This window comes from Cynocephalus volans, chromosome 14 (assembly GCF_027409185.1).
Source record: "Cynocephalus volans isolate mCynVol1 chromosome 14, mCynVol1.pri, whole genome shotgun sequence".
NCBI classification, from domain to species: Eukaryota; Metazoa; Chordata; class Mammalia; order Dermoptera; family Cynocephalidae; genus Cynocephalus; species Cynocephalus volans.
Window position 1 is genome coordinate 81,761,551 of NC_084473.1, and position 141,618 is coordinate 81,903,168.

The 141,618-nt window shown below is 47.6% G+C and overlaps 4 protein-coding genes across 8 annotated transcripts; 1 reads left to right on the forward strand and 3 right to left on the reverse strand.

Annotated features, from left to right (window-relative positions):
• Positions 1-461: 461 nt before the first annotated feature.
• Positions 462-8,857, reverse strand: TGOLN2 (trans-golgi network protein 2). Its single transcript, XM_063077605.1, has 4 exons — positions 8,799-8,857; positions 7,629-8,563; positions 6,250-6,333; positions 462-4,954 (listed from the first exon to the last, which is right to left on the reverse strand). Exons 1-4 carry the CDS (start codon positions 8,842-8,844, stop codon positions 4,949-4,951), a joined length of 1,071 nt encoding a protein of 356 aa, XP_062933675.1. The 5' UTR covers positions 8,845-8,857; the 3' UTR covers positions 462-4,948.
• A 3,024-nt stretch (positions 8,858-11,881) lies between these two features.
• Positions 11,882-26,171, reverse strand: LOC134362825 (all-trans-retinol 13,14-reductase). The gene is made up of 11 exons (XM_063078123.1): positions 25,879-26,171; positions 23,610-23,792; positions 23,083-23,324; positions 22,304-22,505; positions 21,649-21,846; positions 18,991-19,110; positions 16,099-16,237; positions 15,703-15,812; positions 15,439-15,605; positions 15,066-15,225; positions 11,882-14,816 (listed from the first exon to the last, which is right to left on the reverse strand). The coding sequence occupies exons 1-11, from the start codon at positions 26,060-26,062 to the stop codon at positions 14,677-14,679; spliced, it is 1,845 nt and encodes a 614-aa protein (XP_062934193.1). The 5' UTR covers positions 26,063-26,171; the 3' UTR covers positions 11,882-14,676.
• Positions 26,172-26,295: 124 nt separating this feature from the next.
• Positions 26,296-57,957, forward strand: ELMOD3 (ELMO domain containing 3). Of its 3 annotated transcripts, none has more exons than XM_063077883.1 (13): positions 26,296-26,361; positions 27,099-27,249; positions 28,245-28,533; positions 31,838-31,915; positions 32,393-32,462; positions 38,962-39,030; positions 40,103-40,194; positions 41,416-41,539; positions 41,752-41,874; positions 45,055-45,185; positions 50,356-50,432; positions 50,726-50,853; positions 57,523-57,957. In XM_063077883.1, exons 3-13 carry the CDS (start codon positions 28,480-28,482, stop codon positions 57,528-57,530), a joined length of 954 nt encoding a protein of 317 aa, XP_062933953.1. In that variant the 5' UTR covers positions 26,296-26,361; positions 27,099-27,249; positions 28,245-28,479; the 3' UTR covers positions 57,531-57,957. The 3 variants fall into 3 exon arrangements, with proteins under 3 accessions (XP_062933953.1, XP_062933951.1, XP_062933952.1); XM_063077881.1 differs by lacking the exon at positions 57,523-57,957 and adding an exon at positions 51,335-52,885; XM_063077882.1 differs by lacking the exon at positions 57,523-57,957 and adding an exon at positions 51,335-52,885 and having other exon boundaries at positions 50,359-50,432.
• Positions 57,737-80,343, reverse strand: CAPG (capping actin protein, gelsolin like). Of its 3 annotated transcripts, none has more exons than XM_063078585.1 (10): positions 80,243-80,343; positions 64,289-64,324; positions 63,949-64,121; positions 63,697-63,851; positions 63,330-63,497; positions 61,912-62,061; positions 61,448-61,540; positions 60,792-60,924; positions 58,788-58,876; positions 57,737-58,273 (listed from the first exon to the last, which is right to left on the reverse strand). In XM_063078585.1, exons 2-10 carry the CDS (start codon positions 64,309-64,311, stop codon positions 58,208-58,210), a joined length of 1,050 nt encoding a protein of 349 aa, XP_062934655.1. In that variant the 5' UTR covers positions 64,312-64,324; positions 80,243-80,343; the 3' UTR covers positions 57,737-58,207. The 3 variants fall into 3 exon arrangements, with proteins under 3 accessions (XP_062934655.1, XP_062934656.1, XP_062934654.1); XM_063078586.1 differs by lacking the exon at positions 80,243-80,343 and adding an exon at positions 70,854-70,889; XM_063078584.1 differs by lacking the exon at positions 80,243-80,343 and adding an exon at positions 70,484-70,554.
• Positions 80,344-141,618: the final 61,275 nt, after the last annotated feature.

Genomic DNA, 141,618 nt, shown 5'->3' on the forward strand with positions numbered 1-141,618 from the left:
CCAGCGCACAGATACCGGAGGGAGCTCAATACCTAAGACTCAAGCCTTATCCTCTGAAATGTGCGGGGAAGAGTGATGCTGGCAGTCAGGGCACAGGCTGGCAAGGTGACTTCATGGGGGATGACATAGGCTGAAGGAGCATTCGAGGCCCAGGGCTTAGCAGAGGTCAACAACTGAGAGGCAACAAACGTGCCATGACCATGTCCCAGCTACCTCCTAGACTAGCACATGGGCTCCTGGTAGGGAGGCGTGGGGGTGGGGTTGAAACTGGTCAGGATGAGAGCATGGAAAGCCAGAGCATGTGTGCAAAGCCTGAGAGCGGCATTTGCTGCTTACTGGTGCATATATGATGGCTGGGTGGAAAGGTGCATATGGTTCAGCAAAATGGCCTTTTACTTACATTAAACTGAAGTACCAACGGCCTTATTTGAGTCTTTTAATGTAATATCAACCAGTTTAATGATTTTATTCTTTAGTATTTGAAATTTATTTTGGTTTCTCCTCAATAACACAAAACCACATTGAGTTGCCATGTACAGAAGCTCAGTGAAACATTTGTTCTGAAAAATACTTATCATTAGACCATAATAAAGTTAAAAAAAATAAATTTAAGTAATTATAGTTAAGTTACAAAAGCTGAAAATACAAAACATTGCAAAACAGTGGCAATCTACTAACTGTGCAAAGAAAAAAGAAAAGAAACGACTTCAGTAATCAACATTTTTTGAACTCGGTCATCTTAGGAATTGAAAGACTTTCTATGAGAGTGGGAGGGGCTGGCTTTGTTGGTAGTTTGAAATGTCATACCTAAACCTTAGCTCAGACCAAAACCTTTTACAGAGGGGTTTCTAAATTGGGATATTTTGGAAATTCCTATCTGATTTGTGAAAATTGCTGAGTTGAGAGTCACTCTTGGCTCTGGATGTCCAGTTAATTTCAACCTGAATATCTCCTCTGAGGATTCTTAACTGAGGAAGGCAATGCCAAACTCAACCTTCCCAGAAAGAGTTTTCAGAAAACAGCCTGGCAGAGCACAGGGTCTGGTGTGCAGCACACCCTGGAGCATGTTCCAGCGACTCATAACGTGCACAGCGTGCTACCTTTTCATTACAGCGTTTTGTATCGAGTGACCCTGTGAAACAGGACTGCAGAGGGAAATGAGCATCACCAGCAGTGGAATTTTAGAGGCTGAGAATTCTATCACCAAATGTTTCATTAAAAGCCATCATGGGTAAAATATGTCGGAGTATATAAAGCTAGTTGTGAGCTCTTGCAAGTTATCTTATCCTTTCTAGACAGAGAGCCATTTGACTCCAGAATCCAAAAGTGGAGTCTAAATAATTCTACTTAGTAACCTGTAGCAGGAAAACAAGTTCCTCTATTAATGTCATGACTAAAACAGATTCCTCTTAATAAAAATCACCCTTCAACCAAAAGGTGGGGAAAGACAAGAAACCCTTTGCTATGGTACCTCTTATGGCTCCATGGACTTCCCACACGCCACCCTCCTGCCAACCCCCTCCACCCGCCTGTTGAGAGATGCTTCAGCCAGCTTACCCTCATCCACATATTTTCCAGGAAAATATGCTTCAAATATTCTATCTTCAAAAAGACAACTATCCAGAAAATAAGTTTTCCTTGGATGTGCAATATTTCCTTTAGTGCAATTTCTAAAGTGAACCTTAAATTCTATTGAACTCTTTTAGCACAAGAAATGATACTTCTCAGAGGCTCAAAATATTAAGCTTTGTGGACTCCTTGATAATACTTATGCATCCACCTGGTGCTAACCCTCTTGATTCCTGAGACCAATCCTTCTGCTCTCCTTTTTTAAAGAGCAAAATGCAACATGTTATGGTCACAGCAACCAGTAGCCAGGAAGAGCTGTGTGAACATTCATTTAAGTTATATCCAGATGTCATGAGGAAATAAAATATCTCCGCCTTCTGACGTCCCTAAGGAATGTTACTACCCTAGGCAGATATGAAGACAGTGCCAAAGGCTGTCCCTCAAGAGCTTAGTTTTCTTGGGAGACCAGATGTTACATACCAACTGCTGAAGTTTCGAAATGAATGAGTGCCATTATCAAGGGCCAGTAGAGCAGGATGGAAAGGACCAATAGTGGGGGTGGGGCAGTTTGGATAGTATAAGGGAAAACGTGAGCTGGGCCCTCAAGAAACGTAGATTTGGGGAAGGCAAGAGAGAGAAGAACAACCTAACCAAAGAAACGTAGGAAGCCAGAAAATGAATGACATAGCAAGAATAAAGGCACAGAGGCACAGACAGGCACCCAACAGAAATGGGCTTTGGCCTGGGTGGGATGCAGAGAAAGGCAGGAAGGTGTCAGAGTCCTGAGCACCAAAGAGTCTATAACTGGATTCTCTAAGCCATGAGAGGTACAGATAAGCTTCAGAGCAGGGCATGCATTTTGGAAAGGTCAATCTTTCCATGTCTGATCCTCTTTCCAAGAAGACGGACAGGTACACCAATTGAAGTGGCTCCTGGAAAAAAAAATCCAGGAGAGAAGTGGAATGGGTGAAGGTGTGGGACAGGGGAACCTAGGAAAATGGAAAGAAAGATTATAGCTAGAGATTTTTCTTTTCTTTTTAATGGATAGGACTTTTGTGATGAGAGAGAAATGGTATAAGTTTGGAGTTCAAGTAATTGAAGAAATTGGGCAGTTGCAAAGAACAGCTTGATGGGTAGAAGAGAGAATTCAGTTTAGTCACAACAGGACAACCATGCTGAAATATTCAGCAAAGAGCAGGACTGGGTTCTCTGGGAAGTACACCAAGGAGAAAGACTTGTTAGTCACTTACTCAGAAGATGAAGAATGGGTGAATTTCAGAGCAGACAGTCAATAGAGACCTGGTTTTGACAGCCCTCTTACTCACCAGCATAGGATAAAGCAAAGGACAGTTTGTCAGAGACAAACCAAGAAAGGGGAATTTCAATCTGGATGTTCAAGTGTCCAATTCTACCAAGGGCAAAACTAAGCTTTGAGAACAAGCCATTGGATTGGGTGATCTGATAACTGGTAACCACTGGAAAAATAGTAGAAAGACAGGGACCAAAGTGAGTTCCTAATGGTCATGAAGAGAATGAATGGCCAGTAATGGAAGCACCACTAACTGGAGAAATTCACAGTGGAATGAATAACAAATAAACAGATGGGAGCAGGGGAAATCTGAGCATGCATGAAGGAAGGAGAAGATGCTAGTGTGGATAGGCACAAATAGAAGGGGGAAAGGCAGGGAAAAGGGAGACAGAGAGAGGACTAAAATAACCATAGTCTTAGGGAATGCTAGAGGAGCCAGATAGATTTCTCAGGTTGGAGGAAAGTAGTATAAGACTGGTACACAAGTAAGGACCAGCCCATGATTCACTTGGGAGAGTGTGGTGCTGATAACACCAAGGCCACAGGTTTGGATCCCTATATAGGGATGGCCAGTTAGCTCACTTGGGAGAGTGTGGTTCTGACAACACCAAGTCAAGGGTTAAGATCCCCTTACCAGTCATCATCTTTTAAAAGACTAGTACACAAGTAGAGAGAATGATGCCAACGAGAGTAGGCATTCATTCCTTAGCTCCATAAACTAGGCTACCTGCCAAGAATGAAAATTTCAACTCATGAAAAGCCATGAGCTATTTTAAGCAAGGTGGAAGATAATAAGACAATTAGGATGGTCCCTTTTTCAGGTTTACTTCGTCAACAGCACAGAATTCACCTATTTCCCTCACCTCCCCCATTCTTTGTATTTCCCCAAGATTAGCTCAGAAACAACTGTCTTTAGGCTCTTTATAATAGGGTAGCATGACTAGAACAGATTTAAATAAAAATTCAAACAACATTGTGATCCAAGACACTACCCTCAGTTATTGCAGGGGAACCCACTGAACTTTTAACTCCTAACTTGGGATAGAAGAATTTCTTACTAATTACCTTGGCATCTTATATCAAATAAGAGGATCATTAAATAGATTAAGGTAAAAATGGTCAGAGAATACAGTTAGTTTCCAAACGTTAAGTCTATCTTAGGCAACAAAGGCAAAATGGAGGTTTTGAAAATCTGTTTCATAAAAGTTTTTGAAATGTAGAACAAAACCAAAACCCTCCTACATGTTTTCTTGCATAAAGCATGAAATTGCCCTATTTCAAAAAGTTCCTATTGAGTATGACTGTATGAAAAAACACAGTTTCAATGATCATAACCCCATTTTTAAAAAAAATCTGTGTTGGGAACAGTGGCTTAACCTCCAAAAACTAAGTTCAGTTTTATGCTCAGTACAAACAAATGGAAGTGGATTCACTTTGTCTCAAGTAATATGAAACATCAAAAACATGAGGAACTCATGCTAGACAGGTTAGACTTGCAGGCAAGAAAGCACTTTTTTAACCTGCTGTTTTTGTTTGTTGCTGAAGCCTCGGGAGAGGATTATGTGTTCAAAGTCACCTTTTGCCCATCAACATTTCACCATCCTCCACATCTTTTGCAGGGCACATTCCCCCAAAGTAAAAGGCCTCAGTAGAAAAGCACCTCTACCTGCAGAGTTGTCTCCTAGGTCTGCAAAGATAAAACTGTAGAGAGTGCAATGCCACAGTCAAGGGCAAACTTTACTAGAGTCAAGGCCCAAGGGAGGGTGATCAGCAATGTAGCCTGCCAGGGCTGGGATGCCCCTTTGGTCATAGCCATGTTTCCACATGCTCTCTCCACTCACACTCGGGAGGAAAGGAGGGAAGTCATCAGCATAAATAAAGAAAACATAGGAGTACAGTGTCACCAAAGTGCAAGTGCAAAACTCAAAACAACCCCCCTGCCTCTGCTAGCCCAGACTTGCCACCAAACCCCAGAGGAGAAGTGTTTCTTAGGTCACAGTACTTTTCTCTTCATTTTTCTTGATTTAGAAACAAATCAGCAGGGAGGACAAGGTTTTCAAGGACAAAAAATCAAAGCTGAAATGAGAGCAACACAATCCATTGTTAACATTCATTTTTTTCCAAGGGAATAATTTTGGAAAAAAAAGATCTTATAGGAGCTGCAGTCCAGGGAAAAACTCAATTAAGACAAACTAACTCACTGACATACAAACAGAAATTAATAAAAATAAAAGCACACAAAATGATTTTTAAGGTCAGTTCAAAATACAAAACATACACTAGAAAGATATACAGTCAATGGAGGGAACATGGGAATCCTGGCTTTTACTCCATACTGTTCTATATGTTTTGAATTATCTACATATGTATTTTTTTTTCAATGAGGAAAGGAATTGTAATGCGGAGGGAGGGAAATCCTTAAAGTCAATTATCTGGGAAGGTAGTAGGCCAAGGCTAAATTGTGAAGCGACCTACTGGGCTAGTTAGCAAAGATGTTCTGAGCTAAGTGGCTTGTTCCGTAGCTGGTATGAGTTGTAGAAGTGAATTATATTCCCTGCACGAAGTCTAGGAACAATTCACCAGCCACTGACTGTTCTTTGCCAATTGCCTCCCTGCTGCTAAACAGAAGAGGGAAGGAAGGGTATATGCTGGTGGCAACTCAGTGCGAGTACAGTCTTCTGCTTAGACAGGTTACCTTTGGGGGAACCTTGCTCAGCAACTGCTGCTGTGGGGTAGAAGGAGGGCTTTTCTCTCTGGCAGATGCATGATGGCTGCACTAAGGAGGTCTAGCCCACAGTGCTTAACACAGGGCTGAGCTGGGGAGTTGGAGGCCTATGTGCTTCTGGAATTGTTTCCAGGGAGTGCATTCTAGTGCTTTGCTACTTAAAGTGTGTTTCAAGAAGCATTTGGCGTCACCTGGGAACATCCCAGAAATGTAGAAACATAGGCTCCACCCCAAAACTAGTGAGTCAGACATTGCTTCCTCTCACAGTTCCCAAGGTGATTCCTACACCTATTAAAGTCTGTGACATTCTGGTGTAATGCAAAAGCACAGGACTGGGAATCTAGGGAGTTGCTATCAGGTCTTGATTCTGCCACTAACTTGTAGTGAAACTTGGAGGTAGTGCCACTAACTTAGGGGAAAAAATTCACAATGTTTCTGGATGGGCATCTTTCTTCACCTGTTGCAGGAGGGAGCTGTCGTAGAGTATGTGAAGATCTCTTCGCTCTATCATGATAGATATGTATATATGGATGTTTCTAGTTTGCTAGAATGGCTGCTGCTGCCATGCCTAATGCAAGCTCACTGCTGGGCCAGTAAGAGCTCTTGCTGCATATCCCTCCAGTGAACTTGACCTCTCCCTCCTTACCTTCTGGTCCAAACGCTGGTAGTCACTGGCCTTTGGCCGCCGAGTGACTTTGGATCTTTTCCCTTCCAGGACAAAAGCAATAATCTAGGGAAAGGTAAAAGAGCATGATTAACAGGTGGCTCTGTAATGACCTATTTCAGTCCCTGAAATCAGAGGTAGTCACCTGGTAGTACAGTTGTTAATGATCCTAACTACAGAAACAGCCATACACCCACAAAGAGGCCTATTTAAATTATAATGATATTAAGGACAGGGTGTAATTACATCAGAATCCTTTATACTGCTTAATAGGAAAGACATGAAGGACGGCTGTTCTGGGCTCTAGCTTGTGGGAGTCTGTATGATTTACTCAAGAGTACTCAAAGATCTGCCAATTCCTCCCCAGACAATTTTAGGATAGCACATTTCTTTTTTTCTTTTTTTTTTTTTTAAGTCATAATCAGTAATTAATTCCTATCTGCAAATGTACTCTTTCACACACACTTTGGTTCATCAACAATTGCACTCTTAACTTTACCACTCTCCATTTCACTTCTGAGGTTACACTTCATGATGAACACTGGATGTAGAATAAGGAATGCACCTTTTTACTAAAGGTCTTCCCTCGTACTTCATAGCCATAGGCCTTATGGCCAATCATGAATTAGACCCTCCAATTTTATTTTATTAAAAAAATTTTTGTTTTTCTTTTTGTTTTTATTTATTTATTTTGGACTCTAATTTTAAGCAGGCTACACAAACTACCTTTTAAATTGTCAGGGCTCAATAAGAAATGAAACCATCTTGTCATTAGAGTAGTGGCTAAGGGACACAGATATTATTTCACACCAAATCCTGCGAAAGTAGTAAAAGTGTATGTGTCTGTGTGATTTCTGGGCTTTCTTCTAATTATCCCTAACTGCAGAAGAGAGTACCTGGGCTCTTTGCTGTTAATATCAAAGACTAAGTAACTGAGACGGTTCTTTCTGCCCCTGCAGATGGAAGACAGAAGGTTGGGAAAGGAAGCTAGAAATGATGCACTGTCTCAAGAATGTAAACAGGGGGATAAGGGCCCTAACTGTCAAGAACTCAGGTCCTCCCAGGCTGTAAAGGATCTAAGTTTAAGGCTATGGGAGGAAATCTCACTTCAGGTCAGGTCATAATAATGTCTTAACTTGGCACCTATTGCAGCAGAGAACAGTGAGAGGAAACAGGTGACATGATGAAAACACATGATTTACAAAACAAGAGTAAAGAGCCCTAGCATGGTCTGCGGGAAAACTGAAATTTGTCTTAAAATCCCCAGAGCTCACAGGTGGATGAGTGATGGACACCCACCCATACACCAAACTTCCAGGGTGGAAGAAATCCCATTCCCCCCAAGGCAACTCTTGACTTACCTTGCGCTTGTTGTGATAGGCAATATAGAGGACAGCAACGACAATGGCTGCAGTTACCAGATATGCAAAGAAGTGGCTGCTCTCTGCACTGGCACTTCCAGGATTGTCCTTATAAAGGACACCCTTCTCGCTATTCATGGATTCCCAAAGTGTCCCTTCACGGTTCTCACCAGAGGCAGGGCCGAACATCTTTTCTTTCTCTTCTTTGGGTGGTGAGCCCTCTTCAGGCCCTGTATCACCATCTTCAGCCTCCTTGGGCTCCATATCTTCAGTAAGCTCTGAAGACTTATCTTCTCCTAAGGAAGGCTGTTCTGAATCCAACTTGTCGGACTCCCCCTGGGTGGACGGCCGCCCCGAACCCGACGTGCCGGAGTCCCCCTGGGTGGACGGCCGCCCCGAACCCGACGTGCCGGAGTCCCCCTGGGTGGACGGCCGCCCCGAACCCGACGTGCCGGAGTCCCCCTGGGTGGACGGCCGCCCCGAACCCGACGTGCCGGAGTCCCCCTGGGTGGACGGCCGCCCCGAACCCGACGTGCCGGAGTCCCCCTGGGTGGACGGCCGCCCCGAACCCGACGTGCCGGAGTCCCCCTGGGTGGACGGCCGCCCCGAACCAGACGTGCCGGAGTTTCCTTGGGAGGACGGCCCTTCCGAACCCGACGCGCTGGAGTTTCCTTGGGAGGACGGCCCTTCCGAACCCGACGCGCTGGAGTTTCCTTGGGAGGACGGCCGCCCCGAACCCGACGTGCTAGAGCTGTCGTTCGTGGAAGACAGATTGTGAGAGGGTGAATTTCCCTGCGTAGGTTTTTCCTCAGGCAGCTGGCTCGAGGCGGGCGGGGTGGAGTACGTTCCAGTAGTAGGCGGACCTTCAGTCTTTACTCCCGTCGAACTGGGAGGCGGACTGGCCCTGACTTGCAGCTCGCCGGCCGGCGAGACTCCTGAGATAGAGAAACCAATTAGCCCTGGGGAGGAGCAGGCCGGGAGAAGGGGACTCCTTAGAGCTGGAAGAGATCATGGGAGACAGGCGAACGGGGGACGGGGAGACTGGGGGAAGAAAATGGTGAGCTGAGGGGTGGGTCGGGCAGGGAAGAAGCGAGCCCAGATGGCGACCGGGCGAGGAGAGAATGGTGGGCCTAGGGGAGAGAGTAGGATGGGTTGGGGGGGGGGTCTTACCCGCCACCGCGACGCTCAGCAGGACCAGCGCAACCAGGAACCGCATCCTGCCCAGACTGCGCTTCCGCCCTCTATAGCTCTCGCGAGATCCGTGAGCGGGGCTGCGAGCCCGGAGCCCCGCCCCTTCCTGTGCGCACCTCCCACCTCGCGCAGCCCCGCCTAGATGAGGGTGGGGCTTGGGGGACCGTCGTTGGGACGTTCTCTGTTGTTGTCTCTGTGGCGGTGTGTTACGATTTTCCGGGGGACGCGAGTCCACTCTTCCCGAGTCTGTTCTCCGCGGCGGCCACAACAGACCGACACTCCTTTTTTCCTTCTCTCCCCCTGTACTTCCGAGACAATACAGGCCGAGCAGGAGCTCCCTCGCCTCGCGCACCGGCCCGCGGGAGGGAGGTTGCTGGGGCCAGGCGCCTCTTCGCCCCACCCTCTGCTCGCATTTCTAACCTCTCCCTTCCTTGTGGTTCTTTCCCCACAGCCCACAAACGTGCCGTGCTCACTTCTCTCCCAGCTGGAAACAAACCCTTCCCATCACCTACGTGGCGTAGCCTTCGCATCCCGGCCCTCCTCCCCCCTGACTCCACGGAAACGGTTCTCTCCGAGGTGCCAAAGATCTTTTCTAAGAAGTGCGTACTTTTTCTGATCGTAAAAGTATAGAAGTAGAAAACAAAACGTTAGTCCCACCACTCTGGGATAATCACTATTAATGTTTTAGTGTACAGTATTTTCTGCCCTGCAGACACTTAATGTTTTTAATTAGGTAATACATTCTAATGGTTCAGAAATCAAAATGAGATTTTTGAAAAAGTGTACATTAGAAAATCCTTGCTACCTTCTCCACAGTTTACTACTTATATTAGTTTACTGTTTCCGTGTAGTTTTTTTGTTTGTTTGTTGGCTTTGGCGGCTGGCAGGTAAGGGGATCTGATCTGAACCCTTGACTTTGGTGTCACAACACTGCACTATAACCAACTGAGCTAACCGGCCAGCCCATTCTAGTTTTTTTAAAAAACATACAGATTTACTTATTTTCCCCTCCTTAGTGCGTTTTCTCATTTTCTCACTTTCTATGCATATTTATTTTCTTCATAAGTAGGGATCACTGGGCAAATAGTTTTGTATCCTGTTTACTGTTACTGTTATGTTTATACACTAAATGTGTTTCTTGAAATCATTTTATAACCATTTGCTAGGCTCAGTGCTTTGTAGACAGTGATTTTAAAAATGCTAGGCCTTAAATTCAAGGAGCATGTAGTCTAGTAGAGTACATAAATATTAAATGTCTACACGAGTGTGTGTGTGTGTGTGTGTGTGTGTGTGTGTGTGTGTGTGTGTGTGTGCGTGTGTGCGCGCGCGCAGGGATGCATTACAAGAACTGCCAAGAAAGAAAAGTACGGAAACTGAGATCAGTTGAGGAAGGAGTCTTGAGCTGAGGACCAAAAGTAGTAGGTATGTCCCCCGCAGTGGGGGCAAAGGGAAGAGAAGGATGAGCTTTTCTGGCTGAACGTACAGCATTTGCAATGGCTTGCAGGCAGGTGGAAACCTGGTGTTTTTTGTAGGTCTAAAGGCCAAGATTGTCAGATAACAGAGAACAAGGAAGGGCAGGGAATATGGCTGGAGTACAGCCAGATTAAGAAGTAAATGGTGTGGGAGTTGTCCAGAACATAAATCTCTCTGGGGCACAAAAATACAACAGAAAATATGCCATTTACTTCCGATTGAAATGTAAACTACCAAAAAGGATTACAGCTGCCAGGAGAAATAACACACATCAGTAGTCTGTTGAATACAACTTTTGGGTTACATGATATGCAGTTCTATCTAGTCAATGGAAATTCTTCAGGATTTCAAGGAATAGTATATGGCATAAATACAGTTTTTCAGAAACAAGTGTTTTACTTTGTTATTTAAATTTAAAATTTAATATGCTTCTAAATATGTTTCTGTTGAAAGAAAATTGCTCTGTCACACATGCTCATTCTTGAGGAGAGAGTAAGAATCACAGAGAAGAGACAAATCTTTTACCAAATTATGTCAGAAACTTGACTCTGCTTTGGCTAAAGGAAATGAATTGGAAAATGAATCTGTTTCTAAAAGAAAACTCTCCTTGGGCCAGCCAGTTAGCTTAGTTGGTTAGAATGCAGCCTTATAACACCAAGGTCATGGGTTCAGATCCTTATATCTGCCAGCTGCCAAAAAAAAGGGTAAAAGGAAAATTCTCTTTATCCTCCCTAAATAAATTTGTTTGACTAACATTTAAGGATATTGACATAATGGTGGTGTGTGGGGAGGGGAATTTCAAATTATTAAGCCTGACCTGGTGTACACATTACTAGGCAGTAGAGGAAAGGAGTCCAGATCATGCACAGCTCATGGGACATTCCCAGGATTTTGTATTTTAAGAGTATGAGAAGCCATTAAAGAAGTTTAAGTAGAGGAAAGATATAATCAGATTTGGGAGTTTTTGAATATTACTCTAATTGTATCAAGAAGAATCTACTTTAGTGGGGAGGGAAGAGTGGATTTAAGAGTTAGTCATTTAGGGGCCGAGCCCGTGGCGCACTCGGGAGAGTGCGGCACTGGGAGCGCAGAGTCGCTCCCGCCGCGGGTTCGGATCCTATATAGGAATGGCTGGTGCACTCACTGGCTGAGTGCCGGTCACGAAAAAGACAAAAAAAAAAAAAAAAGAGTTAGTCATTTAGGGGGGCCAGCCTGTGGCTCACTCGGGAGAGTGTGGTGCTGATAATACCAAGGCCACGGGTTCGGATCCCATATAGGGATGGCCAGTTAGCTCACTGGGAGAGCGTGGTGCTGGCAACACCAAGTCAATGGTTAAGATCCCCTTACCAGTCGTCTTTAAAAAAAAAAAAAAAGTTGGTCAGTTAGGGGTTCCCCAGCTTGCTCACTTGGTTAGTGTGTGGTGCTAGAAACACCAGTCAAGGGTTCAGATCCCCACACTGGCCAGCCACCAAAAAGAACAAGTGAATCCACTAGGAGATGTTACACTTCTCACTGTGTAACAGAGACGCAAAAAAGATTACTCAAAGCAACGTGAATGCAATGAGAAGCCCAAAGGGACTGCACCTCAGCAACTCCTCTGTTAGAAACTGGGTACAGACCCCATTCAAAGTTAGCTTCTGTTTTTATTGTAAAGACAAGGAAGTTTCACAAGAAAAATCAATTGATTCAATCATTTTGAAAGGACACAAAGACATGGGCAATGTGACAAAAGTTATCCATAGCTAAGTATAGCTTAAACAACAGAACATAGTAACATCATTTAAATTAACAGCGTCATATTCCAAAGTATAATTAGTGAAATGTTAATCTAATTACACTGTGATCATTATCTTTAACTAAGATATAACTATTTTTATAACAGCTAAAACAATCATTACATTCCTATGATTCTGTGATTGTGTCTTAAGTTTCCATTAACAAAAAGTTTTCCCTTCGGCAAACATTTCTCACATATTTTCCTACAGCAATTCTTTAAAATCTCTTAAGATTGGGCTGGCCCTTGGCTCACTCGGGAGAGTGTGGTGCTGATAACACCAAGTCAAGGGTTAAGATCCCCTTACTGGTCATCTTTTTGAAAAAATAAATAAATAAATAAATAAATAAAATCTCTTAAGATCGGTATGTCAGCCACCTGTTGACTCTAAAATCATTAAAGTATACAATCCCGTACCTAAACAGTGATTAGAGTTGGTTCCATGGGCTCTTGCCCCTTATCTGTAGCCTTTTGCCTCCTAGCTAAGGACTTTTGTCCCATAAGTTTGTTAGCTAAAAACCCTATACTAAGAATCAACTGAGAATCAACATTTACTTGGTTAGAATTGATTAGATAGGATTTCACCCCACTACCTGTAGGCTATTGCCTCCTAGCTAAGGACTTCTGTCCCGTAAGATTTTTAGCTAAAGAACCCTGTCTAAAAAATCAAATGAGAATCAAGATTTTTAACCCCCTACAAGGAGACGGTGCAATAGTCCAAGTAGGACTAATGTAGGGACGGTGAGAATGGAGGGAAGTGGTTGGAATTGAGACACATTTAGGAGATAATACCAACAAGCCTTGAAAGTGGATTGGATATGGCGGGAGGGTAATGGTGAGGAAGTGCCTTTTCACTGAGTTAAGGAACACTAATGGGGACCCAGGTTTAACAGGGGCATAGAAAATGAATTTGCTTCTGGTTAATTGCTTCAGTGTTTAAGATGACTGTGAGACATCCAAATAGAGATGTCAGGGAGGGAAGTGGGAGATTATCAGGTTTAGTTTAACTGGACATCCAGAGCCAACAGTGACTCTCAACTCAGCCAGTTCTCCAAATCAGAGGTGAGTTTCCTAAATATCCCAATTTAGAAACCCCTCTATAAAAGGCTTAGGTCTGAGCTGTATGGCATTTCAAACTACCAACAAAGCCAGCCCCTCCCACTGTCATAGATAGTCCCTCAATTCCTAAGACCATCCAGTTCCATAAATGTTGATTACTGAAGTCGTTTCCTTTCTGTTTCGATTGCACTTAGTACATTGCCACTGTTTTGCAATGTTTTGTATTTTCAGCTTTTTGTAACAACTATAATTACTTAAATTTATTTTTTTAACCTTATTGTGTCTAATGATAAGTATTTTTCAGAACAAATGTTTCACTGAGCTTCTGTACATGGCAACCAAGTGTGGTTTTGTGTCACTGAGGAGGAACCAAAATTTCAAATACTAAAGAATAAAATCATTAAATTGGTTGATATTACATTAAAACAGACTCAAATAAGGCTATTGGTGCTTCAGTTTAATGTAAGTAAAAGGCCATTTTGCTGAACCATATGCACCTTTCCACCCAGCCATCATATATGCACCAGTAAGCAGCAAATGCCGCTCTCAGGCTTTGCACACACATCTCATCCTGACCAGTTTCAACCCCACCCCCACGCCTCCCTACCAGGAGCCCCTGTGCTAGTCTAGGAGGTAGCTGGACATGGTCATGGCACGTTTGTTGCCTCTTGGTTGTTCTCTGCTATGCCCTGGGCCTCGAATGCTCCTTCAGCCTACATCAACCCCCATGAAGTCACCTTGCCAGCCTGTGCCCTGACTGCCAACGTCACCCTTCCCAGCACATTTCAGAGGATAAGGCTTGAGGCTCAGGTACTGAGCTCCCTGAGGGTGTCTTGGTGCTGGCACTTTGAGAACCAGATGCCACCCTGATCATACAGAAGGCTGAGCTAGGACTTGGTTGACACCAACTGGATGTTATCTTTTGACATGAACCTTAAAAACTAATAGGTCTTGTCATTACCCCGATCCTCCAGAACCACACTGTACCTGTCACGGTCCTTTCCTGTCCTCTGACAGAGCCACTGGAACCAGCAGAAATGGGATCTGGAGCCTCTGAACCTGTGGCACTACAACCAAAACCATGCCCAGGTTATGACTAAAACCTCATTGGTCGCCCTTTTCCCTAGATGGGGACTGAGAGTGACAGGAGAAGCCTCGGGACAGCACTGGCCAACCTGCTTCAGTGACCAACACGTCCTTCCAGGGGTTCTACCCGCCTGACCAAAAGAATATTCAATTTGATTGTTCAGATTAGGGAGTATGGGTACCCAGCTTCTCAGGAGACATCAGGGCTGTCCAGGTCGATAGTGGTAATGGGCCTTTTGAACATGGATACCACATTATAAAAGGTATAAAAGATCACCTGCCCCAGCTGGAAGAGCTTCAGATTGTGAACTGTGATTTACCCTAAGCAAATCACAGAGCTTCAGAAATCAAAACCAAATTAGAGGGCTTTATGTGCATGAGGAAGTAATGCAGAAAGACACTGTGGATAGGTCAGGGGAGGTGCGCTGGTCATCGGCCAGGTTCCTCTGGCTCAGCCTGATGGAACTAATTCTTCTTCTTCTGTGCAGAGATCCTTGAGCCGAGATTCTTCAGGTCTGAGTACAAGTTCCGTTTCAGGATGGCACTGCAACACAGCAGGGCCCCTTGCAGGGCCCCCATCAGCCCACAGGTGAAGATATCTTGGCCTAGGAGGCAGAAGCAGAGACCATGAGCATCCACCAGGTGGGAAGGGGGAGGGCTAGGGGTCTTGTGTCCCCCCCGCATGCTAGGGCTGTCCAGAGGGGGCTTCCAACCAGGAACAGGGCCACAGGCAGTCCAGCTAAGGATGTGGGAAGCTGCAGGGGACACAGGCCTGAGCACAAGAACAGATGACTGGGGGACAGGGAGGCCCACGGGCTCAGGTCCTGGCAACATGGGACAGTCAGCCAGTGTACCTGTCAGGTAGAGGTTGGGGATGGAGCTCTGGGCCCTCATGGAAGCCATCACTCGAGGATGTAAGCGGCGCAGGTCATGGTCAGCCCCGTAGCAGGCTCCTCGGGGAGCAGCCAGGTAGAACTGATTGGTCAGTGGGGACCCTCCAGTCACACTCTCCACCTGAGTGGGCAAAACAGGCAGCCAAAGGCAGGAGTGGGCACTGGTGAGACCCTCGCCTCTTCTCCTGCTGATGCTCTCCCTGAATGATCTGGCTGCCTGGGGGGTTCCCTGTCCTTCCCCGGGGCTGTTATGTAAAGTCTCCTCCCCCTGTCCTGAGGAAAGGCAAGAAATGGTACCAAGAGGGCTGTCATCACCAGTGCATACATTACCCACCTTCCCCTCCAGCTGTGGGAACAGTTTCATGACGGCTGACACGGAGGCTTCAACAAAGGAGTTTTTGAGGGTCTCATATTCGCTGCCCCGCTTTCCTTTGGGCTCCTCCTGCCACTCCTCAAACCACTCATAGGCGGAGGGCACCAGCACAATTATCGTGGAGCGACCTATGGGTACAGAGCAGGGGTCACTGCTGCCTGGCCCCTTCCCCACCCCCATGTCCCTTTCTTCCGCTCCTGGCTCCACCCAGACCCTAAGCCCCACCTGGGAATCGGTCCTCCCAAGTCGGGTCCTTGGCTGATGGGGACCCAATGAAGAGAAGAGGGATGTGTTCTGCAGCCTTTTCCCTGGGCATGGAGACGTAGCGCTGCATCCTGTGAGTGACAGGAGTGTGGCTGCCGATCCCAGGCCTTTTTGCTCAAAGCCACCAGCACCACCCCAGGACAGTTCATCCCCAGGGCCTCCCCACCAGGATGAAGCTGAGGCACCCTCTTGCGTGAAAAGCTCTTAGGTGTAAACTGGAAACTGCCCCCCTCCTCCCATTGCAAATCCTGCTGTTATTCCCCAGCCCCCAGAGGGGAAGCAGGGGCCCTGGGGTGCTGGGCTCATGCCGACACCCCACGACACACACACACATACACACACGTGCACACGCCTTACGCCTCGTCCATGGCTGTGTCATAGTAAACATAGTAGTTGGTGGTCTGCAGACCCAAGTCCTCCCTGGTGCCTCGGAGGCAGATGAAAACAGAGAACATTCCCAAGCCAGGCCGCACCATCCCCAGCTGCTGCTTCACACCTGCAGAGGGAGTTGGGAGAACTGGGAGAAGCTGGTCGCAGACGGCTGCACCCTGCTCCAGGACAGCCTCTGAAGACCGCTTCCTCCATCTGCAGCCTCAGCCTCAGCTGCCAGGCTACGGCCCAGGCCATTATGTCAACTTAAACTTGGCAGGGCCTGTTCCTCTCTTCCTGCCAGTGCAGAACGATCCTGAGCCACTCCCAGCCACCGGCACTCTGAGCACCTTTCTAAGCAGGTGTCGCCTAGCCCCTGGCCTCTAGCTCCCTCGCTGGCTCACAGCACCTGCAGGACAGGCAGGCAGGCTGCCTCCAGTCGTCCCCTGTGTAACTAAACGAGTGGGTGACAGGGCTCTAGCTGGTAAAGACCACACACACGACCAGGAGTTTCTCATAAGCCTTGATTTCAGTATAAACTTTCATACAAGCCATCCAACGGATGAATGTACGTAAGTCCTCGTGTGCCGCACAAGGGAGTACGGGCCTCCAAGTGACAAGCAACGTATGGGACCAGAAGGAAGTGCCATTACTGGCACTCAGCATTTCAGGATCCAGCTAGAGGGCTGAAGGAAGATCAGCACTAGGGAGGAAAGCAACAGACCTGTTCTGGCCATCTGATGTCCCCAGACCTAAGCAGCTGGGCTGGCCCAACTTCAGCAGTTGACCCCAGACCAGTTTTCTGGAACCGTTGCCTGCAAGTTCTTATTCTTCATTCCATTGCCAGAACCATCTCTGGTACCTGCTTGAGGGGTGACCTGGCCACCGCTGCTCTGCTTCATTCATTGAACAGCTAGCAGTTGAGGACCTAAAAGATGCTGTACCCTGTGGGGGCGGGGGGCCCTGTGGCTACAGGAAGGAATCAGACAGGATGCCTGCCTACTGGAAGGAACTTTCCTGAAGGATGCCGGCTGTCCTAATGGAGGCTGCAAATGATTAATGCTACGGGCAGGGTGACCATATGCTCTATCATCCAAAACAGGCCACTTGTGAGAGCACAAGGGGGCGTCACTGACCATTACAGTAGGACGACAGGCATAAGAATCAGGGACACCAGCTACCATGGGGGGAAGGGGAACGTGGGTTTCCACAGCCACAGTACAGGGCAGTGCGTGGCCCTGCCTCATGCATCCTGGTGCTGAGCTGCAGCAGCATCTCATCACCTGAGTCCCACATCCAGGTGGGGTGGGTGGGCATAGAGAGAACCCCTGGATCCTCAGAGGCCCATTATAAGAGCAGCTACCTCCGCCTACACCCACCCTCCTCTCCCAGCTGGCAGGAGTGGGGAAGGAACCATCTACCTTCCTCTCCTAAGCATCCCCAGTCACCCCTCAGGTACCGGCGGTGGATTTAAGACTCTCCTATTCACAAATACTCCCTCTGTCTAACCCCCCCACATCCACTCTCCACCCCAGCTGGTACTGCCTGTCCCAGAGGCCACTGGATCCGGCTCCCATGTGAGAGCTGGACAGAACTATGAGATTCTCCCCACCCCCAACAGCTAGAAATGAAGGAGCCCCAGCACCTGAGGTCCCTGAACTGAGTATCACCACTGCCACTGCCTGAAATGTCCTCCAACTGGGATTCGTCTGGGGCTGCAGCCGACCCCTACCCAAGTGGGGCCATCAGCCCTTCAGCCAGGTTGGGGCTGGTGCCATTAGATTGTTTTCAGGGCTGTGATACATAAGAGCAGTGAAAAGCATAACCGACTACAAGAGAACCAGGTAGCCCTGGCACGGCTGCCTGGAAAAAGGGTGGGTGTGGGTGGGACAGAGTCAGGGCCCAGCGGCCCTGGGAGAGAGGGGAGGAGGGACAGAAGGGTCCCAGAGAGGGAGGCAGGAAGGAGCAAATTCTTCCTGCCACCCATGCTGGCCCAGCGGCGCTTCCCAGGGCAGTCTCTGTCCCACGCCCTAGTCACCCTGCTGCAGAGGGGAGGCCTCTGGTGGCAGCAGATGCCACCGGCTGAGGCCCACCTCTGTGCGGCCCAGGAATGAGCAGCTGCTTTAGGGTGGTCCGTCCTATATCCTAGAAAGAATTGCTGCTGCCACCCCACCCTCTCTCCCCTGATGAAACCCACGACCTCACCTTACTCCCGACCCTACTCTGCTGCCCACCTTCCCCAGCTCCTCAGGGAGCAGCCCCTTGACCTTGATGATATCAGCACCACTCTGTGGGCACGTCCTCCGTGCACCACTAGGGGCCATAGTTTCCATCCCAAGTGCATCCTGAGCTGCTCCCTCCTCCACTTCCTGCCCAGCCAGAGACCCCTCTCTCACCTTCCTGGGTATTGGTCCGCTTCTGGTCAGCCAGCCCCCCTCTGCAGATCACACCAGAGGCTTCAGGTCACATGACCTCCTGAAGTCGCTTCTCACCTAAGCTTCCTCAGCTATTTTGTTCCCTGTGGGCTGTCCTGTCTCCTGCCTCTTTTACTGAAGCCTTTTCTCTGGAAGCCCCACCCTTCCCTGCCCACTGGGGTGTCATGAGCCTACGCTTCCAAGTCAGACAGACCGGGATTCCCATCTCAGGTCTGCCACGTTCAGCTGGGACCTGAGGAAGTTAAAAATCACCCGTATGAGCCTCAGTTTCCCAAACCATAAATGTTAGACTTAGGATGATGACCAGCATTGTTACCTCTTCTGCTTAAGGACAGTCAGAGGGGTGGTCAAGAAGAGGGGAAGCACCATCCAGGCGGAGCACTTGGCTCCAGAAGGGGAGTTGTTGGGGAGCATCGAGGAGGGGCATCGTGGAAGAGTCTCCTACCCTGCAGGCCGCGGGCGCTCTGCGGTAGTAACCGCTCGTAGGTATTGAACAGTCCCGCATCGGAGATCACGGTGGGGCAGTAGATGTTCACCAGCTCTTGCCCCTTCTTCACACTGACACCTGCAGGCACAAGAGCTTGGGTGGGGTTCTGCTGAGCTTCAGGAAGAAGAGAAAGGCCCATGCCCCCTGGAAGTCTCTCAGCCTATGTCTCAGTTTCTTAGCCCTGGGGGTCCAGCCCGCTTAGGGCCAGGATGGCAGGCCCCAGAAACTGCAAAGTGAGCACAGTGTCCTCCAGCGCTCAGCCTCGCTCATCCTTCTGCACTTCCCTCTCGGCTCTGTCCACCTCCCCACCCCCATGGGGCACTCTCTGTCCTTTAGCTGAATTCCCTGACAAAGCTCAAGGCCTGAAACCCCTCCAGTGGGATCCCAAGCCCTTCTTCTTTGCTGCCAGAGTTCTATTTCCAAATTACTCTCTTCACACTCTCCCGTGACACTCAACCTCCATCAGAAATGCTCCAAAGTCTTGCAGCGGCCTGCCAAGATCTGGTCCCTTCTGCGTGTCCAGCCTCATCTCTGGCCTCGCTCACTAAACTATAAGGTAGAACCATGTATAACAGCTGACTTATATTCAACCATCTTTTGGCCTGTAAAAATGGCAGTTTCTTATGGTTCATAACTACCACTTGTTTGTTTGGTTGTTTTTTTGCAGCTGGCCATATGGGGATCCAAACCCTTCACCTTGGTGTTATCAACACTGTGCTGGAACCAACTGAGCTAATACACCAGCCCCACCTACTACTTTTGATGCCTGAAAATGTTCAACTGTCTCCTACCTCCATGCCGTTGCACGTGCTGGTTCCCCTGCTTGCAGGAACCTCCTCTGACCTCATCCGCTTGCTGGCTCCTTCTTACCCCTGCTGCCTTGGCTCCAACCCTCTGCCTCTGTGAGGTCTTCTCTGTCCAACTGTGCTCTATGTCCCCTCCATCCTTAGTCTATAAATCTTCCAGTCTAGATGCCTCTATCTGCCTCTTCAATGATTTTGCAATGAACTTCCCTATGAGACTAGAAACTTCTCAATATAGAGACTGAAACATTTATCTTTTATCTCCATTGTTTATTGGCTAGCACATGGAAAACAAGTCAATACAATCAGAATTGTATTTAATTGAACTGAGAAACTGAACTTGTTGCATGGCCCCCTTTCAGCTGGAAGGAGAACTTGCTCACAGACATCAGAGAAAATCTCTCACACCTCACAGCCCCTCTCTCTTACCTCTCACACCTTCTAAGTCCCCTCTACAAATGTATGCCCTGAGATCACTGATGGCCTTTACAACTGATTTTTTTTTTTTTGCTATGGGCCACCCACTCATCACCTCCTCTTCCCTGAAGGGCACCTCCAGCAAATTCACGCTCACACCAGCCCTGTTTGCCTCTGGCCCGTTTTGTCCCCCTCCCTGATGCTTCTTTAAGCACCCCCTAGTCATGGATGGCCTGTTTGTTTAACAGAGGCCTTCCTTTTACAGACCCTCTCTTCAAAGAGTTTGTTCAGAGTGGGATTTTAAGTCTCTACACAGGTCAGGGCACCAACCCCGGCCCCAGTCTGCCATTTAGAGATTGAGGGCAGGCACCCTGCCGGCCTCCACATTGCCCTAAAGAAGACTCAGGTAACTCGCTCATTCCATCAGTCATGGAACAAACATTCAAGGCTCTGCCATGTGCTAAGATCTATAGACATAACTACACAGTCCCTACAATCAAAAAGATCATGTGGATGACTGGATAAGGAAAATGTGGTATATATACACAGTGGAATACTACTCAGCCATTAAAAGAATGAAATTCTGGCATTTACAGCAAAATGGAGGAGCTTGGAGAAAAGTTCATTAAGTGAAATAAGCTATGCACAGAAAGAAAAATACCACATGTCCTCACTCATAAGTGGGAGCCATGAAAAAAAGGAAGGAAAGAAGGAAGGAAGGAAGAAAAGACCAGACCATAGACCAAATAATATGTTCAAGTTTCAGAAAGAAAGAACAGATCTATGGCTACTAGAGGTGGGAAAGGGGGAAGGGGGAAGAAGGTTAGGGAGAAATTGGGTAAAGGATGCAATGAATAATTATAATTTGTAATAACGATCATGTTAATAATATTGATTTTGATCATCACATAATATATACAAATACTGACAGTCAACTCTGTCTCCCATATATACGTTAAAAAAAAAATCAGGGGCCGAGCCCGTGGCGCACTCGGGAGAGTGCAGCGCTGGGGGCGCGGCGACGCTCCCGCCACGGGTTCAGATCCTATGTAGGAATGGCCGGTGCACTTACTGGCTGAGTGCCGGTCATGAAAAAGACAAAAAAAAAAGAAGAAAAAGAAAAAAAAATCCGAAGGTCAAGGATTACAGGACAAGTATTCACAGCTACTGAATTGATAACTCAATAGTGTTCATTGGCAACCGTGGAAACCTTTATCCGTCCTGCTCCCCTTTTACGTGCACACTAATCACTCTGCCCCGGCCCCTGCTGTGGACAGGTTCTAGCCTCTAATCTCCATGAGGACGTCAGCTGCTCAACACTTTCTGCCCTCAGAGAGACCCCAGGTGTTTCCCACACCAGCCCAGGGTCCCTGAAGCACAAGCGCGGGGCTCTCACCACAGGCTTTTCCAGCTGAGTCCAGCAAGACACTCTGCACGGTGGCCCTCGTCAGGACAGCACCCCCGGCCCGCTGAATCACAGGGATGGTGTGGAAGGCGATTTCACTGGAACCCCCTCGGGGATAAAAGGCCCCTCCCATGTAGTGGTGCACCACCAATGCATGCATGGAAAAGGTGCTATGGCTGGGGGTCACACCTGCAGAAGGAAGGGAGGGCTATGAGCAGGCAGGAACAGGCACCAGCACCCTTCACAAAGGAACACGGGCTCCTGTGAGATGACACACGGTCCGAGCCCATCCCAGGATCCTAATGTTCCCCAGGGTCCAGGGCGGCCGCAGCAGCTGTTTGCATCCAAACACGGAGCACCTGAGAGATCTTGAGGCCAGCAGGAATATCCTCCCTGCAAATTGCCATGTGCCAAGACCCGGAAGGACAAGATTGGTCAGAGAGAAAAAGCATCCAGGGCGTGGATGAAGGGAACATCTGCCGGGGAGTCCAGCAGGTGGACAGACTTCTCATCCACCAGTTCCAGAAGGCCTGGGCTTTACACTGCTCCATTTCAGATGGCCAGACACGTTCGGGAAGAAAGACGGGAGCTGGAAGGGCAGCCCCTCCTCTCCAGGAGCCACCCAGGGCTTGTGGCCGGTACCCACCATATGTGGGGAAGATGTAGCTGAGCACTGCCCGCAGCTCAGTGGAGGCCCCCAGCTGCTGCAGCACCTCGGCCAGGCTCTGGGTGGATGCATGCAGGAACGTAGAGAAACGGGTCAGCAGCCCACACTTGTCAAGGAGCTGAACCACGGGCAAGGGCAGGAACTTTAGCAGGATGGCATGAGCAACTCCACTGGATGCCACCTGGGGAGAAACCAAGCCATGGGGACAGACTCATCCCTGAAAGTGCTGTGATGGAATGACCATTGCAACAGCCTGTATCACCTGAGGGCCCACAACACTTGCTCCTGGCTGAACTTGGCTGAATTTGCATTTTAAAAAATCTGTACTCTGAATCTCTCCCATCCTGCACTCAGATGAGTCCTTTCTTGCTTTTTAGTTTCCTGCTCAATTTTCTTTTTAAACATTCCAATCTGGTCTCATATGACTTAAAGAGTACTAATCCAGTCCCCTGGCAGCCAGCCTAGTCAGAGAGGACAGCAGGTGCCTGCCAGAGGCCAGAGTGAGACCTGGAGCTGCTGAGCCCAGGCTGCAGAGATGGAGAGCCCAGCGGGGCACAGGGGACATGGTGGGGCTGAGTTCAGGACAGACAGGACTGTCCTCTCCTCTTGCCTCCCCCACTCCACTCACCAGCCTCCTACTGTCGCTCCACTAATGCAGAAGCTCAGCCTTGTTGGGAATAAACTGTTACTCCACTAACGCAGAAGCTCAACTTTGTTGGGAAGAAACTAGGAGTCGTCGATGTGTCCACGTTACTTACCTTAACCAGCTTTATATACTTGTCAATGGCAGCTTCTTCCTGCGGAAACTTCTCCTTGAGGCCCCGAGTGTAGGCTTCCTCCCCACTGTACATGGGGAACTCCTTTCGGCCACTGGGCCCTTCCAGTACCATGATGTCAAAAGGAGAGGATAGGGTAGCCCAGTCCAGCTGCCCTTCAGTGATCTGGTCTAAGATAAAACGGTTGGTGCTGTCCTTGTGCATTCCCCCAATATAGTGGATTCCTGTTGGGAGATGGAAAAACCAGGTGGCAATAAGGTGGAGGAGGTTGTCCAGCCTGGCTACGTCCATGGCCAGAGGGGGCTGTCCACCCTTTCTAAAGGCAGGTGGCACAGCAGAATCCATGAGATCCATGCCCAGTTCAGCTCCCAGTGGGTATGGCTGTCCGAGAAGGAAAGTGGTGCTCACAGAGAAGATGGCACCTCCAAAACTACGGAAACACCCTGGTGGCTGCTCCAAGCCTTCTGAAAATACAGACATGCTCCCAACCTTTTCCACACAAGCCTTACCTGTGTCAAACTCAAGGCCATTCTTTCCAAAGGTATGACAGCAGCCCCCTGCCTTGGTATGTTGTTCCAGCACCAGGACTCTCTTGCCAGCTTTAGCAAGAATCGCAGCTGCGGCCAGGCCCCCAAAGCCACTGCCAATCACCACCACATCCAGCTTCTCTGGCACACGGCTGGCCGAGAAAACTGCAGCAGAAAGGAAGGGAGGAGTGTGGGCTTCTCAGGCAGGGGCAGGGAAATAGCAAAGACAGGGAAACCAAGGAAGACTTCTCTAGCTTTTACAGTGCAAGGCGCTTCTCAAGCAGTTTGGCACGCAGCTCTTCACTAAGATGTCTCAAATATTTTACCTGGCAATACTCAGGACCAGCCAGGCAGATTAAACAACATGATGTGGTTTGATCTAAACTGATTTAACCAAAGTTACCATGGACCTGGCTCTTTTCCCTCCTTTCCAAGAAAGTAGGAATGAGTGAACTATGACAGGAACAAAAAGAGAAAACTGACTGCAGTGCAGGCTGAAAGACCTAAGTGCAGACACACAGAGGGCACTAGAGAAGAAAGACAACACAGGGGTGGGTGTGGGGGAAGGATGTTATGGGGCGGGCTGCTAGCTCATGTAACTGTCCATTCACAGGCCAGCTGTCTTTGGAAGGTGCAGTGTCGGCAGGTGCCAGTGGAGGAGGAGCTGGGTCCTTTGGTGACTCTTGCATTGCCTGATGCAGAGGCTTGGGCAAGAGAGATACTCAGAGGCTGCTGCTCTGAGAAATCACAGCACCACCACCCCACTTGGGGAAGTCTGGAGGCAGGGCTCGGAGGGCAGGAAGGGCCTTCACAGAATAGAAAACTGATATGTTGATATGTAGGCACTTACAACGCTAGATTAGTTCTTTAAAAGTCCCTTCCTAAGAAATGGGATTGGCTATTTTTCAAGCTGCAAGAGAAGTTGGTAAAATTTTTACTTTTCTATCACTTTTAGAGAGACACATAGTGAAAAAGACATTGTATACCACAACCCAGAACATATGTAAATATATAATATAAACAGCTGAAACAGAATTTCACTGTACAATACTGACTGCAATTATGTATGTTGCACTCTGATATTTTCTATACTGGTGAACTTAAAAACAATGCTAGTTGCAATGCACTAAACTGATTTCACAACCCACTAGTACATCACAACCTGGTTTGAGAAACAATTAAAGTCATCATGCCATTTTTAGACAAGCCCAAATAGGTGGAGTGACTTGCTAATGGCTATGCAGTGAATTAGTGTCAGAGTCCAAAGCTAAAACTCTGATCTCAGCAGTCCAGAGGACGAGTCCTTCCATTGAGAATAGTATCATCTCTTTTTTTTTTTTTTTTTTTTCTTTTTTTTTTTAAAAAGATGACCGGTAAGGGGATCTTAACCCTTGACTGGGTGTTGTCAGCACCACGCTCAGCCAGTGAGCAAACCGGCCACCCCTATATAGGATCCGAACCCGTGGCCTTGGTGTTATCAGCACCACACTCTCCCGAGTGAGCCACGGGCCGGCCCGAGAATAGTATCATCTCTGAGTGTGCAGCAGAATATGTCACACAGGATTTTAAAATTTACGAATGAGAGGGATCCTGGAGATCAATCAGGGGACTTTTTTTTTTTTTTTTTTTTAATGCAGCAGAACTCTTTCTTTAGATCTTAGAAGCAACCTGAAAACATGTTTGAAAGATGAGAGTGGAGGAACCTGTTTGACTGCAGAGCGGGCTCTGAGTCTGAGGCACCCTGTTGAGCCTCTCCAAAGTTTTAGAACCAGGATTCAATCCTGTGATGTGGGGCCGCGCCTAACCTGTCAGTCACCTGACGGCCAACACGCAATTTCCTATGCAGACTGGGAGAGATTTCTGTGAAGGTCACCCATGCCCCTAGCCCGCGCGGGAGGGCACGTGAAAAGTTAAGGTCGTAGAAACAAGTCGGGGAAGGGTCTCTTCTTGTCTACCCCGTAGCCGCGGAAATTGCAAGTGGCAGGGCAGGCCTCGGCTATGCCAAGATCATGGCACGCCAAGGTTGGTGCCCAGGCCCTGGGGCTACTATTTTCTGGGCTGCTAGGGCGAAGCCTCTCTCCAGTGGTGGGCACTAAAACGGACGCCTCCACGTGCAAGGAAGCACCCCGCAGCACTTTACATGTGGGGAAACTGAGGCCCAGGTGTGGCAGCGGCTCTCCCGCCGGAGTGGGAACACATACCCGCGAGAATGCCCGAGCCAGCCCCGGACCCCGGGGGCCCTCCGGCTGACCTTGTTTGAGAACCTTTTTCCTGGCCTCCTTGTCGGTCACCAGGGGCGCGGGTGGCCGCCTGACGTCTTCGGAGAAGGGGTTCGGGGAGCTGCCAGCCGACAGCCCCAGGAAAAGTCTGCGGAGCCCGGCCAGCAGCAGCCCGGCCAGCAGCAGCAGCAGCAGCAGCAGCGGCGGGAGGCACATCGCACCGGCCTGGGTCTGACAACGCGGCCGCTCGGACTGCGCTGCGCCTCTAGGGCCGCGGCTTCTAGTTTGCCTTTTCTAGTCGGAAGGCGGAGGCAGCTCGGAGCACTGATTGGCCACATCCCTCTCCCCGGCCGGCGCGGATTGACCCTCCCGGCTCTTCGTCCTCCGTTTGCAGCGCTCGTTTCCGTTGCCTGCTGGGAAGTGTAGTTCTCTGCTCCTGGGGAGGTGCTGTGCTCATGCGCGGGCGCATCCCACCGGGGCTACGGGACCCCGTCTGGAAAACCCTGGTCATGCTGGTAAGGCGTCTGTCGAGCCCGGGGGTCTGAGGAAGGGGAATGTGTGGGAGAGATGATCACCGTGGGGCGAGATAAGCCTGCGAATTGCAGGACTGGAGAGATTCCCGAGCGAGAGGCAGGAGAGCTGGGTCTGGTCCTGCCTCTCCCGTGGAGTCGCTGAATGTGCAGATTCGAGTTGCTTTTCTCCTCTTCTCCTCCAGGCAGTGGGCAAGTTTCTGTCCCGAGGCCACACACTGGCCCTCTCTGCACGGGTGTCTTGAATGACTGAGATCTCTGTTGAGATCTGCGCTTTACAGCTGGCGAACACCGGCTCTGTACCTCTCAAAGTGGCCCATAGTTTTGGCCGCGAGGCCCCGTGAAATGCAGCGTTTCTGGGGTGCCTCCAGGCCTCTGGGTGGCTCCCCAACGGCTTCGCCTCCGTGTGGGCCGGGCGGGACAGGGAGCAGCCCAGGGTCAGGCTGATAAAACAATTAGCGAAAGACTCTCGTGGCTGTTACTCGATTGTGTATTGAAGGATGGACCCCGTGTCCAGCAAGCAATGGAAGAAACCCATCCTCCCTCATTGTAGCTCCATGCCTAAAGTAGGTCCACAATAAATACTTGATTTGAGAAGGATCTGTTTTTATAGGAAGGTCCTTTCCTCAGGTCCAAGTATGAGGAATTTGCCTAATATTGGTAGGAGTGACTTCATAACTTTAATTCCTTGTTTAACAGTTTTTGCTCTTTCTCTGATACAGAAAGTGACTGTTCCTGTTGAAGCCTTGAGCAGTGATCCAGCAGGTGTGTAAAGCTGGTCGTGCTTCTGTGCTCCTTGGTTCATTTCATAGGCAGGAACAGAGGAGCCTTCCTGAGATTGCTGTTACCATACCTGCCTGTCACCCTGCTAAGGTTGGTTGTTGTGTGAGTGTTTTGTCAAATGCCGTCATGGAGGCCAAGGTGGAGGGAAAGGAAATGGGGGCAGATGCTGAGGCCCCAGAGGTCACAGTTAGAGAAGGCTAATATTGCTGAAGTGCTACGACTGAGGGGGCACTGCCCTGCCCCCCAGATTACAGTGAGCCAAATGTCTAGTTTGAGAGCAAGGAGATATTTCTCTTCTTGGTGTTAATAATCAGTGCATCCTGACAAAGACCCCAGTTTGTTACCAGTAGCCAGTTCTTCAGGAATCCAGATTATTTTCCATATTCCCACTTATAGAGAGGCCACTCTCCTCCCTTAGTCTCCCAGTCTGCAAAAAATGATTGTCAGTTATGCATGAACTATCTGCCTGCTTAGGATCCAACTTTTTTTGAGGTGACAGGTATCCATGATGTCCAGTTCTCCTTTGATAATATATAAGTCTTGTGCTGCCCTTTTCCTGAGGCAGGCAAGGTGAGATGAAAGACTTAGAGTTGGCCAAACTGGCTAGGCAGCTGCTGCACATACACTATTGGTGATAACTGCAGAAGGTCAGGACATTGTGTTGCATTTTGAGTTTCTACCATTACAGGTCTAGTACTGTAAGCCCCCAGACCCAACCTGTGTCTGTGACCTAAGCAAAGCCTGAGCATTTTAGCTAAGACCATCCACGAAGGTGCCACCTTCTAGCCTTCTGCCCTTTGATAAGCTGACCCAGGTCCCAGTAACTTCATTGTCAGAAACAGATGCCACCATTTATAGTGGTGCTGCTGCCTTTGAGACACTGAGAATCCAGCCCCAAGACTCCTGCACGGTTCCCTTCTTTCCATCCAGTGGCATGAGTAGTAAGAGAAAAGCACTGGCTAAGGCAGCTTGTTTATTCAGAATAAATTCACAGCTGCTTAAAGATTTTAAAAGTCTTTTTTTTCTCGACAGAAACATAACTGAGTGATGAAATCAGTTTTCTCTTTCAATTTTTTTTTTTCCAGAGCTGAGGCTTTAAAGACCTCAGGGACTGCTTTCAGTACTCACAGAAACCTCTTACACCCTGGTGATGGCATGGAGGGACTGTTTTCTTACTCTTCATCTGAAAGACTGTCAAGAAGGAAGGCAAAGATAGAGCAATTGGATCTCTGACTCTCCTTGTAGCCTCTGATCTCAGACCTTATTAAACCCCTTTCTGAGCCCAAGGACAAAGATCAGTTGAACAAATGATTTTGAGTCATGAATGAAAAATCTTGCTCTTTCCATAATGAGAAGGAATTAAGAGATGGACAGGTAAGCAAGCATTCCCACGTGGGAAAGAAGGTGATGGTTTGGGATATATAGTTAATAATAATAAGGGAATGTGCAGCTTTAGAAATATTTAGGAAAAACCCTCATTATAGTTCTCTTTGTTCTGTTTGAAGGAGCTTCTATCCACCTCTGGGTCAACTGCCTTTCCTGATAGCTTGTTTTCTAAGTGGGTTATGGGATTTTGTTTTGGATTTGCTTAGGAAGGAGAGAAAGTGGCAATGAGGAATCACCCAAGAAATCTGTACTTCATTGATTTGGATCGTTTACCTTACTGGCCTCTTCCCTGGGAAATACTTGCTGTGGCCTGATCATTCTCAGGACTCGGTTCATTGTGACATGTTGTATTAGTCCGTTTTGTGTTGCTATAACAGAAATACCTGAAACTGGGTAATTTATAAGTAAAAGAGGTTTATTTGGCTTACAATTCTGGGACAGCTGCATCTGGCATGGGCCTCAGGCTGCTTCTACTCATGGCAGAAAGTGGCAGGCAGCGAGCAGGTACAAGCAGATCACATGGCAAGAGGAGGCAAGAGAGAGAGGGGAGATGCGAGGGTCTTTTTAAACAACCAGCTCTCGCAGGAACTAATAGAGCCAGAACTCACTCATTACTCCTCCCTCCCCCAGGGAGAGCATTAATCCTTTCATGAGGGATCCACCCGCATGAGCAAAACTGCCACATTGGGAATCGGATTTCCACATGAGTTTTGGTGGGGACAACACATCCAAACTCCATCACATGTCTTTGTATGAGCCTGGCAGCTGACCCTATATTCCTTACCTTTCACCCTACCTTGCCTGCCCAGAAATGAAATGTAGCCTATGGGATTTGGTGGCCACGTGGGGACAAATCCTTTACTCTGGGACTCCAGGAAGGTTTTCTTCACTGTAGTAAGATAGGTGAACTGTTCTTCCAGAGGGAAGTCTTTGGACACTGGAGGAGACTGAATTGGAGAGAGACAGGAAAATTGAAATTAATCATGGGTATACAGACTCCTGTGGCGAGTTGTTTAGTTCCATGACTCAAAAAAATATTTGTGAGATAAAATTTCAGTAAAATTAGGGGCTGGCCCATGGCTCACTCAGGAGAGTGCGGTGCTGATAACACCAAGGCCACTGGTTCGGATCCCTATAGAGGGATGGCCGGTTTGCTCATTGGCTGAGCGTGGTGCTGACAACACCAAACCAAGGGTTGAGATCCCCTTACTGGTCATCTTTCAAAAAAAAATAATAATAATAAATAAATAAAAATAAAATTTCAGTAAAATTTTGAAACAAATATTTGGTGCCTCATACTATGCTAATGGATGTGGGAACACATCCTTTTATTCTTATAAAAGGAATATAAGAGAAGGTCCCTATGCAGGCCTTTTGCAGAGGAACTTGTGCTACAGACAAGGGCTATAGAACTTTGAGAAGTAGGACATCAGTGTGGCCCCAGGTGGAAAGAAAGGCCACCTTCTGGAGGTGGAACTGGTCTTGAAGGGACTGGAGGACACAGAGATGGGCGGGGGGTAGTTATTCTGGAGGAAAATCATATGAATCAAGGGATGGAGGAGAGGAGAGGAACACAACAAGTATGTTCATTGGATTGCAGTGGGAGATAATAGTGCCTAGGCATCCTGAGGCCAGTTATGGGGGGAGTTTGCTCAGCTGTGGTGTGTTTTAGCCTCCATTCTTGCATCCGGGATGTAAAGATATCACAGGCGTGATTAAGGAGCGTTAGTTGGCGAAAATATGCAGGAGGGATTAGAGTCACAGGATGATCTGGGATTCCAGGGCCTTGGCATAAGCAATGATTTCTTTATTGTTATTTTCTTTTAATTATTATTTTTTCTTTTATTTAGAGAAAATAGCATAGTCACATGGTTCAAAATCCAAACAGTACAGATGGATATACATATAGGGAAAAAACTGCCTTCCACCCTTGTTCCCCAGCCACCCAGTTTGCCTGCTGGAGGCAAAGTTATACTTTCTTGGTTATGACTCTGGAAATAGTCTTTGCAGAGACAAGCAAATACATTTATGTATTTTTTAAAAATACGATGGTAAAATAGTGTATATACTCTGTCCTTTGCTTTTTCACTTAAGGATCATGAGCATTGTCCCATATCGCCACTGAAGCACTCTCTCATTCTTTTTTATGGCTCTCCACTCAGTGGATATGCTTTAATTTGTTTAATCAGTCCATTAGTGGGTATTTAGGTTCTTCCCAGCCTTTTGCTATTATACACAGTGTGGCAATGAATGGTAGTGTAAGTGTAAACATGTTATTTTGCACATAGATGAGTGTATCTATTAAATACGTTACTAGAATGCATTTGCAGGCCCAAAATATACAAAACATGCATGATTTCGTCAGGTATTGTCAAGCCATAGAGATGGTAACAATTTATTCTCCATTATGTTGTAACACTGGGCACTCTGGCTAACGTAGTATGTTACCAAACTTTTTTTTTTTTTTTTTTTTTCTGGTGTCTGGCCAGTACGGGGATCTGAACCCTTGACCTCGGTGTCGTAACACCATGCTCTAACCAACTGAGCCAACTGGCCAGCCCTCACCAAACTTTTTGACCTTTGAAATATATTATCTCAGAGAGTAGTTTCATTAAGCATTTTCGTTAAATATTAAGCATTTCTCATTAGTGAGGTTGAGCATTTGTTGTTATGTTTAAGACCAATTTATGATTCCTTTTATGTAAATTGTCCATGTCCTTTGCCTGTTCTTCTGCTGAGTTGGGTTTTTTCCCTTATTGATTTGTAGGATTTTTTTTAACATACGGGGCAAATTAGCCTTGTGTCTGTGATATGAGTTGCAGACAGCCAGCCAAGCATTTCTCTTTTTTTTAACTGCAGTAGGGGAGAGGTTTGCCGGAGCAGAAGAGCCACAGCAAGCTGCCTCACTGAGCTTTACTCACTCAGAGCCCTTCAAACTTTAAGAGCCAAGAAATCTGCATAAGATTTTCAAGATAACATTAACTAAACTTTTTGCAGTTTTTTTTCTTTCCTTCTTTTTTTTTTTTTTGGCAGCTGGCTAGTACAGGGCTTGAACCCTGGACCTTGGTGTTATCAGCGCCATGCTCTAACCAACTGAGTTAACCAGCCAGCCCTCCCTGCAGTTTTTCTTAAGACCACATTAAACAGAGGTTTTGCTTTACAGTATCCCTTGCAGTTAACTTCTCTGGAGTTCATCCATTTTTTGTGGTAGTGGGAAAAAATGTGACACTTAAACTGCCATCTTCGGAGATTTAATATGTGCCTGGAAGATTGACCCTGGTCTGTCTTACAGGGTGAAAGAGTGTCTGCTGGGTACTCTCCATCACATGACAAGGACAACAGTGCTCTTGTGGCTTTCAAAGGAATTCCTGTATGTATCACCCACACCTCAGAGCCTCCTGCCAATACAGGCTTTTATTGCATGCTTCTGTGCGCCGGGCACTGTACTAGGCACTAGGGACACAAGGATGGCATAAACCCACCTGCCAGGAGCTCACTCTTGGGAGGGGTTGGGGCCCAAACATGCAAACTAACCTCTGTCTAATAAGATAATTGCTATAATGAAGTAGAGCATAAAGTGCAGTGGAAATACTAAAGGCGCACCATAGTCTCAGTTGAGTTCTGTGAATTTTTGTTACGGTTCAAAGAGAACACATACCCAACTTCTACCTCATAGTTGAAGTTTTTCGGGTAGCTCACTTTAAGATTGATTTTAACTGACCCATCAGGGTAGACTGGAGCCTCTGGCCTCCAGTTTTAAAGACATTCAGTAGGGTGGGTGGGAAGTGCTTGTGTGTACAGAGGACATGGATTCTACCCTCACACTGAAGGTCAGCCGCCCCTACAGATCTCAGAGCTGAAGAACCGTGGCATTCTCCAGGCCCTGACAATAGAAGCTAACGAATGGGAGCCAGCTGGTAAGGTCCCCTTCAGCGTCCTTGGAGTCTGGGTGGGACCCAAGTCAGACTTTCCCATGGATCGACTTTTCGTTGTTTGAATTTCTCTCGCTCCTTGTCCCACAGAATTTTGTAGATTTATCATTCCTCAAGAAAAATTAGAATCGGCACTGGATTAGGAATCCAAAGACTTGAGTTCTGATCTTTCTATGCTAGTGGTTTACTGAGTATTTCTAGGCAAGTCATATAATTTCTATGTCTACAGTGGAAATATTAATATCTCTCATAGTCTTTTTTTTTTTTTTTTTTTAAAGATGACCGGTAAGGGGATCTCAACCCTTGTCTTGGTGTTGTCAGCACCACACTCAGCTAGTGAGCGAACCGGCCATCCCTATATGGGATCCGAACCCGTGGCCTTGGTGTTATCAGCACCACACTCTCCCGAGTGAGCCACAGGCCGGTCCAATATCTCTCATATTCTTAAAGGGATGTTATGAAAATGAGACAGTACCTGTGAAAAGGCTTTGAAAAAGTACCCTACTCATCTGCTTTACATGGCACCTCCCTATACTGTATTTAAAGCTCATTTCACTTGCTCATTTATTGTAGGGAAAAGCACACTGGTCAATTAGAAGCAGCACTTCTGGAGTCAAATTTTATCTCTGGTTTAAATCCTGCTCTCTTATCTACCATCTCCATGACATTGGACAAGTTACTTAACCTAACCCTCATTTTCCTCATCTATAAAACAGGGATTATGTCAGAACCTGTAGGATGGGAATTTTGTAGGGATTAAATGAGATAATGTAGATAAAATACTCAGCACATAAAATTTAAGTCACAGTGATTACTCATTCGTATGTATTGTTATCTTCAAATCCTATACATTGAAAATGTAATCTCCAGAAATATGGAGCTTTTAAAAAATATTCTAATGTAGATAAATTATTTGGACATCTATGAAGTCTTTTAATGGAATTTTACCATTACCATGTGGTGACAAACTCAACGTTAATAAATTAATAACTTTTACCTTAAAAGCCAAAATATTTTGCTCTCCCTGCTCTGCTATTTTCGCAATGTGATAGATACCCTGCAGTCACTGAAGTTATCACCAAAGAAAGTCTTCACCAGCTGTGTTCCCTGGACTTTGGACTTCCTAGCCTCTGACGCTATTAACCTTAAGCCCCATTAGGAGTTACATGCAACATGATCCTTGAACCAACCTCCCTTGGTACTAAGCAACGACCTAAAAAGTACCAGAAAACAGCAAAGCAAGATGCTGACATCAATTGAGGAAGTGCTTGCCTTTAAAACCATTCCAACTTCCCTCGGCTTCTCTGTTGCTGGCTCTCTTATGCATAAGTCTGTCTCCTTTTAATAAAGCTTTGCTGGCCTTAAAAAAAAAAAAAAGTTATATTTGAATAAAACTGGCATTTTTGTGCCAGATATTTTTAATCATATTAAACAATTATAATTTTTTTCAGATTGTTCTCAGCCAGTTTAAGTTAATAGGCTGACTAAATCAGCAATGCTGTTTACTATGTAAGTGGAAGAGAGCCGAAATAAAGGAGGCAAATGAAAAAAGGAAAAAAGATAAAGATCCATACTCGTGTGAGCTGCGTTAATTATCCTGAAATTGTCCTTTGCCCCCGTGTTCTTCAGTTGGTCAGGGGAAAATAGTATTTCTATCAGGATCACCTTCAGAGGCAGGAGGCATCTGCCTGGTTCCAAGAGGAGAGGAAAAGCAGCTCTTCGTGGTTTGGGCGTTTACCTCCAGTTTGTAGGCACCAGCTTGATACTGCCTGTTGAGGCCTTGTACTTTCTGTTGACTAACCTGCTGTGATAGCACAGTCCCAGCCTTGCTGCTGAGGTTTCTGCTCCTGGCTCACAGATTTTGATGAAGTTGTTTGTAGGCAAGGGTGTGTGGGGTGAAAGACTCACCTGCTGTAGATAAGGACCCGAAGGGTGGAGGGTGAGTATAGCCATGGGAGGTGGGGAGGTAAAGGGTAGGGAGATCCTGTTCTCTTTCACAAGATGCACTCCTTGCCTTGGTTCCACTCTTCTCTTTTCTTGCAGCTGCTTTGTCCCTCCTTTTCATCTCCCCAGGGGCCAGCAGGATGAAAGTGAGTTTTGTTTTCTTGTTGTCCAAGGTCTAGTATTCTGTTGAAGTTGTCTAGCTTGGAAGCCCTGAGGTTCAGGATCTGATACCCCACACTAGAGCTAGCCAGTTGGAATTTCCAACAGGTCCAGACATTCAGGACCCTGGATCCATGTCACATGCACCCAGTGTCCCCTGCCCAGCGGGACCTGGGCCCACGCTGTGTCGATACTAAGAGCTAACACTTATTGAGCCCTTACCTTTGAGCCATGTACTCTCCTAAGCTGAGGAATTATCTCATCCTCGCAACAGTCCCATGAGGGGTTCCTTTGGATTAAGAAACTTGCCCAAGGAAATATGGCTAGGAAGTGGCAGAGATGAAACATTCACATGCAGTCTGGCTCTCAAGTGTGCTTTCAGCAACTATGCGCTTCTGCTTCCCAGACACTGTCTTGTTGTCTGTTAGTGTTTGATGGCATTTTATTTAATCTGCAGTATACTCTCTGTATTAGTCCGTTTTGTGTTGCTATAACAAATACCTGAAACAGTGATTTATAAAGAGAAACGACATTTATTGCTTAGAGTTTCTGAGGCTAGGAAGTCCAAAGTCCATCTGGTGGTGGTGACAGTGACCCAGGGCTGTCACATTGCAAGATGGTGGAAGCAGAGAGAGCAGAAAGACAGACTCTCCTCTTTTAAAGCCCTCAGAACCACACCCCTGACCATCATTTTTAATCCATTCATTACTGCATGGTCCTACAATCCAATCACCTCTTCAAAGCTCCACCTTTCAATTACCACATAGGATTTCCCACCCTCTTAACAGTCACAGTGAAGGCCAAGTTTCTAATACATAAAACTTGGAGGGACACAATTCAAGCATCACAGTTCAAGGAGTTTTGGGGGGACATAATCCAATCCACTACATTCTGCCCCTGACCCCCAAAACTCATGTCCTTGTCACATGCAAGTATGTTCATTTCATCCCCAAAGTCTTAACTTGTTTCAACTCAAGAGTCTAAGGTTCAAAGTCCCATCTGTAAAATCAATATAAGTTATCTACTTCCAAGATACAATGGTGGGGCAAATATAGGATACATACTCCCATTCCAAAAGGGAGAAACAGACCAAGAGAAAGGGGTAACAGGTCCCAAACAAGTCTGAAATCCAGCAGGGCAGGCATTAAATCTCCAAGCTGGTGAATCATGTACCTTGACTCCATGTTTGACGTCCTCTGCACACTGGTGTGAGGGTTGGGGCCCTAAGTCTTCAGGCAGCTCCGCTCCCACGGCTTTCCTGGCCTCAGGCAATGCTTTAGCTCTCACAGGCTAGTGCTGTACGCTGGTAGCTCCACAATTCTGGGGTCTCCATGGTGGTCCCGCTCTCACGGCTCCACTAGGCTTGGCACTGATGGGGTTTCTCTGCTGCAACTCTGACCTCACATTTCCACTCAGCATTGCTAGTAGTGAAGGATCTATGCAGTGACTCCACCCCTGTGACAGGTCTCTTCCTGGGCCCCCAGACTTTTCCATACATCCTTTGAAATCAGGGTGGAGGCTCCCAAGCCTCCACAGCTCTGGCATTCTGTGAGCCTAAAGACTTAATACCACGTGGATGCCACCAAGGCTTCCGGCTGTGTCTTCCAAAGCTGTGGGTCCAGCCACACCTGGGACCAATTTAGCCATGGCTGGAGTAGCCAAAGCAGCTGGGGTGCTGGTGCTAGAAGCAGCTTCCCAAAGCAGTCCTGAGCAGTGAGCCCGTGGAGGGTGCCTCAGGCCTGTTCCCCAAGACCATTTTGTTTCCCTAGGTCTTTGGGCCAGAAATGGAAGACTTGGCCCCAGAGGCTTCTGCAGTGCCTTCAGGGCCCTTTTCCCGTTCTCTTGATAATCCCTTTCCTTTGTTCTAATCTTCTTAGCTAACGGTCGCTGGGCTGCACCATTGCATGCTCTCTGCTTCTCTACCACGTGGCTGTTACAAGTAGCCACACAGCTTCCTTAATGCTTTGCTGCTTAGAAATTTCTTCTGCCAGATATTCTGGTTCACATGTCCTAAGTTCCAACTTCCACAAAGTCATTGTCTGTAACTGGTCACACGGTCGAAGCTGGTATTTATAACAACCTTCTTCTACTACCCATTCTGTATTCTCTTTGCTTTCAGCAAGCACCTCAGGTCATCGTGGTTCTTTATCTGGTGGAGTGACCCAAACCTTCATTCCCGAAGGGTCTGGGCCGTTTGTAGTCTTGTCTGGATTTGGTTGTTGTAATTTTCCATTGACCTTAATCACAGGGCATGGTAGTACAGTAAAGGTGTATTGTGCCAGCTGAAAACAGACTGCTTCTGTTGGGCCTTATGGACAGGGATGGAGAAAAAGGCATTTGCGAAATCAATAGCTGCATACCAGGTACCCAGAGATGTGTTAATTTGTTCAGTTAACTTCTGGTACAGCAGCTGCAAGTGGAGTCACCACTTGATTAAGCTTACGGTAATCAACTGTCATCCTCCAAGATCCATCTGTCTTCTTCATGGGCCAAATAGGAGAGTTGAATGGGAATGTGGTGGGAATCACCACCCCTGCTTCTTTCAAGTCCTTGATAGTAGCACTAATCTCTGCAATCCCTCCAGGGATGCGGTATTGTTTTTATGATTCGAGTTAGACTTTTGTACACTTGACCTAGAAGTTTTCTGCTTATACAGATCAAGTAAGAATTTAGTAGGCTTCCTGTCTATTTGACTTACAGGAACACCATGAGTAACTAACCAACGCCAAAGATCTATATGAGTCAGACTATTCCTCTCCAAACATTTCCTTGTTGTTTGTGTCCTCAGCAAAGACTGTGAGGCAGAGAGGAGCTGTCTTAGCCTACCTTTACCATTGAGGCTGGAGAGATCATAATTTTTGGTATTGAACTGAAGTCTCTCCATCCTTCACATTGCTTGTTGATGTTCTCTAAGCAAATTGGAAAAGTCAGTGACAGAAAATGCCACTAGTGTTACAGGACACACTCAGCTCCTGGCTAAGGATCCCCAAAATTGATACCAAGCTCACAGTTCTGACTGCCTGCCCCCAGACAAAAGCAAACCACCCAAAAGTCAAATGTCGGTGAAAATGGAAGTCAGCTTTTATTCAGGAATACCGGTGACCTGAGGAGAAACGTTAGGCTAACCCATCTCTCCGGTAAACCTGTAGGAGAATGGCCAGGCTAAAGCCATCTCAAAGACTCAGGTTTACTGAGTGGGTATTAAAGAGGGGGATGAGGGAATGGAACACAGGAAAATGAAAAGCAGGAGGGAGGGGACATGAGCAGCAAGGGCTTCCTGCAAGGTCTGAGGTGCAAAGTCTCACCAGGACTCTGTCTGGTTTCTGCTCTTGTCTTTGCTGTTATGGTCCTGCTAGAGGGGTGGAATCAGCATCACTTTATTTATGTCTTCCTTGGTGTCCTTTGGATAGTACATGCAAGTCTGCAGCTCCAGGCCGACTGGAAAACAATGTTACATTTATGTAAATAATGTCATCTTGCCCCATAACCAAGGTTCAAAATATCAAATAACCATGGGAAAGGAGAGAACTCAGAGAAATATATGCCAAGGAAAAAAACCGTGTCTTTAAAATTTGCCTACAGCCCATGGGATTTTAGATCCCAACATGGCTTCAGTCTTGCTCACTCCAAAACTAGCAGTTTAGGCCAGAGAGTGGCAGCTGGGGTTTGGAGAAAAGGGCTGTGTGGTTTCTATAGAGAGCCTGTCCTGATGCTTTTTTTCTCTCCTACTTTTTCCCCCTTTTATTGTACTTTCATTCATTCATTCCTCAAACATTTGTTGAGCACCTGTCATGCGTCAGGCACTGTGATAGGCTCTGGAAAATCCTGTCCTTGTTTTGCTCACAGCGTAGTGGGAGAGACAATTATGATAAGCACTGGATGTCAGGGTCTCACAGAGGAGTAGCTCCTGATCCAGATGGATGAGGGCAAAGGAGGTGTCCAGGTGAGGGTGATGTCAGAGGCAGCTGAAGGAAGAGAAGGAGGCGCGCCAGCAGGGTTGGAACTGCGGGTGAGAATACCTACCTGTGTCCTGCCTCTTCAGCAGCGTGAGAGCAGTCTGTCCCAAGGCTCTGAGGGTGGGAGGGGGCAGAGTATGTTGAGGAACTTCCGGTGGTTCTGTATGGCCCTAGAGCAAAGCTAGAGAGGTAAGAAGGATCTAGATTGTGAAGGTGTGCTGTGGAGTGTGGGTTTGATCTCTAGGGTTATGGAGAATACCTGGAGGGTTTTGAGCAGGCGGTGACATCACATCTGCCCTTTTGAAAGCTCACTCTGGCAGCCATGTGAAGAGGGGATCAGAGGTGACAAGACTCAAGGCTGGGGTCTGCGATAGTGGTCCAGACATTCCTAGTTCTCAGAGGGTGTTCTTTCCTCACTGTTGCAGTTGTGAGTACAGAGGTGCTCAGAGCCCAAGAAGAATGGGACGCTGTGGACACCATCCATCCAGAGACAGGTAACTGTGGGAGTGGCACTGCTACACACAGCCCAGCTGCTAGCAAAGGCACCATCCACACGTGTGGCTAATGTCTCTGTGACTCCGGGACCAGGAGACAGAATTCCTGAGTGTTCCCATCTTAGCCTTGTGTCACAGAATAAATTCTCCCTTCTATATCCAAAGATGATGACCTCCTACCTCTGAAGGAAATGGGAATGAATGCCGCGGAGAAAGGGCTGCCTTTTCTGCCCATCTTCTGCCCAGCCCTGAGAGAAGACAGGGAGGACCTTGGTCAGGGTCAGCTTCTGCTGGGCAGAAGGATGGAGGCAGGCAGCCAGGGCCCTGCTAAGGCTGGTCGGGTTGTTCTCTGCACAAGGAGATCCCTGGGGGTGAGGGCTGAAGCCATTCGCTGGAAAGCTCTGAAGGCTGGGTAAAAACTGTCTCATGTCCCTTTCTGAGAGGTTTGGATAGAGCTATGGGAAGGTAGAACTAGGACCTATATCTAGCCTGAGCCCGACTTGAGCTCCTGGAGAGATGTCACAGTGAATGGTATTAGCTGTCACCCATATTGCTAGCTGATAAATTAAATCCCTATGAACTATAACAAAGGCTGAGGGGGGAGGGTGTGAGAAGGGGCAAAATAGGAATTAGGAAAGGCCCCTAAACAAACCAGTAGCATGCTCCTGTGGGGGCACCTACTCTAGGCAGTGACTTGTCCCCTCACAGATGAGTGGAATTTAGGGAGCCCCTTGTAGGGCAGATCTGTCCCCTACTCACTGCAGAGGTAGCCTAGCAAGACTCATCCCAAAAGAGTCAGGGCTGGCTGACTAGCTCAGTTGGTTAGAGGGCAGCCTCGTAACACCAAGGTCAAGGGTTCAGATCCCCATACTGGCCAGCCACAGAACAAACAAACAAAAAAAGTCAGCCCAGCAGATAATGCCAGCCCCTTGAAAGATGGTTGATTGTAGCTGTAGGTGTCTGATATTTGCAGCTGGAAGCCAGTGCTTGGCTTGGAGGTGACAACCAGTAAGTGTTTGCTGACAGAAGGACTACTGTTACAAATCCTCGAGTGTCTTCCCTTTTGCCACAGGGATCCAGGCTGGGTCAGACCAGCCTGTGCAGCTAATTTCCTTCAGTGAGGCCCTGCAGCATTTCCAGACTGTGGATCTCTCTTCCTTCAAGGTATGGCAGTAGGAGGTTTGGAGTCTCAAGCAAAGCACCTTCTTCCCAGGAGGCAGGTTTTCATCCTGCCAGGGTAGGGCAATGGGCAAGTAAGATGGAAGCTTCCAGCTGAGGGCCATATGTCACTTGAGAAATCTTGGTGCATAGGATCGTGGGTGGCCATGGACCCATGATTCATGCAGGACCCTGGTAGCCTTTGTGTTGAGCTTTTGTGGCCCTGTCATATGGGGGCCTATGTAGCTATTCCCCTGCTGTTCCCTCTTAGGGATAGAGAGGGCTGGAATCAAATTGTCCAGCGAGCTGAGTAATTCATGGCCAACGGAGGAAAATCGTTTATTCCCTCAAAGAGCCAGAAGCTATTTGGGAATTTAAGAAAGATGTGGGTTAGAAAAAAAGGAATATTTGGGGGAATAAAAACTGGGGGACTTTCTGGGACATCCTGACTGACCAGCAGTAAGTTTAGAGGAATGTAATTTCAGATCTTCAACCTGAAATTCGACTCAGGAGAAATAGACTGACAAGACAGGAATCTGGTTGGCTTATAAGACCTAGAGAGCCAGAAACTACCAAAATGAGAATATTCCAAGGCCTGTAGCAGTGACCTTGAGCCATAAGCCAAACTAGCATGACCTAGTTTAGGAAGTGCTGTTTGTAGCCAGAAAGTTCCAGCTACCCTTCCAAGGCATCTAACTCCAATGAGTCCCCAGTAAACTCTCCTCCCCACTGGCTCTCATTCTGGAAGTGGAGAAGGATGCTAAATTTTGTAATTTGTGTCCTTTACAAACACACATACAGAAAGATAAAAACAAACATACAAATTGTAGAAGCAGCCCTGCTGGGAAACCAGCCTGGCATGTGTCTGACCACACAGGGGATTCCCCTGGGCATCTGTAGCCTCAGGGTGGGGGTGGAGGGGGTGTCAGTGGAATAACTAGTTCTGGAAAAGCCCAAAGGACCAAATGCAGAGAACTAACTGGCTGATGATGCCTAATGCTTGGGGACATCTCTTTCTCCTTGCAAAGAACCTGAGAGCTGGATGTCTCCAGAGACTCAACAGGTTCTTTACAGTTTCTTCTCCCTTTCCCTCTCCCAAAGACCAGCCAGTTAGTTTGGGGGAACTGCTTCTTTCTACAATAACCGCCCCTGGTCTGAGCCTGATGGTAAGTTCATTAAGGCAGGTGAATCTAGCACTCTGCCCATTGCCTGTGACTTCCTCTGCAGAAAAGAATCCAGCCAACTATTCGAAGGACTGGGCTTGCTGCCCTCCGGCACTACCTCTTCGGGCCTCCAAAGCTCCACCAGGGCCTTCGGGAGGAAAGGGACTTGGTCCTGACCATTGCTCAGTGTGAGTACACAGGGGCTGCTGCAGCATAGGCACTGCGGACAGCACTGTTTGCTGAGGCTAAGCCAGGGGTCTTGCATGTGTCATGTCGGAGGGCGAGTGGGAACTGAGAACAGGGTGTCTTCAGCACAGACCAGGTCTACTATTCTTAGAGAAGCATCCAGTCCTCCCCTGCGGGGCAACCTGGCAGAGAATGTGGATGTGTTTTGGGGCAGGTGGCCTGGATAGCCAAGACCCAGTGCATGGCCGAGTCCTCCAGACCATCTACAAGAAGCTGACCGGCTCCAAGTTTGACTGCGCCCTCCACGGAGACCACTGGGAGGATCTGGGCTTTCAGGGTAAGAGGGAGGAGCAGTATGTCTTCTTTTCCTTGCTCCTGATTCCAGAACTAGAGTGAGAGGCCAGATCGTCCTCTTCCAGCCATGCCAGCGCTATGAGGCAGGATATCTGGGAGAGGGGTGCAGTGAACGCAAAGGCCCTGAGGTGAAACACGCATGCTGTGTTTGAAAAATAGCAGGGGGTGGGCTGAGTGGAGAGGAGAGTTCCAGGAGCAAAGATCACTTCCTGGCCTTGCAGGCAGTGGTAAAACATTGACTCTAAGTGAGATGGACTGGAGTGATAAGATTTGGAACTGGTTTGTTTTTCCTTTTTTAAAAAATATTGATGAAAATTTTATTATATATATATATATATTTTTTTTTTAGTGAAACAATGATTTCACCTGGTTTTGGATTATACTTTTTTTGTTTTTCAAAATCATATCAAATTATGTTTGCATAGAATAGGAAAAATAGCTTAATTTAAAAAGGAAACTTTTGTTATAACACCAAGGTCAAGGGTTTGGATACCCATATCGGCCATCTGCCAAAAAAAAAAGAAAGTGTGTATGTACCCATAATTAATTGATAGTGTGTTGGTTTTGGCAACATGTTTAAGTCCCTGTCCCCTCCCTCATCTGTAATATAATTGTCTTACATACGAATATATCTTCTACGTATGTTAAGAATCAAATCAGACAATGTTATGATTTTTGTATGAACCATCAAACATCATTTTTAAAACTCTGGAGGAGAAGAAAATATGTTGTATTTACCCATATGTTTACTCTTTCCATCATTCTTTCTCCCTTCCTGATATTCCAAGATTTCCTCTTTTATCATTTCCTTTCCATTTCAAGAGCTTTCTTTAGCCATTCTCTTAGGGTAGGTCTGCTGCCGATGCATTTGCTTAGTTTTCCTTCATCTGAGAATGTCTTGATTTCCCCTTTACTCCTGAATTCTCTGGATACAGAATTCCAGGTTGACAGGTCTTTTCTTTCAGCACTTGGAAATGTACCTCCTTCTGGCCTCCATGGTTTCTGATGAGAAATCTGCTGTCATTTGAATTATTTCTCCCCTACGGGTAAGAGTTGTTATTCCCTTCTTTCAAGATCTTTTCTTTGTCTTTAGTTTTTGGATTTTGACTGTGATGTGTCATTACATGGATTTCTCTGGGCTTATCCTGTTTGGGATTAGCTCAGCTTTTTGAATCTGTAGTTTAGTTCTTTTTCCAAATTTGGTAAATTTTCAGCCATGATTACTTGGAATATTTTCTTTAGCCCCATGCTCTCTGTTCTCTTGTGGGGCTCCAGTGACACAAATGCTAGATCTTTGTTCACTTTTTAAAATCTTTGCAGTAGCCTCATAGACTTCCAAGGCTCTGTTGGTTTTGTTTTTGGGGTTTTTTCTCTCCTTCTGTACAGATTGAGTAATTTCTATTGTTCCATCTTCAGGTTCACCAGGTGTTAACCTCTGCTGTTTCCATTCAATTCTAAAGTTTCCATTTGGTTTTTCTTTATATCTGCTATTTTTTTACTGAGACTTTCCATTTTTGCACTCTTTTCAAAGTGTATTCATTTGTAATTGCTTATCAAAGGCATTTTATGAAAGCTTCTAGAGTAGTTTTCTATCATTGCTGTAACAAATCACCACAAACTTAGTGGCTTAAAACAAGACAAATTTATTTGTCATCTTGCGGTTCTGTAGTTCACAAGTCTGACACAGGCCTCACTGGGTAAGATCAAGGTGTCAGCAGCACTGTGCTCCTTTCTGGAGGCTCTAGGACAGAATCCATTTCCTTGCCTTTTCCAGCTTCTAGAGGCCACCTGCACTTCTCCGACTTCAAAGCCAGGAACAACATCTCTCTGGGCCTGTTTGTCTTCACATCTCTCTCCTGTCTGTGCTTCTGCCTCCCTCTTCTACTGTCAAGGACCCTTCTAATGACATTGGGCCCACCCGGATAATTCAGGATAATCTCGCTTTCTGTTGATTCGCAACCTGCATTCTACCTGCAGTCTTAATCCCCTCGCCATGCAGTGTAACATATTCATAGGGTCTGGGGATTAGGATGTGGACATGTTTGGGGGCTAAGGGAGGTCCTATTCTGCCTACCACAGCTGCCTTAAATTCCTTGTCAGATAATTTCAACATCTGTGTTATCTCAGTATTGATGTCTATTGATTGTCTTTTCTCATTCAAATGGAGATTTTTCTAGTTCTTCTTGTAACGAGTTTTGATTGTATCCTGGACATTTTGGGTATTGTTAGGAGACTTTGGATCTTATTTAAATCCACGTATCCCACTTGGCCTCCGCAGATTCCACTGGCTGAGAGGGGCAGGGGTGCCTTGTTACTGTTCCTCTGTGGCCTTCACTGACATCACAGGAGGGCTCCTTACCACTGGGAAGGATAAAGTCCCAGCTCCCCACTCGGCTGTCTCTGATGCTACCCTGGTGGATCTAAGGGGCACCTCGTTATAGCCAGGCAAGAGTGGACGTCTCAGCTCCTCACTCGACCTTTGCTGAGGACAAGTGGAAGTGGCCACATTTTTCTCTGTGGTGTTTGGCTGGACTAGGGTGGATATTGTCTAAAGTTTTCTGTCTTGCCAGGCTGCCCATTTCCTGGCCTTGGCTCAGGGCTTTTTGGATCTGCTCCCACTGGCGCTTCTGGGTTGCCGTCTTCTCCAGCACCCAATTGGGATATGTGAGGCAAACACAAACCCAGGAAACTCACCACAGTGTCGTTTCTCACCTCTCAAGGTCCCTAGCCAGTCTGTCTTCTCTCCACCTTTCAGAGTCTTCTTATGTTTGCTTTATATGTTAGTGTCTGGGGCTTTTAGCTGTACACATGGGAGGAAGAGGGAGAAACGTATTACTTCATCTTGTCCTGGAACCTGGAGTCTGGCCTTTTTTGTAAGGATCACTCTGATTGTTGTGTGGAGAAGCGACTGTAGAGGGTCATGGTCATGGGCCACAGTGAGAAAACTGATGCAGGAGGCTGCCCCCAGGGTGCTGGAATCCTGGCTCATGTCCCCTGCTCAGCCCTTTAGAGCTAGTCACAGGAGTGTGGCAGGAAGTGGACCCGAGAAAAGACTAGTGTCAGAGGCAGTGTTCCAGACCAAGTCCTTGAAGCTCAAGGGAGTAGGGACTTCATTAAGTCTTGCTCACTGTCACACCCCATTTCCCCATGGTTTCTGTCCCAGGAGCGAATCCAGGCACAGACCTGAGAGGCGCGGGTTTCCTTGCCCTCCTACACCTGCTGTACCTGGTGATGGACTCAAAGACCTTGCTGATGGCGCAGGAGATTTTTCGCCTGTCTCGTCACCATATCCAGGTGGGGCTTTGGTGGGCAGCCAGAGGAGAGGGCTGTGAGCTTAGACCTGAGCAGCCGGGAGGGCCCCACACATAGATCTCTCTCATTGCTGAGGGCTCTCAGGACATCTGAGGCAAAGCAGGGATGGGCTTCCCATGTTAGTCTGACCCGTGTTGGAGTCTGAGCCCCCCACTCATTAGCTGTGTGTCAAGCAAGTTGCTCAACCCCTCAGAGCCTTGCATTCCTCATCTGCAGAATGGAAATCATAGAAACTTCAGTGGGCTCATTGGGAAAATGAATGAGATAATGTACAAAAGCGCTGAGCACCATTGTGATGTTGCTGTTTCAACTCTGCTCCCCCAAGGAAACCACTCACACAGGTTTGGTGGCTTCTCCTGACCCTGAAGCAGTAGGGTTACCCTTCATGTGCCCAAGAGGAGAAGATTTACCTCTGAGGGTCAGGTGACAGGCCAGAGGTGGCTTTAGTAGCCCCTTGGTCTCTGCCCACACCTGCTTTAGGGGGTTGGGTATTTTGGGATAGTTTTTATTTTTATGTAATTTCAAATGTATAGAAAATTTGCCAATGGCTGGTATAATCTGATAATGTGAAATTTGAAGCCAGGGGCTTATAGGGAGGAGGGGAGAGAACATCTAAAAGCAGCAGAAGGTTATCTCCCCCACCTCCAAACCCAGCGAACGGGAGAAAAAGCCACCAGCACTCAACAGCGCTGCAGGGAAACTGTATCCTCAGCAGAAAGCCAGGTCCGAGAATAGGTTGAATGTTTATTTACGGGGACATTTGCTGGTGATGGCATCATTATCATTGTGTCAAAGGCATTGTGCTTTAAGCACTGTCACTATGTCAGGGGCACAGTGGCAGGATTTCAGGAGTTGGGGAAGGGTGAAAGATAGGGACAGACTAAGGGTTATGCAGAGACTTTTGGGGCTTGCAGTGCAGGAAACCAGCTGTGGCCTGGGGGTCTGGGGGAGAGGTTTGTAGGAACTGCCATGAAATAGTACAAAAGACAAAATGAAATTAGCCCTGATACATTCAAGACAACTAGTGGGGGCCATGGAGCTGAGTGTTGGAATGAAGGAAGGGGTGGGTGTTTGGATGCCCCCCTTCACCCCTCACTATTGGGTCAGACTGTCGTGGGAGGCATAGCCTTTGCCTAATGTGCTAGTGCGATTTTTTTTAACTTTTTATTTTGAAGTAATTTTAGATTTACAGAAAAGTTGCAAAAGTAGTGCAGAGAATCCATATCCTCTTCACTCAGCTTCCTCTAATAATAATCTTGCATAACCACAGTACAGTTATCAAAGCTAAGAAATTAATGTTGGTGTCATTCTGCTAACTCACTGCAGCCTTCATTCAGATTTCATCAGTGTTTCCACTGGTGTTACTCTTCCGCTCCTGGATCCCACATTGCATGTAGTTGTCACTTCTCCTCAGTCTCTTCCAGGATGTAAGCAGTTCCTCAGTCTTTCATGACCTTGACACCCTTGTGGAGGACTGGTCAGTTATTTTGTACATTGTTCCTGAATTTGGGTTTGTCTGATGTTTTTCCAAGATTAGATTGAGGTTATGCATTTTTGGCAAGAATGCCACACAAGTGGTGCGCCATTCACTGTGCCTCATGTCAGGGGGCACGTATGAGTACTGTCACTTTGTCCTACTCCTGGTTATGTGAAGCTTGGTCACTTGGTTAACATGGTGTCTTCTGGGTTTCTCCATTGTAAAGTACTATTTTCCCTTGTAATTATTAACTATCTTTGGGGGAGATACTTTAAGATTATGAAAATATCCTGCTTCTCCTCAAACTTTCACCCATCAACTTTAGCATCCACTGGTGTTCTGGGCTGTCGTGCACTGTGCCCATCAGGTGTCCACACTAAGTTTGGCATCAGTGTGGTGACCTCCAGGGAGACAGGGACCACCAGGTTTCCTAAGGAGAGGTGACCTGGCCCAGGTCGGAAACGGAGAAGGTCAAAACTCCTGTGCAATCAGTAGTGGGACCATGCCTGTGAATAGTCACTGCATTCCATCCTGGGCAACACAGTAAGAGTCCGTCTCTCTCTTTCTTTTTTTTTTTTTTAAGATGACCAGTAAGAGGATTTTTACTCTTGACTTGGTGTTGTCAGTACCACGCTCACCCAGTGAGCTAACCAGCCATCCCTACATAGGGATCCAAACCCATGGCCTTGGTGTTATCAGCACCACACTCTCCCAAGTGAGCCACAGGCCAGCCCTAAGAGTCCGTCTCTTAAAAAAAAGAGAAGAGGGCCGGCCCGTGGCTCACTTGGGAGAGTGTGGTGCTGATAACACCAAGGCCACGGGTTCGGATCCTATATAGGGATAGCCGGTTTGCTCACTGGCTGAGCGTGGTGCTGACAACACCAAGCCAAGGGTTGAGATCCCCTTACCGGTCATCTTAAAAAAAAAAAAAAAAAAAGAGAGAGAGAGAAGAGAAAAAAGAATTGTCTCTGCCCTCCCATTTATTTATTGTTACTTTTTTTTTTTATCAGTGTGGACTCATGGATATTTATTTTATTCTGTGGGTTATAACCCAGCACTATCATTATTTATTTTGTCGCTCAGATTATTCAGCCATATTAGCAGCTCTTTCAGATTGCCCTCATCTTTTTTTTTTTTTAAACTAGTCAAGTGCAGTAGTGAGAAAGGGGGAAAGTGTAGAACAGGGAGTTCGATCTGTGACTGACTGTGAACAGTCAACTGAGATAACTCACTGCCTTCGGACCAGCCCCATGGTTTTCTTGAGCACTTTTTTACTTTCTTTCTTTTTTTTTTTTTTTTTTTTTTTAAAGATGACCGGTAAGGGGATCTTAACCCTTGACTTGGTGTTGTCAGCACCACACTCAGCCAGTGAGCGAACCAGCCATCCGTATATGGGATCCGAACCCGAGGCCTTGGTGTTATCAGCACCGCACTCTACCGAGTGAGCCACGGGCCGGCCCGAGCACTTTTTTACTTTCTGGGCATCAAAAGATGCTCCAGGCTCATCTTGTATTTTCCCTGTATGATTCCCAGCCCTGTAATCAACCATTTCTCCAAGGAACTCTTATTCTTCTAATTGGTAATGGTATTTAGAAACCAACACCTGAGCACTAAGTGTGCTCACTGCTATTGAGGTCTCACTGCTTCTGGGCCCTCTCCTTGGACAGAGCTTGGAATATATGTGTGTGTCTCTAGTTCACTCTTGACTCTGATAGGATGAGGTCCTTGCTGGTTAGCAAGACCAGCCCCAGCCCCGCAAAAGCACTTCGTAGAGAACAGGAAGGTGGGTGTGCTTTGAGCTGCCTGAGGGAGAGGAACCAGAGCCTGAGTGGCTACGAAGTCAGACCTGTAGCATTTTAACTAGATCATTTTATCTCAGAGGGCTGGAGTCAGGCTGGCCTGAGCTGCAGACTACTGTTGCAGTAATAATGTTGTTGGCCAAATTACTTAACTCTCAGAACCTCACTGTTGTCTTTTGTAACAGGAGAAAATAATTCCAACCTTATAGAATTGTCCTAAGTTGTAGATAAGTTATGTAAAGTGCCAGGCATATTAGGTACTCGGTGAGTGTTGGTCATCAAAGTACCTTTTGACTTCCATGAGTAAAAGTACATCTTGTGTTTTTTAATTAGTTGAATACATATTTGTGTATATATACACATACAAGGGTACTTTAAAAAGTTTATGGAAAAACAGAATTAGAAGAGAATATGAGTCTTTCCACGAACTTTTTGAAGTACCCTCATATATACACACACACACACATTCACACAGCCATTAGTATGGTGGATTCCTTCTTGAGTACAAACCTTCTTGAATACAAAACAAATAATCATACAGTTTCTGCCACTTGGGCAACTTTTCATTTCTAACTTTTGCTGAAAAGCTCTGTACCTTTGTGAATAAACACCCGTTAAATCTTAAGGCTTCACATATGCCTTTCTATTCCAGCACACACTGCAGGGGGCCAGAGTGGATCTTCATGAGTATCTGGTCTTGGGATGTACCGGGACCCCACAAGTTGAAGATATGGCCATGTTCTGTGGTCTTAATGATGCAGGAAGGGAATGTCTGAATCAGGTGTGAGAACTGCCCCAGTTAGTTCATGAAACAATCGGTCTCTTTCAGAGACACTAACAGACTCCCACAGGTGAGGAGTATCTTAGCAATCACTGACCCACCCCCTCGTTTTAGAGGTAAGAAAACAGAGACCCAGACTGGGCTAATGGCTTGCCCAAGGTCCCACAGCTGAATCAATCTCAGAGTCTCAGAGACTCAGTCATCTCAGACCTTGGGTCCTCCTTCTTTTGTTTTCTGAAGGCTCTCAGACCTGCCTGCAGAAATATGAAGACCATGGTAGAGGGTTATTGCCAACTCAGAATCCCTCATTTATACTAGGCAAGGAAGCAAGCATTTCAGGTATTTGAGGGAAGAGCATCCAGAAACAGCAAGATTTGCTGAGAGAGGACGTACTGGGTACTTGAATCTTCATGGACCCAGACTGTTATTAAAGAATAGGAAGGAACTTGCCCCTCCAAATGTAAAGCGTTAAAGCAGACGCCACAGGGAGTTCTGAGGCCCATCCTGGTGAAGGACCCCTGCTGTACTCAGGCTCCTCCACCCGGGAGTGTGACCCGCACAGCTGGTTCTCAGGCCCCTGTGTTGTGGAGATGTGGGGTGTGCCAGCAAGTCAGGACTGGCGTTCTACCCACTTGCATCTTCTCTGTCTGCTTTTGAGTGAGCAGCTCATGAGCAGCCAGGTAACTAAAAGCCTAGAGCAGCAGAGAGGCAACTAAGCCCCTGTGAGTGAGTGAGTGAGAGGACTGAGCCTCACCCCTCTTGTGTTCATCCTAACCCTGGGGGTTGGGTCTGGTGAAAGCCACAGAGAGGTAAAGGGTCAGGAAGTTGAAGAGGCTGGAGATCTGGCACAGGGGTTGTGCGCACCAGCCTTAGGGTAGATAATCTCAGCTGGCATCCTGGTTCCCATGACTTAGGAAAGTTATTTAAGGTCGCTGAGCCTTTGTTTCCTCTTGTTGGGAAGGTTGAGTGTAAGCAACAGTAATGTCAGCTGCTGCCTCTGGGGTCGTGATGGCCCACGGGCCACGCTAGGCTGCCGAGGACAGGAAACACATGGTGAGAGCGGGGTTGCCACTGACCCGTGCCTCTCCATTCCAGCAGTTCCCTTTCTGTTTGATGTCCGTGAACATCACCCACATTGCCATCCAGGCCTTGAGGGAGGAATGTCTCTCCAGGTGAGTCCCCAGCTGCTGGCTGCCTAGAGTGACCCAGCAGAGCCTGGTACATTCCCAGCCCTGCCTCATCTCCCCCACTCTGCTCCTCACCTGTGGGCTCCTGGAGGGCCTGCACACAGTCCCTGGACGCCAGCCTCCCTGGCCCATCTCTCCTCCCCAACCTGGCCTCAGGTGGAGGCTGCCTGGATGGGGTGTCCTGGGTTTGGGCTGGTCACCCTGGGGAAGGGAGGGTGGGAGGCACCCAGGTGTCAGCTTCATCCACTGCTGAGCAGTTCACCTCCCTTGTCCTATAGGGAGTGTAATCGGCAGCAAAGGGTCATCCCGGTGGTAAACAGCTTCTACGCCGCCACTTTCCTCCACCTCGCACGTGTCTGGAGGACACAGCAGAAGACCATCTCAGACTCCAGCTTTGTCCTCAAAGGTGTGCTCTTTCTTTTGGGGAGGCCTTATGGTCAGAGACCTCGGTGGTTGCTAGACTGGTTTTGGCTGCAGTTCCTCCCCCACCCCCATTCATACTTTCTCAAATCCCAGCTTACTGAAGTCTCTGCCAGCCCGCCCTCTGCAGCCCGCTAGTTCTCCTTCCCCTGCCACCCTCTCTTCCCTTCCTGACCTTACACCTCTGATGATCAGACTTTCTGAATCAAAAGTTGGATGCTGGGGTTCAGCAGTTGGACTGACTATTCCGAGTTGAGATTGTCCTGGACAAGGTAGGGTGTGTGGTCCTGTAGCTGTGTGTGCTTCCTTGGCCTCCCTCTCTGGCGATCTCTCCATCTTAGGAGGCTCTTTCGCCTTTCTCTCTATAGGATAGAGTTGCTCCCCAGAGCTGCTAGGCTTGAGTCCCTGACTGTTGTGCCATCCAAAGCCCCTTCAAGCCTTCTATTCCCCAATCCTCTCTGTTCCAGACTTGGAAGTGTTGGCCAAGAAGAGCCCAAAGCGGCTGCTCAAGACCCTGGAGATCTACTTGGCTGGGGTATCAAAGGGACAGGCCTCCTTGCCAGGACCACAACAGTGCCTTGGGCCCCAAGCCCTGCACTCCGAGGATCTCACCTTCACGGGCCTGTGTGACCTGCAGCCTCACTCATCCGAAGGCTCATGGCTGATCTGACTGGCTCCAGAGACAGCCTGATAGAAAGACTTGAGTCTGGGTCGCAGGGGCTCTCAGAAGGTGCATGGCAGGCCAGGTCAGGAGCAGCCTGGCTGGGCCAAGCCCTTGCCACCTCAACTCCCGGGCCTGGTTGTAGAAATCCAAGTACCCTCACTGGCATGAGACATTAGGGGCGGCTAGACTTGACCCCGCAGGACGGCACTCCCTGCAGACCTGCCTCCAGAGCAGGGAGAATTTTGCCTTAATCTCAGTTGGGCTCCAGTCTACAGGGTTGGGTTCCAGGTTATCTCAATGAGAGTGTATGGATTAGGAGATGGCACACCTCCATCTAGATATCCTGCATATCCCCACATGGAGGGAGGTTCCTAAGTAGAGGCAGCCAGAATTCTGACCCCCTGGCAGGAGGGTTTTCAGGACCAGGGCGTCTGTGTGGTTAGGATTTGGGGTTTTTTAATTTTTATTTTTATTTTCATGTGTTTATTAATATATTCCAAAGAAATTTATTTAGTAATTTTAAAGTTGTCAACAAAAATAGTAATATAATTTTTGTATACCTTCTATCTGTCAGACAGTGTGCTAGATCCGTTACATGTCATTTAATCCTTCAAACATCTTTTTCATTCAATATTTATCCTACAGTGCTTATAAAGTGCTTACTCTATGCCAGGCACTGTGTAAGCACTGGAGATACAGTGGTGATCACCACTATGATACACAGTAGCCATTAACATCCCCATTTAAAATGAGGCAATTGAGATTGTAGGATTTGATTCTACATAGCCTAGCTTCAAAGCTACTCTTCCTAATACAGCCCAATCAAAAAGAGTTAGCTTAGCCCCAAGTCTTACCATCACCACCACCAACAACAAAAATACAAAATTCCGAACCCTTGGGCCAGCCCGTGGCTCACTTGGGAGAGCGTGGTGCTGACAACGCCAAGGCCTCAGGTTCAGATCCTATATAGGGATGGCTGGTTAGCTCACTTGGGAGAGCGTGGTGCTGACAACACCAAGTCAAGGGTTAAGTTCCCCTTACTGGTCATTTTTTTAAAAAACAAAAAAAAATTCTAAATCCTTTAAGTTAAAATGGAGAAAATATCAAAGAAAGAACAATAACTCATTTAAATGTAGTATAAAATACAAACAAAAAATTGTATATAGCCTTTATAATTCGCAATATCACCTACGTTAATCCTCACACAATCCTATGATATCAGTGCTAGTATTCTCATTTTGTAGATGAGAACACTGGCTCAGGACAACAACATAGGGTGGCAATATATATATTTTTTTAGATTAAAGGAAATTAAATAGATATAACAACTAAATACAATGTATGAACCTTGATTGGATCCAGGATCAGGGAAACAAAAAACCAGCTATAATTACTGGACAACTGGGAAATTTTATTTTATTTTTTAGCTCCCGCGTATGAGTGAGGACATGCGGTATTTCTCTTTATGTGCCTTGCTTATTTCACTTATCGTAATCTTCTCCAAGCTCATCCATGTTGCTGTGAATGGCAGAATTTCATTCCTTTTTATGGCAGAATAGCATTCCATTGTGTATATATACCACATTTTCCTTATCCAGTTGTCCATCAATAGACACTTAGGTTGGTTCCATACCTTGGCTATTGTAAACAGAGCTGCAATAAACATGGCAGTGCAGGTAACCATTCAACATAATGATTTCCATTCCTTTGGACATATAACCATCAGTAGGGTTGTTGGATCATATGGCAGTTCTATTATAGTTGTTTGAGAAACCTCCTGTATTAGTCCATTTTTGTTGCTTATAACAAAATATTTGGAACTGCGTAATTTATAAAGAAAACAAAATTTATTGCTTACAGTTTCTAAGGCTGAGAAGTCCAAAGTCCATCTGGTGGTGGCGACAGTGACCCAGGGGTCTCACTGCGCAAGGTGATGGAAGCAGAGAGAGCAATAGGCAGACACTCCTTTTCTTTTAAAGCCCTCAGAACCACACCGCTGACCACCATTTTTAATCCATTCCCTATGGCATGGTCCTACAATCCAATCAGCTCTTCAAAGCTGCACCTTTCACTTACCGTAATAGGATTTCTACCCTCTTAACATTCACAGTGGGGGCTGAGTTTCTAATACATAATACATAGCAGACACAATTCAAGCTTCAGAGAGTTTTGGGGGGACATAATTCAATCCACTACATTCCAACCCTGGCCCCCCAAAACTCATGTCCTTTTCACATGCAAATGCATTCATTTCACCCCCAAAGTCTTAACTTGTTTCAACTCAAGAGTCCAAAGTTCAAAATCCCATCTGTGAAATCAATACAAGTTATCTACTTCCAAGATACAATGGTGGGACAAACATAGGGTACATATTCCCATTCCAAAAGGGAGAAACAGGCCAAAAGAAAAGGGGTAACAGGTCCCAAACAAGTCTGAAACCCAGAAGGACATGCATTGAATCTTAAAGCTGGTGATTCTTGTAACTTGACTCCATATTCAACATTCTCTGCATCCTGGTGTGGGAGTTGGGTCCCCAAGTCCTCAGGCAGCTCCACTCCTATGGCTTTCCTGGTCTCAGGTGATGCTTTAGCTCTCACAGGCTGGTGTTGCACTCTGGTAACTCCACAGGTCTGGGGTCTCCATGGTGGTCCCACTCTCACGGCTCCACTATACATGGCACTGTTGGGGTTTCTCTGCTGCAACTCTGATCCCACATTTCTGCTTGGCATTGCTCTAGTGAAGGTTGTCTGTGGTGACTCCGCCCCTGCGACAGATCTCTTTCTGGGCCCCCAGACTTTTCCACACATCCTTTGAAATCGGGGTGGACGGGCCAAGCCCGTGGCGCACTCGGGAGAGTGCAGCGCTGGGAGCGCGGCGACACTCCCGCCGCGGGTTCGGGTCCTATATAGGAATGGCCGGTGCACTCACTGGCTGAGTGCCGGTCACGAAAAAAGACCAAAAAAAAAAAGAAATTGGGGTGAAGACTCCCAAGCCTTCACAGCTCTTGGCATTCTGTGAGCCTAAAGACTTAACCCCACATGGACGCTGCCAAGGCTTCCAGCTAGTGTCTTCCAAAGCTGTGGGTCCAGCTGCACGTGGGGCCAATTTAGCCATGGCTGGAGCAACCAAAGCAACTGGGGTGCTGGTGCTGGAAGCAGCTTCCCAAGGTGGTCCTGAGCAGTGAGCCCGTGGAGGGTGCCTCAAGCCTGTTCCCCAAGACCATTTCATCTCCCTAGGTCTTTGGGCCTGAAATGGAAGGGTGGGCCCCACAGATTTCTGCAATGCCTTCAGGGCCCTTTCCCCCTTCCTTTCCTTTATTCTAATCTTCTTAGCTAATGGTCACTGGGCTGCACCATTGCATGTTCTCTGCTTCTCTACCACATGGCCAGGCTGCAAATTTTCTAAATTTTTACACTCTGCTTCCCTTTTAAATTCTGGCTTTATGTCATGCTTTTGCCGCCATAACTCAGAGTAAGCTGTTACAAGTAGCCATGCAGCTTCCTTAATGCTTTGCTGCTTAGAAATTTCTTTGGCTAAATGCTGTGGTTCACACCTCCTAAGTTCCAACTTCCACAAAGTCCTAGGTCATGGACACAATGCAGCCAAGTTCCTTGCCAGTTCACAGCAAGGGTGATCTTTGTCCCAGTTTCCAACAAACTTCTGATTTCTGTCTGAGACCTCCTTAGAATGGTCTTTATAGTCCATATTTCTATCAGCATTCTGCTCGCCACCACATAACCAGTCTCTAAGACATTCCAAACTTTCCCTTGTCCCTTTGGCTTCTTCTGAGTCCTCCAAACTCCTCCAACACTTGCCTAACACCCAGTTCCAAAGCCGCTTCCACATTTTCAAATATCTGTTATAAACAACACCCCACTCCTCGGTACCAATTTTCTGTATTAGTCCGTTTTTGTTGCTTATAACAAAATACTTGGAACTGCATAATTTATAAAGAAAACAAAATTTATTGCTTACAGTTTCTGAGGCTGAGAAGTCCAAAGTCCATCTGGTGGGGGTGACAGTGACCCAGGGGTCTCACATTGCAAGATGATGGAAGCAGAGAGCAGAAAGAGCACGCGGTTAGGATTTGATGGGGGAAGGTAGTAATAGAAGCAGCCAGCAGGGGGCAGCACGACCCAGAAGCCGCCTGAGACCTCAGCGGAGAGGTGGGGGTTCCTGCCTCTCCTCCATTCACCAGGCCAGTATGAGGGCCTCTCCAGGCTCTCTGGCCTTTCCTTTATCCCACCCTCTTCTCTCCCAGTCCCTCTGCCATTGTTTATGATCTAGAAATGGACATTTAGCTAGATATCTCCTGTGGCTACCCCATCCTAGCTGCCACAGCTGGGGCTCCAGGAGAGAGAAGGTTCCTGTGCCCCGGCCAAACTCCCGTGGAGTTCACGTGATGTCCATCCTCACCTGGCTACACTTGCAGGCCTGGGACTCCTTGCAAGCGCTAGCCTGTGGACGAGGTGGCCCTGGCCCTTGTTAAGATTGACCGGTGTTGCGGAAGGGGACAGGGGACACATACACAACAATCACAATTCTTTGAACTTGTTAAGATAAGCGGACAGATATGATGTCGATTGGGTGGAGGAAGGGAGTTAGAGAGGGGAAAAGGAGGAATTGGTAAAGGGACACGAAAATCAACTACGTTGTATATTGATAAAAAAGAAAGATTGGTGTCAGGCATCTCTACAGGGTTTTGCCTACATTTGCTTCTGGGGATGGATGCCTGGCTCTGTTGCTCCTTTGTGAAAAGGGCTGCAGGCTAGGGCACCTGAGCTGGGGAGTGGAGGGCAGGCGAGAGCCCCACTATGCTGCTTTCTGTCCTCTGCATTCCCTCAAGTGGAGCTGTGGAAGACCATTGTGTGGCCCCTGCAGGCCTCTCCATCACAGAGGTGGGGCGACAGGTGGCTACCCAAGTATGGAAGGGAGCTCCCAGACTGCTGTCAGCAGGATGCCTCAAGGGCGTGGCTGGAACAAACCATGGCATCCCCCGGTGTCCTCACTCCCTGACCTGAACTAGTCCTTTGTTGCCATTACTTCCTCCAGTCTGGGTCTCAGTTAACCAACAGAGGTGGCAGGGCATGCTGGGGATTGGAGCGCAGAGAACGAAAGCTGTTGCTCAGCCCCACTTTGGAGGGTCAGATTGGGTGCTTCCTTTCCCTCCCGTCCCTTTTGCTTGCTCTAAGAACACGAGGCTAACTCAGCAGACCCAACTGTGAATGCTCAGCCCCCAGCAGGTCTACGGTCCAGTCCATATGGGCCCTGGGAGACTCTAGCAGGAGGGAGGCCAGCACCCCTCGGCAGGCACCCTTTCTCCCCACATCGCTCTCTGTGCAATGCTCTCCATGACAGTGTGCTCATAGCTTCAGACTTTGGGATGTTAGCAATAACAGTCCAGGAATTTTAAATTTGCACATCTGTTGATGTACAGGTTGTGGGGGGTGTCTGAACCCTCTAAAAGTAGATGTAAATCTTAATCTGTGCCTTTTTCTTGGGAGAAGGTCTAGGCCTTTCATGGGAGATTTAAAATACTCTGTAACTCTAAAAATGTCAGAACCATGAATTTAGTGCAGCCCTTACTGTCTCCCTTTTTAAAAGCCATCCTGACACCTGCTCTTTGTGTAGACTGTCAGATGAAGGGCTGGCTGGAAAGTCTGCAGAGAGGACAGGGAGGGAGTCACTGATTCTTCTATGCTTCTTGGCACAAAATCAGCAAGATGAACCTGATCAGAATTTTTGTTTGGAATGGAAGAATCCAGTGTGTCAGAGCTCAGAAGCCACATAGCCCTTTGGATCCAGGGGTGAGGGTTGGTCAGGGCAGCGGCAGGCAGACCCCAGGGCCTCTGCCCCAGGCTTCCACAGCCTCCCACCTTGCTCTTGCCCCGGCTCATGCCTTCCAGGATGGGACCTCTTTTTGACTGTTTCATTCTCCTGCTATTTAGCTCTCTAGCCTCTTTGATATTCCATCACTACCTCATTATACAGGAGAATGAACTAAGTCAAGAAGGAAAAGCACCTTGCCCAGGAACACACAGAAGCAGCATAAGAACGAGACCCAGGACTCTACACACTGGCCGACGCTTTTCCCACAGCCCAACAGAGGCCCTGGGCTCATCAGCTGGACATGCAATGTGCTTACAAAGGAACAAGCCAGACTTCCGTGCAGCTGAGAAAAGTCCTCTTGATGAACAAGTATATATCATTTGAAGCTGCCTTGCAGTGGTTTATTATGGCATCTGAGGAAATACTGGCTTAAATGGAGCTGCTTCCCAAGCCCGTTGCCACAACCTTCTCCTCGTTGGGAATGTGAGACTGAAAGTGATCCTGAGGACTGGCACCATGCCACCTCCCTACTGGGTTCACAGCAGTACCTGCCAGCCCTGCTGGGACTCCTGGACCCTCTGCCTCAATCACGCAAAGCTGGCTCTGGCCTCTCAGAGGCTGTAGAATTGTCGTCTGTGTTGTACTCTGACCCCAGCCAGGGGACGAGCCCCAGTGGACAGTGGGACAGTGGGAATCAGCCAAGGGCAGGCAGCGCAGGGACAGCCTGGGGAGAGCATTTGTTTGCTTTATTGAATGTCAGCAGGGGCATGGCAGCACTGCCCAGGCAGCCAGAGGAGGAAAAAGCTGGCAGGGGGTAGAGGAGTAGGGGGCAGGGAGATGCCCGCCCTCATTTCCAGTCCTTGAAGAATTGCTTGAAGATGGGACTCTCACGGCCCTGGGGCAGAATCTCCACCTGCAGTGACAGTGGGGGAGAAGTCTGGTTCACACAATTTCCACCTTTGCCTCTGCCAGGGGCGACAGGGAGGGCTGAAGCCATGAGCCATGGAAGAGGTGCTAGGGACTCAGGCTGAGAAAACGGATTGCTTCAAGGACATCTGATAGATGCCACCAATTACAGACGAGCCTTATCAGCTCCCCTAGGAATAACTTGCGGAACCTGCATGCAGAGGGGCTAGCAGGGCGGTGCCAGCCAGGGACAATGGCCCAGAGGAGGAGCACAGCTGTGCAAAGGCATACCCAGTTCTCCATGCTCCCAGGGAAGTGCCACCTGACCTCCTCTTTGAAAATAATATGAATTTTTAAATTTCAAAGAATTGAGAAGGGCTTTCCACTGGATGGGTCTGAAAGAAGGCCTGATTGTCCCTGATTGTGCCCAGGGCTTTCCTATCCCTCTTGTTCAGTCTGAGGGGTGGGAGGCTGCAGGAAGAGCCCAGGAGTAGGGTTAGGGGCACAGGGTGTCTGCTCACCTGAGTGTTCGGGGCGTACCGCATGCGGGAGATGAAATCCTCGGCCACTTGGAGGGCCGCCTGACGCTCCTTCTCGTTAGCCTTTCGCCCTGGACCATAGGAACATAGAGACGGAGATTTTTAAAAAGAACAGGGACCCTCTCTAACACCCATCCCATTTTTGTCAAAGAAATTTAAGGGAATCCATGGAATAGCTGGCATTTTTTAAAATAATGGACCAGGAGGTCCCAAGAATGCTGAGAGGCTCTTTGAAGGTATGAAGTCAGCCTTTTAAGACTTTCACTGAACTGGCATCTCCAAGCTGGATGAAAGCAACCCTTCTGCCCAGTCTGAGCTTCAAAACCTTCTGCTCTGACCCGGGCCCAGGGATACATCAGGGAGGAGAAAGGGTGCTCTCCCTAGAGTAAATCTTTAAGGCTAGGGACCCCTCCCCCCAAGAACCCCTCACTTCTTGAGTCTGTCAACTATACTATTATCAAGCATTTTTTGTAAAACTAAATAGGATGCAGGGTGCAATTTATTTCTTTTTATTTTTTTTGGGGGGGGGGTGCAGTTTATCATGGAGGCGACCTTACCCCACATTGTAGCCTACATGGGCCTAATGGTTGTGCCAGCCAAGCACTTACACAGATGAAGACCACATCATTAACACACTTTGAGCTGTCCCTTGAACGCAAACTGGGCTCCAGTTTGGAGCATTTTTCTAAAGAAACAACACTGTGAAGGGCAGCTGGCTCTCCAGCTGGGCTACAAAACCCCGTGAGCTACAGCATGCAACGTGACTCTGCCATCTCCGCCCTCTGTGGTCAGGCTGGTGGCACCCTCCCTGTGGGCTTACCCTCCCCCTCTTCCTGGCCTCCCGCGTTCCCTGGTTCTGCTCTGGTTTCTCTTTTCACATAGGTTCGGTTCCTTGCTTGGGATTACACGAAGTGTGGAAAAGTAGAATTAAAAGATAATATGGTTAGCTCCCTTGCAAAAAAAAAGGGACGAAAGCTAATACGAATCCTTTCATGAACTTTTGACATACCCTCATATATGCTTTTGTGGGCCTCTGGGAACCCCCTCTATGCCCGGCATTGGTATGTACCCTCCAGCAGGAGGGAAAAGGCAGCCCCAGGAGCACAAGCCTCTCCCTTTCCATTCGTTGTCCCCCAGAAGCCTGCCAATGCTGTGAGCTGCTCCAGACCCCTTCTTGTCGCCGGTCTCTGCTGCTTTTAGGAGGCCATAGTAGGAACTGCCTAGTAGCAGCCACCTGCAAACACCTAGCTACTTCCCTGTCTTCCTGACCAGGCTGGGAGCTGGTAGTTTCTCAGCCTTGGTTGACTCCACAACTATTTATTGAGCAAATGCTATTTTGTCAAGACCCTACAGACAAATACAGTTCCTGCTTTTGAGAAGCTTATAATCTTCTCAGGGAGCAAAGGCAGCCAGGTTCCCAGGATCACAGGACTCAGAACATTGTTTCAACATTTTCAATTAGTCCGACCAACCCGAACAGGCTCCTACACAACAGTATTTCTATTTCCAGCCAATATAGTCTCTTGGAAAAACAAGTTCTACAAGTTCACCACCCACTGCATAAAATGGTATTTAATTTATCTAAAATTTAGCTCTGTCACACCTGGAGGCAGAATTCCAGAATCCCACGATCAGCATTCTCAGCAACCCTGAGAGCCTAGGAGTGGTCTAGGATAGTTGTTCTCAAAGTGTGGTCCCTGGAACCAGAGGCATAGGCACCCCCTAGGAACTTGTTAGAAATGCACATTCTCGGGCCCCACCCCAGACCAGGCAAATGAGACTCTCTGGGGGCAGGACCCAGCAATCTGCACAGGCCTTGGGATAATTCTGAGGCTGGCTGCAGTTCCAGAACCACTGCGTAGATTTTAGCAGGAACAAGCACGCAGGCTCCCTGAGGCTGTCTTTTGTAAGCAGCAGGGCAGGCAAAGCCCTGCTGGGTCAGAGCAGCTTCAGGGATCCCCAGCTGGTGTGGTGGAGTCCTCGTACCCTTCCAGATGTAGATCTTGCCACAGGACCCGTTGTCCAGCACAAAGCAGTCATCAGATATCAGCAGGTTGAGGGCAAAGGGGCTGGAGTCGGCCACCTTAGTCAGGTTCATCTGTCCAGTGGCATCGGAGACCTGGGAGACAAAGGGCAGTGCCAGATCTCCCCCTCCTCTTTAACACACCAGCCTTCACCTGCCTTGAGCCCAAGCAGCAAGCCACCTCCTCGTCCTCATCTTCCTCGTCTTCCTCCCACTCTGCCTCTCCTCTGCAGCCTGCACTGCCCCACCCCCACCCCAGGCCCTGAGGAGCAGACAGGAGAAGAAAGCCCTGGAAAGCAAATCCCAGGCAGCCCCTACCCCTTCCCATCACCCTCAGTTACTGCAGCACAGAGGCTCAGGTCCATCTGGGAATTAGAGGGATTCCAAATTACAAATAAATGCACAGAACTGAGAAAGTAAAGCCCAGCGCTGGCTCCAGACCTTCATCAAGAATGAGCATGTATCTCCCCGGGAGGACCTTCCATCCCACTTCTCATCCTCCTCTCACTCCAAGCCCACCTTCCCACTGCCTTCTCCTCCCGGTCCAGCCCCACAGGCACCCAGCTGCTGTGCAGGCTCCCACACCCGCCTGGCACCAGGGCAGGCCTGGAGTGCCCACCTTATACAGAGCCGCAGCCTGGGCATTTGTCCGGTCAGCTGTGACATCTTCCTCAGGGTTGCCCTCCTTCAGAGCAGGCTTGGGGCCCAGGACCTGCAGGGCCAAGGCAGGCCAGGTTTACAGGGATTCCTGCCCCAGAGCTTCCCAACCCACCATGCCCAAGGCCACAGCCACCAGGGCAAACTGTAACCTGCACTAGGGCACCTGACAGAGGTGAGTGAGGGCTGGGGCCAGCCCACCCCGCCCACCAGGCTGCTCATCCTCCAGGACAAGCAGCCTCCCAGAGGATGCACCTTACTCTCGATCTCACAAGGGCACCCTGTGAGCTAGCCACGGCCCTGAGGACTGCCTCAAACGTCCTCTGCCACCCTCCACCAGCCACCCTCGTGCCCCCCAGCTCATCACCACCTGTCTTGGCCACTTCCAAGCAGAGGTTCCCAGCCTCCCACCCCAGTGTCCCCCACCTGGATCATCTCAGCAGGCTCCTCTCCATCAGTGACAATCTCCACCTGGGCCTTGCCCTGTCGCTCACTGTCCCGGATGGCCAGGGCCAGGTCCCTCGCCTTATTGCGCTCCAGGATGTTGGACTTTCCACCACACCAGGTGAAGATGCTCTGAAGGGAAGTAGGGAAGCCCGTCAGAGCCCACTGCCCCATCTTTCCTCTCCCCTCTCTGAAGAACTGTCCCCTGAGGCAGGGGCAGACCTCAGAGGCCTCTCTGAGAATGACAGTGACAACAGTCTGCAAGAGTGTCTCTGCCCACCACCGTCTCTCTTCCTGGTTTACTTTTCTCCACCTCGCTTATCACCATACATCTCAACGTCTTTATCTTGTTTAGAGCCTATCTCCCCTGACTGGAGAGTGACGTCGTTAGGGCATGGGTGTTTTGTTTTGCTCTGCTCACTGCTGCATGCCCATTGCTAAAACAGAGCCTGGCATGTGTTTAAGCACAAGATACATATGTGTGTGCACTCAGTGAATCAATGATTGGACGCCATCCTTGAGCTCAGCATCTCACTCCTACCCGCACCCCTGCAGGGCAGAGCCCTCACCTCCTCTCATGAACTGGTAATGGCCAGGTCTGTTCACAGGTCCCCCTGCCTCATCTCACCACTTCTAGTCCTCCCTGCAAACAGCTCCTGGGTTGATCTTCCTTCCCCAAATCTTCAGCCCAGACACTCAACCTCCTCCTGACCTGGGTCTCACCTTCCTTAGCAATTTTTCCTCCCACTGATCCCGGCCCCACCCCAGGGCCCAGTCAAACTAGACCCTTCCCTGCTCTCTACACGCTTTTCTGTGTCCTCCCATCTGGGTGCCTCAGCTCACCTGTTCTCCTTGCCTGGAATGGCATTTCCCCTCCGTGAAGGTCTAGTCAAATGGCACCTTCCTGGGACAATTGGCTTTGGCTCAGACTAGGGGGCCCCTCCGTGCCTCAAGCTCCCCCAGCACGTGGCCGCTGTCCCCTGTAGAACCCTCATCATGTCTGGCCACAGGTTATGACAAGTGACATGCCCATCTTGGCTGCCTCACCAGGGCAAACTTTTATGGTCCCCATGCTGGCCCAGAGAGAGCATCACATAGTCACTGAAGGAATGGATAGGTGAATAAGTTAATGAACGATCTGGCAGGCAGCTAACTCAGAGCTACACAGGCTTCTGAAAGAAGGAGCGGGTGAGCTCCAAAGTCTTAAAAGCAATGGCTAGACACCACAGGGAGGCTGATTTCTGTCCTTACAAATATAGGGATGTTTCTAATGGCTGGAGCTCTGACTTGGAATGGGCTTACAGCTTTTCAGCTTCTCTTCCTCTTTTCTGGCTTTCTGGTCCCCTGCCCTCTGGAAGGATGGTCCCACTAGAGTGCTCAGTCTGGCTCGGCCCACCCACCTGGCCCAGGTCCAGAATGAAGCAGTCCCCGGTGTTGAAGCTGTCCCAGCTCAGCGCCCGCTCAGTGGCGCGGATGTTCTTCTTTCCCTTCACCTGGTAAAGTTTCTTGATGGCAGCTGGGGTGGCTCCCGGGGAGGCCTTGTGAAATGCTGACTCCACACCACCTTCCTGCAGCCCAGACACCCGCTTCAGTAGACTGACAGGAGACCTGGAGCCCTCTGTACCCCAGCCCACTGGGCCACAGGCATAAAGGTGGGGACCCAGTGCTGAGAGAGCCCAGGCCTTCTGCAGGGTGAGAACAAGCTGGAAGGGGGGCTGGCTCTGAGAGAAGCTGTAGGATGGGGGGTGCCAGGGGCGAGGCTCTCACCTGGTACTTGAGGCCCCGTGGGAAGTAGCTCATGAAGAGGTCAGACTCATTGCCCTGTACCTCGCGGTGCTGCACAGGCCGCTCCCCCAGCAGCGTGTTGAGGTGCACGGCCAGCACAGCGCAGGCCCCCTGCTCATCCCGGGATGACTGCTGGCCTGGGACGGGTGAGGGAGCGGGGCGAGGCTCTTGAGACCCATGCCAGCCCCAGTCCCTGCCCAGGCCAGCCCCCTCCACCCATTCCAGCCTCCTTACCTATCCACAGATGCAGGTGGGAGAGCTCCTCTGGGCCATTGTGCAGCACCAGATAGGAGTCCCCAGAGAAGAAGATGCCCTGGTTCTCACGGGCTACGGGCACCGGCTTCAGCTTCTCCACCCGCCACACATGGAGGCCGGGATCATTCACTGAGGCTGGGAATGGAGAGACACTGTGGGAAGGAAGAGGGTTGATGGTGGCCAGCGCCCATACGGAGTGTGCCCAAGAGCAGAGACCCGGGCAGGCCTGGGGACTGGAGTCTGGGATGAGGAAATGGGTAAGGAGGGGCAGCCCTTGGAAGTGAAGAAGGGGTAACAGGGAATGGGGCACACAGCCTACCTCTGGGGGATGGATGTGTACATGTTGTTTCCAGATCTGGAAAGACAGAAGAAGCCATTATTATTACTGATTAATTGAAAATTGCTCTAGCATCAATAACTGAGGCCAACTAAATTCCTAAGGCCCTGGCATGTTAGGTATGTGGCAGTAGTCACACCCCCCACATCCTGGAACGTCGCTAAACAGTTTACTTTAGACATATAGTCCAAACGTGGTGTTAGATCATGGAGCTATCAATTAACCTAAAGAATGTTGAAATGGATGATGTGACCCTTACTTATGAATTTCACATTTGTTTGAAGAATAAGATGTAACCATTAACCAATCACTAACTCATGTCATGCTAGACAACCAATGTAAAGCCTGATTAAAGGAGTTCCTGCCCCTCCCCTTTTGCTGTCCCTTTTTATGATTATAAAAATACTGAAGCCCTGTTTGTACCTTGGAGCACTTCCCAAGGTAATTTGAGGTGTCTTCCCAGACTGCAGTCACTCATATTGGCTCAAATAAACTCTTTGTTGTTTAAGCTGTGCCTCAGTTTCCTTCCTCTGGTGGACATTACAAATGTCATAACAACCATCTCTCACATTGTTCTGGGGAGGGATCCTCCAGGTGGTCAAGTACTTGCATATTCATCAACTACTTCATCTCAAGAAACCCGAGAGATTATTCCTAGTTCCATTATTCAGCCAAAGAAAATGAGGCTCAGAGAGGCTAAGTTCAGCATCACGCAGCTAGTGAACGGCTAGTGGAAACCAGGTCTCTGACCCCTGGGCTGATGTCTTCTCACTGCTGTGACCTTTCAGCCACATCTCTCTTCTGCTTCAGACCTGCTTCTAATTCTGGGCATTACACAAGGCTGAGATGCAGCTATCTAAGCAATAACTAGTTATTCTAAAATCAATGACTCAAACTTTCACCATAAAAGGAAAAGCAAATGAAATCCTAAATAATCAGAAAATAATAATAATTTTAAAAGGAGCGGAAAGTAATAAATAGAAAACAAAAGCAATAGAGAAAATCAGTAAAGCTTTTTTTTTTTTAAAGATGACCGGTAAGGGGATCTTAACCCTTGGCTTGGTGTTGTCAGCACCACGCTCAGCTAGTGAGCAACCGGCCATCCCTATATGGGATCCGAACCCGGGGCCTTGGTGTTATCAGCACCACACTCTCCTGAGTGAGCCACGGGCTGGCCCAGTGAAGCTTTTTAAAAAAACTCAATAAAATTGATAAATCTTTAGACAAACTGACTAAGAGAAAAAGAAAACACAAATTTCCAATATAGCAATGAGAGAGGTAACATTACTATAGATTCTATAGCTATTAAAAGCTAGTACAAAAACTTTATGCCAATATGTTCAACAACTCATATGAAATGGCAAATTCCCTGAAAGGTACAAATTTATGAATGTTCACTAAAGAAATAGATTATCTTAACAGAGATAATATCCATTTAAAAAATTAAATTAGTAGTAAAAAATATTTTCACACACACACACACACAAATCAAGCACAGATGACTTCATTGGTAAATTCTACCAAAAATTTAAGAAAGACATAATACCAATTCTACACAAACTCTTTCAGAAAATAGAAGGGGAAGGAACCCTTTCCAATTTATCCTATATAGCCAACATTCTCCTGATAGCAAAACCAGATAAATATACTGAAGGAAAAGAAAATTACAGGGCTGGCTGATTAGCTCTGTTGGTGCTGATGACACTAAGGTCTAGGATTCAATCCCTGTACTGGCCAGCTGTCAAAAAAGAAAGAAAATTACAGACCAATATTCCTCATGAACATAGACATAAATATATTAACAAAATTTCAGCAAATGGAATTGAATAATATTATGAAAAGGATAAACCACGATGACCAAACAAGGTTTATACCAGGAATTCAAGGCTGGTTTAACAACAGAAAATCAATCAGTGTTATCCATCCTAGTAACAAACATTGGTGTGTATATATGTGCGTGTGTAAAATCACCTCAATAAATGCATAAAAAGCATTTGGCAAAATTCTACATTCATTCTTAATTTTAAAAAAAACTTTCAACAAACTTGGAATAGAAGGAAATTTTCTTACCCTGATAAAAAGCATCTATAAACAGACAAAAATACAAAACTTCAGCTAACATTATACTTAATGGCTTCCTTAATTCTAAACTCTCTCCCTGGGGAACTTCCCCCACTTCTGGGCATCAGCTATCACTTCTGTATGCCCAGCTCCCCTCAAATGCCAGTATGATGAACATCATCTTTATTTTGTAGGTCAGTGGAGGCAAACTTTTTTGATCGAAAGTTATCCAGGGGGAAAAATGCTAAAGGCAAACATGAAGAAATATATATTATCTTTAAATGTTTTCAGAAAATGCCGTAGCTAGAGCTTCACTCACTGTCTCTTTCATATATATGTTCCATAACTACAGGGTTTCTTTTTTTGACTTCATAGGCAGAGACCACAAACCAGCAAGTACTTCAATGCAATGCATGCTGTGCATTCATCCAAGCAGTGGTTTTGTAAGGTGAGCTCCAGTGGTGCAGGGTAAGGGCTTGGGGACTTTGAGGGTGGAAATACAAATAGGCACCATCAAGAGATTCTTAAGGGCTGGGCAGCCAAGGGGAGAAGAACAACCTTTAGGGGGCAGATGGAAGATCAGAGGTTGTTGAGTCTGAGTAGGAAACAAAGAGCTGTGGTAATGAATGTGAAATGCCATGTGAAATATGACTTTCCTTTTCCATTCACGGCCTACAAAATAGTGGAAGGCATTTTTGGCATCACACTTTCCGAAGCAGGGAGGCAGTGAAGGGAGGTTTGGGGGCAGGAAACTTTAACATTTCTCCATCCCACAGAGGATCACATGCTGTGCCCACATCCCCTGCAGCAGGCAGCGCAGACTGTGACTCAGGTTTGAAGTGGTGACATGGCTACTCCAAGCTCAAGCTGGTGGGGAGGGCTCGGGAATGAGAGAGGGAGTGAGCAATCATCAGCTTTCCTATTTTTCATTCTGTGTTACTGAAACAAGAGCTCAGGCCATAACTCAAAACCAGGAAATCCACATGCCAAGCCCACAGCCCCTGAGAGCCACCGTGGGGTTTTAATGAAGGGGTTTGGCTGCCTGCTCCTTCCTCACGCTGGCTGCCCATTACAATTACCTTGGGACCTTACAAAAATGTAGGTGCTGACAAAGATTCTTTGCCTGGCCAAACTATAGTCAGGCTTCTGAAACTTCTCCTGGGCCCATCTGTGCACTTCCTTGTAAAATCCAGTTTTAAAAAAGTACACTGCAGGGCCAGCCCGTGGCTCACTTGGGAGAGTGTGGTGCTGATAACACCAAGGCCATGGGTTTGGATCCATATATAGGGATGGCCGGTTAGCTCACTTGGGAGAGCGTGGTGCTGACAACACCAAGTCAAAGATTAAGATCCCCTTACCAATCATCTTTAAAAAAAAAGAAAAAATAGTACGCTGTTAAATCAGTTTAGCCAGAACCCCTCATCCCCAATATCTGATCAGATTCCTCATTCCCACCATCCACTGGGTGATGTCTGATCACCCTGGACTGTCTTCAGCAAGAATCCTGTTAGGTCAGTTTAGCCAGAATCCCCCTTACCCCTGATGTTTCCACTCAATAATTTTCCATCCACTGAGCCCCACCCACCCAGCTCCTTGGCTATAAATTCCCCCTTGCCCATGCTATTTTCAGAGTTTAGCCCAAACTCTCTCCCCACTGCAAAACCCCATTGCTGTGATCCCTATACCTATCACAGTGTTCCTGAATAAAGTCTTCCTTACTGTGCTTTAACGAGTAACACTGAATACTTTTTTCTTTAACAGTGTCCAACACCCAGACCTAGAGATTCCCATTCTACAGGTCAGCAGTGGAGCCTGAGCATCCATATTTTGAACATGTGTTTGAACCGATCCTGATACTGACAGTGAATTCTGTCCAGAACACATCTCATGTTTGCCTGCACATTAGAGTCTTTTGGGGGCTTTAAAAAAGTCTCCATGCCTAGGTCCTACACTGGACCGGTTAAAATCAGACTCTGGATGGAGCCCGAATATCAGTGTTTGAGAAGCTCCAGGTCAGGGCTGAAGCTCCTGCTGCCCCATCAGATCCCTGGCCCTCAGGCTCTCCTGAGGAAGGGTCCACCCTGATATCTGGCCTTTCATTCTTTTCTCACCATTCCAGCCCTTCTGCCCAAGCCCACAGCTCCTCGAGCTTCCTCAGTGCCCAGCTCCACCCTCATGTCCGTCAAACACCCTCCCCCCCACAACCCTCCAGGCCCATATCAAGCCCCAGCTGTCAGAGGAATCTTCCAGGACATAAGGTGGCCTCGGCCCTCTCACCTGGAGGCATGCCCTTAAGCCCCTGCTCACAGGCTGTCTTACAGCATTACCTGACTGCCTCGTGTTTCAACCAGAGCAGGGGTACACCTGATACTTTGTGTTCCTCAAGCAGCTGATGATAGAGTCTATTCAATTCCATGCAAGGTCTGCGCTGGGGCTTGGCACTGGGCAGACTGGGGGTGGGGGTTGGGAGGTGGGCAGGGGAGTGCACAGACAAAAAGACCATCCTGTGCCTCATGGTGTTGCTGGAGGACACAGTGGAGAAGAAAGCCATCACACCCAGTGAAACCGCAGACAAACTTCCCCTACATGGGGAATGTCAGAATCACATGTCAGCATTAGAAGGAGCCTTAGTTCTTACCTAGTCCTGCTTTGCATCTGCCTTCCACCACACACCCATACACACACAGCACAGAAATCTCTACAGCAGCCCTCACCGTGCTCTGCTTGAACAGTTCCAGTGATGGGGAACTCACCACCTCACAAGGCAGCCTCTTCTATACCTCTGTTAAAGTCTTTACTTTTCCCACTCTCTGCCATAGTGTGGTGAGTTATGGACCTGCCTGTCTCCCCTATTAGATTATAAGGGCCTTTGGGGCAGGAACTGTATTTTGCCTCTCTGAATCTAGCTGAAACCTCGCACTGTGCCTGGTACCCTGCAGGTGCTCCAATTATCAGACTAGATGGATCCTAAGGGACAGCTCAGGATTTCACCAGGCTGGAGTGGCCACAGAGGCAGAAAGCAAGGGATAGGGGGGTCTCATCAGACTGTCATGGGCTGGGGGCTGGCAGTGGGGGGAGGATGTGTGCCCTATTGGCTGTCCCATGGCTCTGACTTAGCCTGTCTTTGAGGACACACGGGGGGACCTGGGGTGAGGGGTCACCGTTACGCACATCTTTAAGGAAACGTGTGACAGTCGTCAGAGTAACACGAGTGCTGCCGGGTACCAGTGTTATCTCTGCCCTCCTCAGACCGATTCCATTGACCCTCAACTGGTCCCTTCACCTCACGGTCCCTGTTTGCCCCTTGGTGTGAAATGAAATAGCACCTCCCTTCGCTTATCCTGGAGAAGGGGTGGAGAAGTAGGTGTCAGCCATGGGCTTTCCCAGAGCTGGGTCCTCATTTGGGGACTCTGAACCAGTACACTTTCCCCTGACACCAAATAGGTTCCTTCCCCACACTCCACCTTCACCTCCTTCCCCCACCTTACCCTAGGCAGACCAGCCAGACCCTCAGCTGGAGCCTTTTTGAGTTTGCAAAATAAGCAAATGTGTATGAATTCAAATGGCTAGGCCTTTGGTTAGAGTGTGGTGTTATAACACCAAGGTCAAAGGTTCAGATCCCCCTACCAGCCAGCTGCCAAAAAAAGAAAAAAGAATCAAATCAAATGACTAGGCCTGCCCTTCCCGGTCCCCAAACTACTCCATTCACCTAGTCACACCACAGTCCTGTCTTGGAAATAGACATTCTCAAATCTGAATTCACCTCCTGGCTGGCTGACAGCCTTCCAGAGTCCAGCCACTGGGTGTGGTGGCCTCTGTCAGGAGGCCTGGCACCAACTCCCAGAGGCTGGGACAAGCCCTGACCTGAGAGTTCCCCCAGTGGTAGTGGGGACACACCCAGCCATCCTCCCACGCAGCTGCGAGGCTGCAGCAGGTAATGTACCCAGAGCCTGGCATAAGGCTGCCAGGACAGCGGGCTGGGGGACACCGTTCCTGGCACAAAGTGGCTTCCAGAAATGTGGGTCTCTGTTTCAGACCCTGGCGGCCAGTGCTCGCCTGCCCACCAAGAGGGTCCTGGCCAGTCCCACTCCCTCGGGTGACAGTTCCCACTTTCACCTTTCAGTACGTGTCCTCTTCCCACTTCTGCTTCTCGGGCTCTTCTTCCTCGCAGCCCGCCCCACCCCAGCTTCTCACTTCCCTCTGCGGCTCCCTGGCTGCCCCTCCCATCTGCCCCACCCCTGGACTCCTTCCCCAGCCCAGGTGGAGGTGATGTCACCATCAGGGAGCGGTGGGCAGTGCTGGGAGGCCGGGCAGCCTGAGGCAGAAGAGCAGGCGTGGAGGGCCAGGCGGCCGGTGCTGCAGGCCAGCTCCTCAGAGGTGCCACGGGGAGCCTGGGGGCCCACCCCAGCCTCGCTCGCCACGCAGGCCAGCGACGGCATCTCTGAGGAGTCTGGGACCAGCCAGGAAAGTCACATTCCCTACTCACCAGGCTCCGCAGGCACGTCTGCACAGCCCAGCTGCCGCTGGGTTAGTCACATTTCCTGGGTGTGGTCACTGGCCCCAACCGCTTTTCCTCCTCCCCCTGACTTGTCTTCCTCCTTACCCTGGATGCATAGATTTGATTTCTTTAAAAACTCAGTTCTGAGGGAGTGGCTGAGGCCATGAAGCCCTCTTTGCAGTCTCTCTCTCTCTCTCTCGAGTCTACTTCTTGGTCTGCTCCTCATTCACCAGGTGTTTACTGTCGCAGTCTGGCCACTTGGCACTCTGGGGGACAGCATAGAAATCAGCATGGTTCTAGGTGGGCCAGTTAGCTCACTTGGTTAGAGCACAGCCTTCTAACACCAAGGGCCCGGGTTCGGATCCCCGTACTGGCCAGCCACCAAAAAACCCAAAACAAAACAAAACAAAAAAATAGAAATCGGCGTGGTTCTGGCTCAACCGAGGGCAACCATCCTTCCTACACCACAGTCCTAGGAGCCTAGAACTAGTGTGGCCCAACTCACTGGCTTTCCAGAGGATACTGAGGCCCTGAGTGTCACACAGGGAGCAGGAGGCTCCCGTTCCCTTCTGACTCCACGGGAAGGGATGAGCGGGGAAGGTGAGCGCCCAGCTCTGCAGCCACATGCACGGCTCCTCCACCAGGTCCCTGCTGGCCAGTCCTGGAAAGTTTGGTCAACAGGTTGGTTCCAGATGAGGCTCAGTGTTCCGGGTCAAGGCCCTACCCAGGGCGCAGTGGTGGGAGCAATGGGGAAAATCTGGAACAAGCCTTCCCAATTAACCAACGTTCATCCAAACCTCATGGCTTCACTGCTCAGGAAAAGTCAGAAGAATATTAATAGAGTACTGGATGAATGTTTCTTATTGTAACTAAATCAATCTAGGTTCTAAAATTTCACCAGAGCAAGATGGGGAGTTAAATGTTCTCACCAAAGGACACAGCCTATAGGGTGTGAAACAGAGTAAGGCTAGGCCCGCGAACCAAACTGACTCCATTTTCCCTGTTGAGGACACTGTTATTTTCCACTCCTCAGTCATGAGACCACCAGGGCAAATGATTACCCCATGGCCCGCCCTGATAAAATAGACTGAGATAAGAGAGGAAACAGATATTCACTGAGTTGCAAAACCCTTCCTCAGGGCTTGTTTCCAGTAATTGTAAAAATTGTTACAGATTAACCTTAAGACCACTTTAGGAATTCCCGCACGCTCACAAAGCTTCAAGGCCACCGCTGCCATGACCACCACTATCCCAAACCTTCTGAGCAGGCTCAAGGACCAAAGCCCTAACTGAGCATGTGCCCATGACACAACCAGGAAGAGCAGAACGGACCGCCTCCGGTGACGCTGGACTGTACCCCTTAACTCCTTTCCCTATAAAAGACCCTGAACAGCTCCCCTTGGGGGGCTAGCTTTACTGTCGCTACCCCCCTTATGCATAAGTCTATCTCCTCTTTTAATAAAGTGTTGCTTGCTTTACTGCTGGGTACATTGTTCATTTCTATGACTTTGGGACCCAAGAGCCTAATTCAGCCACCAGCAAAAATTGGAAAGCTTTGGGCACCAGAGAAGACCCCGTTTGCAAAAGGCAAGTGGCCACTGGGACTATTTTGCTCCCATTCCTCTGCTCCTGGTAAGTCTCTCCTGGAGTCCCAAGCCTGAATTGTGACAAGGCAGTGTTTTATTCTCCTTTACTCTCCCCCCCTCCTTCTTCCTCTTTAAAGTGACTGCCCGACAACTACAGCTTAAACTGCTCTCAACCTGTGAGAAGCTGCTCCATCTGGCTGGCAACTGCTTGCCCTGATGTTGACAGGCAACTAGCAGAGGTGGGAAGGCCAGTCCTGCCCCATGAAGATCTTTCTCAGAGCAGGTTCCCCCAGACAGGGGATTCATGAGAGTGGTGGGAATTCATTTCCATGCCGCCCAGTGACTGGAAGTCCAGAAGCCACCAAAATTCTTTACCTTTCTCTGATTTTCTGAGCCCTCTTCTGCTGTTTGGTTAGATTGTATCTGCTACTGTGTAGGTGCATCCTGGAGGGCTCCTGGCTATGCTTTGTTTCTCTGATTTAAATCTAGTCAGTGCGTTTCTTCTTTGTGCTGACAACAGTGAGGAGAACTGCTTTTATCAATCACTGTGTCAGTGGAGGGAGTTGGCCCCAGTGATTGGGACTAGGATAAAGTGGACCCTACTGTTCCTCTCTTCTCTTTGTTTGCTTGGTCAGACATTTAGTTGAGTCCTGGTAATCTGAATAAACCTTCCAATCCTTGCACCAACTTTTGGACTTTCAAGTCATTTGTTTAGTGTAAAAGGGCAAGCCGAGCCTGGTCTGTCGGTAACAGGTAGTCTGGGTGGGAATCCCGGTGGTGCTTTGTCCCAAGAACCAGAGGCTGGGCAGATAACCTGGTAGAATGGTTAAGAGTTGGACAGCCTGGCTACTTACTAGCTGTGCTACTTACTAGCTGTGCTTCCTCAGGTGAGTGATTTAACTTCCTGGAGTCTCCCTGTGCCCAATCTGTAAAATGGGCATACAGATAAATATGTGAAAATTATTTATTTTTTATTTTTTAAAAAGATGACCGGTAAGGGGATCTTAACCCTTGACTTGGTGTTGTCAGCACCACGCTCTCCCAAGTGAGCTAACCGGCCATCCCTATATAGGATCCGAACCCGTGGCCTTGGTGTTATCAGCAACACGCTCTCCCAAGTGAGCCACGGGCCAGCCCTAATATGTGAAAATTAAATGAGATCCTATAGTGAATGAACAAATAATAGATGCTCAATAAATCTCGATGTCTTTCTCTTCCCTTTAGTTTGCCATTCATCCCAACAATGAGAATTTACTAGAAGACCCCAGTAAATGTGCCCAGCCCCTGGTGTAGCAATGTCCCTGTCCCCTCCCCCAGTTTAGAATTTAGCCACCAGGGGAAGGAAAGTTAAACCACAGATCACCCCTCCTCTTCCTTCCCTCACCCCCTCCTCTACCCCCTCCCCCAGCAAAGTTCACTGATTCTGGTCGCAGCAGTGCAGAGCCTGGGTGACTCAGGTTCCGGACTCTGTGCACCCACTGAGGGGGGAGACAAGGATGAATGAGAATCACTGTTCCCCATACTTGAGCCTCTCCAGGCTAAAAATGACTCCCTCACCACAGAAAAAAAAAAGTGATAAGTTTGCGAATTAACAGCGGAACAAAAGAGCAGGTCAGTCAGCCTGAGCCACTCTCTCTGGTGTCCGGGAACCCAAACGATGCATATGCTAATGGATTATCTGAAAACAAGATTCTAGGACTTGTTTTTTTACCGGACCCACATTTTCCTCTCTTCTTCGGTCTCTCCCAAGCAGGACTGCTTAGAGTTTGTCCCAAATGGAGTAAAAGACAGCATTTCTTTCGCACAGATCCGCCCTCTCTCGCCCCTCTTTATGGGAAGCGAGGAGGCTGGAGAACGTGCGCCCCTAAAAGCCGCCTCCAGATGGGTCAGAAGAGGAGGGAGTGGGGTGACCCGGACCAGCTCAACCACTTCAACCCCTAAAGGGGGAGCCCGGTCCCCGGCGATCAGGCCCCAGAGAGTGCTACTTGCCTGCCAGCGTGACTGCAGCCTTGCTTCGTGACTCTGGCCACTCTCAGCCGCCCCTCGCCCCCGGGAGGTGAGTGGCCAGAAGTCGCCCTGAGTGAGTCAGAGGGCGGGGCCCGGCCGGCCTAAGCTGGGTGGGGGCGTCCCTAGGCCGGCTGCTCTGGATCGTCCCTCCGGGGTCACTGGAGCATCCTGAACAGACCTGAGCCGGGGTGGGGAAGTGGGGAGGTGCTATTGGGGAAGCTAAGGACACCCATGCTAGGCTGAAAACTGCGAGAGGATTGCAGCTTTCACCAGGAAAAGTCCTCGGCCTCAATCACGCTAACAGCTACTGGCCCGTGAGCCCCTGAGCACATACTATGTGGTGCTTTAAATGCGATCTCCTGGGAGCCGGCCTGTGGCTCACTCGGGAGAGTGCGGTGCTGATAACACGAAGGCCACGGGTTCGGATCCCATATAGGGATGGCCGGTTTGCTCACCGGGTCGAGCGTGGTGCTGACAACACCAAGTCAAGGGATAAGATCTCCTTACTGGTCATCTTTAAAAAAAATAAAAATAAATAAAAAATAAAAATAAACGCGATCTCCTTCAGTCCTCACATCTACCACCTTTAAAAATAAATAAAAAATAAAAATAAACGCGATCTCCTTCAGTCCTCACATCTACCACCTTTAATCCTGCCTAATGGATCAAGTCTCGGGAGGTTCGGAAAGGGTAAGTAACTTGCCCAGGGTCACACTGCTAGTTCAGTAGCAGAATCAGGATTATAACCCAGGCTGGTCTGACCTGCAACACCTCACCCTTCTCTTCTACATTCCTCACAGGCCAGCCAGTGTCTGCACAAGGAGGCCAGGCCCTCCAGAAATGCATGGGACAGCAAATGGTCCACACTTCTGCCTTGGCTCCTGCATGCAGCGGGCAAACCCACGCAGGATGTCAGCTGACAATGCGCATCAGGATCAGGCCATCGCCTCAGAGCACAGTGGGAAGAGGCCTTTTTCCTTTCTTGGGAAGCAGCTTCCAAAATCCCAACCAGGATGAGTTTCTCCGAGGCCCACTGATAGGGAAACAATTCAATCCCTGGCTCTCCCCCTTTCCATTTGGTTGGCCCTGGGCAACCACACTCCACCGAGGAATGCTTAGAAGCCACCCGCCCTCTGCTTACCCACCCTCCTTTGCCCAACTCTGCTCACCCTGAAGGCTTAGCTTAAATATCCTTCCTCTGAAACTCCCTCCTCAGTGCTCCCCAGGTACTCTGGCATCAAGGCTACTGGGCCATCTGGGTCAACAGCCACTTTGGGAAAACTGTTCAGCCACATCCCTCTAGCGAGGGTGGATTTGTATCCATGGGCAACCAATGAGCCCCTGGCCCGCTTCCAGATTGCTGGGCTCCGCCAAGGCCCTGCTAGGCGTAGTCTGCCCAGAGCATTCACATTTTTTACATTTTTTAGGTCAAATTTTCAGTAAAATGCACAAATCATATGTGCACAGTTCAATGAGTTTTGACAGATGCAACAGCCATGTAACCCACATCCTTACCAAGATAGAAAACACTTCCGCCACCAGAGAAAGCTCCCTCCCTGCCATGTTTGGTCCTCTGCCACGTGTGTGCCTCCCCTACCATCCTGTTAGCACCTCTAGCCCAGGGACCATGTCAAGTCATCCTTGTAACCCCAGTACTGAATGTATTCACAGATTAGAGAGCAGGATACCTGGGCCGGCCTGTGGCTCACTCAGGAGAGTGTGGTGCTGATAACACCCAGGCCGCAGGTTCGGATCCCATATAGGGATGGCCGATTAGCTCACTGGGTGAGCGTGGTGCTGACAACACCAAGTCAAGGGTTAAGATCCCCTTACCGGTCATCTTTAAAAAAAAAAAAAAAAAGAGAGAGCAGAATACCCACATTTCAGTACTGTCCCAGCCTCTGTCACCTTGGTGTAATCTCTTAAGCCTTCTGAGCCACAGGTTCCTTACCTGTGAAGCCAGGACAGAAACCCGAGCCCTCCTACCTTGGGGGATTGTGAGGATCCAATGAGATGAACTCTGGGAGCCTCTTTGAAATGTATAAAGGCCTGAACATGGACAGGGTGTTAGTACCATTATTATTAATAAACTCCAGGATGAGTCTCTGGCTGAAAGAAAGCAGGAGAGAGAAGCATTGGACACTGACTTCCGAGCTTGTCTGTTTGGGTTCTGGCCAAGATCTGGAGCTGCCCACGATGGCCAGCTTTCTGCTTCTGTGCCCATGGACCCACGATATGCACTATTTCCAGGCCTGAGAACTTCCTGAAATTACCAAGGATTCTCCCTAGCAAGTTCCTTTTTTTTTTTGGCTGCTGGCCAGTACAGGCCCCTGGACCTTGGTGTTAGCAGCAGCATGCTCTAACCAACTGAACTAACTGGCCAGCTCCTAGTAAGTTCCTGATCTGGCTTCTAACTGCCCTGCTATGTGGCCCTCTCTGGGCCTCAGTTTCCTATCTGTAAAATGAAAGCACTAAACTAAGAGAGTCCCTCCCAATTTCTCTGACTTCAATCCAAAGGAGCAGTTGAGGCTGAGCTGTTGCATTTCCTCATTGCCAGGGGCTGACAGGGACCTGTTACAATATTTAACAATTACAACATCAAAATTTCCCAAGATATTCCTTTGAAGGCATTGACTCAGGATGCTTCTACCCATTAAACTTGATCTGCAAATGAATTTTTCTAGATCATTTCACAGGCCCTGAGGAATGGCCAGGGGTCTGAATGGCTATATTTTCTGAATAAAGCTCAAGATTCAGAAAATTTTGTTTTGTTTTTCTTAAATCACTGCTGGGTGCTTGCTCAGAAGTAGCCAGGATAGTGACATCCTGGAATTCCTTGGTGACCTCTAGGGAAAGTGGGACAATCCAGTACAGCATGAGTGGGTGGGCCGGGAGGAGCTCAGGAGGAGTCACTGTGGTCTGGGGAGGGTACTGGGTGATTGGGGCTGGAGGGGCTGGGCCCCCAGAGGACACAAGAGGACAGTTTACTTTTTCACAGCCTGGGTCACATTGAGTGCTCAACACCGTTGTTAGGTCACAATAACAACTAACACTGTTGAGTGCTGACACTATATGCCAGACTCTGTCCTTTGTATGATTTAATCCTCCTATTTACTCTCTTACTCATTTTACAGATGAGGAAATAGAGGCAAAGTGAGGTCAATATGACTTGCCCCAGGACCCATGTAGTAAGTGGCAAAGGATGGGTGGGGAGCCAGGAGGCAGGAATTCATGCCCCCTCCTAACCATCATTTCAGAGACAGATGCTCTTCCCTGACAGCCCTTCTCTCCCTCCTCCTCTCCCAAGGCCCAGCCAACTCTCAGCATTGAATGCTAGTGCCAGCTGTGAGTGCTTTCACATGCAAGGAGCCACCTCTGCTGAGGCTCTAGATACCTTGCTTTTGTTAGTTTATTTTCTTTGGCAGCTGGCCATTACTAGAGTCCAAACCCTTGACTTCGGTGTTATCAGCACCAGCTCTAACCAGCTGAGCTAACCAGCCAGCCCAATACTGTGCTTTAAAAAAAAAAAAAAAAGTTTTATTTCAAAATAATTACAGACTCACAAAAAGTTGTAACATGTACCCCAAAAACCTAGATGAATTTTGGAAACGTTGTGCTAAGTGAAAGAAGCCAGTCACAAAAGACCACCTATTGCATGATTCCATTTATATGAAATGCCCAGATAGCAAATCTTTTGAAATAGAAAGTTCCGTAGATTTGGGTTAGGTTTGCCTAGGGCTGGAGCAGATGGGGAGGTTTGGGGAGGATGACTGCTAATGAGTACAGGTTTATTTGGTTTGCAATGAAAATGTTCCAAAATTAGACTGCACAACTTTGTGATTATGCTAAAACAACGAATTGTATTTAAATGGATGAATCAGATGGTACATAACTTTCCATGAACTTTTTGAAGAACTCGTTCTTAATCTATCAACAAACAAAAAACAAAAGGGCTTTGTAACCTTTGAGTGGTGAGGCTATCCCTGACCCATTTGCACCCCACTTAAAAAAAAGTGTAGTGAAATCCCATGTACCTACCACCCAGCCGTATCTTCCCTTTTAAAGCCAGGCTCAGGCTGACTGGTTAGCTTAGCTGGTTAGAGCTCCGTGTTACAGCACCAAGGTCAGGGCTTCAGATCCCCATACTCCCCAGCCGCCAAAAAAAAAGAAAAGAAAAGGAGGTTCCTGAAAGCCCAGAGTCTTTCCTCCAGTGCTTCAGATCCTGATGATAACACCCCCTGCCCCCCCAACCCCTCCCCGCCACCATACCCTGGGCTTTACAGTTTATAAAACACCCTACCCCCACACAGACCCCGTTTATTTGATCCTCAAAGCAAACCTGTGGGTCAGGGTCACCCACGGGTTTTCCGGGTCAGAGAGACTTCCTCCCTCCCTGGACTCCCTTCTGTAGGGTTGTCAAATTTGGCAAGTAAAATTTTATCAGCCAGCCCTGTAAGGTAATGGCTTCTAGTGTGCACAGCCAGTCCTAGTGGGCCTGTTCACTATTGTGAGACACCACTGATCGCAGACTCTTGCGAACTGAAAGGGCCCTGGACCCTCGCCTAGCCCAGCCCTGTCCGCCAGGCCTGGGCTGGGTCTCCCGGCCAAGTCCTCGACACCGCGGCAGACCCTCTCGGTGCCTCAGTTTGCCCATCTAGAGGCTGGTCCTGCAGGCGCTGGCAGGTACATCGCGAGGTCAGCCGAAAGGGCCATGGGGAGCCCGGCCGCAGTAATGAACCTAGTCCCGGGACCACGGTCCAGATCCAGGACCCGTGGGGAAAATGCGGACTGGAGAGAGCACTAGGCGCGGCCCCGGGTGCTGCCTCACCCTCGCCCAGACCCAGGTCCGAGCCCTTGCGAACTACAAATCCCAGCAGGCAACGGGCCGCGGGGCGGGGCTTCGGAAGCTGCGGCCTGCGATCTCTTCGCTAAGTCCGCAACCAGAGGGCCTTCGGGGGCGAGGTCAGGGGACGGGAACGTCACAGCGGACCCCGGGACACACTTACACACGCTCATATGAACGTGCACACACACGCGCGCGCGCGCCTGCCGTTCCTACCCCGTCCCCCCACGAACTACAAATCCCAGCAGGCAGCGGGCCGTGGGGGTGGGGCCACGAATGCTGATCTCGACGGGAAGATCGCGTCAGGCGCGGTGGGATCCCCCTCGTGGGGTGGCGGCTCCCCTGCTGTGGAGCAGAGGGTCGTCTCTCCTCGCAGTCCCTGCTCCCCACCCCCTGCGCACATTGCACGACCCTGGAGTCGCCAGTCTGAGCCCTCCTCCGCAAACCTGCGCCCCGCCCCGCCCTTCCAACCAGGCTGGGGCTGCCGGGGCAGGGAACGGTGGGTGGGGCCGTGGGCCCCGCAGTCCAGTAGGGACGCAGAGTGCGCCTCCCTAACCATTCCTTTGTCGCCTGAGGCAAACACCCTTTTCCGGAGGAAGGAGCAGCCCAGAGACCCTGAGGCAGGACTAGGTCTGTTAGGGTTCTTGTGCGGCCTGCAGGTCTCCTGGAGAAGCCTAAGGAAGGCCTGGGTCTTCCGTGTCCTGAAATGTAGATCCCGGGGATGTTCGGGCCTCAATGTCTGACCGCCCTGGCGCCCTGAGCTCAGGCATCAGCTTTACGTGGCAGAGCCAACGTGAAGGATGGGGGCCTGGGAGGGGGAATAACCAGGGCACTCTCATTCAGCATCCTCTTTCTCAAAGCGCTCTGCTCACACTGGGGGTCAATTGTCAGAACTGTTGTCCTAACTTCCCGGTGCCCAAGGTGCCACAGAAGGGACTTACCCAAACCCTTCAGTGCAAGTCAGGAACCCAGGGGTCCAGCCTGCTCGATGAGATGAGCTGTTCTGAGGCCCCACTTCATCCACCCTCCGGGACCTGGGCAGCCTCTCTCCCGAGACCTCTTCTCAGCTGATTTCTGGCTCCCAAGTGAGGACTCAGGTTACACCTGTATCAGGAGCAATGACACCACAGTGGCCAGCAACACATTGGACTTTCTGCCTCCAACCCCATTTTCAGCTTTTACACTTCCTGATCTGGGCATATACTGCTAATATCCCTGATCATCAAGGCAGGTAGGAAAATACCTATTCTCTGAAGGTATGGTCATTGACCCCGTAATGTCAGTGAGATTACAGTTATGGTTAGGTCGAAACCAGCTACTTCCTGGAAATATTCCATTTTATTGTGAAACAATCAGAAACAACTCCAGAAGGGATATGCAAAGTAGATGGTCCAGATTCTCCTGGTAGCGGGGGTAGGGTTCATATTAACTGGTCAAGTGGTTCTTCAAGCATGTCCATTTCCACCTGGGAAGTTCCTGAAGACTTGTTTTTCTGAGTATTTCTGTTAAGACAACCAGCCTTTTGTTGGGTAGCCCTTCTGCCCTAGAGACGAGAGATAAGTACCATAGAAACTTGGAGACAGCCATTGATTGCCACAATCCCTGGACTCTTTAGTAAGAGCCCATTCTCTTATTAGAAATCTTATTAGAATGCGAGCTTCTGCGTTCCAGGGCTTAACACCATACTCCTGAACCAGTAAGAGCCTGTGTGACTTCGGATGTGACAAAAGCCATTTAATAACTCTCCCTGTTTCCTGAAAAGCCAACAGACCGGGTGCAGTTAAAGTCACAGGGCAGTGTTATTAAGTCATTATGGGGGATGTGGCTAAAGGCCAGGTGCAGCAGAAATTGGGTTCGTTTTCCTTAAGCGCCTTTCCTCTGTTTACCTTCCTTATAATTAAAGCCCGAGTCGATGTTCCTCCAGGCCACGTCCCTTTCTGTCTGCCTCAGGGCCCTGGGAATCAGCAACAAGCCGCCATGTTTCTCCCTACCACTAGAGGGCGTTCTTTTCCTACTCAGGTCCCTACAGTGGTCCGGGACTGGGGAGAGGGGACTGTGGGCTTTGGTCCTGTGTACATAATTAGATGGCCTTGGTCCAAAGCCCAGCTTCCATCTCCTCTTTGGTCTCAACTTTTCCGTTGGTAAAAAGTAGGGAGGGTGATCTCAGGGCCCTCCACGCCCAGCAAGGAAGGATGTGGGGATGGAGACACATCCGCCAGCAGTGTCCGGTCTCTCCTAAGGGGGAGGGTAGAAGGCCGGCCCGTTTTCCAAACCCTCTCCCCTTACCAGTCCCGGGAGAAAGGAACAAGGAAGCAGAGGGAATAGGAGATGCTTGGCTCCCGGCCCTGAGCTGAGGAAAGAAGCCTGAGCAGAACCATATTAGGAGTTCATGGGACAGGGAGAGTTCTAGGAGGGTCTCAAGGAGGAATAGATGTTCCCTCGGGAAGGTGAATAGAGGAAAAGACCCAGTTGGGTGGGGGAGGTTGGTCAAAGGTATCCAGAGAAGACAGCTTCCTGATCCATCTGCATTTAGAGAAGGAGGTCGTTTTCAACAGATAAACAGAGAATGGCCCTCTGGGCATTGTGCCTCAGTCTAGGCCTGGCAGTTGGTGACATATGGGCAGGAAAGTAGCAAAACATGGGCCTTTCAGAGAAGAGAAACCAAGGATGTTTGCAGAGAGATGAGCTTTTGAGCAGGAGGTGAAGAATGAGTAAGATTTGAATAGGCAACTACAACAAATATTGATTGAGAGCCTGCTGTGTGCCAAGCTGTGGGCCGGGCACTTGGGATTTGGCCGTGAACCTAACAGACACAGTGGCTGCCCATTTATAGAGCTTACAGTAGAGTGTGGGAGTCTACAGTCTAGCTCCGAAATAAACCTGTGGGTTTAATTGTGGTGGGAGCCATGAGTGTGGGGTGGGGGGTTGGGACCCCTGCTGAAGAAGGGTCCCCTAAGCTGTGGCCTGCAGGAAGAGGGGTTCCAGCAGAGGAAAGGCAAGTGTGTAGCCTCCAGTATGAAGGAGACCTTGAGATCAGAGAGGACTGAAAGAAGCCATCTAACATATGAGGATACTTCAAAAGGCTCATGGAAAAATAAAATATAATACAAATCTTTCCGTGAAATTTTCTTTTAAAAAAAAAAAAAAAAAGATGACTGGTAAGGGGATCTTAACCCTTGACTTGGTGTTGTCAGCACCACGCTCAACCAGTGAGCTAACCAGCCATCCCTATATAGGATCTGAACCCTTGGCCTTGGTGTTATCAGCACCGCACTCTCCCGAGTGAGCCACAGGCCAGCCCTCCATGAACTTTTCAAAGTACCGTCATATACGTGTTTGTGGCTACTCTCTCCCACCCCGGACCCCACCTGGCTTCCCACATACTAGGTCACTTCCTGGGCTCTCTGCTAGGCAGAATCTGGGCAGTGGGCTAATGGGTCAAGCTAAAAGGCAGCTGAAGAAGCTGTGGCGATGTGCTCGGAGGAGGGGACAGGGCTGGGGTTTGGGAGAAGCGGGAACCACCTGGGAAGAGGGTATTGCCATTTTTATTTTTGTAAATTTTTTTTTAATGGCTAGTCAAGTGAAGCAATGGAAGTGGAGAAGGAACAAAGAAATCTGTAATTGGTTGTGATCTATTAGTTGTAAACACCCCTTGCACTTGGACCCACCAACTTTTTTTTTTTTTTTTTTTTTTTTTTTTTTTCGTGACCGGCACTCAGCCAGTGAGTGCACTGGTCAGTCCTATATAGGATCCGAACCCGCGGCGGGAGCGTTGCCACGCTCCCAGCGCAGCACTCTACCAAGTGCGCCACGGGCTCGGCCCTCCACCAACTTTTTTTGACAGGAGTCCTTTTTTCTTTTTTCTTTTACTGTGTTTTTCTGTATATTAAAAATGCCCTCTCTCTTGGTCATATTCTCTAAGGACTGAGAAAATATCTAAGTTTCTTCTAACTGAAATTTCCTTAAATCAGCAGGATGCAGAATGGGCCGCCTGGGCACCAGTCACATTGGGACTGCAGAGAGAAGGCAAGTGTGAGTGAGTTCTGAGGAGCTGCAGAGGAGCTGGGGCTGGAGAAGTAGGGAGAGGCCTGATCTCAAGGAAATGAGAGGCATTTCATCTCTATTTGAGGAGCCATGGGGAGTTGCTCAAGGGTTTTAGGCTGAGCCATGACATGACATGACCAGATCTACTGTGAGCAAAGGTTCTGGAATAGGGCAGGGCAGGGGAGTGGCACAGGAAGCACGGTGGTGCTGGCTCATGCACTTTACTCTGGAGGCCAGAGAAAGCCAGCCTCAACTCTCAGCCCCTGACCCTAATCCTTAGAAAACCTGAGCAAAGCTAGTGAACCGCCCTCCAGAAAAACACAGAGACCAACCACACACCAAGCTTTCTGTCCACTTTCAGGGGAGATGAAGGGAGGATCTGTCAGAAACCTCTGAAGCTGCAGCATAAATGATTGTGCACCAGGGAGTGACAGGAGCCAGAAATCCCTCTTGGGGAGCCATCCGCCCCTCTGTCCATCAGCCCTCCATTGCCTATCACAGCTGTCACCATAGTAAGTTGAGTCAGCAGGCCGGGGAGGGCAGCAGGGAGGGAGGAAGAGGGCCTCTGCCAGCTTGTGCTAAACCAGCCCTTTCAACCATCAGCCCAAAATGGCTCCTTCTCTCTTTAATGCAAACCATCTGCCTTCAGGATTGTCCCTGACATAACTTGAACCCAACCACAGACAGAGTTCAGCCCCTCCACCAGGAATCTTAAACCTCTAACTTGACCACCTGCTCTGGTAAAAATATCCTAAGGACTCAATGCCCCTGACTCTGGGCAGGGTCTCCTTCTTTACTCCCAGCTCTGCTCCCCGTCTCCCCATCCCTCACGGTCAGGCCTCTCCCCTTGCCACCTGCTTGGCCCTAACCTCATGTTCAGAAAGTTCTCCCTTCCCGCTCTCTACTCCACTTAAACTTCCACTTGTCTCTGTGGATGCCCATTCCCCTGGGAGAGGAATCCTTGTATTATGAGGACCTTTTGGGTTTCTTCTCCTCTCCCTCTACTTCCCTGGCTAAGGGAAGCCTGCTGAGGCCTGGTGGCCCCAAACCTCCACCCCCTCCCCCTGGCTTGGCCTCCCACTCCCAGGTCCCGCCTCCACCAGGTGCATCTGTCTCCCTGTGGTTCCTCATATTTGAAATCCAGGTCACCTCTCTCTCCCTCCTTTCCTTCCTTCTTTTTTTTTTTTTTTTTCCTTCTATCTATGATGATTGATTTTTTTTTCGTGGCCAGCCAGCCCTGGGATCCAAACCCTTGACCTTGGTGTTATAACACCAAGCTCTAACCAACTGAGCTAACTGGCCAGCCCTGATTGATTTTTTTTAATTATAAAAATAATTCATGCTTGTTGTAATCAAAAAGTCCCAAGAGTGTAGAAGTATAAAGCTATGACACTTAGTTCTACCTGGTCCCACCTTCCCAGGAGACACTCATACCTGGGCTCACTGTTTGGGCTTCTTGGCATACATTGAGTGATCCCAGGGATGCTGTGTTTTCATCTCTAGAATAGTTCTTAATTCAAAGTAAGAGAAACTGACTCTAGCTAGTTTAGGCTGAAAAATAATTTTTTAAAAATAGGGCTGGCCGGTTAGCTCACTTGGTTAGAGCACAGTGCTGATAACACCAAGGTCAAGGGTTCAGATCCCTGTACCAGCTAGCCACAATAAATAAATACATAAGTAAATAAATAAATAATTTTGTAGTTTAAGCCTCTCCAGGAGGGCCAGAGGACCAGCCAGAAACAATGTCCCAAAGGTCACAGCCCAGCTGCCCTAACAGAGGCACACTGGGTACAGACACCACTGTTTGCCGAAACCACTGGTCTGGGCGCCAGTGGTGCCAATGAGGTCTCAGCCTCCTCAGCCTCTGGAAACAGGATTTGGCTGTTACCACCCTCCCTAGGCGGATCCCTCTTGGTGCCTGCTTCAGATTCAAAGTCTGGCATAGGGCATCTGCCTGACAGAATGCCAGCTCCCCAGCTGCAGGGGAGGTTGGAAAGGCCTCACCTGGATTCTGAGAATGGAAGCAAGGATTCATAAGGCAGAGACCTCCCCAAATGCAGGATGTGCTCAACAGCCAAAAGAATAGCAAGTGTCACCTTCAGTTCTCTAGGAGGCCAGCCACCTGCATCTCAGCGGCTCTTCTCCACACACTGCCTCTCCCACTCGGAGACCTCCGACTGCAGACTGCTTACCTGTCCTCTTTCAGGTACTCAGATACCACCCCCACCCTCCTCCTCATGATGTTTCCCCCTCCACTCACACCACCACTGTCTACTGATAACAACTGTATCAGCCACAGCACCATGACCTCAGGAAGAGCTGGTATTTATGTGTCATCATCTCACTCAATCCTCAGAAGTGCCCCCCACCACCCATGAGAGACCTTATTAATGTTCCCATTTGCATAAGAGGAAATTGAAGCCCAGAGAGGTTGAACATCCCCTTGGGATTGCCCTCTCCGTCACTCAAAGTAGCCCCTTGAGGACAGGGTCTGTGTCATGTTCCTTCTTTTCTGGGACCCCTGTGTTCCCAATGAGCTAAGGGCGGCTGCATGTGATTCTAAAAATGTCCTAGGAGAAGTTGCATCTTCTCAAACTGTTTCCTGCAGAGCAGCATTTCTCAAACTTGACCTGTCATATGATTGATCTACGATACTTGTTAAAATAATATAGATTCCTAGGCCCCTTTCCTGGAGGATATAATTCTTGCAATCTTAGGGAAGGTCTGAGAATCTAAGACTTTTAACAAGCCCTCCAGTGATTCTTGTGTTCATGCAAATGGGGGAAATACTGATCACGACAGCTGTTTGTTTTCTAAGGATGGATTTAGGTACCGTGGGCCTGTAAATTATAGACTGTTCTCATTGAAGATCAGTAGCTGAGATCTGAACACTTTGTGCTATGGAAGGACCACAAAACAGGCACTCAGGTACTGCCAGACAATGTGGCATTAAACCTTCATAATGTGGGATGAAATTAAAGAGGACATAAAAAGATGGAAAAGCATTCGATGCTCTTGGGTTGGAAGTATTAACATTGTGAAAATGTTCATACTATCCAAAGTGATCTACAGGTTCAATGCAATCCCCATCAAAATGCCAATGACATTCTTCGCAGAAATAGAAAAAACAATCCTAACATACATATGGAACAACAAAAGACTCCAAATAGCCAAAACAATCCTGAGCAAAAATAAATAAATAAATAAAACTGGAGGCATAACACTATTTGTCTTCAAATTATACTACGAAGCTATAGTAACCAAAACAGCATAGAACTGGCATAAAAACAGACACTCGGACCAATGGAATAGAATAGACAACCCAGAAATCAATTCAGATACTTACAGCCACCGATCTTTGACAAAGGTACCATGAACATACATTGGGAAAAAGGCTGCCTCTTCAATAAACGGTGCTGAGAAACTGCACATCATATGTAGAGCAATGAAACTAGATCCATACTTCTTGCCATGTACCAAAATCAACTCGAAATGGATTAAAGACTTAAATTTAACAGCTGAAACTGTAAAACTCCTAAAACATAGGGGAAACCCTTCAGGAAGTAGGACTGGGCAAAGACTTTACGAATAGTACACCAAAAGCACAGACGACAAAAGAAAAAATAAATAAATGGGATTATATCAAACTAAAAAGCTTCTGTAAAGCAAAGGAAACAATTAACAGAGCAAAAAGACAAGCTACAGAATGGGAGAAAATATTTACGAACTATTCGTCCAACAAGGGATTAATATCCAGAATACACAAGGAACTCACCCAATTAAAAAATGGACAAAGGAGCAGAATAGGCATTTCTCAAAGGAAGATTTACAAATGGCCAATAAAAACATAGAAAAATACTCAACACCACTAAGCATCAGGAAAATGCAAATCAAAACCACATTGAGGGCTGGCCCCGTGGCTCACTCAGGAGAGTGTGGCGCTCGTAGCACCGAGGCCACGGGTTCGGATCCCATATAGGGATGGCCGGTGCGCTCACTGGCTGAGCGTGGTGCTGACAACACCAAGCCAAGGGTTGAGATCCCCTTACCGGACATCTTTAAAAAAAAAAAAAAACCACATTGAGATATCATCTCACACCAGTTAGACTGGCTATTATCAAAAAGACAGAGAATAACAAACGTTGGCAAGGATGTGGAAAAAGGGGAACCCTCCTACACTGTTGGCGGGACTATAAATTAGTGTAGCCATTATGGAAAACATATGGAGGTGTCTCAAACAACTGCAGATAGAACTGCCATATGATTCAGCAATCTCAGTGCTGGGTATATACCCAAAGGAATGGAAATCATGTCAAAGGGATACCTGCACTCCCATGCAGCTGTATTTACAATAGCCAAAAGTTGGAACCAACCTAAATGTCCATCGACAGATGACTGGATAAGGAAAATGTGGTATATATACACAATGGAATACTTCTTTGCCACAAAAAAAAAGAATGAAATTCTGCCATTCACAGCAACATGGATGAACTTAGAGAAAATTACCTCAAGTGAAATAAGCCAGGCACAGAAAGAGAAATACCACATGTCCTCACTCATAAGTGGGAGCTAAAATAAGTAAATAAATAAAAAAGAAAGAAAGATACAACAATCACAGTAATTCATTGAACTTTCAAGAGGAGAGAATAGAACTGAGACCACCTGAGGTGGGAAAGGGGAAGGAAGGGGAGTTAGTGAGAAATTGGTAAAGGGCCACAAGAAATGGTTACATGGTGTAATGTTGAACACACTAATTATCCTGGTTTAAGCATCACATATTGCACACAGGTATCAATATTCAACACTGTACTCCACAGATATGTATGATCAATTATGTTTCAATTAAAAGAATTTTGGGGGGGGGGGCCAGCCCATGGCTCACTTGGGAGAGCACGGTGCTGACAACACCAAGTCAAAGGTTAAGATCCCCTTACTGGTCATCTTTTAAAAAAAAAAAATAATAATTTTTTTTAAAGTGTGAGCTGCCTGGTTAGTTCAGTTGTATAGAGCGTGGTGCCGATGATAACACCAAGGACCAGTGTTTGGTCCCTGTACCAGCCAGCAGCAAAAAAAAAAAAAAGAACCCCAACAATTTCAAAATGTGACTTTCTAATAACTCCACTTTTAGGTATTCATCCCAAGGGAATATCTATACTGTGCACAAAGCAATCCTGTATCAAAGATGGGGAAAGATAATGTCCAAATTGGCCTGGGTGATTAGCAAGCAGCATAGTCTTGCTGTGCTGGCTGGGCTGAGACAAGGCCACCAATGCAGGCCTCTTTCCTAGCCCTTCTCCCAGATATGTCCAGGCCAGTGCCCCTGCCCATATGGCACAGACTCCATCCTCTGCCTGGAGCCCTTTCTTCCAGCCAGGCCTTGGCATTTGCCTATGCAAAGCCCTGAACAGAGGGAGGATGTGACTAAGGTGAGGGCAGGGTGGACTGGTGAACTCTCTGAGTTTGGGTTTTGCAGTAGGGTGGTGTCCAGAACCTCATGCTGACTCTGATCCCATATGAAGCCCCCTTGGGGGAGGGAAGTTGCCACTGCCTTGTGGTCCAAATGTGGAGGAAACGGTAGCTGGGAATGGAGGACAAAGAGTAGACCCAGGTCCCTGATGCCAGGTGAGGACTTCTTCTTTGTTTTTGTTTTATCAGTTTTTCCTATTGCCCCAATAGGCTCCCTGTTAAGCTGCCCAGATGACTCCTCATGGCTTCTTAAGTGTCCCTTTGCCTGCAGGTCCCAGGATTCATCTGGTCTTCCTCTCTTAAGGCTGTGGCCCGCTCCATCCCTGGGGCTCTCTCCCCAGTGTCCCCTGCCTGATGGCTTGCAAAGATATAAGTACATGGGCTTCATTTCCTCTCTGTGCCAACAGCCAAGACATCAGCAAAATAATAAACACAAGAAAGCTACAGGGCCCCAGAAGTTCTCAGCACTCATGATTGTGGTCTGTTTCCTCATTTCCTAATTCGTTGGTTTAAACAGAGCCAGACACCAGGCCCTGACCCTCCTTTTTATCCAACACTTCTCAGAAGTCAAGGTTCCAAAATTCACTTAGGTAACAGCTCCTGGAAGTCGTGGGCTCCTTAGGGAAGCCTGCAAGTACTGATGAGTCTAATTCCATCATAGGGAAGGAGGGTCTGGACCTAATCCTAAGTGAAGTGCAGGAATCCCAGAAGTTAGTGCAAGGCTCTGGGTCAGGTAAACCTCGGGTCGAATCCCACCTTCAGCACTCAGCAATTGCATGACCTTACAAAAATTATTCAACTTCTCAGAGATTCAGTCGTGTGGACTGAATTGTGTCCGCCCCCTCCCCCCCAAATTCGTATGTTTAATTCCTAACCCTCCAAGTGACTGTATTTGGAGACAGGGCCTTCAGGGAGTTAATTAAGATTAAATGAGGTCATAAGAGTGGGGCCCTGGTCCAACAGTACAGTGTCTTTATGAGAAAAGGAAGAGTCACCAGAGCTTTCTCTCTGCGTGCATAGACAAAAGGCCATGTGAGGACACGGAGAACGCAGCCATCTACAAGCCAGGAAGAGCACCAGAAACCAGTCCTGATAGCACCTTGATCTTGGATTTCCAGCCTCCAGAACTGTGAGAAAATAAAATTTCTGTTGCGTAAGCCACCCAGTCTGTGGTGGTCTGAGATGGAAGCCTGAGCTGACTAATACACCTCAGTTTCCTCATTTGAAAAGCGGGGATAAAACTGGCATTTGCATCGTGAGCTTATTGCGGGAATCCAGTGAGGAAACACACACGTAATGCCTGCCTGTCTCACTTCCTACAGCATCTTCAGCACCTGGAACAGTGCCTGGTGTATCCTGGATGTTCAGTAAGTATCCACCGAATGAATCAATCAAAAAAATGAAAAACGAAGCTGTCGCACTAAATGTGGAAGCCTATTTCTGAGCTTTCTACTAACTTTAATTTCCTTGATCACTGATCACCACTCACCACCAAGTAACACAAGAATAAGGGGGTTAAGAACTGTGTCTCCTGTTTCCAATTGGATCTGCCCATTGATGTAATGTTGTCTACGAACTGGGAAAGGTGACATTGATCAGAGCTGAAGGAAGCCTGGGAGCCCTGGTCTGGCTTAGCTCTTCCCCCTGTGGGCCAGAGGGGCTGGAGACCACAGCCGTGGGAGGCAGGCTTGGGAGAGGCTGGGCCCTGGGAGTGTATTGGGTGAAGTTGGTCTTGGGTCGGAAGCTGCAGTAGCCCCTTCCTGGAGCTTAGGATATGCAAATAATGGGAACATTAGGGTCCCTGTCCCCAGGTCATTTGTAGCAGATCCTGGGCTCCAAGGAGGCACGGCTCTTCTACCACTGCCATGGTGAGACTTGGTCCTAGGGCAGCCCCAGGCACACAAACTGCCTACCCCTGTGAGCCCAGGACTCTGGACAGGGAGAGGCATCCCAGCTGCACTGTCCACCCCCTCTGCTCCCCTCCCTGACCAAGCTCAGTAGGAGCAAGTCCCAGTGAGTCCTTGGGCTCCTCTCTCCCCTTCTGCCCTCCTCTCTGTCTCCACATCTCCCCTGCCCCTCCTTTGCTGGGCACAGCCGTCCTGGGAGCTGTGCTGGCTCTGCCTAGCACCGTCCCCACTTGTGAGAACCATTCATGTGCCTACACCCCTGTCAGCACAAGGGTTCTCCCACTCCTGGATTCTCTGAGCATCCACGGGCACCAGCTCTGCCCCCAGCCTCCTCCTCCTGCCTTGGTCCCAGGGCCTCTGTATCACACACTCCTGGGGGCATTCACACTGTCATGGATGTGAATGCCTCAGAGTGCAGGATCTGGCTGACATGATCTTGGGCAGAGTTGACTAGATTCTGCTTACAGGTTAGGGCCACCCGTTCCACCCCCAAAACGTGTAAGTAAGTGACACAGTGGGCCACAGGGGCCCAGCAGACCAGGGTCCCCTGCAGGTTGGGTCTCCCTTGAGTGGTTCTGGACACTTCCTGCCCAGCATGGCCCAGCACTGCTGAATCACTGTGGCCTACCTCTGCCACCTGTCTTGGTCAGAATTAGGGGTGCAGAGGCAGGGAACAGACAGCTAGCTGGGAGTCCCCTTTGTTTCCAAAGTGCCTACCTCACTGACCTGCTATGGTTTGGAAATGCCCATCATGAATGGTACCTTTGAGTTGTAGCACTGAAGCCCACTGTCACTTGCAGATGTATTATTACACTGGGAAGAGAGTAAGGCATTGTGCTACAGGGGGGTGGGCTGGGAGGAGGTAAGGCCAGTCTGACTGTCCAGACTCCCCAGCTTGGAGAGATGTCCTCAGCCCATCTCTGCCTGCTCCAGAGACCTGGAGACAAGGGATAAGTCCAGCTGCTGAGGCCGGGCGGGAGAGGGGAGGCAGCAGCCGCCATCTGTCCTGGACATCTTCCACCCTCCAACCTCCCTGTGCTCAGCATCCCTTCCTGAAGGCCCAGGAGGAGGAAGAGGGGGAGGATAAATATGAGCTGCCCCCCTGTGAGGCTGTGCCCCTCAATCTAGCTCCTGCCCACACTCTGGGCACTGAAGAGGCCTCCTTGTACCTGGGTGAGGGCTGGAAAGGGAGGCAAGGAGGTTGGGTGCTTGGGCACAGGCAAGAGAGCATAGGCGTTGCCTCTTCTGCTTCTGCCTGTGCAGGGCAGCATGGCGAGGCCTCAGTGGGCAGTCACTGGGGCCTCTTGGCTGGGCTGAGAGAGAGAAAGGGAGGGAGGGAGGGAGGGAGGGAGGGAGGGAGAACCGAAGAAGAGAGGGAAGGGGAGGAAGCCTGCAGGGGTGGTGTAACCAAGGCAACCGTGGGAAAGCAGGAGGCCCACAGGGTCCCCCCTTTGAGATCCCAGGTCACCTTCTAGGCATGGACAGGGGTGCCGAGAGAGCCTGGGCTGCTGCTGGCATCCCGCCCCAGAGCTCCTGGGCTCAGCCAGGTGGGGGCAGGGAAGCTGGCTGCCTCCAGTTGCCATGGAGACAGGGCTGTCAGGAAGCCAAGGAGTGGGACGGGAGCAAGGGAGGGAGGAGAAAATGGAAGCTGGGGGTGGGGGGCCAGAGGAAAATGGGAACGTACACGCGGGAACCCACCAATTCGCAACACATGGGGTCTTTCCAGATCGCTCTGGCCACCCTCCCCCCCCCACTCCGGGCCCATTCAAGCCACCACCACCCCTGCCTCAGCCTGCCGTGCTGAGAGGCCTCCCCGCAAGCTCCTCCTGCCCCACCCCAGGCCACCAAGTCCCAGTGAGTAAATCTTAGAGGCATCTCATTTGCAAGATTTCCCCACATTTGCATTCAAGAGGCCCCTGAAAAATCAGAAGCCAGAGCCTTGTTACAGTCAGTCGCTCCCCTAACCAGAGTCTCCCACTGGCCTGGTCTTTCCTCCCTGCGCCAAAGCTTCACGTAGGGGGCTCACCCTTCTCAGCCGAGCTGGGGACGAGGGAGCAGGCTCGGCAACCCTCCCCTGGACCCTGGGGCCTGAGGAGCCCTCCCTCCTGGGGAGCGAGGAAGTCCCTTGTTCAGTGGCCTGTCCCTGCCTGCTCCCATTCCCACGGGACTCTGGTTATGGACTTTGAAAGCTGCCACTTTCATCATATATTTTATTGGAATAAAAAAAAAAATCCAGGGAGCGATTCACAACAAAGAAAGGAAGAGCCACAGAGTAGAGGCAAAGACAAGAGTCGTCCCTTGTGTGCGTTTCCTCTGGTGTTGTAGTGCGGGTGTTTTAAGCTGCACATACACACACAGCCCTGTTGCATCCCACCCCACCAGCCTTGCCCTCCCCCAGCTTCCCGCTCTGCCCGCAGCTGACAGCAGCAACAAGCCTGCAGGAGGCTGGAAGCAGGGACCTATCTTTGGGAGGAGAGGTAATGGGGATGCCCTCTCTCTTTCCACAGCTCCCAACACCCCCAGGAATGGGAGCCCTCAGCCTCTTGGGTAAGGGTCACTGCTGTGACATCCCTGGCTGTGCCTGTTTTTTACCTTCCAGTTTCCTAAGGTAGGCAGTCCGGGTGGCATTACCTCCACTGAAACACATGAGGAGACTGAGGCCCAGAGACATGAAATGTGGGACCTGACTGTCAGGTCCTGTTCTGCATCTGGTGTGATTTCTGGGTCATGGAAGGACATCCCCAAAATGAAGAGGTCTGAAGGGCACCCTACTCTGCCTTGTAGACAGTCACTGTTGAGACACATCTGAGTTCCATTGCCCATCAATAGGCCACCAGTCTGATTCCATTCATGAAATTATCACTACCACTGTCCAGACTTGCCCCTGTGGTCAGTGCTCTAGGCCTGTGACCTCAGAACCCTGGGATGTCAGGACAGGGAGGGCCCTCAGCCACCATATTTTTGTCCGAAAGAGGCCCCAGGAAGGGGTAGCCTCCTCCAGGCCAAGGTCAAACAGCTAACCTGAGGCACATTCACTTTCACTATGCTCTGTGGTTGGTAAACCTTCATGACCTTGAGGGTAGCTTTGATTTTTGGAACAACTCAAAGTCATCTGGAGCCAAGCCTGGGAAATCGGTAGGACGGTCAAGCCAGGCAACTCCACAGGGTCATGAAGGAGAAGGATTTGGGGGTGAGGATACCTGTCTCCTGGGGCCCCAAGGCTGGCTCTGAGGATCCCTCTTCAGAGAATTTCCAAGAACACTCCACTCTTCCAGCCTACATTTCACTGAATTCCTTTCTCCTCTCTGTTGCTCATGATTGGGAGTTCTCTCCTTTTCCTTTCAGAGTGGGGTGCACCGTCCAGAGTGGTAAGTAGCCCCTCCATCACATTCTAGAGTTCTGGTTAGGAAGTTGGCAGGGGGGTGGGGGCCCTGGAAAGGCCAGGAAATATCTCTGAAACCAAAGGAAACGGCCCAGAGCAGAGCCCCTCCCCCTCTGCCACAGGCCCCAGCTGGTGTAAGCCAGCTGTCCTGAGGGTGCCACCCAGGGCTCCCCTGGACACCCACACTCTCTGAGAGCTGGGGACTGTGGGCACTTCTGAAGGGGAAGGTGCTCATGGGATGGCCCCTCTCAGGCAGAGGAGAAATTTCACTCATTCAAGCTGGCTGGCTCCTAGAAAGAGGGCCACCTTGTGAGGAGGAAGTAAGGTGACCTGAGCTACCCACACAATTGATGGCTCCTCCTCCCAGTAAGGTGATTCAAAGTCTTCACCTTGGAAATAAATGAACCCACTTATATATATTCATTAAGCAAAAAAGAATTTTTTTTTTTTTTGAGGCTGGCTGGTACTGGGATCCCAACCCTTGGCCTTGGTGTTATAACGCCGCTCTCTAACCAACTGAGCTAACCAGTCAGCACCTCCATCCAGTCTTAAACTGAACCCCAGGGCTGGTCAAAACCATGATTCCACACACCCCTGCCTACCTTAGGTGCCAAGTCCTCCAGAAAAACCTGACAAGGACATCTACCCGGAGTGTGAGCCCGATCCAGGTGAGTTCCTCCCTCCTCTCCAGACCCATCCTGCCCCTGAGGCCCTCAGCCGCCTACAGCCCGACACATTCTCCTGGCTCCAGCTTCATCCCCACCAACACACATCTGCCTTTCGACCCTGCACGGACACCCACACTTCCACCTTTGGTCTAGGTTGACCCATACTGTGCCTGCAAGGAAGGTGACCCCCTTAGCACCAGGGCTGGGCAGGGCTTCCCAGCCACTGCAGCCAGTACAGCATCTCCCTGTGGCTGGAAGGACTCCCAGAAAGCCCAGGCTGCAGAGAAGTGGTAGACCTGCAGCTGTCCTCGGCCCCTCCCTGGCCGGCATGGATTTCCCTGTCTGGTGCTCAGCCAAGCCCAACCTGCCCTCTCTGTTTCAATCCCAGCCTTGACTTAGACTCTGAGCTCCCAAGTCCTGATGCCCCCAAACCCTCTGCCAAAGACATTAGTGCTAGGGCTGGCCCATGGCTCACTCGGGAGAGTGCGGTGCTCATAGCAGCAAGGCCACAGGTTCGGATCCTATATAGGGATGGCTGGTTGGTTCACTGGCTGAACGTGGTGCTGACAACACCAAGTCAAGGGTTAAGATCCCCTTACCGGTCATCTTTTAAAAAATAAATAAATAAAATAAAAGACATTAGTGCTGCCCAGGTGAGTGCCCCACCAGGTGTGGGGGGAGAGAGAGAGTGTGTGTGTGCATGCATCCTGAGCTCTGTTCCCCAATTTGCTCCCTGCAGGCTCACCATAGCCCCCCAGAAAGCTCAGAATGTAAGAGGCTGGTAGTCAGGGAGGAAGTGAGCTGGGAGGGGAGGGAGGGAGAAAGGCTCAGGTGGGACTTCAGACCCGGGCAGCAGCAGGCCTGCAGGGCCCGTCTCTTCTGATCAGACCTCCTGTGCCCCAGCGAGCAGTGGATGCCACCCGTAAAGGTGAGTACAGACATCTTCAGCATGGAGGTGGGCAGTCCTGCCGAGGGCTGCCCTAGCCTCTCCCTCCCAGTCCCTCAGGCCTCACTTTGCAGAGGGGTCCCTGCAGCTCTGACTCCAGCTGAGATCAGGCCTGAGGGGACCCCCTTGGGCATTTTCCAGGGTCTACACCAAATTAGGAAGCTTCAGGTCTGTGCCCCAAGATCACTCTTCATTTGGAGGTCACACAAGGCCTAGCTGGTGGGTCCTACCAGGGTACTGGACCTGGAGAGAGGGGAAGCGCTGGGTGCCCTGCTTTGGGCTTCAGCCCTGTGCACACCCTCCCCCCTCCTCCTCCACCTCTGCAGCTGCCCTCCCGGAAGCCTCCTTTGCCCAACCCCTTCCCAGCCCCAGCTCTATAATCTGCTTTTTCCAACAGGAAGAAGATTGTCTCTTCCCACCGGTAGCATCTCAGCTGCTGAGGTGACGGGGGGGGGGGGGGGGGGGGGGCCTGGGAGCAGGCAGGGGAGAGGCCTGCAGGGCACACAGTCTGACAGTCCTCACCCAGGGACCCTGGTGGGCTCAGACATGCAGCACCATGCTGTACACCAAGCATGGACACCTCTCTGCTTTGCTTGCAGGACTCAGTCTAGGGAAGGCAGACATGAACACAACTAACTGCGCCCGGGGCTCTCTGCTCCCCATGCCCTGGCATATCTCTGAGTGGCTGTGTGTGTGGCAGCTTGCTGGGTCAGCCTTGGTACTCTGGGAAATGCGGCCATCATGCCACTGAGAGTGCCCTGCTCTGCTTCCAAAAGGTGGGCAGCCACAGACTCCTGGGACTCATCTAAAATCCCTTCTGTTCACAGGCTGTGGCTGGCTGAGTGGGCAGGCGCAGGAGGGCCAGGGGGGTTCTCGCTATGGGGGGTCAGGACTGTGGGTGGTCAGTTGGAAGACGAGGTTGATGGCTGGGGTCTCCTCCACAGGACGGGGTCTACACCATGAGTCCCAGCTGAAGGCCTCGCAGCTCCCAGCCCTTCACCCTGGCAGTGCTCCTCCAAGGCCAGGTTTTCAACATTTCCATCCGGTGGCTGGATGGCGGGCACCACTATGCCCTGACCCAGGAGGGCAGGAAACTCCAGCAGGTAGGTGCTGAAGGAGGCAGGGCCTAACAGGAAGGAGGGTACAGCAGAGCAGTACCTGGGACCCAGCCAAGAGCATTTGCCTAGGGGAAAACCCACACTTGGTAGTTTTCTGGGGTGGGTGGTAATGACAGAGGCCAGAGCTCTGGACTCCTTCCAGGACACCTGGAGCTTTGGGAAGAGGCCCACCCCGATCTAGGGGAGATGCCCCCTCCTGCCTTGGCTCAGTCTGCACAGGGGTGAGCTGGGGGCATTTGTATCTACAATGAACCCAACTGAGAGGAAGGCAGGATCCAGGTAGTCCACACTCCTGTCAACTTACTCCACGGGCTCAACTTTGCACCCAGCGTTTGCTGGGATGCAAACTAGGCAATCACCTGCCCCTCAGCTCCCCTTGCTGGACCAGGGCAGAGGCATGTTATTTTGATCTGGCCTTGGAAATAGGAGTCTGACCAATGGGTGCAGTCACAGGAAAGTTGCATGAGACCTAGATGGCAAACAGGAAAGAAAATATCTAGGAAAACATCAACAGGTCCCCACACCAGAGCCCCACAGTTGCCTCAGAAGTTGTTCCCAGCATGAGGCTCACGGGACTCACAAATGCTCTGCCTCCCTGTCCAGCTCTTCTCCTCCTTGGCTGCCATGGTCCAGCACTACGTGCAGCAGCCCCTGCCCCTTGTGGACAAACACAGCCACAGCCAGGTACACACTTGCCTGCTCTTCCCCATTAATCCCTGAGGCCACAGCAACGCACACACCCACCTTGGGGCTGTCTTCCTCTCTCCCTCCCCAGTCTCCACCACCCCAGTCCCTGCAGACCCTGCATGAGAGGCAGTGGGAAAGGTCGCTCAAAGACAGGAAGAGTCCTGGAGACGCCACCCCATGCTCACCCCATGCCACTGCCCCTTCCCTGCTGTATCTCCAAGGCTGGAACCCAATCCCCAGCATCCAGTAATGGCAGTGTCTGCCCTGTGTACTAGGGCTGCCTGAGCTGCTCTAGATAAAGGCAGGGTGGTGGCCTGGAGAGGTTAGCCTCCTAAGGAAGCTGAGCCTCAGGGGATGGCACCGATTGGACAGCAAAGAGAATCCTCTCACATTCTCTTGGGGGCTTGAGCACAGGCTGGCATCTGGGAGGGACTGGGTTGCCCTGCACATGGCACGCTTTCAATAAACATCTGTTGGATGAATTCTTGAATCTGCAAAGTGAAGCAGAGGTGACCCCAGGGAGGTTCCACGGTTCTCGAGTGTCACAGGGCAGACCCGCCAAGAGCGATGAAGCTGCGCCCAGCCAGGCCAGGGCAGGAAGGGCCAGACACGTTTCTACCCCCCTAACTGGGGCTTTTGCTCTTAAACGGTCTGTGCCAAGGAGGAACAAGGCCAGGCCGGGCAGCTGATTTTTGTTTTGTTTGTGGGGGTTGGGGTGGGGAAGGGAGCGAGGCTCAGCGTCTCTGCCACCCCATCACATGCAGAGAATGGAGTCCATTCTACTCGTCCAGCACCTACTTACTGCACAGCGTCCCTGGGGAGGGATGGGCCTGATTCTGAGCACTTGCTGTTGTCTAGACTAGGGGGGCGCACAGCGGGTCCCAGGAAACAACTGGGGCTGGACGCTCCAATGTATGCTCAAGAGCTAGGGAAGGCTGAGCAGTGGCAAGTGCAGGGGCGCTCCACGTCCCCAGGCGCCCCGGCACAGCTGTCCGGCAGGGCGTGCACCGCAGCGGGCGGCCCAGCCGAGGTCCCAGTGCTCTGCAAGGCAGGGCCTGCGGCCGGCCGGCCGTGCGGCCGGAGCGCGCAGGGAGTCCCGGTCCGCGCAGAGCGAGGCCGCGGGGCGGGGGCATCTCGGGTCCCTGGCGCGGCGCCCGGAACACCCCGTGAGGGAAGCGCCATGTGACCGTGACTCTGCAGAAGCCGCCGGCGCAGGAACAAAGGGCGGCTCTGCGTCCGCCTCGAGCTCAGGCTGGCACGGAGCGCCCCCTGCTCCTCTGGGGCCCCCCGGTTCTGCCTCCCGACCCACTCGGGCTCCGGCTCCGGCTCCGGCGGGGCAGGGAGGCGCCGGATCCCACCGAGGCCCGGGCGGGAGCGCGGGAGCTCCGGAGAGCTGGGGAGGGAGGGCGGCCACTAGGACAATGTGAAATGCGAGTGCCAGGCTGCGGGGGAGGGCGGCGGCCAGGCTGCGCTGTAGGGCGTTGACGGTCGCCTTCGTCACTGCTGGCTCTGGCAGATTAGCTTCTCAGGACCTTAATTCCTTGTGTGTGACAGAGGGGAAGATAATTGTCCCTACGTAATTGTCCTCCAGTTAGGAGGCTTAAGTGATGTGTTCCACGTAAAAGGGTGCCTGGGGGGCGGCACTCAAGCTCTTCTCTCCCAAACAAACCTACTGTGAATTCGGGTCAGTCAGCTGCCACTGTCAAAGCCGCGGCAGCTGGCACAGGGCAGGCGCGGGTGGACACTGTGCGTGTGTGAGGAGAGGATTAGGTGCTGGGAGCCTCTAGCAGAAGCAGGACAGGAGACCCCAAGGCCCTCCGTCAGCGGGGTTAGCCCAGCCCTGGGACGGAGTGGCCTCCAGGTCTTCCTCAGCCTCACCCAGGCAGCAACTCAAGGGCTGTGGAGGTTGGGGAGCTCAGAGCCTTGGGGTGGGCCTCAGGGCATTGTCAAACCCCTGCATCCCCATGGGTTTTGCAGGTGCAGCTTCCCTGGAGGGGCTGTCTACTCTGTGGTCGCAAAGACCTCAGGGCCTGTTTTTACTGAGCCCTGAAGCCATGAGGCCTGTGGTGGGGAAGTAGAGGCCACAGCCCACAGCTCTTGAGTTAATGGCCTAACAGCCACTCTCTACTTTGTCCCAGCTGGGGGATGAAGTTCAAGGAGCAAGAGTCCTTTCCTTCCCTCCCAGGGGAAAAAGAGAGGAAGAGCAGTCCAGGCAGAGGGAACAGTTTGTAATTAGGGCCCTTGAGGGCAAAAATGCATGGCCTGAGGAGCAGCTGTGCGTGCCTCCTGCCTTGTCAGTTTGCAGGTCTGCACCGAGATGCTCCTTCCCAGGGCACCTTCCCCCTCCCCCAGCCTGGGCGTGGGTACTTAGGGGCACCCTGTAGCAATTGCCTTTTCACTCCCAGGACCAGACAGATACTACTGCCCACAATTGTGTGTTCAGGGCCTGGATTACTGTAGGTGGTGAATATCTGTTGACATTCACCAAATAGGTCAAGTCTATCCTGGGTTCCTCTACAGCTGAACATTCCTTTATGAGAGCTTCCTTTAAGAGAAAAGTCCAACCTACTGCTGTCCAATAGAACTTTCTGTGCTGATAGAAACATTCTATATCTACATTGTCCAGTACAGTAGCCACCAGCCACAAGAGGTTATTGAGTGCTTGAAATGTGACTAGTGTGACTGAGGAGCTGAATTGTTAATTAATAATTTTGTTTTTAGAGGTTGGCCCATTAGCTCAGTTGGTTAGAGCACAACCTTATAACACCAAGATTAGGATTTCAGATCCCCATACCAGCTGGCTGCCAAAAAAAAATTTTTTTTACATTTTTAATTAATTAAAATTTAATTAGCCACATATGGCTAGTGGCCATCATACTGTTCCAAGTCTCCTGCCTTCCCAAGCGTGAAGAACAGTGGTGAGAGAGAGAGCTGGAGAAGCTGGCAGTCTAGATCTGGAGAAGCCTGGAGACTTCTGTAAGGAGTGTGGGCACTGGGGAGCCACTGAGGTTCTAAGAAGGGGAAGGGTGCAAGAGGGATGGCATTTAAGGACCACCCTTCTAGTTACGTAGCTCTGCGTGGGTTGCGGGGGGCAGCCCTGAGGCAGGGAGAACAGCTGAGGCTGCAGGTATTCCCATGATTCAGGCGACAGATGATGTCCCTTGATTTTTCACTATGCCGGTATCCCTCCAAGCACCTCATCCCCATTTCCTCCCCCACAGCAGACCAGATTCTAGAAAATTCTAGGCAGGGTCACCAGCTGGGGATCAAATCTTTGAGAAACGCCTTTTGGTGAAGAAGAGCATGTATTGCAGACAGTGATCTGCTGTCTCCGTGGCCGTGGCTGGAGAGGGGAGCTGAGGAAACGAGCAGAGCAGCCGGGAAGGGCAGGGAAGCCGCGGCTACAGTCCTAGGAAGAACTGGGCCTGCTCCGGCTCAGAGTGTGGTCTAAGCAACCGTCTGGCGGGTTTCAGCTTTAGTTTCTGAAGAGGCAGCCTGACCTTGGGCAGAAGGACCCGAGCGAGCGTGATTCCGGCCGCATGACTCACTTCCTGTGTAACCTTAACCTTGGTCTCTTCACCATTTTTTTTTTTTTTTTGGCAACTGGCCAGTATGGGGATCTGAACCCTTGACGTTATTGTTATCAGCACTATGCTCTTCCAAGTGATTCTTCACTTTTAAAACAGGGCTAATAATACCTATGTCTTAGGGTTGTTGTGACAGTGAGAAATGACGTACGTATGTGACATATACTTAGCCTAACCCAGAGCGTGATATCTAGTGGGAGCAAAATGCTTGGAACCTAATGACAATCATAAATGAATAGGCAAAGCTTGTTCTGGTCACCTGTGTTCTCCATTTTCAGGGATTGTCCCCTGATATAGGCTTCTTCAATACACACACACACACAAACACGAAATCTTTACGCATTGTAGGTACTGTAATAATTATTGTTTTGTCTGCCCACCTGGCTTTCCCATCCCCCTTCTCCTGATAACACAGTCCACTTGCCCCACTATAGGACCAGGCATGTGACCTCAGTCTGGCTAGGACCAAACAGGGCCCATCAAAACCTTCTTGAGATGGCTATATTGATGTAGTTAGAGAGAAGCCCTCTTTCCAAACTTCAGTTTGAGTGGCAAATGGCCACCTTTTCTGTCACGTGGATAGAGCCTGTCAGCAAAAGCCAAGCAAATACAAAGAGTCTTGGAGAAGTTGGGTTCTGTCCCAAGATCCAGGTTTTTGCTTTAGTGTCCCTCCCAGCCGTGTTAGCTAGAAATGTCCTTTTTGGGTGAAACTAGGGGGAGTGTGGCTTCTGATCTTTGTAGAGAAGACTCCTGCTTGGTATGGACATTTGTGTTCTTGAAGTTCAGGGAGGTCAGGGGATTTGTCTTAAGTACAAAGCAGTTAGTGGCACAACCAGAATTCAGACTTGTCTGGCTAGCTCTGGATCTACCATAAACTATGCCACACATTCCAGTTGTTCATTCACAAATATTTACTGAGTGCTTAGTCTGTGCCAGGCACCAAACTAGCATCTCGTTCCTCTTCCACACCTGCTGAAAGACTTCCCCTCCACCCCCCACACCTTCACTCCCAGTATCTAAGAGCCCTCGAGTCAGGCGACATGAAAAACAGCCCTTCTCCACCACAATAGGGCCCGGCACACTCTCTGTCTTCCTAGGGTCAATACTCTCAGAATCCTCAAGTTCCAGGGATGCAAGAAGAATAAGTCGCTTCCTGCCCAACCACCCACCCACCTACCCATCTACCTATCCACCTACTTACCCACCCACTTACCTATCCACCTACCTACCTACCCAACTACATACCTACCCACCTACCTACTTACCCACCCACCTACCTACTTACCCACCCACCTACCTACCTACCTGCTTACTGCAGTTTTGCTCAGCACGGATTAAGTCCTAGCCCTGGCCCAAGAACCCCTGGCCGAGTTCCTGCCTGCACACCACTCTGAGCGACTGTGATCCTACTGACTGCCCTGAGCATTCATGGGGATACTGAAGTCGTTTTGGCGTTTTTTGTTCTGCTGCTTTTGTTTTTTGTTGTTGTTGTTTTTGTTTTGTTTTTGTTTTTCAAAGATGACTGGTAAGGGGATCTTAACCCTCGGCTTAGTGGTGTCAGCACCACGCTCACCCAGTGAGCTAACCGGCCATCCCTATATGGGATCTGAACCCGGGGCCTTGGTGTTAGCAGCACCGCACTCTCCCGAGTGAGCCACGAGCCAGCCCCTTTGCTGCTTTTGTTTTATTCTTTTCCTTTTTTTGATGGCTGGCCAGTACAGGGATGAACCCTGGACAACCCCTGGGGTCATTTTAAAGGTGCTTTTGATCTAAATTTTCTTGGATGTTCCCTTTCCTTACTTTGCAAATCAGGTTGAAAAGAGAGAGTGGTGGTGGGAGCAGAAGGATGTCAGGACACTGGTTTCCATACCTGGTCCTCAGAACACCCATGGACCATGGTGATGACATCAACATGTCATCATCAGTGACAAAAAAAACCAAAAAAACCCCATAAAACACAACCCATGGTGTGAGCTTTTCCTGAAGCAAAATTATTCCATCTAAAGGGGCATCCTTTAAACTGAAACCAAATTTTTCTTTTTTTGGTGTTCACATATACTTTCTTTCAGGTCACTTGATTTTGCGGGGCCTCAGTTTCCTCATCTTTAAAATGGGGTGAGAGGGGCAGGGTGACCTTGGCCTAGATGACCCCTAAGGGCCTTTGCAACTCTCTCACAGCCCAGCCGCCTTCCCCACCTCACTCCTATCCCCCCCCCCCCCCCCCCCCCGCCTTCCCCTCACCCCCCAGCCCCTCCCTGCTCAGCCCCACAAGGTTTGTCCTCGTCTGTGCCCTCTGGGGAGAAGTGCCCCTCTGCAAAGCACTCTGGATTGAAGATAACCCAGGAGACACAGCTTTTAAAAGGCAAACGTGGGTTTCAGATTGGTGAAATGTTTGTCCTGAGATAATCAGTGGGCTGGCCCAGCCTCCACAGGGGCCTGGAGGTCAGAAGGACAGAAGGTGAGAGATAAGGAGCAAACGGGAGGCAGGTGCCGAGGTGGGGGCTGGGTGGGAGAGAGCACAGAAAGCAATGGAAGTTCTGGCCAAAGAATAGCATCATGGACTCCCGGAGCACCTGAGCTGGGGAGCGCCTGAGCTGGGGAGCCCCTGAGCTGGGGAGCCCCTGCTCCACCTTGTACCGTCTCCTCATGTCATAGGTGAGGAAATTAAAGCCCAAGCCGGGGCCAGGGCATGGGGGGAGTCTGAATGGATGGGTTGGGGGAGGTATGTTTTTCCTCTACCTCAGCAGGGGGCAAGGCCCGGATGGAAAGGAATTGAGGGAGAGAGATGTGGAAACTGAGATGAGTCTGAATGGATGGGTTGGGGGAGGTATGTTTTTCCTCTACCTCAGCAGGGGGCACGGCCTGGTGATGGAAAGGAATTGAGGGAGAGAGATGTGGAAACTGAGGCCAGAGCACTGAGTTAGAACTGACCCAAGACCAAGTAAGAACTGAGGGCACCCCATGAATCCTGCGTTCCTGCACCCCAGCTGACTCTCTGCTCCAGTCCCTCCTCGGGTCTCCTTTCCTTTGCCCCATAGCCCTCAGCTCTGCTCTCAGGACATCCCAGACAGCAGCCCTGAAGCCGGCAAGAGAACACTGGGCGGAGAGTGAGGCAGGCTGAGGGTTGCCCTTCAGGGGTCGTGCCACCTTGAGGGTGCCCATGAGACTCAGCTCCTAAACTCAACAACCCCTGGTGAGAAGCTCCAGGAAGAGGGACAGAGAAGGGGAATTGTCGTTGCATTTACACGTGGAACAGACTCTTCTGCATGCACATACACATTTGCACCCCAAGAGGATCCAGGCATAGAGGGGGTGCAAGGTAGGGCATCTATAAATCCCAAACACTGGAGCTGGTTCCCAGGGAGAACAACAGAACTGAGTGTCCCTCCTGTCACATTCAGCCCAGAGATGCAACAGTAATAACTGTTGTTAATAACAGTAATAACTGGCCACATGGAGGTCTCCCTGATACTCTTCCTGCTCATATCTGAAGCACCTATGGCTGTTGGTGGAGGCCCATTTTTAAAGCAGTGATGTCATGGGCCAGAGAGAAACCAGCCCAAAACTTCCTCAGAGATGCCCACCAACGTTAGCACGGCTTCCAGCAGAGAGACCTCGGGCAGGCTGGGTGATCTCCCAGGGCCCTTGGCTGTGCCTGCCCTTGATAACACAGACCGTCTGCTGCCTAGGGAGCTGGGACCTGGGGCAGCGGGGTGACCTGGAAATGGAGGGGCCAAGGAGCCCCAGACTTGCCTGCTTGTCCTTGCCACTCTCTCCCTGAGAACAAGAGGCTCTCCTGGGAGCCTCCTGCCCAATTCCCAGGGCCTGGCAGCCAGCCCTGCAGCTGACGCAAGGCCAGGGGTGGCTGAGCTCAGCCTGTCCCCAGCACCCCGCCCACCCTTGCAAACACAGCCGTTCACCTCCTCTGTCTTGGTCCTCCTAGATCTCCATCTCCATTCCTTCTGGAAGCAGAGCAGGGCCACCTAAGGATGTGGAGGCAGGCCCTGCTTGGGGACTGGGGTGGCAATGAGTGTTTCTGAGTTATCCCCACTCTCCTGCGTGGGCAGCATGAGAGAAGTGCTGGGATTTGAGCCCCACCCCCAGGGGACCTATCTAATGGAAATGGAGGGCCTAGGCACCCCTGAGGCTCTGACACTTGGGTTCTGTCCATGCCAGCCCTCTTCCTCTTCTGGGAGAGGTCAGGTGGCCACAGCAAGTCTCCAGACCCTCTTATCTGATTAGGAGGGTGGACTCTGCTCCATTTGCCCTCCCCTGTCATTGCTGGTGCCCAGGTCCAAGGTAGAAACACCTGGGCCCGACCATCCATGGAGGACCCTCTACATGTCATCATCTCAGGACCAGGATTCATTCAGCATCTATTTACTAGGAGCTCAGTAATAATAATGTGACATCTAATAACAACATGACACATAGCACATGTGTGCTGCATCTTACAAACTGCCCTAGTAATTAATTAGTGCTTCAAAGGATCCTGGTGACGACACTGTGATGTTGCGAGGCCTAGATGGAGAAGCTGAGGCGCAGGGAGTTGAAGTGGCAGAACCAGGAGTCACACCCACAGGGGGCTTCCCAAATCCTCGTGTGGCCTTGAACCTGTCCCCCAAGCATGCACTGAGCGGGAAGCAGCCAGCAATGGGCTTGCCTGTCACTGGAGAGCCAGCTGAGACAGAGGAGCAGAGAGGAGCATTTCTCCTGGGCTGTGGGGAGTGGATGGAAGAGGCTGACAGCCCAGGGCCTGTGGATTTGGGATAGAGACATGTTGAGGGCCACACCTGTTCAGGAGGAACTGGAGACATAGCGGGGAGCACTGGGATCTGTGGGAAGGATACCAGGAGTAGTGGAGTCGCTCACTCAGACCAAGGCCCATTGGTCATGCCGAGCTTGGGCTGGCACCAATGGGATTGGGGCTGCTGCCTGGGAGCCAAGGACAGCTTCAGGATCTGCCCCTCCAGTTCTGGCCCAGGACCAGTGGCAGTGTCCATTGCTGACTTCCCTGCTGACATCAGGGTTGCACGAGGACTTCCTGGTCTGCCCTATTCTACCCGTGGCCTGCCCTTTCTCCCCAGCCATGCCCAACCCTCTCTGAGTGGCCACACACCCACCTTCCCGACCCCTCATCCACCCTTCCAGCAGCTCTTGCAGCTGATGGAACTGCTGAGGCTGGTGAGGGCCGGCTGCACAGGCTGGTGGGCAGGTGAGCACACAGAGCCCTTTGCTACAGGGCTCATCTGGTGCTGACTGCACCTGCCCTCCTGTATTCAGGCTCTCAGGCCTGCCAGGGAGTCCCATGGTGGAGCTGGAGGCTCATTGGAAACACAGTCATTGAGACGTCCCAGCTCCAGGGTCCACGCCAAGACCTTCCTTTTACTCTCCTATGCTGTCACCTATGCCTTGTGGTCAGAGAAGAGATATCTAAAAAAGAAAGCTCAGTTCCTGGCTCTGCCTCAATCTTGAACCAACCTTTGGACCACTTGGGTCACTTTTTGGGGGTGGGGGAGGGCTGGCTGGTGTGGGGATCTGAACCTTTGACCTTGATGTTATCAGCACCACACTCTACCAACTGAGCTAACTGTCCAGCCCCTTGAGTCACTTTTAAGTTTGCATTCTATGGATGTGGTATTAGATGTTATGGCGACATGTATTAAATTAAAAAGGTACAGAAGAGAATAATACAGAGAAAAACGAGTCTCCGTCCCCCACCTGTCCCTCAGCTGCCTTGTGTTCCTCCCCAGAGGCAAGCAGTGTTACCAGTCTCTTGTGTATCTTTCCAGAGATAAGCTAGATTAACCACAGGATTTTTGATTATCTGGGCTCCCATAGGAAGGTCACATTTTGCTTAACTCTCATGCTTGGAGTGAGGAAGGACAAACTCCTCTGCTTTAGACATTCCTTGAGAATGGACAGGAAATGACCAGAAATAAACTCTTCCCACCCCAGGCCCACGTTCCAGTTCTCTCTCCCCTTCATGTCCCTCTGTCAACCTGTGACTCCACTGGATGGCCAAGGCAGAAGCGAAGGACAGATGGCACTGGCCTTGTTTCTTAGACAGGGAAGATGAGGAACCAAAGCGTTAAGGAGACCCAAGGTCACATGGTTAGCTGGGGCACCCTCAGTTTTTCCATACCATCTCCCCACCTCCCTAATATTTTCTCTTAGGGCTGGCTGGTTAGCTCAGTTGGTTAGAGCACAGCCTTATAATCCCAAGGTCACAAGTTCAAATCCCTGTACCTGCCAGCCACCCCCCCCAAAAAGACCTAATATTTGCTTTGTAAATGACCTCCAGTTCTTAAATATCTCACACAATGTGTCTATGGATAACTCGAGGACAGGGTCAAGGACTCTTCTTCTGCCGTCACCCTCTGCAAACTGGACTCTGACCTGGGTCCCTGAGTGGCCCCTCAGCAGTGGTCAATGATGCTGGCCAAATCCAAGTGGGAAAGGGAGAGGGTCTGTCGTTTTCCTAGGGGCACCCCAAGACCCTGGGCTCCTACCTGGACATGTGCACATCCCTGCCCACCAAATTCACTCCCCCACAGCCCCATGCTCCATTAATTCTTTTCTGGGCAGCTAGCTCCATTAATGTCCCTGCTTAGAAGGCCAAGGCTGTGGGTTGGCTCCCCAGGGGTGGGATCGCCCTGTGGTGAAACATTCTGTTCTTTGCCTGTGAACTGAACAGAGTTTTGCAAATCACAACTGGATGACAAAAGAAGACTGTCCCTCCGTGAAATGCCAAGTGCACAGTTCTCTAGCTGTGATCCTCTCCTCCTCTCTCTATTCCTCCACCCCCACCTCCCATGTCTGTGATCCCTGGGATTTTTCCGGGGTTAGTCCTCATCTGTCCTCCCACTCTGTCTTTGCTGTGAAAGCTAACTTCAATAAAGCAGGTCTCTAAGTCACAGAGTGCCCAGAAGGATTAGGCTCTCTGGAGACAGGATCGTAGGAGGGACATTGGCTTCAGAGAGCTTGAGCTGTGACTGATTAGTGATGCAGTAAGAACAAGGGGGAGACTTTTTATTTCTTTCAGAGAGCAGAAAGTAGCTGCCATGGCTATTTTATGAATTCAGGCTCAGTACTAGAGTAGGGTGAGGAACCCTGGGGACGAGGGGCTGACAGAGAGGCCCGTGAGCCAGAGCAGCTGCTGACTTGAGAAGGTCAGAAGGCCATGCTGCTGCTAGAGGGAGAAGAGCAGGTGGAATCAGACAGGGGATTCCTGACCATGGTGAAGAGTGAGGGAATGGAGCAGATGTGGCAGGTCAAGGTCACAGAGAAGGGATCCAGAGGCTCCCCTTGGGTGTTCTGCAGCACCCAAAAATCAATGTACTCACAAAAGAACTCATCTGCTCTGAAAACTGCTCCCCTTCCTGCTTCCTCATTCTGTCCAAGGCATCACCATCCTGATGGGCCAGGATCTCACATGTCCTCACTTCGGCTCACTCCGAAGCTCCATTGTGAGATCTCAGATCCCACCTGCCTGCCTAGAATGCCATCCATGCTCTCCTGCCAAGCTCTGCTCCCCGCCACCCCGTTCTGCCTTGTTTCCACCTGATTTCCAGCACAGGTGGCCGTGCGAGGTCAGGGTAAGCCTACTTGGGGAAAGGGGAGTGACTGCTGTGTTAAATTGGATGGAATATGTTGCTCAAACACTGACCATTAAAAATGGCAGCCTTTATTTAATATAGCCATACTGACACCATTCCTCCAGAATACCTGTTGACAAAGCGCTAACAGAATCACCCACCTGAAGCCTGGATTCAGTCCATCAGTAACACTAGCAACAGCAACACAGGGTTACTATTAAACGTCTAGTAAACACATCCTCGCCTGGCCTCTGGGACTCTACCCTTTCTTGGTTTCCCTTCTACACCACTGGCCTCTCCTTCATGTATTTTTCTGGTTCCTCTTCATCTTCCTGATGTCCAGGACTCAGTCCTTCTCTCTGTCCTAGCTCACACCCCAGATAACCTCATCCAGGTTCATGGCTTTAAGATACATCTCTCAATGCTGACTGCTTCTAAATATATATCTCTAACCCTGCCCTGGCCCCTGAACTCCTCCTCAGTAAGGCTTCCCCAGACCACCAGGATTAAGACAGCAAGCCTCCCACCTCCCACACTCTAGATTCCACCTCTTTGCGTTTTCTTTCATAGCACTTGTCACCGTCTGGCATATCGTGCGTGCGTATGTACACATATAAAAATAAAATATCACATAATTCTTGGTTGCTTGTCATCTGTCTCTCCCCTCTAGAATATAGAACTCCATGAGGAAGGAGAATTTGTCTGCATTGTTTACTGCGAGTCCAGCATATAGAACAGTGCTTGGCACCTAGTTGGGTAGTTACTGAAGCTTTTGAATGAATGAGACTTAAAGAGGCTAAATTAGTTACCCAAGGCCACACAACTAGTAAATGTAGAAACTCAGAGGCTAATTAAGTTGCCACAGAGTGAGGGGCAAAGCTGGGATTCAAGGCCAGGTCTGAATTAACCACGGGGGTGACTGCAGAGCTTTCTACCTCTCCAGCCCCACAAGGCCAACCACCGGTCAATCACTCTCCACATGCATTTACCCAGTGGCCGCCTTCCTGAGCAGCATCTCGCCCCTCAGTCTCTCCCTAGCTTCAATCCATTCTTTAGAAAGCATAGATAGCTTATAATCTTTGTGTAAGTATAGCATAATACCTGCTCAGCCTATGAAATAGAAAAACGTATTTAAAATGTAGAAAGAAAAAAATTACCAGTCATCCAGTATCCAGAGAACACCATGATTACCATGCTGTTATTTTATTTCAGTCAGTCTATTCTATGATATTTGCACATAATAGAGATCATTATAATGCAGGCCACTAGTCACAAATCCTTGGCTCTAATCCAAACATAGGAGGACTGAGGGTGTAGGATGGACATAGAAAGACAGACAGGCTTTGGCTAGAAGAAACAAAGAGAGGAGGTCTCCCCTGGCAGGCGACAGACAAGCAGGAATGGGCCAGGAGAATCGGAAGGAGGGGTGTGGAGGCAGGTGGGGGAGCGGTCTCAGCCGGAACTCTGGGCAAAGCGAGAGGTGAGACAGGTGGGAGGCAGGCGTGGAGACCTACGAACAGTTGCTGAGGCTGAGGAGTTTGGATTCGAATAAGGAAGCCTGCATAGACACCTGAGTGTGGGGTGAAGACACTGGAGGTAGGGAGGCCACTTAGGGATGAGAAAAGCTTCTTATTAGAGATATGTCAGAGGCGGAAGCAGCAGAAGGTGGAGGTCTTCAGAGGAGTTGCAGATCACTCCCCAGGTGAGTGGCCGAGTGCCTGGGGGAAAGGTGGTGGCTCTATGGAGACTCAGGCAAAAGGAAAGGGGCCTGCTGGGCTCAATCCTGGATGGTGAGAATCAGCTGGGAGCAGGGCTACAAGCTGTGATGTCCTAAAGATGTTCACCACAGATGTTTCCCTGAGGAGACACTGGCGTGGGAAGCAAAGGGTGGAGGGATGACCCTTCTCCAGACAAGACCCCCTGTAGACTTTCCACTGCCCCCAGACCGAGCCTGCACTCACCTGCCTGGTGCACAGGGCCCACCACATGCCAGGCCTTCTTACCCCCTCCTGCCTTCCCATCCTCCCCTTGGGAAGGCCCTCCACTTTCCGCAGACTGTGCCTTCTCCAGCACTAACAGTTCACGCTGCACCACTCGCCATGCCTCAATGTGCAGGGGTGTCATCTTCCCTGTGGATTTCCCATGTCTTCCTCCCCAACTGCATCACCAGCTCTGGGACATCCAATGCCTGGAGCCACAGCAGTGGCGTGCAGCACAACACCCACAAGCGCCCCTTGACTTGACTTCCTTTTTCCACTCTTCCCCCCCCCCACCCAATTCCCAACTCCACCAGCTTTACTTCCCACCGATGGCTGGGCTTGACTCTGAGTTGCAGGTAACCTTGGAGTATTTGTGTCAAACATTGCTGATTAGGGCAGACTTAACCATATAAGGTTAAGTGTCTAGTACCGACTCCTCCAGAACTACCTAGAGCAGCTTTAATGTGCTGACACTTTGCTTGGGGTTCTTGTTTAAATGTAGACTCTGCCCCAAAGATATGTACAATCAACCATGTTCCAATAATTAATTAATTAAAAAAAAAATAAATGTAGATGCTGGTTTAGTGGGCCAGGGATGAGCTGGAGATCCAGCTTTCTAACAAGCTGTCAGATGATACTGATGGACCACACCTTGAGTAACAAGGACATGGGTGACTTTAGGTAGTCAGTTTAATCTCTCTTGATCCTAGTTTTCTCATCCACCAAATAGGACCCTGACCACTTCAGTGGGTTACCATGGGGCCAAATGAGTTAGTGTTTGTAAAAATAAAATAAAAACTAAAGGCGCCGAACAAATGGTAGATCACCATCTGTCTCATGGGTTGCTGCCAGGATAAATGTGATGGAACACACAAAAAGCCTGGCTGGCCTAGCAGGTGTGCAATGTTAGTTGCTCCTCCTCCAGAGGCTCCAGGGTCCAATGCACAATGGTCTGATACCCAGTAGGGCGACTAGGAAGAGACCATTTCAAATTTCAGGCAAATAAAGGATCACCCTGAGCACAGGTGGAGACAGGAGGATGGAAAGGAGAGATTGCCTTAGGGTGCACATTTCCACAAAGCCTGGCTATAACACACCTGAGAAAACACAGGTCTGGGCCTTTCCAGGGGACACCACCCCCAACCCAGCAAGCAAAACTTTGTAGAAGCCAATCAGAACTCCCATGCTCTGTCCTATGAGCCCTGCCTAATCAGCCCCTGGGTCTGCTCTTGGCTCAGGGCTTCAATTCTTATGCTCACTCTGCTTACCTGATCCACTGTCACTCTGGAAACTTGGCATTGGCCTTGAGCATGTCTCCTGTTGATCCCCTCCTGTTGGCCCCATTGGCTCCACGACATGACCACTTTTGGTGTTTGTAGCAGACTTCCACACTGACACCAGCCTATTCCAAGTGGGCTCCATTCTGCCTGATCTGTGTGTCAGTTTTACACCCACAACCATCTCACAGACAGATAGAATGGATGAGTGTAGAAGCCATTACCAGCAGCCAGTGACTGTGCTGTGGTGAGTAACCAGGAACCTGTGCCAAGGGAGAGGTAGGAGCTCAAAATAATTCCTAGGTTTCAAGCCTTGGATGTAGAAGAATGATATTGTCAATTTGGAGTATTGGGTTTTGGGCCATCTTTGGTGGGACGACAGAATGGAACTGTCCCTCAGGCAGGTGGAAGTGTGGGACTGAAGGTCACCAGAGAGGTCAGGCAGGGGTGAAGGGTCTAGAGATATCCATAGAGATGTAATTGCTGAATTGAATCTGTGTAGAGAGAAAAGGGCAGAAGACTGAGGATTAGACATCTGGGAACATCTCTGCCCACCCAAGTAGCCAGTTACTTCTCAGGAGATGAGAGACAGCGTTATAAGCAGCTTCTTCCCTGATGGGAGCCAGCAAGTGGATTTCTCAGACTTCATCAGGGCCCTGGCTCATTTTCAATCTGAAGATGATGAAGACATAGGAACCTGAGGTCTCCCAGCACCTGAACCTCTCAACAGCAGAATGAACAAACTCCACTTTGCATTTCAGCTCTATGACCTGGATTGAGACAGAAAGGTCTCCGGGCATGAGATGTTACAGGTTCTGCAGTGATGGTTGGGGTACATGTCACAGAAGAGCACTGGAGAGCGTCACAGACCACGTGGTGAAGGAGGCCAGTGAAGATGGGGATGGGGCTTTGTCCTTGGTGTTCACCAGGTCCTTACAGATGACAAACACTGAGCAGGAAATGAGCAGCCTGACCCTGAAGTGACTCCCTTCGTGCCTTTGGCTAGCTCACGCAGGCCAGTATCTGCTCGGGATTTATCCTCAGCCCCTATGGAGGCAGGACCCCAATAAACTCCATTCTTACTTCTAAACTGAACTCTGTTTAGGGCCAAGGAAAGAAAGCTGGAAGGGTGTGTACTAAAGTCTAGCTCACTTGATCTCAGATCTGTGAAGAAGCCAGCAATCTTTTGGTTGCCAGTGACTGAAAACATGACTCAGAGTGACTTAGGTATAAAAAAGAGATTTTATAGGTTCATGTAATTAAAAAGTCTGGAAGTATCTGTCTTCAGGCACAGCTGGATCCAAGGGCACAAATGACGTTCTCGGGACTCAGTTATTCTCTCTCTCTGAGCTCGGCTTTCATCTGTGTTGGCTTTGTTCTCATGAGGGCTCTTTCCTTGGGGCAGAGAATGGCCACCAGCAGCTCCAGGCTTCCTAGTAACCCAGTGGGAAGAGATTTTCTTATTTGAATAATTCCAAGCAAAGAGGGTCATTGGCCCAACCAGGGTATTGTCCCTATCTCCAGGGGAATGGAACACTGTAATTGGCCAGACTTGTGTCATGTGCTAATATAAGGTCTGAGGACTTAGAATGGGGTGAGAGGTGGTGGCATAATGGAAAATGAGGTACGATTATTAGAAGAAGGGGAAATGATGCTGTTCAGGCAACAAGAGATGTCCATTGCTGTTTGGTTGACCAAATGGAGGGACGCTTGAAGTCTGGCCTCTTAAATGGGTTTTCACTGATCCTATGGGGACATGCCAGTGTGATGGGGGTTGGTGGGGTCGGGGAGAGATGATATAAAATTAACAAACTACACATGCCTTCAAAAAAAGTTCCCAGAGAAGGTCATTTTGATGAGATTCTCAGACTATCCTCTCTCAGGTCTCACAAATGGTTTCCATCCTGGCCCTCTCATAAAGAGGGGTACAGAGCAGCAGGCCAGAGGGCAGCTGGGCCTGGGTCCCACTTGCACAACAGGTCTCAAATTTAGATTCTTGATGTAATTTCCAAATAGGCTTATACCCCCAGTCACAGAGAGGCCCTTTCTTCTTCCTGATCCAATCTATTAGCAGCGAGAATTAGAAGCTTCCCGTGGACTTCAAGCTCCAAGCCCAGGAACTGAGGGGCCTTTTCTCCTCCTGCCCCTCCCCTTTGCTTCTGCTCTCATTATGAGCGACCAACAAGATGGGGAGAATAGAACCCCCAGATTTTAATCTCCTATCTTCTAGCTGTAGTAGATCCTAAGGGACTATCTGTCTACAGCCCCTTTTCTAGGGACTTCCCTTCCCCATCTCCATGACCACAGGAACTGCTATGTTTATAAAATACGACTCTGCTCCCCTTTTCACACCATTGGTCCTAGTTGCAAAAGGTGTCTACTCCCAGGCCAGTCATGGCACTTTCAAAAATTTATTGCTCTAGGGGGAACACCCAACTCAAACTGATCAATGTGCCACTTCCTAGGGTTTTTGGACTCAGGTTTGAGAGTCAAATGTCTTTCTTTATGTAAAATTTAAAACAACAAAAAGACAGCAGAAACCAATTAATAGTTCCCTCCTGGAACCCACTCAAATGACAATAGAGGAATTTGTAAACAGGCATAAATGAATAGAAACAAAGGGAACCTGGGAGGAAACACGGCAACAAAAATTTGGAAGCAGGATATCAGTGGTAACTGAGTTAGAAGTCCTGAGAACACAGAATCCTGCCAGCTATAGAAAAAACCAAGAAGCATCCTGTTTACACCACAGAACTCTCCAGAAGGCTGAGGATTGAAGACATCAGGTATCACTCAAAGTAATATTAAAAGGGGACCTAAAAATAGGAGGACTGATTAAATGCCTATTTAAGTTACACTCCCAATCCCTCTCCACTGTCCTTTAGTGAATGACTGACTGTCCCTCCTCCACCCCAGCAAAAGACACTAGAGACTCACTAGGAAAGGATAAAATGGATTTTCTGGACTGGGAAACACCAGTCACAGTTGAGGGCACAGGTATCATATTGGAAACAGGGGTTTTAAGTAGGGTAACCCCACACACTAATTGAGGATATGACATCTCCTTTCCCCCACTCAACAACCAGAACTCTGGCAATCAGACTTATTTCCTCTGGACAGGAAATTAGAAGAAACTTTTCCAGGGAATCTGATCAAGACAAAAAAATGAAAACGAAAAGCCCTACAGATACTGACATTAGAGGTTGGCCCAGCCAGATCACTCTACAGTGAAGTCTCCAGTTGACAAGACCCCTGCCCCATATGGACATGAGCCTTCCAGCTAACTTTTCCATGACCCACTCTTAAATATGTTTGCAGATAAGAAGTCCCAAGGACAGTGACCAAGTGAGATTACAAGACTGCCCTGTATAACAGGCCTAAAGAGCAGCCTGTACAGACTGGATCAGGTCAAAGGCCCTGGAAAAGATGTCTTCAAGATGATGAAACTGATGGAACACTGATTGCGTTTGAACATATTGAGAGGAGATTTATACCACTCTGGGAGGCAGGGGGCAGTTGGGGTTGAATTAGCAATAAGTACACAGAAAATCAGGCAAACAAAAAATGAGACTTTAGTAATTCTGTGGATAACAGAATTCTTCAGGAAAGGAAACATAATCCATTGGGATGATTAGGAGACTGTGGGCAGAGGTGGGGGGCAGGGTGTGGTCTGTGGAATGTCAGTCCTCACCTTCCACAAGAAGAAGTCAATACATAGCACCCAAAACTCTTCCATGGATGCCAGGGGCAACATTGCTCACTCTCCAATAAATTCCCCCTTTTTGCTTAAGCTACTCAGAGTTGTCTTCCATTGCTTGCAGCTGAATGAATCATGGCTAATATGTTAGCTACCTGATCTCTGGCTAGTCACTTCCCATCCTTAGGCCTTGGGCTCCTCACCCATGTAACAAGCCTCTATTCTTTGATTCTACACGCCTTTCAGCAGTCAACCTTTTTAACCTCCTCTCTCCACTCCTACGCAGCCTTCCTACCAGCATCTGCCACACCCATTTACCAAAACTCCACTTCCTTCGTGGGCTGTGCCCTGGCCCTATTGTGTCACAGTGAAGATGTTGAAAAACCCAGAGGGAGCCTGCTTAGGCAGTTCCTGGGGGAAGGGCTGGGGGAACACAGAGCTCTAAGTTTCTAGCCTTTAGATGTGATTCTACCACTCCCCAATTTTGGACTTTGAGCTGTAATCGTCTACACTTAAAATTGCAAATCGATTTTTTTGCCGTTTATATTCTACTTACATCTTAGGCAAATTTGAGTCAACTTTACAAAATTAATAAAATATAAACAAAGATGATTAAAACATAAAGACAGACCAAAACTCAAGTAAAAGGGTCAGAGAAATGAATGTTTCAAGGAACCTGTGATGATAAATTGACGTCGTGAAGTGCTAAATCTTGTTCCAAGTTTGTTGGTGAGAAATCACGTAATTTTGGAGTTATTTCACATTTAACAAATATGTATTGAGGACTGAATCAATCAGGATTATATTTGGCTATGTATAACAGAAAAAAAAAAAAAGCTATAAACAGTGCATTTCTTTTGATGGTAAAGGAAGTCTAGAAGTAGGGAAACCAGGGTTATGTGGAACCTTTCTGGTCATCTTGGACCTGAGAGCCCTGACTGTTCAATATGGCTTTTCAAGCTGCCGCAATCATTCGCATTCCAGAAAGAAGGAAAGATGAAGAGGGAGGAGGATATTTCCCTTCTATTTTAAGGAGACTTCCAGGAAGTCGCACCTAATACCTTTGCATACATTTTAATGCCTTCAGCTTTATCTTACAGACACACCTAGCTACAGAGGAATCTGGGTGGATTTCTGGGTGCAGTCTTTTAACTGGTGCATTTCTGCTCCAGACAGGATCATGAATGAATGCCAAGGTAGGCAGCTAGCAGTTTCTGCGATAAGCACTTGCTATGTGGCAGCTGCTGCTGGGCCTGAGAGATACGAAGGTGAAGATGATACAGTCCTTGCTCTTGAGTAATCCACAATTTTGGGGAAGGTCCTAATGATCAACTGGATATTATACAATTAAGAAAAACATTTTGTAAAGATGAGAACAAAGAATTGTGGGAGTAGAAATGAGGTAGCAAGAAGTTCTGTCTAAGAGATGCGGGGATCCATAGAGAAGGTGACAATGAAGCTTAAACAGAATAGAAATTCAGAGCAGAGGAGGGAGCATTCCAGGTACAGGAAAGAGTGTGGACTAAGGCAAGCATTAAAACAGATAGATTCTTTGGGGGAGTTTTGATTAGTTTTACATGTCTCTAAAATAGGGTCTTCAGAGTCCTGGAAGAAGACGAGGCTGAAATAAGGTGATGAAGGTCCCAAAAACTCTACAGAAAGGAGGTCCGTAGTTCTGGAGGGCATGGGAAACCCTGCGGATTTGTAAGCAGGCTATCACACAATCGGAGCCTTGCGCTCAAAGGAGAACCAGGGAATGAGGGTGAAAAGTGAACTAAGGTGGGGGGAAGACAGGAAGCAAAGCACCCAGGCTGGAGGGCTTGGTGGGCTCAGGTATAAGCAGGCACTGTGTGGAGGCAATTTCGAGAAACAGAATCTTGGAGGAAGTTGGCAATGAGCAACAAGCAAAGTGTGGCAATTGGGACAACAGCTGTTTATCCAGGTCATCTACCTGGACACCAGGTTGCACCAAGGCATCTTTAAAAGGTCCAAAGCCCTGACCCCACCAGCCAGTCTTGAGGGGCACACGTAACAGTCCAAGTCTTTATTAGTAAGGGCACTTCCCCAAGCACCTGAGGAGAAAGTTCAGAGTTCACGTGGCCTAAAATAACAGTCTGAAGTAGAGAGGGCGTGTGGAGGCAGGAACTTTCTTTCCTGAACTGTCCTTCAGAATGCATAACTAGCTAGGCCTTTCTGGAAGGCAACTTGGCAATACATACAAAACACCTTGGGAATATACAATCCCTTTGACCCAGCAATTCTTCTAGAAATCTCTCTCAAAGAAATAATTAAAGACGTAAGCAAACTTTTTATGCTAGCAAAGAAACTAGAAATAACCTTACTATCTAGCAATAGAGAATTTGCCAATAAATTCACATGATGGAATTCCATTCAGTCACTGACATCCACTGTAATAATTTTAGAAAATTTTGAGTGGGTGTGTGAATAAGTGAATAAGTGAATTTTCCTTTTATTATGGAGTAAATCGTTTTGGTGAAGTTTTGAGCAGTACAGAAAGTTAAGTTACTGTGCATGATGTGAAAACTCTTGCTAGTAAATGGAAATTTCAGTTTGTTACAAATATAATAGTTTTTCTAAATTGTTCCTAAATCTACCTCGTCAAAGACAGAGGCTGTGCTGCCCACAAATCTTCTGCAAGGAATTATTTCACTTTTCAAATCAACTGCACACAAATAGTGCATCTATGGTAACATAATTTTCATTCTACATTGTATTTTCAGGTATTGAATTATTAGTGTGTTTTTACTAAAGCCAATTATATTTACAATATAATTGAAATAGAGTTTACTGTTATAGTATAGATGTTACTCAAATCATTATATTCTTAATATAAGAACATATTCTTAAGGCTAAGAACATATTAATGAAGTACCTTTACACATACATTTGTGAAATTATGATACCTTGTAACAGCAACAGACTGATACTGAATAAACCAGAAAATCTAATAATCTGGCATATTCCAAGTGTGACCCAAGCTTGGTTACTGAACTTGTACTGTATTATAAAAACTTGAAGCAGATACCAACATTTTTCAAGAAAAAAAGTAAAAAAAATAATAATAATTTAATCCAAATTCCATCACTAGAAACAATTCATTGTGACATTTAGTGACCATCATTCCAGATATTTCTACATACAAACATACAGATAAGAATTAGAATGAAAGAAAAGTATGTGTTTGTGTGTGTGCGTGTGTGTAGGCGAGAAGGAGAAATAGTTTTACAGAGAAAGGAAATATCCGCAACAGCACTGCAAAAAGTGAGATCACATTTTCTTAAAAAACAAAAGCATGATATTTAACAGGATGAAAAATTGAAGGAATTCTTGAACTTCAGAAAACATTTCTTGACAACAAGAAATACAGCTTCCTAAAATGGCCCTTTGAATTAAGAAAGAGGATAACATTAGAAGTTTTGAGTCATTTTTAAAAACAAATGTTTCAACTTTGACAGTATCTATTGACTTCCAGCCAGAAACATGAGGAAATTAACATACTTAAACTTTCTCTCATTTTCTTTCCCCCTGCTTCTCCTAATTTTGTTGGTTGTACCATTTTCACATAAGAAAGGTTAATAATATTTCCATTCCATCCTTTACCACAATCCCGACAGTTGTCTGGTTGGTTCTGCATTAAAAAAAAAAAAAGATCGAAATGTATTTGTTTCTCATTTAACAATGTGAACTGATATAGCAGCAATGCTCTAATGAAATCGTCAGGGGTTCTGGCCCTTTCTGTCTTGCTGCTCCATCCTCCCTAGGGGCTGCCCTTGTTCACACGTACCAGGATGCGTATTCTAGCTAATAGGAAGGAGCAATGGGAAAGGGAAGTGCACATTTCTCCCGTTTAAGAACATACCTCTCCCAAAAAAAGAGAAAGAAAAAAAAGAAAAGAAAAGAAAAGAAAAAGAATAGAGAAAAAAACCCAGTAGTTGCACATATTAGTCTTTTGCTCACATCCCATTGGATACAACTTGGTCACATGAACCCACCTAACAGCAAAGGATGCTGGGTAATGGTCTTTATTTTGGGTGAACATATATCCAGCTAAAAATATTCTATTATTATGGAAGAAGAGAATGAATACTGGAGAAAAACTAGCAATCCTTGCCATGATCAATTGGCATTGGTTTTTTCCTGCGATATGGTCTATTCTTTTAATCTGTAGATTCAAATCTTTATTTTAGGAAAGTTATTTTCTATAACATTTGTGAATATCTTTTTTCATTCCTTTGATTGTGTTTTCTACTTTAGGAACACCAAGAATACATCTTTTGTATTTCTATCATTTTCATTTTTTCGTCATCTACCTATTCTTTGAGATCACGGAGAACTATTTGCTGGACTCTGTTTCCCAAAGGTTTCTCTCTTCTAAGGTATATTTTTCATTTGCTTTTTGTTTATTTGTCTCTCCTTTTGGGGGAGGTGATGTCTGAGTTTAATTCCTGTTGGTATAATAGAATGTCTGAGATTGGGTTAATTTATAAAGAACAGGAGTTTATTGGAGGCTGGGAAGCCCAAGAGCATGGTGCCAGGATCTGCGTGGCATTTGGTAAGAGCCTTCTTAATGAGTCATCCCATAGCAGAAGGTAAAAGGGCAAGAGAGGGTGTGAGAGAAAGAAGAAGGGGCCAAACTCATTCTTTTCCAAGGGGTCCACTCTAGCCATAACAGCATCAATCCATCTGAGATAGGAGGTACTCAGTTTCCATGGGTTTGGGTTTCAGGACACACCTCTGGGTTTCAAGCCACTCCCCAAGGTCTCAGGCCCCTCTTCTAAGCCCTCCCCTAGAGGGCTTGTTGGACTTATTTTCAAAACCAACAAAGGGAAATTGAGACCTCAGGGGACTGACTAATGCAAATCAAGTGCCTGGGCATACACAGTAGAAAGGGGTTATATAACCCTAACAGCTGAGCATGCTCAGTAAAGTGGAGTTTATACTTTGAATGACCTTCCATTAGAGGTGCTAAAGAGCACAGAATATTCTTAAGTACCTCTGGTGCATTTGACAGGATTTGACCAATGAACATGCCCTAAAAAGAGACAAACTGAGCATGTGCAAGACTATGTTACATAACTGGGAACCACCCCCTTATTTAATATTCATTAGATGTTATGAATATCCATTAGACAGAAAAGCTATAAAAGTTCAATCCTGGCAAAAGGTGCATTTATTACTCACTTTCTTAGGGCCCACCCACCCTCTGCCAGTTGGGGTGTGTGTGCTTTACTTTTGTATTAAGCTTACTCTTAGCAGGTGGCTGCTCATTCTCCTGAGGCAGCCTGCACTCAGTACTAAATTTTAAGTGTGTATTTCTCACTTTTGTGTTAAACTTGGTGTGGGCCCTGTTCAGTCTCCGGAGCTAGGCTGCACTCTCTGTGAAATCGGTTATCTCTTATTTGTTACATTAAACCTGTTCTCACTTTTTGCTGTGACTCTGCTCTTGAATTATTTCCTGTGGCAGAGTCAAGAACCTGGTAAGAGGACAAGGTGGGTTGAGGCCAGCTCTCTGGCCTCTCCAGACTCTTTCCTCCAGCATCACATTTATGAAGGCAGAGTCCTCATGACTTAATCACTTCTTAAAACTTCCACTACTCAACACTGTCACATTGGGGATCAAGGTTCCAACACATGAACTTTGAGGGACACATTCGAACCATAGCAGGTGGAAACCACTTATGATCTAGGACAGAGTGAAGGAAGGGGGTTGAAGTTTCCACATTCAGGGGACAGATTTACTCTTTTTTCCCCCATGGTTAACATTTTGGTATTTATTCTTCCAGACAGATATATACATAATTTTTCCTCACAAAATGAGATTACATAACTATTTTGTAATCTACTTTCTTTGTATCATGTATCTCAAACATGTTTTTTTAATTTAATTTAATTTTTAAAAATTTATCAATATACAATATAGTTGATTTTTGTGTCCCTTTACCTATTCCTCCTTTTCCTCCCTCATACTTACCCTCCCCCTGATCAACATCTATCTGTTCACTTGTCTTAACAAAATCAAGGAACTGTTGTGATTGTTGTCTTCTTCCCCCCTGCACACCATTCATTTATATATCTTATTTATTTTTTATTACAACTCACAAATAAGTGAAATAAATCTGGCTTATTTCACTTAATATAATTTTCTTTAAGTCTATCCATGTTGCTGCGAATGGTAGTATTTCATTTTTTTTTTATAACAGAGTGGTATTCCATTGTGTATATATACCACATTTTCCTTATCCACTCATCCAGTGATGGGCATTTAGGCTGGTTCCAACTCTTGGCTATTGTAAATAGCACTGCAGTAAACATGGGAGTACAGGTATCCCTTCAACATGATGATTTCCATTCCTCTGGGTATATCCCCAGCAATGGAATAGCTGGGTCATATGGTAGATCTATCTGTAATTGTTTGAGGAAACTCCATACCATTTTCCATAAAGGCTGCACCATTTTGCAGTCCCACCAACAGTGTAGGAAGGTTCCTTTTTCTCTGCACCCTTGCCAGCATATCATTCTCTGTCTTTTGGAGATTAGCCATCCTAACTGTAGTGAAATGGTATCTCAAAATCGTTTCGACTTGCTTTTCCCAAATGCTGAGTGATGCTGAGCATTTTTTCATGTGTCTGTTGGCCATTCATATATATTCCTTTGGGAAATGCCTATTCAGCTCCTTTGCTCATTTTTTAATTGGGTTACTTTTTTTTTTTTTGCTGTTAAGTTGTTTAAGTTCCTTGTATATTCTGGTTATTAATCCTTTCTCAGATGTATGTTTTGCGAATACTTTCTCCCACTGTTGGAGGTCTTTTTGCTCTGTTAATTGTTTCTTTTGCTGTACAGAATCTTTTTAGTTTGATATAATCCCATTTGTTTATTTTTACTTTGATTTCCTGTGCTTTGGGGGTCATATTCATAAAGTCTGTACCCAATCCTACTTCCTGGAGTGTTTCCCCTATGTTTTCTTTAAGGAGTTTTATTGTTCCAGGATGTATATTTAAATCTTTAATCCATTTTGAGTTGATTTTAGTATATAGTGAGAGGGACAGGTCTAGTTTCATTCTCCTACCTATGAATGTCCAATTTTACCAGCACCATTTCCTGAAGAGGCAGTCTCTTCCCCAGTGTGTGGTCTTGGAGCCTTTGTCAAAGATCAAATGGCTGTAGGTGCATGGGTTGATTTCTGAATTCTCTATTCTGTTCCATTGGTCTGTGCATCTGTCTTTATGCCAGTACTGTGATGTTTTGGTTACTATAGCTTTGTAGTATAGTTTAAAGTTGGGTAGTGTTATGCCTCCAGCTTTATTTATTTATTTATTTATTTATTTATTTGCTCAGGATTGCTTTGGCTATTTGTGGTCTTTTGTTCTTCCATATGAATATTGGATTGTTTTTTCCAGTTTGGAGAAAAATGTCATTGGAATTTTGATGGAGATTGCATTGAATCTGTAGATCACTTTGGGTAGTATGGACATTTTCGCAATGTTAATTCTTCCAATCCTAATGGGATATCTTTCCATCTTCTTGTGTCCTCTTTAATTTCTCTCAAAAGTGGTTTGTAGTTTTCATCAAAGAGATTTTTAACATCCTTGGTTAAATTACTTCCTAGGTATTTTATTTTTTTGGTGGCTACTGTAAATGGGCTAAGCTTTCTTGATTTCTTTTTCTGACAATTCATTGTTAGAATATAGAAATGCTGGGCCGGCCCGTGGCTCACTCGGGAGAGTGCGGTGCTGATGGCACCAAGGCCCCGGGTTCGGATCCCATATACGGATGGCCGGTTCGCTCACTGGCTGAGTGTGGTGCTGACAACACCAAGTCAAGGGTTAAGATCCCCTTACCCATCATCTTTGAAAAAAAAAAAAGAATATAGAAATGCTACTGGTTTTTGCATGTTGATTTTGTACCCTGCAACTTTGCTGAAATCATTTATAACCCTAAGAGTTTTTTTGTAGAGTCTTTAGGCTGTTCTATATATAGGATCATGTCATCTGCAAACGGGGACAGTTTGACCTCATCTTTTCCAATCTGGATGCCCTTTATTTTCTTCTCCTCCTTGATTACTCTGGCTAGTACTTCCAACACTATGTTGAATAGGAGTGGCGAGAGTGGGCATCCTTGTCTAGTTCCTGTTTTTAAGGGAAAGGCTTTCAACTTTTCTCCATTCAGGATGATATTGGCAGTGGGTTTGTCATATATGGCTTTAATTGTGTTGAGATACTTTCCTTCTATACCCAATTTACAGAGAGTCTTTGTCATGAATGAATGTTGAATTTTGTCAAATGCTTCTTCAGCATCTATAGAGATGATCATATGGTTTTTGTGTTTGATTTTATTTGATGTAGTGTATCACCTTTATTGATTTGCATATGTTGAACCAACCTTGCATCCCTAGGATGAATCCCGCTTGATTGTGGTGTATAATTTTATGTATGTGTTGCTGTATTCAATTAGCTAGTATTTTATTGAGGATTTTTGCATGTATATTCATCAGTGATATTGGCCTGTTATTTTCTTTTTTTGTTGTATCTTTTTCTGGTTTTGGCATCAGGGAGATATTTGCCTCACAGACTGAGTTTGGGAGAGTGGCCTCTGTTTCAGTTTTTTGGAATCGTTTGTAGAGAATTGGTATTAATTCTTCTTTAAAGGTTTGGTAGAATTCTGCAGTGAAGCCATCTGGTTCTGGGCTTTTCTTTGTTGAGAGACTGCTGATAACAGCTTTAATCTCTTGAATTGTTATTGGTCTGTTCAGATTTTCTGTCTTCTTGGCTCAGTCTTGGTAGTTTGGGTGTGTTCAAAAATTTATCCATTTCCTCCAGATTTTCAAATTTGTTGGCTTATAGTAAATAATAGTAGTCTCTAATGATTCCTTGTATTTCTGAAGTATCAGTTGTAATATCACCATTTTCATTTCTAATTTCTAATTTTTTTGTGTCTTCTCTCTTCGTTTTTTAGTTAGCCTTGCTAGTGGTTTTTCAATTTTATTTATCTTTTCAAAAAACCAACTTTTTGTTTCATTGATCTGTTGTATTGTTTTGGGGTTTCTATTTCATTTAGTTCTGCTCTGATCTTAATTATTTATTTCCGTATACTAACTTTGGGTTTGGATTGTTCTTATTTTTGTAATTCTTTAAGGTGAAGTGTTAGTTTGTTTACTTGCCATTTTTCCATTCTTCTGAAGTAACCCTTTAGGGCAATTAATTTCCCCCTTCGTACTGCTTTTGCAGTATCCCACAGAGTTTGGTATGATGTGTCATTATTTTCATCAGTTTCAATAAATTTTTTGATTTCCTGTTTAATTTCTTCTTGGACCCATATGTCATTGAGTAGAATGTTGTTTAATTTCCATGTATTTGTATAGTTTCCAGAGTTTCGTTTGTTATTGATTTCTAGTTTTAATCCACTGTGGTCTGAAAAAATACATGGACTAATTCCAATTTTTTTGAATTTGTTGAGACTTGATTTGTGACCTAACATGTGATCTATCCTGGAGAATGATCCACGTGCTGAAGAGAAGAATGAATATTCTGAGGTTGGATGGAAGGTTCTGTAGATATCTGCCAAGTCCAATTGGTCTAAAATGTTATTTAGATCTTGTGTTTCTCTGTTGATTTTTTGCCTAGATGATCTGTACAATGTGGAAAGTGAGGTGTTCAGATCCCCAACTATTATGGTATTAGTGTCTATCTCTTTCTTTAGGTCTAATAGTGTTTGCTTTATAAATCTGGCTGCTCTGACATTGGATGCATAAATATTTATGATTGTTACATCTCCTTGTTGGATAGATCCTTTTATCATTATACAGTGGCCTTCTTTATCTTTTTTTATGGTTTTTGGTTTAAATTCTATTTTATCTGATATAAGAATAGCTACCCCAGCTCTTTCTTCATTTCTATTGGTATGGTGTATCTTTTTCCTTCCTTTCACTCTTAGTCTATGTCTGTCTTTACAGTTGAGGTGAGTCTCTTGAAGGCAGCATATTGTTGGGTCCATCTTTTTAATCCAGTCAGTTAGACTGTGTCTTTTGAGTGGGGAATTCAAACCTTTTACATTAAGAGTTATTATTGAAAGGTATTGATTTACTCCTGGCACTATACTGATTTTTGTTTAGATGTCTTAAGTATCTTTTGTTCCTTTCTTTCTGATTTACTGATTGTCTTCTGTGTTTGTTGGTTTCTTGGAATAGTGGCTAAACTTTTTTTTTTCTCTTTATTGTTAACATTTTATTTTACTGGTGGGTTTTGTTCTATCTGGAGTATTCATGGTAGTGATGGTTGTTTTTCAGGTACCAGACCCAGTACTCCCTTGAGAATTTATTGTAAGGCTGGTTATGTGGTAGTGAACTTCCAGTTTTTGCTTGTCTTGGAAATATACTATTTGTATATATATCCTTCATTTTGGAAGGATAGCCTTGCTGGGTAAAGTATTCTTGGCTGGCAATATTTGTCTTTTAGTATTTTGAATATATCATCCCATTCTCTTCTGGCTTCTAGGGTTTCTGATGAAAGGTCTGATGTTAATCTGATAGGGGTTCCTTTAGAGGTGACTTGACACTTCTCTCTTGCAGCTTTTAAGATTCTCTCTTTGTCTTTGAGTTTTGTCAATTTGACTATAACGTGTCTTGGAGAGGACTTTTTGGGTTGAATATGTTGGGAGATCTTTGAGCTTCCTGTATCTGAAGATCTAAGTTTTCTGCTATTATTTAGTTGAATATGTTTTCAATACCATTTCCTTTTTCCTCTCCCTCCGGAATACCCATGATTTGGATATTGGAGCACTTGAGTTTGTCTGTTATCTTTCTTAGATTTTCTTCAAGTTTTTAAATTTTTTCAAGGACTTCCTGTTCTATAGGGCCTAGAACTTGAGAGTTATTATATTCCTTTGGTGGTGTCATACTTTATTGGTTTTTCATATTTCTGGTATCTCTCTGTTGGTGTTTGGCCATTGTAGGTAAGGCCATCACAGTCTATTTGTTCCACTCTGGTGTCTGGAGCAACACAGGGAGGTTTGTTGACACTCAGCTGCCTCTTACTGCCTCGGGTCCTGGGGGTCTCCGTCAGCTGAGGTCTCTCTTTTTCTTCAGGAGCCAGCCTCACTTGGGAATGATATATCCACGGTTTGATCCCTGTGAGCCAACCCCTAGAGTCCGTCAGCTCCCACAAAAAAGCCTGTCAGCTCCTCACTAACACTGCTTTTCTTCACCAACCAAAAGGTGGGGAATTGGTGGTTAATGCCATTGCTGGAATTCAGAGAGCCCTTCCCAGAACAAATCTCAAACATGTTTTTAGGTCATTAAATATACTCCCATATTAAGTAGTTGCATAGCATTCCATTTGCATGATATATCACATTTTGTTTAATCCAATCTATTGTTTCCAGTAATTTACCATTGCAATCAAACTGATGTATAATTTAAAAACCCTTATTTGGACTCTCTAGACTTAAAGCTAAAGTTGTGGAGGATCTCATAGGTTCTCACTCTCTCTTTTTTTATTGAGATATAATTCACATACCATAAAAATTCGCCTTTTTAATGTGTACAATTCAATGGTTTTTAGAATATTTGCAGAGTTGTGCAACCATCACTACTATCTAATTCCAGAACATTTCCACCGTCCCAAAAAGAAACCCCACATCCATTAGTCACTTCTCATTGCCCCCTCATCACAGCCTCTGACAACCACTAATCTTTTGTCTCCGGATTTGCCTATTCTGGACATTTCATATAAATGGAATCACGTAATATGTAGTCCTTTGTGACTGGGTTTTTTCACTTAGGATAATGTTTTCAAGGTTCATCCACATTGCAGCATGTATCAGCACCTCATTCCTTTTTATGACTGAATAATACTGCATTGTATGGATGTACCACATTTTGTTTATTCACTCATTAGTTGATGGGCATTTGGGTTGTTTCTGCCTTTTAAATCTTTATTTATTTATTTTTAAATTGACAAATAAAAATTGTATATATTTAATATAACACAGTGTTTTGAAATATGTACACATTGTAGGAGGGCTAAATTGAGCTAGTTAGCATATGCATTACCTCACATACTTTTTTTTTGTAGTGAGAGCAATTCTATCCACTCTCCTAGCAATTTTCAAGTACACAATACATTGTTATTAACTCGATAGTTAATAACATGTTGCTATGTTGTACAATTGTTTCCATCTTTTGGCTCTTATAAAAAAACTGCTCTGAACATTTGTGTAGTTTCTGCATGGACATATGCTTTTAATTCTTTCGGGAATATACTAGGCATGGGATTGCTGGGTCATATGATAGGGCAGATTTACTTTTAATCCCTGTGTTTTTCTAATTCCACATGACATCACTAGCCCCTTTAGGTTCTGTGTCCCCAAGTCAGAAGCCTTTCAGATTTATTTCCTTCAGAGATCAAATCCCGTTTCCTGCTTAGGCTGGAAGTCACCTGGCTTTAAGGGTAGAGGAAGAGGCCTATGATCTAACATTTCAAAACTCATCCACCTTTATCCTATGCTTGATCTTCGCCTTACACAGGACCTGGTGACTTCAAGGGGTCTATAGACGTGTTAAACCATACCTTCCTCCACTTTGCTACCTGAGTTGCCTCTCAGTACCCCACCCTCTCTCTCTGTCTTTCAAAAACGTGTTGAAATCTCACAGCTACTGATGTCTCCTGACTCCTGGGGGAGGTAGCTCTTTTTATATTCCTTCAGTGTCATTTTATCAGGGTTTTGGGTGGGAGAAGATATAAATGCCACCTTGTTTAACTAGAAGCTGCACTAATTATGCAAAAGTCTTTCTAATCATTACTTATATTTGAAGAAGACCAGCTATTTGTTAAAAATTAGTTTAGAGAAAGATGAGGCAAGTGACCTGCGACAGACCATGATTTTAAATGGACTTTTCAATCATCCTATCATCAAATGTGTTTTTTCCTCTGTCTGAGACCACATATCCCCCAGTTTTCAGGACGTAGGAGGTGAGTGTGGCAACAGCCCCTGAGACAGACTTTCTGATCATTACCACTTCCTCATTCCTTCTCCCTCAGCGCCCACCCCCCCTACCCCCAGCAGCAGGGAGGCTGGGACAGAGTTATCACAGTGGTGCCTACACATGGCTTCTCTGTCACTTCCACCTCCCCCACTCCCTGCATCCTGGAGGGTGATGCTGACTTCTCTGAAATCATCCCAGCTGCTGCCTCCTGGCTCTAAACAATGGACCGTTAACTTGGGCCTTCCAGTGCAGTGCACTTATCTTTACTTGGCAATTTGGGGTTGTGCCACTTCTTGAGTTGTCTTTGAGGAGATGGGTACAAGAACGCTCAGCACTGTCTGTAACAGCAAAAAGCTGACCATATACAAATGATCACCAGATAAATACGGTGTCACATATTCATGCAATGGAACACAATTCATCAATGAAAATGCATGAAAAACGACCACAGCACACAGTAGCAGATGGATCTTAGAAACCTACAGTTAAGTGAAAAAAGAAAGTCACAGAAGAATATATATGACTTTTAAAATATAAAATACAAAACTCCCTCCAAATTGGAACACATTGTGTGGAAAAATGTAAATGAAGAGTAAAACTCTAAAGAAAAAGAAGGGAATAATTAAGTCAAATTCAGGATATTGTTACTGCAGGGAGGGGTGGGGAAAGGGATATGACTGACAGGGGGCACACAGGAACCTTCGAAGACACCAATTAAATTCATATTTTTATTTATTTTATATATTTTTTAATTTATAAATAAATAAAATTTATTGCTTATAATTTTGGAGGCTGTGAATTCCAAAGACCGGGGAACAGATCTGATGAGGACCTTGTTCTGGTGGTGACTCTACAGCAATTCAGGGTGTCACAACATGGTGAAATGGCTGAGCAAGAGAGAGAGCTAAACGTCTCACTTGCTCTCCTTTTAAAGCCATCAGATCCACACCCATTACTCCATGAATGGATCAATTCATTCATAAGGGCATAGTTCTCACAATCTAATCTCCTCTTCAAGGCCCCACCTTTGAGTTACCATAATTAGATTTCCCACCCTCTTAACACTGTCATAGTAGGAAATAAGTTTCTAACACATGACACTTTGGACACATTCATCCCATATCATTCCGCCCCTGGCTGCCAAAGTTCAAGTCCTTCTCATGTGTAAATACATTCATTTTATCTCCAAAGTCTTAAGTTGCTTCATCTCAAAAGTCCCAAGTCTCAATGTCCCATTTATGAAATCAAAACAAGTTATCTACTTCCAAGATACAATGATGAGACAAGCATAGGGTACATATTCCCGTTCAAAAAGAGAAAAATAGTCCAAAAGAAAGGGGTAACAGGTCCTAAGCATGTCCAAAACCCAGCAGGCCAGGCATCAAATCTCAAAGCTGGCAAATCATGCAACTTAACTCCATGTTTGATGTCCTCTGCACACTGGTGTGGGGGTTGGGTCCTCAAGTCCTCCAGCAGCTCCACTCCTATGACTTTCCTGGTCTCTGGCAATGCTTGCAGGCTGGCATTGCACACTGATAGTTCTACAGTTCTGGGGTCTCCATGGTGGTGGTCCCACCCTCATGGCTCCCCTAGGCATGGCACTGATGGGGGTTCTCTGCTGCAACTCTGACCCAACACTTACACTTGGCATTGTTCTAGCAAAAGCTCTCTATAGTGGCTCTGCCTCTGTGATGGATGTCTTCCTGGGCCCCCAGGCTTTTCTATACATCTTTTGAAATTGGGGTGGAGGCTCCCAAGCCTCCACAGTTCTGCCATTCTGTGAGCCTGCAGACCTTACACCACGTGGACGTCACCAAAGCTGTGACCCCCAGCCATGAGGGCCAATTTAGCCACAGCTGGAGAAGTTGGAGCAGCTGGGATGTGGGGAGCAGCTGGGGTGTGCGGAGCAGCATGCTGAGGTAGCCCTGGGCAGCGAACCTGTGGAGGGTGCCTTGAGCCTGTTCCGCAAAGCCATTCTTTCTTCCTAGGGCTCTGGGCCTGTAATGGAAGAGGCAGCCTCAAAGATCTCTGAAAAGACTTTAAGGTCTTTTTTCCATTCTCTTGATAATCCCTTCCTTATGTTCTAATCTCCTTAGCAAACCGTTGCTGGTTTCCTCTCTCAAACAGTCTTTCTCACTTTTTATGTGGCCAGGCTGAGAGTTTTCCAGTGTTTCTTCCCCCTGCCTGCTTCTCTTTTAATTATAAATTCTGTCTTTGTTCATACCTTTTCTGCCATAATTCAGTGGAGGCTGTTGCAAGTATCCACACAGCTGTTTGAATGCTTTGCTGCTTAGAAATTTCTTCTTTCAAATATCTTGGTTTAAACTCTTATGTTTTGCATTCCATAAAGCCCTCCAGCATGGATAACAATTCAGCCAAGTTCCTTGCTGGTCCATAACAAGAGTGATTGTTGCCCCAGTTTCCAATAAGCTCCTTCTCATTTACCTCTGTGACCTTCTCAGAATGATCTTTATTGTCCATATTTCTATCAGCATTCCGGTCACCACCATTTAACCAGTTTCTAAGACATTCCAAACTTTCACTGGTTTTCTTGTCTTCTAAACTTTCTTCAGAAACTATGCTTTTTCTAGTCTGTTCCTCCAAATCTTTTAGCCTCTGCCTAACACCCAGTTCCAAAGCTGCTTGTACATTTTCAAGCATTTGTTATAAACAACACTTCACTTCTCTGGTACCAATTTTCTGCGTTAGTTCATTTCTGTTGCTTATAACGGAATATCTGAAACTGGGTAATTTATAAAGAAATAAAAAATTATTCCTTACAGTTTCGGAGGCTAGAAGTCTAAAGTTCATAGAACTCATCTGGTGAGGGCCTTTTGTTCTTGGTGGTGACTCTCTACAGCAATGTAGGGTATGACATGGTGACATGGCTGAGCAAGAGAGTAAGTAAATTCAGTTTTCCAGAAGCTGGATAATAGTATGTTTGTTTTCATTATTAGTTAAACTGTGCATATAGGTTAAGTACGTTCTTTTGTTAGCATGATAATTTATAATAAAAAATGGAGTGATTACTCTCTTTTTCCCCTCTTTTTTTTTTTTTTTTTTTTTTTGTGACCGGTAAGGGGATTGTAACCCTTGGCTTGGTGTCACCCACACCGCGCTCAGCGCTGCACTCTCCCAAGTGAGCCATGGGGTCGGCCCTTCCCCTCATTTTTTAAAAGATAAAGTTCTTTCTCTCATTTTCATTCTATGGAGGACTCTAAGGGTGGGAAAGTAAGTGATAATGCTTTTTATCTCCACGCTCCCCCCATCTTTCTATGCCTCTCTCCCCAGGGATTAAATAATTCACATGCACAGCATATGAAGGCACTGGCATTATGGACTTTGGGTTTCCATATAACATGGAAGACAGAGTCCATGGAAAACTGACATCAAGAAGTGTTATGACTTCCAAGATTGTTTATTTTTAAAACCCTTGAAAGGAAAGAGGCTTTAATTCAGAAACTGGCTCATGGACTGTCTGGAAGGGTAGCAGTAAGAGGCAGGGTTGAGGCCACAGTGATGGAGGAAGAAGCTACAGGACCACAGACCCAAGTGCACCTCAGACTGAGAAAGGGGAAGAGAGAGAGTGGAATGTGAGCCGGGGCAGGGAGGGTGGCCTAAGTGAGAACTGAATGGCCTAAGGGCAGGCCCACTCAAATCCAGTGCCTGAGTGGACTCACACTCACCTCAGCTGGCATGACACCTGCTGCAGGAGCAGGTATTTCTCCCCACTCAGGAGCTCTGGATCTGTTGATGCCAGAATACGTATTGAATTGGGCCTCAGGGGCTCTAACCATGGACTAGAAGAGTCTTCATGTATAGACAGGGGGTCGGTGGGAGTGGAACACAATGCCAAGCAAGATCAATAGAGTCTTGCTGTGCCTGGGGGTGCATTTTGGACTTTATCCTGAGAGCAATTAGGAACCATATATTAGTCTGTTTGTTGCTTATAACACAATACCTGAAACTGGATAATTTAAAAGAAAATGAAATTTATTTCTTACTGTTTTGGAGGCTGGAAAGTCCAAAGTCCAGGGGGCACATCTGGTGAGGACCTTCTTCTGGGTGGGAGCTCTCTACAGGATCCCATGGCAACCAAGGTATCACATGGCAAGAATGGCCTAAGCAAGAGAGAGGTAACCTGCTCACTTGCTCTATTTATAAAGCCATCAGAACCACACCCATGACAACCCATTAAACCATCAATCCATTACTCCATGAATAGATCAATCCATTCATGAGGGCACAGCTCTGGAGATCCAATCACCTCTTAAAGGCCCCACCTTCTACCTTCCACCACCATATTGGGGGTTAAGTTCCAACATGAGCTTGAGGGGACAGTCAAACCACAGCAAGCTGTTAAAGAGTTTAAGCCAGGAAGAGGAAGGATAAGATATGATTGAGAAAATACAAGAAAATGCTAGTAAGACTTCAGTAATTCATTTACAGGAATCCATATGTGGGCAGAATATATTTTCATTCTATGGACAATACTTGGGACATGTAAGGATTGAGAGACACGTTGCAAAGACTCTGTGCCCACACCCCATAATCCCCTGGGGCTCAAGACTCACAGGTTAGGCACCACTGGTCTAGTTAATGTTAATGCTAAACTGTACTTTTTAACACTAATTAGTTCAGCTTCTTCTCACCTTAGGTTGGTAAGACCATGTCCCCAACATAAGGGAGAAAGCTTGCCTTCTCATTTGCTATAAGTGACACCTATTTAAGTTATGTGCTGGCTGTTACTTCTGAGCATTTAAATACGTATATGCAGAAATAAGCAAGGAACTAATACCCAACCCATATTTATACCATTTAGGACTGTTAAGTAGACTACTATTGCCCATTTGATTTTATAAATAATATTATGACACCAGTTTTTAATTTGCCTGACTGTACATTGACTCATTTAATCCTCACATCTGCAGAGGTAAGAGCTATTATTGCAATTGGAATTAACTACTTAATTACGTAATCTTTTGTTGAGTATCCACGTCCTGTGATAAGTTCCATGAGAGCAGGGAGCTTGTCTGTCTTATTTATCCTTGTATTCCTGGTGCCTAGATCAGCACCTCGTACATGGTGCTGTAGATTGGATGTCCACCCCACCAACCTCACTAAAGCTTAAATCCCCACTGTATCTGTTGAGGGTAGAAAATCCTATTGTGGTAATTGAAGGGTACAGCCTTGAAGAGGTGATTAGATTGTAGGACCATGCTGTAGTGAATGGATTAATAATGGTGGTCAAGGGCGTGGTTCTGAGGGCTTTAAGAGGAGAGTACGTGAGGTTAGTCTCTCTCTGCTCAGCCATTTTCTGCCATCTGAGACCTCTGGGTCACTGTAGTCAACACCAAGACCCTCACCAGATGTGTTCCCTGGACTTTGGACTTCCCAGACTCAGAAACTGTAAGCAATAAATTTCTTTTATTATAAATGACCTAGTTCCAAGTATTTTGTTATAAGCAACAGAAATGGACTAATACACATGGTAAGCATTCAAAATGTTTTTGCTGAATGAATTTTGTGATCCTCTTTGACAAGCGAGAGCACAAAGGCTTAAAAATGTTAAATCGTTTACCAACTATTAGGTCACCAGCTAATCCAAACACATCTGTTGTACTTCATCTTCATACTGACTCCCAAACAGTCTAAGGTTTTATATGGATCACATAGCTTTGTCAAGTTTCTAGCTATTAAGTAGAAAGCTATTGAGAGATTGATTAATACTTTTTAAAAGATCTTACTTTGTTCATAATCATTTTGAGAACATAAAACAGAATACAGAGGTAAGCAGTAGTGGAATGGTCGTGTTCAAACTTGCCATGTTTCATAAAGATAATACATTGAGAAATTCACATCTGGCACTTGAGAACAAAACCTGGCATAGAACTTGGAGGAAATATTGTTAGGAATTTGCCCAGCAAAATCTTACTAAGCTTATTATCAATAAAGTGTGTACTTTCATTAAAACAGAGATCGTATGGTTTTATTGCTGTTTCTCCTCAGCTGAAGTCTTTGGTTGGGGACGACTTGAGTTTTCATAAGCCACCTGGCATTCATCATTCTTCCCTTACTTGCCTGAAATAGTTGGCCAGGGAATCCTGAGTCCTGATCCAGTCCTTTCACCACACCCAGCTCTGCCCTGGGCAGAAATTCCCTTATAAATAACAATATTCCAAGGCCTTCAGAAGAAGCATGGAAAAATAGGGTTGCCATTTCCCATAGGAAGGATATTGAAGCAACTACTGCAAGCTACCTACAGTGACAAAGGGAACATAAAGTCTCTGAGAAAGGGCTCCGCTGAGAGTAAGTGACAAGTCCTGGCCCATTGCCATTTCATCCCATTTCTAGGTAGGAGTCTGGCCAAACTGCCAGTCAGGCCCTAGCCAGACAAGGCAAGAGCAACTGATGTGTGAACACACAGGTGTTACCCCAACCAAGAGACGAGCCCAGACCTTGTCTTCTGTCTGGGTTCCATCACCTAGAGTGTGACATGAAGGGGAATCACAAGACACCAGCCTAAGACTCCACACTTTCTCTTCTCGGGAGAGGTCTAAGTGCAAATGTTTCAGAAGCTTGATTTCCCTGTAGTTTTAGTAACTAACGCTGGCAAAGATTTTGATGGTCTTTGATGGTGCAAGGTGTTTTCACATGCATCTTCCCACTGAAGCTGACAAATGAGTACTACTCTCCCCAAATTAGATTTGAACAAAGACAGTACATTACTTATCTAAAGCCATGTCATTCTCTGCAAAACCAGCCTCCTGCTAGACTGTGGCTCAGTCTTGGAGATGGGCTTTTCTCTCTCTTCAAGTCAATCATCCCTGACTTTAACATCACTAGTGCTCAACCTCTTGTTGATCATCACTTAGAGAATCTAATGAATACTTTGGATTCTCTTTGGAAAAAAAAACAAAAACCCAAACACACATCTATTCACACACAAACACACATGCACACACACACGTGCACAATAGTATGTTAGCTCCTGGGACTCTCTGAGATCCCCTGAAGACCATGGACACAGGGCTGAGAATCCTTCTTTTAGAAGTGATGTTTGTGATACCAAAGAACCATAAAAACCACGTGCAATGTGTGAACCATGATTGAATCCTACTTCAAAAATCCAGCTACAGAGCACATTTTAGGGACCACCAGAGAAATTTGAATATGGCATATATATTAGGTTTCATTCTGAAATTTTCTTAGGTGAAACTGAATTAATTTTCTTAGATGTGCTAATGGTGTTTCAATCCTTTTTTTTTTTTTTTTTGGTGGCTGGCCAATATAGAGATCTGAACACTTGATCTTGGTGTTATCACCACTGCCATAAACCAACTGAGCCAACCAGCCAGCTCTAATGGTGTTTATTTATGGAGGAGAATATCCTGATTTTCAGGAGATACCCAAAACCCATCATAAAGTTGAAAAATACTAAGTCAAACCATTATAAGTCCAGATGCACCTTGACTTGAGATGGATACGTCACAATAAATCTGTCATAAATTTGAAAAATCATAAATTGAACCATCATAAGTCAGGGACCATCTATACAGAAAGACTTAAGATTGAGCCATATGAAATTTGCCAATATTTTATCATTTTTAACCTATGAAAGCAGCGATTGCATTTGATTAAACCTAGTTTATAAAGGAAATATTGCAAACTGTTAAAAAAATGGTTTAATCTAGGTGAAGATGTATGGATGTTGATTAAAAAGTTAAAAGAACTTTTAACTGTTCTGTATATTGGAAATTATGCATGATAAATAAATTTTCATAATAGCACATTGGGGGGAAGTTTCTGTTTGCGGTATTTCCCAAATCTGCCCCTATATTAGTTATCTATTATTGTGTAACAAATTACTCCAAAATTTAATGGCTTAAAAGCATGAACATTTCTGGGTATATACCCAAAAGAATTGAAAGTAGGGGCTCAGAGAGATATTTGTGCACCCATGTTCATAGCATTATTCACAATAGCCGAAAGGGGAAGCAACTTAAGTGTCTATCAATAGACGAATAGATAAACAAAATGCAGTATAACCATACAATGGAATATTATTCAGCCTTAAAAAGGAAGGAAATTCTGAGATACACCACAATATGGATAAACCTTGAGGACTGTATTAGTCCATTTCTGTTGCTAACAACAAAATACATGGATTTTATAAACAAAACAAAATTTATTGCTTACAGTTTCTGAGGGTGGTAAGTCTAAAGTCCAGGGAACACATCTGGTGAAGGCTTTCTTTGGTGGTGACTTCAGTGACAGCAAGGTATCCCAGTGCAAGATGGTGGAAGCAGAGAAAGAGAGAGAGAGAAAGAGAGATACTCTCTTCTTTTAAAGCCCTCAGAGCCACAGCCCTGACCATCATTATTAATCCATTTAGTACTGCACGGTCCTACAATCTAATCACCTCTTCAAGGCTCCACCTTTCAATTACCATAATAGGATCTCCCACCCTCGTAACAGTCACAGTGGGGGCCAAGTTTCTAATACATAAAACTTGAGGGACAAAATTCAAACTTCAGTGAGTTTTGAGGGGACATAATTCAATCTACTACAAGGACATTATGCTAACTGAAATAAGCTAGTAACAAAAAGACAAATGCCGTATTATTCCACTTATACAGGGTATCTAGAGAAGTCAAGTTCATAGAGACGCAAAGTAGAATGGTAGTTGCCAGAGGCTGGGGAACAAGAAAGGGGGGAGTTATTGGAAAAGTTCTGGAGGTGGATGGTGGTGACGTTTGCACAATAATATGAATGAAGTTAATGCCACTGAACTTTATACTTAAAAATGGTTAAAATGGCAAACCAAACACTTATAATCTCACAGTGACATACCAATATTCTATTTATTAGAACCAAGTCACTAGATGCACTTGAGGGGAGGGATTACACAAGAGCATGAATGAGGACCTTTGGGAGCATCTTAGATGCCGCCTGCCACTTTACCTTCTGGACCCCTATGATTCCCATCCTTTCTTGCATGCAAAATACAAGCACTCCCTCCCAATGTCCTCAAAGTCTTGTCTCATTACAGCATTAGTCCAAAATTCAAAATTCTAGATAACACCAAGGCCACAGGTTCAGATCCCTGTATAGGGATGGCCGGTTAGCTCACTTGGGAGAGTGTGGTGCTGACAACACCAAGTCAAGGATTAAGATCCCCTTACCCATCATCTTAAAAAAAAAAAAAATTCAAAATTCTACCACTTAAACCAGGACCAGGTGGGGATCAGGCCCCTAGGTTCAATTAAGTGTACTTGCTCTTAATCTGTGGACCTGTAAACTATGCATGTTGTGTGCTTCACCCCAAATATACACACTGGTGAACAGGTACAGGGGAAATGTGATAGACACTCCTCTTCAAAAATGTGGGAAATGGGAGTGTGGTGCTGATGACACCAAGGTCAAGGGTTCAGATCCCTGTACCGGCCAGACACCAAAAAAAAAAGGCAGGGGACGAGGGGGAAATGAGAGCCACATATGAGACTCACAAATGTTCACAGAAATTCTGAAATCCAGCCAGGCAGATGTTTAAAGTTACTTAGGTAGGTTACAAGGACTAGGAATAATTTTCCACTGTTTTGGCTTTTCCTCCAGGTCCTTGGTTCTGTCCTCTGAGCCCTTCTTTTGCATGTGTTTGAACATGAGTAATTTTCTCATTCTTCTTCCTTTCATAGAATTTTGGGGATCTAATGGCTTTTTTTCAGTTTGTACTGTCTCTGGCCCTTTCAGTCCAAGCTGGTAGTGTTTTGCCAATACCGTTCTTACAAAAACTTTGTGGACCTTCTGTGAATCTCATTGGGTTTCATTCACTCAGACAAAAATCACACCTACAAATGCCTGAGAGATAAGCCCTTCTCCTTGGCCTCCTGCTGAGACAGCAAAGGGACACTACCTTATGCTTCCTAGAGGCCCTATTGTGGGATTGAGAGAGTCTGTGAGGGGCACCTCTTTTCAAAAAGGCCTTTTGTGTGCCTGAGTAATATTGTGAGGCACTATTGTTGGTCTTTCTGAAGTTTAAAAGGCTTATAGTCACAACCTTTTCTTTATCTCTGATTATTTCTTGACCACTGATTTCCTGATGGTGTCTTGGATTTAAACTCTTCCCAGAAGCTGTTTCTAAATTTTAGCATCAGAACTTTTTAAACCATTAAGTCCTGGCTCATTTTTTGTTTAACAGTGCTTGCCTCAACATTTTACTATAAGCAGCCAGAAGAAAACAGGCATCGCCTTAAAGACTTTGCTTGGGAATCCCTGTAGCTAGAAGTTGCCTACCAGAGTCTCTCCTCCTTGCTCCCCCTGCCTCTACTCTGTCTAGATGGGTGGTTTTTGGTTTTGGGGGTCTAAACCTCTTTACACTCAAAAATTACTGAGGACCCCAAAGAGCTCTGTTTATGAGAGTTATATCTATCAATATTTACTGTATTAGAAAAAAAAATTCTTATTGCAACATAGTTGATTGTACAATTGTATTAGAAATTAAAGATGGGAAATGTTTAAAAATATTTGCTAGTTTATTAAAAAAATAAACCCATTGCATGTTAGCATTGGAGTGACGATGCCATCGGACATCATGTAGACTCTGGAAAACTCTGCTGCACACATATGACAGCATGAGAGTAAAAAAGGCAAGGAATAGCTTTGTATTATTAAGAAAATCGTTCGATCCTCCTGGAAGGGTCTCGGGGACCCCCTGGAGGTCCCTGAGCCACACTTTGGGAACTGCTGTCTCGATCATGTCCTCAGAGAAACTGGCTCCTCTTCCCCTTGGGATCAAGTCTCAATCCCTTGACCTTCCACACCCACACCCATTCCTCCTCACCTTTCCTCTAGCCCTTAGGACTCACCTGTCCCAGCCGTCCAGCCCTCAGGGGTTGTCTCTCACACTTTGACAGCCATCGCCCCGCCCCAACCCCAGCCCCCTTGCCCGGAATGTCTTTCTCCTTTTCCACCCACTACCTGATTCCTGAGACATTGCTCTCGCCCAGTCCTTGCTTGGCACCTTGGTCAGTCCTCTCTGTAGGCACGCGGCTGTCTTCCCATCATCACGGAGCCTGGGGTCAGGAGGCAGCTGGCATTCAAATCCTGACTCTGTGCCTCACCAGCTTTTTCCCCATTTCTTTCACCGGAATAAAAAAAATTACATAGTAGCATATGTTTCTTGAAGGAAAAATAATACAGACATGCATAAGGCAAAAAGTTAAGAGTCTCTTCCCCTTACCCCCTTCATTCCCCACTCCCTAGGGTTACTCCTGTCCACAGCTTGTCACATGTCTTTCCAGACCTTTTAATACTCATATCCACACATGTCATGTATAAGTTTCTTTTTATATTTCTATTTTTTACAAAGAAAAGACCATATTAGGTGTATGTTCTGGAACTTTTCCTTTTGTAAGAGCATCATGGGTATACTTTGGATAGATTTACTGCATTCTTTTTCAATTTTTCCCATCAAAAATAAATCATTTATTTGAACAGTTTCATTAAATAAGTCCACAAGGGTAATAAACATCAGGACAAAGCACATGTGGACAAAAAGTCCAGTGTCCTGAGTTGGGGCAATATATCCAATTAGTAATTGGACAAGAAACCTGCAAAATGTGAGCTTATTTTACTTTTTTTTTTTTAAATGACCGGTAAGGGGATCTTAACCCTTGACTTGGTGTTGTCAGCACCACGCTCTCCCAAGTGAGCTAACCGGCCATCCCTATATAGGGATCGGAACCCGTGGCCTTGGTGTTATCAGCACCACACTCTCCCGAGTGAGCCATGAGCTGGCCCTTTATTTTACTTTTTACTGTAAGCATTTAAATATTAAACAAAGGTTTGGATCCCTGTACCGGCCAGCTGACAAAAAATAAATAAATGTAAATAAATAAATTAATTAATTATATGTTTAAAAAACTTCTAAATCAGAAAAACGATAATGTGGGAAAAGATACTCAAACCAGAAACAAAGCAATTTAAACAGTTCAGAGACCCAGTGTGCACCTACAGGAGGAAAATGAATGAAGCCAGTCTACATTAATGTTTTCTGTAAGAGGAAAAGCCTCACACTTATTAGTGTAAACTAATTAAGAACCAAATGCTCTGCTTGGCTGTCTGGCTGCTCTGGTGACGTCTCCTCTCCCACCCTGCTTCCCATGCCTGGCTCCTCAGTTACTCACAGCCTTCTTTGTTCTATCATCCTTGCCTCCCCCAGGCACTCAAGAGCAAAGAATAAGTAGGCCAAGTTGATAACTTTCTTTACAAAGGGTACAGAATTTCTGCTCTATTCATCTCCACTTTCCAAACACCTTTGGCTTGAGCTTATCTCATTTTTGCAGTTTTAGGACCCAACAAAAACCACCCATGACAGAGCAGGCAGGATCTCACCACTTAATAAGGTGCCTCCCTGTGCCTCCAGCTGGGGCAAGGGCTAGAAATGCACCGTTTCTCGCATTCAAGGAACAAGAGCACCCAAGAAATGGAGTCCCAGATTTCTTTCCCACTTTCAGAGTGCTGTGGAGATCCCCAACAAAGCCAGCTAGGCAAGAATTTCTCTAGAACTTTGAGTTCTTTTCTACACCAAACATTTACAATTTAAAATTGTTATGTAGAAGGGCTGGCTCTGGGCCTCACTTGTAGCTCTACCCAGGCCCTTCTCTGAGCACCCACAGAGCACCATCACCCAGGAGAGGCTAAATGCCCAGGCAAACAGATCTGCCCACCTCACAGGCCCAGGGCATGTAACACCTTCTTCTGGGTGGTGAGACCCCGGGGCAGGCAGAAGCTTGCTCTAAACTACAGTGCTAATCACCCAAGTACTTCTGCTGCCCACCCAGGGCCTGGCATCCACACTAGTCTCTGACGAGCCAGTCTGAACAGAGGCCTTCACTCGCGTGGGCATGGAGCACTAGCAGGAAGCATGGGACATTAGAAATGAGAAGCCTGAGCTAGTAAA

What these genes read in the sequence shown, in the direction of transcription:
- ELMOD3 (XM_063077881.1), top strand. Translation starts at nt 28,480, where the DNA reads ATGAATGAAAAATCTTGCTCTTTCCATAATGAGAAGGAATTAAGAGAT. An exon ending in TGGCTTTCAAAGGAATTCCT is followed by an intron (nt 31,916 to 32,392) that starts GTATGTATCACC and finishes CCGCCCCTACAG; the next exon opens with ATCTCAGAGCTGAAGAACCG. An exon ending in GGTCCTGACCATTGCTCAGT is followed by an intron (nt 41,540 to 41,751) that starts GTGAGTACACAG and finishes GTTTTGGGGCAG; the next exon opens with GTGGCCTGGATAGCCAAGAC.
- TGOLN2 (XM_063077605.1), bottom strand. Translation starts at nt 8,844, where the DNA reads ATGCGGTTCCTGGTTGCGCTGGTCCTGCTGAGCGTCGCGGTGGCGG. An exon ending in GCTGAGCGTCGCGGTGGCGG is followed by an intron (nt 8,564 to 8,798) that starts GTAAGACCCCCC and finishes TCTCTATCTCAG; the next exon opens with GAGTCTCGCCGGCCGGCGAG. An exon ending in CCTATCACAACAAGCGCAAG is followed by an intron (nt 6,334 to 7,628) that starts GTAAGTCAAGAG and finishes ACCTTTCCCTAG; the next exon opens with ATTATTGCTTTTGTCCTGGA.
- LOC134362825 (XM_063078123.1), bottom strand. Translation starts at nt 26,062, where the DNA reads ATGTGCCTCCCGCCGCTGCTGCTGCTGCTGCTGCTGCTGGCCGGGCTG. An exon ending in GAGCGCCCGCGGCCTGCAGG is followed by an intron (nt 16,238 to 18,990) that starts GTAGGAGACTCT and finishes CTCCCTCTGCAG; the next exon opens with GTGTGAAGCAGCAGCTGGGG. An exon ending in TTGGGAGGACCGATTCCCAG is followed by an intron (nt 15,606 to 15,702) that starts GTGGGGCTTAGG and finishes CTGTACCCATAG; the next exon opens with GTCGCTCCACGATAATTGTG.
- CAPG (XM_063078585.1), bottom strand. Translation starts at nt 64,311, where the DNA reads ATGTACACATCCATCCCCCAGAG. An exon ending in CACGGGGCCTCAAGTACCAG is followed by an intron (nt 63,498 to 63,696) that starts GTGAGAGCCTCG and finishes TCTGGGCTGCAG; the next exon opens with GAAGGTGGTGTGGAGTCAGC. An exon ending in AGGCTGCGGCTCTGTATAAG is followed by an intron (nt 60,925 to 61,447) that starts GTGGGCACTCCA and finishes TTTGTCTCCCAG; the next exon opens with GTCTCCGATGCCACTGGACA.